Source organism: Seriola lalandi, unplaced genomic scaffold (genome assembly GCF_002814215.2).
Source record: "Seriola lalandi dorsalis isolate HSWRI2012SDOR001 ecotype SW California unplaced genomic scaffold, Sedor1 jcf7180002054581, whole genome shotgun sequence".
NCBI lineage: Eukaryota > Metazoa > Chordata > Actinopteri > Carangiformes > Carangidae > Seriola > Seriola lalandi.
The window spans coordinates 1,703,451-1,836,090 of NW_019525134.1; the positions used below are offsets into that span (position 1 = coordinate 1,703,451).

Below are 132,640 nucleotides of genomic sequence, written 5' to 3' on the forward strand. Positions count from 1 at the left end.
TAACTGAACCCTGTTAAAAATTGGAACAATTTCATATATTGATATACAGTATATGTCTAGCCCAAACAAATATGTATCTTGATGTATGTATTCTTATATTGTAGACATAATGTATGTTATAAACATTCATCCCAAAGGCAAAGAAACTTGCATAAATAAATCAAATATATCATTACCAAATATGGTTGCAACATATGATCATATGAAAGTTTATCATATAGATATTTTTATAAGCTATGTGTACATATGTGTACATATATTTTATAAACTTATATCTTCATATATCCAGAGGATGTCTATATGTGATAATAATATATCCTCTTATAGGTGACATATATGGCAACATCACTTTTGATAGAGGGACATATATGTCATATATTACATTTCTGTATGGGGAGGAAAAACAAATGAAATATAATTAAATTAGGAGCAGTAAAACATGCTTCTGTTTGTATGTGTTTTGCTTTCATTGCAGCAGATTAAACACCAGATTAAAGCATAATAATTCACTCAGGAATTAAGATGAAATGTGAAAGAGTAACCGCGAAAGAATACAGTCATTTCTGGTAAATCTCCGTTGTGTTAATACTGTGTTTTTCTGTTTTTCCTGTAGAGGTCAGTAGAGCGGCCCAGCTTCGTTGACTGTGCCATTAATCCACACGTAGAAGAAGAAAGAGTGGGGAGGAGCCGGGTGTTTGAAAGTGGCGGGCAGTAACAACATTCATCTCATGGATATCGGTCTAAGTACACGGACATAGAACAAAAGTTTACAACAAGTGACACGGAAAAGTAAACGTTTTGTTACGACAGTCAGATATTGGTGGTCTTCATCATCAACCACAACCACCGGATACCTTATTCGTGATATTTAAACGCTGGCGCTGGACAAGCCGTGAAGAGGTAACTTTAATATCAACGTCTTGCTAATAACCGCAGCTAGCTAGTTAACGTTAAACTTCTGCCCACTTTAACTTCAGTTAGTTATTAACCGTCAGATTGGTTGAAGACGGTTTGTTATCTTAGCGGTATGGCTGTCAATTTAGTAACAATTGCACTTTTATCGACCACTAATGGTGAAATTATATCTTGAGCTGCACTTCGTATTGATTGAAATAAACGTTATATATATTTAATTAGCTAACTGGCTCGTGTATCCCGGAGACAGAACAACCGAGTAAAGTTCCATTTAAAGTATGTATCCAAAAAAAAAGCATATTTTCATAATAACAACAGCTTATTGTGCAGCTCGGGTTTGAGCTGTCTGAACGATGGGCTGAAAGTTATGGCGTCATCCTCATACAAACCATGGAGCTGCACCATAGAAAGTGTATAATGGACTAACCCCATGGGCAGTAAGGACAACACCCATGGTGATTCTGCTGAGACATGGGGACAATTTCTGATTCACCACTAAAAACCATTCAACCTCCGTCAGTCGTATGTAATTTGTCAAACAAAAATTATGTACATCCATAGTGACACTATTAAACTATCTAATAAATAATGACACAGCCGTTGTCCACGCCAGAGACTTTCATTTGAATACCACATTATAATTTCTCTTGGGGAAGAATTTAATCGTCATTATTCTGGCTCTGGCAGGAGGACAGAAAAAGCAACTGATGCTGGGATTCATACCTTTGATTCACACCTGAGGTGCTGTTAGCCCAGTTTGTTTGTTGATACTATATTGTTACACTGTGCCACACACTTCACTTTGATTAAACACAATCACATCACAATTTATTACATTTTAACACAGAAAAATTGGATGGCAATGAAATGTGCGTGATATTTCCATTTCAACTGTATTTATTGTGTCCAGAAAGGTATAATAGTCAAGGTTTTAGGAATAAGTATAAAACAATGGGACTTTTCCAGACTCCATAGACATTTTGTAGCAAAATGTCACACTAACACCAAGTCAACAGATGTAATGTAATATCCCAGCTCAGAAAGTACAGCTCTGCATTCTTCAAATTAATTTATCAAATTAATTTTTGATTTGTCAAGTTATCACATGTATATTGAGTGGACAAAATAATTATATTGTAATCCAAGCCCCCAAACACTACTCTGATGTTGTCCCAGAGTCTCTGTTGAGCTGATAATGTTCTTTAAATTAAATGTTTTTCCTGCTGTTCTGAAAATATAACACACAGTTAATAGTTCATATGGATATACAGGCCTTTGCTGAGTCTATTTGCGTACATATTGCTTGCATATGCTGGTATCATAGACTGAAAGTTCAGAGTTATTGTTATTTAGGTCTTTTTTTCAATTAATCTCTTAATCCTGAAAGACTTGTGTGTTCACATGATGTTTAATTCGTCATATCAACATGGAAGAAAAATCTTACTTTTAAAAATAATAGATCACTGTAGATCTATCTAGCATTGCCTTTTTTATTTATTTAAGCTGTTGTCTCTTATTTTAAATGGGGGTTTATCAGAGTCTTGTCTGTTTACAATATTTGATGACATGTTATCTTGCCATATTATTGGACTTATATTACTTGGCTTCATTGTGACAATCTCCTCTGTTTCTTTTATTACTAGGTCTTGCTTAGAATCTTGCATCATGACAAATGAGGATGCTAAGGTGATCCCAGTGCGGGTTGCCTTGCGATCTCGCCCGTTGGTATCTAAAGAAATCAATGAAGGATGTCAGTGCTGTCTCACCTTTGTGCCTGGGGAGCCACAGGTGTGTGATCAACAATTTATGTTTTTTATGTCAAATCTAGAGTAAAGTTTTTGTACCAAGTCAATTATATCCATGTGTGACTTTTAATTTTATTTTATGCAGCTACACTTAACACTATTTATGTTGTTTGTTTTCAGTTAATTGTTGGCACAGAGAAGGCGTTCACCTATGATTATGTATTTGATCCCACTGCTGAACAAGAAGAAGTCTTCAGTACGGCTGTGTCCCCCTTATTGTGTGGGCTTTTCAAAGGTAACAATGTCTTTGAACATGATGATTAATTGAAACGTCTTTCTGGATTTATCAGCTTTGTGGGAGGTGCCATTGGCTGCAAAAACATAACATTTAATTAACAAAATTATTATTATTATTTATTTTATTTTTTTTTAATTTATGTTCTTTTGTCCTTTTTGTAGGCTACCATGCCACAGTTCTTGCATATGGACAGACAGGATCAGGTAAGACCTTCTCCATGGGAGGAACATACACATCAGCTCAAGAGAACGATCCTTCAGTTGGAGTTATTCCACGAGTTATCAGAAGAATTTTTGAGGAGAGGGAGAAAAGGACAGACTGTGAATTCTGTCTGGCAGTATCTTACCTGGAGGTTGGTGGACATGTATTGTTCACTCTGTGGTGATTTCTCATCATTAACTTTTTTTAATGACATTTAGAAATGTATTGTGGTCCTTGGCATCCAGCAAATGTTATTTTATTGCACATTAGCCTTTTAGAGTAATTTGGTTAAGCATTTTCCTTTTGATGGTAGATCTACAATGAAGATATATTGGACTTGCTGTGTGCATCTAAAGATAAACCTGCCATCAGCATTCGAGAAGACCCCAAAGATGGCATAAAGGTGAGTCACTGAGCTAATGATAAACCGAAGTATACTGCACCCATGTATAATTTTATACATCAGTGTCAGCCTTTGTTTTTATTGAAAATATGATGTTTTACAGATTGTGGGTTTAACAGAGAGGCAGGTGTTCTCTGCCCAAGAGATGGTGGGCTGTCTAGAGCTTGGAAACTCTGCTCGCACTGTGGGCTCAACAGCGATGAATGCTGCCTCTTCACGCTCACACGCTATCTTCACCATCACACTGGAGCAGCGCAGAGGAACAGACAAGTCAGTTTGGTGGAGTTTTTTCCCCATAATCATTTCACTATTTTGCCTTAGTTCACTTTGCCCAAACATACACTGCAATGACATGCACTCAGAATACATGTTGACAGTGCTCCTTATAATGTGAGAGGAATTATACATACTATGATATTCAGATCCCAGCCTCCTTGTCCTTGCTGATGATGATACTGCCACCACCATGCTTCACTGTAGTATTGGTATTGGCCAGCTAATGAGTGCCTGGTGTTCACCAGACATGAGTTCTGCCCAAAGGGTTAAATTTTTATCTCATCAGACCAGAGAATCTTCTTCCTCATGCTCTCAGTCCTTTAAATCCTGTTTGCCAGACTCCAAGAAGACTGTCATAGCCCTTTTACTTAAAGTGACTTCTGTCTAGCCACTCTGCCCTAAAGGCCCGATTGATGTGGTACTGCTGAGATGGTTGTCCTTTCGGCAGCTTCTCCTATCCCTGCAGAGGCCGGCTTAAGTTCTGTTAGAGTGACTGGTGTTTCCAAACTTCTTCCATTTCACAATTATTGAGGCCTGTGTGCTCCTGGGAATGGTCAAAGCTTTAGAAATGGTTTTATACCCTTCTTCTGATATTTGATTTTGTACAAAACTGATTTGACTCAACATTTGTGTTTGTGCTGCTGTTTTTCATAAAGATACAGGATATGATACTGCCCCTGGGGCTACTGTGTACGTGCATGTCCACATCATGTGGCACATGAGGTAACATTTTCTAAATATGGTACAAGTTGAATATTTGTTCAATCTTTTGTTACAGAGTTGATTCAGTTGTTTCAAAGCTGCACCTTGTGGATCTCGCTGGTTCAGAGAGACAAAAGAAAACCAAAGCAGAGGGAGATCGTTTAAAGGAAGGTAACATCAATATATATATATTTCTTTAAATGTACTCATTAAAAATTTGTCAACACTCATTGTACAATTCTCTGAAATGATAATATGCTGCATTACAATATTTATATGTGCTGTCTCTCTTGTATTGTAATTGTGACCGTAATAACAGTATTTCTGTTTTGATGCTGTTTATTTTCATCTTCAGGCATCAGCATCAATCGAGGCCTTTTGTCTTTGGGTAATGTGATCAGTGCACTGGGGGATGAAAGCAAGAAAAACACCTTTGTTCCTTACAGAGACTCCAAGCTCACACGCCTGCTACAAGGTAGACTTTGATTAAGATGTTCAGAAGTTACATATTGGGCATTAGGTCAGTCTCAAATACCATACTCACTATGAGCAAATCATATTCAAAAAAGTTTCCTTGCTTTTATTGTCTGGTTGAAAGTTACTGGTTAATCAAAACAAGCAGGTGTTGAAAGCAGCAACAAGTCAGCACAGTTAATGACTGCAGAATAATTTTACTAAGCAAGCTCTTGTGTGCTTGTTTCCTCAGACTCTTTGGGAGGCAACAGCCACACTTTGATGATTGCATGCATCAGTCCTGCAGACTCAAATATGGAGGAAACCATCAATACCCTGCGATATGCTGACAGAGCTCGTAAAATTAAAAACAAACCCATAGTCAACGTTGACCCCAGAGCTGCAGAAATGAGCCGTTTGAAACAACAGGTACAGACATTAGAGAAAGGGTTAAGTTGACCTCACAATCACATCTCAAACTAACAGGTTAAATGCAGTTCAGTTACTTGCTTAAAAGTAGGATATCTCTGTTTATATTGATTACTGCTTAGGAGAAAGATCAAACTAATATGAAAACGTATGATACAAAACCTTCCTTCTTCTTGATTTCATACTTGTTTAGGTTCAGGAGCTGCAGGTGATGCTACTTCATGCCCGTGGAGGAGTCGCTCCAGTGCTCTCTGGGTAAGACATAAGACATTTCCCAGTTACATAATGCCCCAGAATGTAAGATAAAGGCACCCAGGGTAGATATCACCCACAACAAAGGGCCATAACAGTTTCATGGTTCATCTGTTACAGGCCAGCGTCAGGGGAGAATGTGTCTAAGCTGGTAGAAAGGAACCGCGCTCTGCAGGACGAGAACAATAAGCTGAGCAGGGAGCTGAGTGAGGCAGCTGGACAGACCGCCCTCATGTTCGAGAAGATCATTATGGTGACACACATCTCTTTACCATTCCCTCTTCCAAAGTCAATGTTGAAAGCTGATGGGGAAAACTTTCTGTTTGTGCACTTGGGTAGAAAAAAAGCAAGACGATTGATATTGCCATCAAAACAAAAAGTAAAAATGCTTTTGGTTTATCATGTTATGTGTCCTTTCTCTGACTTTTCAGTTCTGCGTTGTCATCCATTATTTTTTATCAAATTGCGTTTTGCTTTATTTTATAGACGGAACAAACAAATGAGAAACTGCAAAGCAAACTGGAACAACTGCGGCACCACGCGGCGTAAGTTTACACAGGCATGAAGCCAGGAGGGTTTTGGAATGAGTGTGACAAAGCTTAAAGAAAACTGTGCTATGTCATTCTTCTTAGAGCTTTTGCTTAGTTTTTAATGCTCTGAGTAAATCTATCCCTAATGTCTTGTAATTGTTGTTGCATGCTGATGATCTCATCAAGAGAAAAGTTCAAAGGGTTTTAGTTCTGAAAGACTGTGTTTTAGGATATACAAGGTTTATTGGCCTTGATGTTGATTATATTGGACCAAACTTTTATCTACCTTTATTTCAGATGTACAGTGAATCTTGAGAAAGTGTTGGAGACGCTGGAGGACCAGGAGCTGAAGGAGAATGTTGAGGTGATGCGGAACCTGCAAGACGTCATCCTGGAGCTCAAGGTACACGAGTCAACTTGCATCATAAAGCACCAAAGACAGCAGAGTGTAGTAATGCTGATTGACTTTTTGTAGAGTCACTTGATTAATTAGATTTAATTAAGAGTTTAATTGAAGGTAAGTGCATTCTTTAGTTGCTGCACTTATTTCTAAATCGCAGTATAAATGTTTTTGTTTGTTTTTTCATCAGAACTTAAGCAGCGAGTTGTAACAGTTTTACAGCCCTGACAATAAGTATTTGGACTGTGTTATTCAGGTTCTGTGTCACAGCACATTCAACCTGAAATAGAATATTGGGATCTACATTAAAGATCTGTGTGTGAAATTTAACCTTTCAACACAGTGTCCAAATTTAAGGGTTTTATAAGCAATTAGACAGAAACACATGAAGTCAAAGAAAATCATATTTAATATTTTGTGGAAAATCCTTTGCAGTCCATGACAGTCTGAATTTTCCCTGGTGAGGGTCTCCCAGGTCTTCACTGTAGACTCTGGTCTGTGTCTTTAGTCTGGTCTTCAGCAGGTCGACTGCAGCTCAGTCAGACTGAGGTCAGGTGATTGACTTGGCCAGTCAAAGATATTCCTCTCTTCACCCTGAAAAGCTCTGGTTGCTTTGGCCATATGTTTGGGATCGTTGTCCTGCTGAATGATGAAATGTTGTGCAATGAGTTTGGATGCGTATGGCTGAATCTGAGCACAGACTGTTTCTGTATACCTCCTTTTGCTTTCGTCAGCAGTGAAATCATCAATAAATACCAGTTCCACTGGCAGCCATACCTGCCAAAGCCACAGCAGAACCACCACCATGTTTGACACATGAGTTGGTGTGTTTAAGGTCATGACCTGGTTCCTTTTTTTTTTCTCCACATTTTCCTGTTTTCATAATTTTGATAGAGATTGATTCTTGTTTCATCAGTCCATTGAACTTTGTTCCAGAACTCTGCCAGTTTCTTTTTGGATGTTTTTGAGTACTGTAGCGTGGCCTTTCTGTTTTTGAGGTTTACTAGTAGTTTGCATCTTGTGTTGAATCCTCTGAGGTTCTGGTCATGAATCTCTTGATCGATGACAAGGAAACGTATAGACAACAACCTGGAGAGTGCACATGATTTTATGGTCATCCACAAGACTCCTCAGTAGGCTGGGCAAAACGATTATTTTTGTAATTGATTAATCTAGCGATTATTTTTTCGATGCATCGATTAATCTAACGATTCATTTTTTCAATTCGATTTGATTCGATTATCGATTATTTTCCCATTATTTGACTTGTATAGCAATTTACATATGCTAATTTATGTATCTCAATGAAAAAACACAAATTTCTTCATTCCAACATATTTTTATTGTTTTCACCAAAAATTACCAAATTCCAAAATAAAATTCAAGTAATGAAAACAATAGTGCAATCTGACGTCAGAGGTAGCGTTTAACATGAAATAAAATACTTTCAATAAATAAAACAAGTTCTTGTGCAAGAATCAAGAAAATGTTATCATCGTAAAATCAATAAAATATAAACAGCAGTAGTGTTCTTTTTTAACTAACAAAATATAAAGCGCTGTTCATTCACAGGAACATACACTCTGCCTTTTCAAGAATATTGTGTGTAGTGTGTGTCTGTGTGTGATGCCAGAGGTACCATTTAACAAAAATAAAATGATAAGCCATCTCCATTTTACACAGCCGACAAACGACAGAATGGCCTCCTTTTACGGAAAAATAGTCCCATACCTTTGAACTACGAGTTCGTGTTCTACATTGATCAGAGTCAACTGACTCGCTGGTATCGATACTGCTGCTACTTGATGCCGCCATTGTTTGTTTTCAAACGACGCATCGTCGCACAGTTTTTGCGTCGACGTAATCGATGACGTCGCCGCATCGCCCCAGCCCTACTCCTCAGTCTACCAGGTTCCTCACTTGTTTCATCAGAGCGTATAACTGTTGATTTTGGTTGACCAACTACTTTTTTTTTTTCTTCGCGCCTCATTATTACCTTCTTCACTTGTGTGGTTACATCTTTACTCCTCATTAAGACAATTTACCGCAATCTATAAAAGGAAAGTCTCAATCATCTCTGAGCCACCGGAGCTTTTTTGTGCAAGAACTAATGTTGAAATGACACGGAGTCCCAAGAAACATTTAGCTGCCAAGTGTCCACTTACTTTTGAACCTGGTACAATTTGGACACTGTGTTAAAAGAACTATATCACACACAGTTCTCTCAATATTGACTTAAACCATGTCAAATTAAAGCTGAGACTTTGCACTTTTTTGTTCTACATTTAAGTGTTAGTGTCCAAATACTCACAGTCTGGAGTAAGAATGCAGCTCTGGATGATTTGGATGTTCACCATACTATTTGTTCATAATATTGACTGTTTTACCGTTTGTTGTATTTTCTAAGAATGAGAGCGCAGGCATTGCTGCCTCCATCGACGCTATGGCTGCAGGAGAGGATATACCGGAGGGGTCCGGGAACGGCAGTAAAAATGCAGCAGACGAATCCTCATCAGTACGTGACAGTTTCGTTCTGTTGATGTTCAAATTAAATTACATTTATTGTTAAAGATACCTCACAAACTTCAGAATTCTGCTGTTGTGCTTCATTTTTACACTTTGTTATCAGATATGATAATGATGATATTCAGCATATTTTTTTTAATCAAATTTAATGTGGTGACACATTTCCTCTCTTTCACACAGTGAATAAAAACTATCTCGATTTACTTCTTTACTTTTGATCTAAATATAATTTAAGATGTTTCCCAACTGTAACAGGATGCCATTGTTGGTAAGGAGTCCCCAGAGGGCTTTACAACCCATCATGCACTGCGGCAGGCCCAGCTGTCCAAGGAGCTGATTGAGCTGAACAAAGTGTTGAGTTTGAAGGAAGCGTTTGTGAGGAAAATGTGTCAGAATGACAGCCAGCTGGAGCCGATGCAGTCAGAGCACCAGGTACGAGAACTTTGGGTCCATTTGACTTTCACAATAATTTAAAAAACTGCTTTAATTTCAATTATTTAATCAGAAATTTTTGAACTTTCTGACACTGATTTAAAAAGGGTAAATGTTTATTACTGTAGTTAAAATGCTGTACCATCCAATAATTAACATGAGGTGTGTCATCTATTGTACAAGGTTCCTGTGAGCGTTGAATTGGGTTAAGTTTAAAGCATTGTCTTTTTGTGTGATTGTATTAATTATGACACAGTAATTTAATTGTTGAGAAATGATGGACAGGTTTTAATCTGCTGGACATTGTGTCCCACAGAAAAATGTACATAGTCTGCAGTCTGCGGTGGATTCTCTGCAGAAGGAGAAAGAGGACCTGGTTCTGGCTCTTCAGTCTGCAAAGAAAGACACTAACCAGGCCAAGTATGAACACTGATTTTTGTGGTTAGGTTTTACCTGAAGTAATATTTATGCCTGTTTATGAAATCTATTTATTTTGATGTAAAATCAAAAGTAATCTCATCAGCCTTCACTCCTCATTCCCTTCTTCATCTGACGTTCACCACCGTCTTCCAGGCTCAGTGAGCAGCGGAGGAAGAGGCTGCAGGAGCTCGAGGGCCAGCTCGTAGACATGAAGAAGAAACTTCTTGAACAGTCCAAACTGCTAAAGCTCAAAGAGTCATCTGTTCTGAAAGTTAGCAAGCTTATGCAGGAGATACAGGTAACCAGTGATTTTCTTTGCTTTAGTGTTTGTTATGGCTGCGTTAAGCATCTTATTTAACAGTAAACATGTAGTAAGACCATTTTCTGTGCTCTGTGTTCTCACAGGCGATGAAGACCCAGCGAACACAGCTGATGAGGCAGATGAGGGACGACTCTGAGAAATTCAGACACTGGAAGAGCAAGAAGGACAGGGAGGTGCTGCAGCTCAAGGAGAAGGTGTGTGAAGATCGGCTTCTTCTTGAGACGCTGCAGGACATTTTATCCATAAATTCACTCAGTATTTTTTCTTGTATTAATAGATTCAGGTTCTTTGTCTTCATGAACCTCACAGTTTATTTGATCTGTTTTACAGGATCGTAAGCGTCAGTATGAGTTGCTGAAACTTGAGAGGGATTTCCAGAAACAGGCCAACGTTCTGCGACGTAAAACTGAAGAGGTGAGGCCTCTCTCTGTTGTCTGTGTGATCTAAATGTAAATATGCTGGATTTAATATTTTCAACATATGTAAATAGCAAATACATACTGTATATTTTAAATGTGTGTTCCCAAATTGCACTAACCAAGTTACAATCCTTCGAGTCACTTCACCTGTTTCTCTAATTCTACAAGAAATTCAGTTTGAATATCATCAAATTATACATTCATATCAAGCTGCTAGAATCAAATGTACTGGAAATTAGTTAAAGTAGCTTCCTACAAGTTTTTATTTTTTTGCCTCCAGGCTGCAGCTGCAAACAAGCGGTTGAAAGATGCTCTACAGAAAAGAAGTGAGGTGGCAGATAAACGGAAAGATGCTCAAAGCAGAGGAACAGAGGGACCTGCTGCAAGAGTTAAGGTAGTAAAACTCTTCTGTAGTTGCCACAACTTTTATTTGATCTATTAGTACAAAAAACACTTATTTATTATTATTGAGCATCCAGCTTGAGAAGTTAACCAACAGTTGCAAATATGTTGAAGCATAAATATTTCTACAAGAAGATTGACAGACTTTCTATTGTTGTATACTGGGCATTGTATTGTTGTTAACTCTGTATTGATGTGATCAGACATGGTTTCTCAATGAAGTGGAGGTGATGGTCAGTATAGAAGAGGCCCGGCGCCACCTCAGCGATCTGCTGGATGACAGAAAGGTCTTGGCTCAGGAGATCAACCACCTCAAACAGCAGATTGATGCCGGGGAGAGACCAGCTCCCAAAATCAGGGTGAGCTGAGGAATTTGTAGTTTTACTCACACAAACTTACAAACACAAAGAATATGCACAAAGTGAGACATTCGGTGCCGTAGCGGAGTAGAAATGTTAGAAGCATCAGTCCTTTGATTTGTCCTTCCGTGCAGCGTCGGACACTGATCATCTCTGAGCTGGAGACGCACGGGGCGCTGGAAACACCTCTGACCAAACAGGTTGAGAACCTGGAGACAGAAATGGGTCTCAGGTGAGTCGGACCTGTTCAGTTCATTTGATTTGATCTTTTGATTTGATACTGATTTGATACTCTTCCTTGCCGTAGGCTGAAATACACCCTCCCCTCCCCTCGCCATTCTCTGAGCCATTAGGTTTCTCATCTGTGCAACATTTAATGATACACAAAAATGTTTAAAAATGGCCTGCTAAAGTCTGCTGTGCAATGTAAGTCACCACCACTTGGGCAAAGTGGATTGTGCACTTAAAGCACTTACCAGATACTGTATGTGCTTTTATTTCAAGTCATTTCAAAGGATTTTGACTCTTTAAAACCACAATATCAGTTTTCCAAAAGTATCCACACAAACATTGAATTTATTTTCTATATTATTATTGTTCAGCGAAGGGATCGTCAAAGGGATTTGTATTTTAACAGGAACGCCCAGATCGCCGACCTCCAGCAGAAGCTTCTTGTCGCAGACAGCGAGGGGCGTTTGAAGCAGCGCATAGATGGCATCACAAGCATAGTGGATGCCAAGTGTGCCCTTAAAGTCTTGATGTCTGAGGTGACAGATTATCTTTTTTAGGAAGTCCAGTAATACATAATTTTATATTTTATAATAGTACATTAATTTGCTGCTTCCTGTTTGCATTTAAAACCCTTTTTATGTAGCTGGTTTCCGCTAAAACAGCCAGTGCCAAGCTGGAGAGTGAAGTCAAACAGGAGAAAGGAAACTCACAAGATTTAAGGAAGATGTTGGCTGATGAGAGAAATGTGATGTCAACCATGGACATGGAGCACCAGCAGCAGTTGGTGGAACTAGAGCAGAGGCATCAAGAGAAGGTGCTCATGTCTGTTATCTCCTCTTAGAGACATGCATATTCATGCTCTGCTCTATATTTATCTATGTGTGTTTATATTTATTTATTTATTTATTTACACTTTCTATGTACAGGTGCTTTACCTCCTGAACCAGCTACAGAGTAAACCCATATGTGGAGAGTCAGACAAAACGATGGAGAAAGATGAGGAGAGTTCAAAGGAGAAGGAGCTTCTCCAGCGCCTCCAAGTTCAGGTTTGTCTCCACTGAGGAGTGTGATTAATCAACCCTTGTCTCAAAATCATGCAGAATCATCAGAGTTAATCACGTTATTTGTAACATCGATTTAGGAAGAAGAGCTTGAAAAGCTGCGAGAATTGAGCGAGCAGAACCAGAAACTGGTGGAGCAGAATGAGCAGTACAGACAGGTAACTGTATAATTAACCCCGACATTATTGGTTTCCATTTTAATGTGAAGTTGAACTAAAATGATGAAAACCACGGACTTGTGTCTAATACAACTGAGGAGAGCAGATACTATTCACAAACCAAAAATAACTACTTTTCTGCTGACTCCATTATAACGATTTGTAATCTTGTAATTATACACTATTTTATTACATGGACTGTGACTGTAGATGTGATTTTACTGTGCGACCATGTGTCATGTTTTTTTGTCCACAGAAACTGTCATTGCTCCACCTGGCAAGTGGAAAGAAAATCCTTGTGCCTACGACCAACAACGAGAAGAGCCCTGAAGAGTCATTCGACTACGTTCCTCCAAAGGTTGAATACTGCAGATTTTCTACCTTCATGTTTGTTGTGTGTTTCAGTCAGAGCCGGTTTAAACTGAAAGAAAACACTGCATCAAGAAAGATACTGTGAACATCATCCTCTTTAATTTTATACAATATATATTAAATTAAAATATTTATACTGATTATACTATAATTATAGTTAATTAAAAGCAAGGTCATAAAAATAGCATAAAGACAGAAGGTAGCTTCACTAAACTTTTTATAGGATAAGTCCAAGTGTGTTGATTTGTCTTTGCTTGTTTTCTCTCCGAACAAAAGCCTAAAGGGAAACGCTTCACCACCGCCAAAGAACCGGTGAACATGGCCATCAATATTGAAGAGCTGATGTCTCCCAGTGAGGGGGAGGAGGAGGAGGAGTGGCGTCCTGAGAAGGAACACAGAGCCTCAAAGAAGACAAAGGCAACTGGGGTGAGACTGGGATTAGGATTGGGGACGTCTTCAAACTGGTCATTTGTGTAGTAAACCAGTGAGACATAGACCCCGACTGTCCTCAGAGAAGATCATGAAGGGAGAGAACAAATCACATCCAGGATATTTAATCAGCTTTTTAATGAAAAAGACCACGTCATTCAAAATGCACTAGACAAGTGAAAAACTGAGATACCATCCAAAGGTTTACAACTTTAAAATTAAAGTTGTAAACCTCAGGTTATTAAATCTCTTAAAGGAAGATAATAAACCTTAAACAGTGGACGTGTCCTCCAGCTGCTGTGGACGGTGCTGAGCTGTAAATGTTTTGTAAGAATCAGGATAGTGGGATATTAACTTGTGATGGAAAGGCCATGATTGTAAGCAGCTTGTCTTCTGTCAGTGTACGTGTAAAGGTCGCTGCGGTAACAAGCAGTGCAGGTGCCGCAAAGGAAAGATGTCGTGTGGGGAGAACTGCCAGTGTGATCATGAGAAATGTCGAAACATGGACAACCAGGTGCCTGCGGTAAGTCTCAGTTAGCTCAGTTAACAGAGGTCATTATTAGACTGTTAGACCTTGATTTCAGAACCTATTATAGAATAGAAATATTAGATATGTAAGTAATTATAAAGTAATCAAAAATAAACCTGAATTACCTGGTATTAGTTCAACAGGTTCTTATGTAGTTTGTTATTTATTAGCACAGCCACAGACAGCTGTCCAGTCAGATCTGGTTTTCACTGACAAGATTTCCTTGATTTTCTTAGTTGAAGAGGTTTGATTCTTTCATAGATTACATGCAGAACAATAAGCATTGTTCTCAGCTTTGAATGTTTTGTTCATTTTAGACAGAAAGTGTTTCCAGAGACTCTGTGTCTCATCAAGACTCGTCATCCGCCAGCCCTGACAACACCACATTCTTCAAGCCTCCATCTTGTACTCCCACCAAGAAGGTAAACTGGCTCCTGCTGAGAACTCAGCAGTACAGAGTTACCATCCATATGGTGACCTTCAGTGACTCGCATGCTTTCAGACTTAAAGAAGAAATGATGAATATCAGTTCATTTGACCCTGCCACTACTTTATTCTTCCTGATTATTTAGTCAAGCACTGCCTATGATTTTAAATGTATATGTTACATATATGTAGTATCAGGCCTGGAGCTTTAAAGCTCTAATGCAGAACTTGTACTAACATACTAACGTACCATTTTAGGTGCTGAAAGAAATCGGAGACATGGGACACACCGCTGCAGACTTGAAGTTGGTCAGGAAACCTCTCCTGCCAGAAGAAGAGGAGGAGGAAGACGAGAATGAGGAGGAAGACAGAACAACCGTCAGCTTCCTCAAGAAGAAGAAACGAATCCTGACGAGTTTTCAGAACAGCTTCTTCTCTGGGTGCACACCTATCCGTGAGGAATCTTAGTGAGGACAGTGTGGTGGGGCTTTTTACATGAGGTGTCTGTGTCTGTGTTTGTCACAATGTTGTCCGTCTTTTTATATGTGACTAAACTGTTGTGTAACGTAACTTGAAAGTAGCTGTAAAACACTTAGTTTTCTGTAGAGGGTAACAATCGGACTGTGAATAGAATTAAATTGTTTACTGGATTTCACAATGAGATGATCAAGACGCCTGTACGTAACGTTTAATGTATTACATAATGATTCCCCATAGAGTAAGACTAAATTTACTTTCCTAATAAATAAAATCAGTAGTCCACCAATCTACAGTCACAATTTTACATCAGTACTATTCAACACTTTGTAGCGGGACGTGTGGAGGAGCAGCCACTGTGCTTTTAGTATCAGCTGAATAAAGTCTTACAATTAAATCTTGTTTTTAAACAACAGTGTTGGTGTTTAATATCGTAGTGTCATAAGTTGATGGAAAATAATTTATTTCATTCTTGAGACTTATGATTATGTTTTACTTTTACTCACTTTCATTGGAGTTTCTTAGTAGCAGTTCAATCTTTAAGTTAAATTGAGCAGTGTAAGTACTGAATATATTAGTGCACACATGTCTTTCTTAAAAATTCCCCAAACGCTCAAAGAGCAAAATAAACAGCAATTCATAAAATGACCATGTCTCTATTTTCTTTTCAACAGGCTGCAGCTGCTAATCATGTCGCTCATGTAAATTTATATCACTAAAGTCCAAATTACTTGAAACATTGATGAGCACCCTTTATATGTTCCACGTTTTAAATATTGGATGAATAAAATAGTAAAATTAATATACAACTAATTTCTGTTCTTTACATAAATAATTATTGAATGTTTTAAGACCAGAAGGTTTTGGAGAGCAATTAAATTAAATATTTTCATCAAGCAGAAATGCCAAATATTCAGAACAGCTCATCATATGAGGATCTGGACTGGGGCAATTTTACGGTTGAAAAATCCACTTGGAGCCAGTTGTTTGATACACTTTCTAAATTACATATTTGTGGCGTCTGTTCTGCAGGTTTGTCTGAATTCTTCCAGTTTCCTGTGGATTGCAGAGCCGTCAGGCACATTGTCAAGAACACAAAGATATTATTATACTGTGCAGTCAGAAGTCTTAATCTCATGGTGCGAGAGAAGCAGCTGGTGATAGACTGATGCGGGAGCTCTACATGTTCTCTCTGTTGAAAACGAGCAGCATCTGCGTCACGTTGGTTTATTTCTGTACAAAGCAGAATAAACTCAGTGATTGGTCACTGAGTTATTGGTGTGATTGTACTGACTCATAGCACAAGTTCTGCAGATTATAACGAACCTACAGGGGGCCGATACAGTTTCTGATGAATGCCAGTGATTCAAAAGTTGAAGGTCTCTCAAGGTGTTTTGGCATTTTCTGACTTTCAAGCTGTTGTTCCCTCTGCTGCCAACAACAGCTCTCCACCTGGTGGCATTTCAAATCACTGCCAGCTCCTCTCCCTCTACTCCACAAACATTTTGGCCTGAATAACAGCAAAGGAAGCTGCTCTTCTGGCTCTGGTGGCTGTTTCCCAGACCAAACAAAAAGCAAGACAAAGCAGTATTGTTTGATTTTACAGTTTGTTTATTGATTTTTCAGATAAAAAAAAACCAAGAACTTGGACTTCATGAACCAAAACAGTGAAAATGTTTTACTAGAAAGGGACATGGCGGCAGATGAATACACGAGTAGCATATAACAGATACAAGCTGAGGACGAGTGAGGCTGCATGAGGGAGCCAGCAGAGAAAACAGGCACGTCTGGTTGAGTGGGTAAAGATTTCATAGGGTTTCATTCAGGTGGAGGCTTAGGAATTCAGAAATAGTTTGAGAAAGGAGGAGAGGGGGACGTTGAAACGCAGAGTCCTTCACATGTAGACGATCAGGTTTAGGAGAGAGATTCATTAGACGCCTGACATGGAAGTACACGGGAACACACTGCGTTATGTTCTCTGCTCTCATGAGCGAACGTTGGTTCTGATATGAAAATGTGGATGGGAGGTGGGTTCATTCTGAGCCAGAGGCCTGCTGCTGTTGTTGCAATGCATTCTGGTCACCAACGGAGGGCAGTAGAGGTCAGAACACCTGTGAAGGATAGCTGTGCGTTCGTGTCATTCCTCAGTATCCAACACCATCCACTCAGGTGCACACCCTCAGTGCGGCAGAGGTGTCCTCGCTCCAGAACCCAACGGCTTTGGACATGGATTTTTCTTCGTCTCATAACTGTGTGTGTGAGATTTAGTGTGTTGGTTGACAGTTTAGCTCTTAAAGTCAGACTGGTTCCTCGTCTAAACATCGTCAGCAGCTTGTTTATGATGTATGAAGATTGTTGAGACTAAATTTAAATGTGTCCTCACTGATTATGGCGGTGTAAAAGATTTACAGATACTTGGAGTTCTGTGCCACAGTGTACATTTTAGATTGTGAGAATATGCAGCAGTGAATATGAGCAGATTGTGGACTGAATGTTTGTATTGGTTTACCAGACTTAAATACGCCTCAGATACAGAAGCAGCAAACTGCAGCTTCTAAACTGTAATTTTATTCAGAATAATTGATAAATCATTGTTTTAAAACTAATATGACAGACAGTGTAAACAAAATGTCATTAAAGGTTTTGAAACAAGTCAAGAACATGAATTAAAAGCATCAATAAATAGTCTTGTTAGTTAAAATATGAAAATAGAGTTTACAAAGAAATGCAGCTTAACACTGTGGCTGAGAGGACTGTCTTGTTAGCTTGACCGCTAGCTTAAACACATTGAGCTCCAGCCTTTTTGCCAGCGACCTAGCTGAAGCTAATTCCCGTCATAAAACTACCAGCCTGTGTACGATATGTTAATGATCCATGTACTGAACTGTGTCATAAAATCTTGCAAGAGTTTCCAAAGCATTTTAGCTATTGGTTAGCGTCTGCTAATAAAGTTAGCCTGGTAGCTCACACATGCTTCTTTCTTGGCAATGAGTTGAAAGATAAACAGAGGAGTAAAATTAATTTAGTTAATTTATAATTCATTTTATAGTTCATTTATTTTGTCAACTGATTTGGGGATAAAGGAAGTGTGTTCACTGCATTTAAACTATTAATGAATTAATTATTGATTATATTTATTATTTTGACTCATGGCCTCATGGCTCAAACATGAATTAAAATGGGACAAACACGTATTATATCTTACATTCACGTTTTCATGTTTCATATTCATGATATTTTAAAGCCTCAGAAGTCTTTATCATGTCTTTAGTCAACATTAAATCATGTTTGGACAATATGAAGAAACTTATGACGTGCTGCACTTCTTGATTCTCTTGACTTAATGTTAAAAACACCAAAGCAAAGTAAACGGAAAAGGAAAGAAAAAACACTGTTTGTTCTTTATCTGAGAGACATTAGTCATGGGATATCTGAGGCCTGGCTGTGTGAAGTGGAAACATGTTTGAAGGTTTGAAGAGGCAAGTTGGAAAAGCGGACGTTTTATTATCATCATGTTTGACAAAATCATGTAATATCTCAAACAAACACACGCTTTTTCTTCTCATCTCTGCTCCTCAGTTAAATATGAGGAAAATATACAAAAGAGGAACGAAGTGAAGTAAAATGAGGGGATTGCACATGTGAGTTCTCTCTCATCAAACCTCGGGACAAATTTAAATACATATAAACATCATCCGCAGATACAAAACAAAATTAAAGTGAGGCGAAGTAACAGATGTAAGATACAGATTGTTTTAATCTTAAATTAACTCAACAATCTTTCTATTAAAAAGAAAATTGTATCCTCTAATGACGTCAATCATCAGTTCAACAGTTCAACCTCAGCCGAGATCTGAGGGCTGCATGTGACCTTGTGCACGAGATAATTTCATGCTCAGCAGATTGATGCTGTTATCTGATCTAAATTGCATCTGAAATTATTACGACCTTTGTCACCGACCACTCTGAGGAAGGAGAGACGACTTTATCTGTGTGGCAGATTAATACTGAGCTCATATTCTCTCTCTTAGAGACACTGGACTCTGCACTCAGGCAGACCAACCCCTCCAACATCTGAGATAAGATAGCTCATGTGTTTGAATAAGAGACGAGCCGAAACATATAAAAACGCTATTACTAAGAAGAAAAATGTAAGATTTTTCTTCTTTTTTTTACAGCGATGAAGGTGTTTGTGCTGCAGCTGCAAAGTGAGGCCTTTAAAACAGAGATTCTCATGAGAAAAGTCACATGAGGATGAAAAACAGCCGCATCCTTTGTCATTATGAACCTGTTCATATGACTCAATAGACTTTCACCCTGTTTGATCACCAGATGCCATCATCACTTCTTCTTCAAACAAATCAGAGTAAAGACAATGATTTAATATAAGAAGAAGGTTCATTTACAGAAACATGAGCTTCAACGCAGAGAGGAGCTTTTTAAACCAGTTTAAAACATAAATGTTACTGTACCACAGTTTACCACATGGTTTGAGTCACATGTCATGCGCCATTTTTACAGTCGACCAAAAGTCTCTACAGTTCATCATTCAGGGTCATTTACCACCGGATGAGGTATTTTATCCCAGTGTAATTCCGGTTATTACTCCTTGTGACATTATTAATAATTTCTATGCATCAAAGTTCACTCTGCCCCCCCCCCCCAATCTTTAACACACCATTCAATCAGCCTTTTATTGTGCTGTCGTTCACACTGGCTCTGTGACTACAGTCCACAGTCTCTTTCTTCCTCCTGTGCTATTGCTTCATACCTCCGAGCTTCATATCTGCTTACTCCAGTCACTGTGCGTAGGTGTGTGTGTGCATGTGTGTGTGTGTGCGTGCGCATGTGTGAGAGAGATGGATGCAGTCATAAATGTGGCTCACGTGCTGATACTTCAGTGCATCATGGGTATCTTTTAACAAATGTTCCTTTACATGGCTCATGGCTTTTGCAATATACATCTCAATGAATATGTGACAGTCTTATGAATCACAGCTAAGACTCAGAAACAGCATCTCACAGAAGGTGCACTGGGTTCCTCTCTACAGCCATGTGAGGCGGTGAATACATATTTTGTGGCGGGGACAAAAGAGATGTGCTTGGCGCTGGCCCTACCCTCTGTGTCAGTCAGAGTGGAATCAGGATGTTGGACTGAGGGGCAGGGCGCTGGGCCTGTTAAATATTGACAGCGAGTGTAATAATTAACCTTCCACCAACTCCTGATCCCTTAAACTGGCTGCTCTGCCTCGCTGCCAGTGCTTTGCTGCCATTGCTGCCATTTACATCAAAACGCAGCTCTGCCAGTCGCCGTCCACGGCCGCTGTCGCTCTCTGTGTCTTCGTCTGTCTCGGCCCTGGCTGCTGAGTTTCTACTTGTCTGTGCCGTGTTTCCCCTCTGCTGCTCCGCCTGTCCCACCACAACCTGCCGTCCCTCAAACCTTTGGCCTCGTCCTGTGGAAACCAGCGGGTCATGCATCTAAAGGTGAGTGCAGCTCCTGCCCAAAACCGACGACTGTGTTCTGTATGAAATTTACAATTTAAAATCATGTACAAGGACACCTTCAATTTATTTTCTCCAAAGGACAGTTGAAGAAAAAGTAAGTGGTGAAAAGGGAAAACCTAATTTCCCCACTAAGGTTTGTTTTACTATAATGAAAAAGCTCGACTTTTGGGGAGACATTTCATTTTCTAATACAAAATCTGTCTCACTTTAATAGCCTGAAGTCCACAACTACATTTCTATGAAACATTATAATGAAACATGTACAAGTTTAGGTCAGTAGTATTATTAGGGCTTTTTGGAACAATGAATAAAACAAAGTAAATGTTCCTGATGAGTCAGAAGGTCGATGGCTGCCGTCTGATTGGTCTATTCAACAGAGTAAAAACCAAACAAGTACAAGTATACGTGCTGTAACAGAGCTGCTAATCATTGAATTGTTTTATTGTTCTGTTTTTCTGCGCACAGTGTTTTACTGCAAGTCAAAGTCTGCAGAGTTATTACTCTGCAAGCTCCACAAGACAAAAAAGAAATAAAAAAATAACATGATCAGGTTCAAACTGATAGATTATTGACAAACTGTGAAGCCAATCTTTTAGTAATTAAGAGGACGAATGTCAGAGCGAGCAGGAAATGTGAGGCCTGCAGGTACACAGGTCAGACACACCCATGTATTCACATATTGAAAAGCGCCCTCATGTTGACAGGTACCATAAAATCTGTGTTATCTCTACAGGCCTTGGCCCTTTGGCCGCGCTGTTGGAAGAGTGTGAGCAATGATGCCGACTCTTCAGGCAATAAAAACTGGGAGGAGGAAATTGCCGGGTCAAAGTCACTTGCGAGTGGAGCCTCCTCACGTACTAAAGCAGCTGCCTCCAGGTGCACATGCCGAGTTGACCTCTGTTGCTCTGTTTCTCCTCTTTCTCTCTCTCGCTCTCGTCTCAGGTGTATTTCCCAATCACCCAGAGGAAGAAAAAGAAAGAGGAAGAAGACTCGGAGAACAAGTGGCGAAGCTGCGGCTTGTCGTCAGTGACGAGGCGTCTGGTGCTTTCTGGATGTAACAGCAACTCCATGTGGAAGTGTTTGTCTGTTCCAGTGGAGGTGCTGTTACCTGCAGAGAGCCGCCACACACGGCGTGAAGCTGCACATACTGACTTCACCCTCTCCTACTGACACGGCACACCTCACTGTCTGAGTGTTTCCTGTTGGTGTAGCTGAAGAACAATGGGACACGAGGTGATGACCTATGAATTGACAGCCAGTGGCTGAACATCTGCCTGTCAGTTCTGTAGGCCACTGCTGCGTTTTCCCCTCTGAACAGATACAGATGTACAAGATTTAAGTTTGAGTTTCTTGCAGCTGCTGCATCGAAGAGTTGACTGTAACTTTGTGGTTTTAACATGAATTACAATTGTTTTTGAAGAATCTTTTACAATAAATAAAGTCTGAATGTTGCTCTGTGCATGGACGAGTCTGTCATTTGTCTGCTGTTGGTGTGAATAAGATTCATTTTATTTATATTGTGCACAATTACTCATCATAAATTACCTCAGAGGGCAGGGGTAACAAGGCATTTAATCATTAACCTATGTGCATAAACAAACACGACGATATAAACATAATTAAGATGAAGTTACCTGAGCTCACACATCGACTGACCTCATGCCGACACAGAATCTGAAATGTCCTCAGTGTGTTTAAATGAAACTAAACGAGGTGAAGAAGAGTCATTGCTTTGAAGTCCACGTTGTCTATCTAACATTTTAGAAGAGATCCCCCTTTCAAACTGATCATATTTATTTAAAAAATGAAACATAAAACGGACAAATTACAATTTGTCAACAAGGAAATTGACTTAATAATGAATGTTTTCATGATACATGACGTTGCATTATGTGATGTGGTGTGTGCTTTGAATTGAAATCCAGCCTGCAAACAACTGTGGTGTGACTGATAACAGATAGGTAACTTTCACTTTTGCATTCACACGTTCACTGGATAGTGAAAGGTTGCTGAGGATCAATAATGATTATTTCTCTGCAGCTGGTTTATGAGTTCATATTCGACCCAGGACTCCATCATCATTGGCAGGGTGTTCCTGATAAGACGATGTGTAGCTCATCAGTGGAGCGGCTGTTATTCTGCTCATCTGGTAAAAGAACAGAAAATAGTGATTTAGACAGAGTGAAATATCTTCACATGCAGCATCATCACTGAGTCAGGTGACAGCTGCTGAAGTGAACTGTGCGTCCTCCACAGGGACACCATCCAGTCCTCTGCACTGACCATGAACAGACCAGCTCGTCATATTAATGCAAAAATTACCACCAAAAATACAATGTACTCAAACCACAGATTCCCTAGTTTACTTACTAATAAAACTACAAATTACCACAAGATATAAGTATATCTTGAGACAGACATATAATAAAACAGCTGTGAGGATTTGAGCAGGAACAGCTGCAGGTTCACTCTGTGTGAGTTTGTTTGCTGTGTTTTAGTTTAATGCAAATTTTTTATTGCAACAGGAAAGAAAAACAGTGAGTTCTGACCTGGACTGAGAGGAGCCTCACAGGTTTACACACAAGTTGAAAATGCTGCCTTTGCTGCCACCTAGTGGTTAATAAAATCACCTTGATGCACTCATTGAATCAGTGCTGTGTTTGTTATAGTGTGAGTCAGTGTGGAATTACTGTTTAAGACTCTATTTTGACACAGGACCCTTCACAGGACAGGAACACGAGATTAGATAGTGATACTCGGCTTCTTAGGGCCTGAATTACTTGTGTTTATGTGCTTGTGTCCATTTTACTGATTCATTTTTTATTTAATCAAATAACAATAAACCAGCTGATACAGATTTGAGCTGGTTAAAAGGAAAAGTCAATTATTGGTAAACACATGAAATGATTTAAAGACTTGGGAGAACATTGAAAGATGGATTTCTAGAACTTGTAATTATAAAGTTGCATTATCGCCAATTATCTGTCTCTTTCAAAATATTGAGAAAATAAGATTCTTAACTGAATGGCAAATTATTTTTCCCTCAATACTATCCTCATCGTTATTACTCATTGTCAAACTGGAAAAATAAGGGAGCACCTAAACTTCCTAAAATGTAAGACATTAATGAAATATTACTTGAGCACTGAAAGGACAATGTGAGTGGAGAGCAACAGAGAGAAGCAATTCTACTTTCTAAGTGTATGGAACTAAACTACAAAAGCCACAAAACCATGTTTTTGATCTTGTCTTGTTCTTGTGTATATATATATATATATATATATATATATATATATATATATATATATAGATAAATAAATAAATAAATGTTATATTGTTATATTTTAGAGCCTATTATATATCATTTATTGAAGAAGAGATGATTATGTAATATGTTGAAATATTTAACGTATTGTCTTCAGACCGTTACTCAATCAAATTAAAATAATAATAATAAAAATAGAAAAAAATTAAAATGGAAATAAAATAAATTCTTTAAAGTAATTTATTGTCTATCCCTCCTCTACATGAATAGTATGTGCTTTCTTGCATAGAAGTAATCTTTTACTCACCTATTGATTAATCAAATAATGAGCCTTTATCAATCAATGATGAATTGGTTTGAAGGGAAGGAGGCTTTTTATCTAAATGTATTTAATCAATCCACTGTGTGCTAATTTATCGGCTATTAGAGCAAACCACCATTTCTACCAATAAATGTTTTTGAAACTGAAAATCTACTTTCCAATAGAAAATGAAAATCCACCGACAAACGACAAAACGACCAAAAACAAAGGAATGCGAGGTTCGGTACAATATGGTTGTAATACTGTTATTGATTAACTCAAAACAAGCCCGACCGGGATCAGAGAGACGGAGACGGAAGTGGAGAGGAGTGAACCATTTTATCTTTGTGTACTCTTCGTGAGTCCCCTGCAGTGTTCTGATTTAATTAATCATAAAACAAATAAGAACTTAACCCAACATGTATATGTCAGTTATTCAATTAAAGATTAACCAGATAAAATAAAATAATAATTAGATAACTATTTTTTTTATATTGTGAAGAACCACAGAGAAAATCACAAACGTCGCCATCTTGTGGTGAAGAGGAGACTCGCACTTCCCGTGACGCAGAGAAACGCGGTAAAACGATATTCCGGTTTGTAGAAGAGGGCAGCAGCATGGACTCCGACGGCACCATGGCGAACGTTAACGGGCGAGAGATCCTGACCATGAACGGGGAGCCGGTAGTCAAGCGGCCCCGGGAGAGCGGCCAGCAGGATTCCCAGAACAAAGTGACCGTTGTGCTCGGGGCGCAGTGGGGCGACGAGGGCAAAGGAAAAGTTGTGGACTTGCTCGCAATGGATGCGGATATTGTTTGCAGGTGTCAGGTACTTATCTACGCTGAGTTAACATCACATTTTACACGCTGACTATATCACACAGTGTCGTTGCTGTTGATTAAAATGTCCGCTCATTGTTACTGGAGTTCGGTGAAAGTCGTTGCCGTTTAGCTGCCGTTAAATATTCATGACCTGGTTCCGACGTCAACAACCTTGCCTGACCTCCCGGATGTGGAAGTGCTAACTTGGTGCTAGCAAGCACTGCTAACCTATTTCTCTCTGCCAACTGGTCGCAGAATGTTAATTAAATCCAGTAATTGAGCACGGTAAATACTGATAACCGTGTTAAGTGACTGTAACATCACCTAAGGCACTAACCTCCAGTTGTTATCCAGCTGTTTCTCTTCCTCAACCCAGAGAGATTTAACAGCACAGTTTCATCTTGTAGCCAGAGCCACCTGGGAACACTCTGTCAACACAGGCTGACGTGTTATATAAGAGCCTGACATTGTAGCTGCCCTCAGTGTTGATTAGTCTTTCTGCTGTGTACTTGATTGTGACTTGACTGTGTTGCTCTTTTTCCAGGGGGGCAACAATGCAGGTCACACAGTGGTTGTGGACTCGGTGGAGTACGACTTCCACCTGCTGCCCAGTGGAGTGCTCAACAAAAAAGCGGTCTCCTTCATCGGTACGAGACCATCCTTCTGTTTTGTTTTGTCTCAGGCGTGAAGTTTGGCTGGAAGATTAATATCCCAACAATAACATGTCAGTATATGACCATTATCAGCAAACATGAAAACAGCAGACTGCCTTATCAGTTTTTATGTGTCATGAGGAAGTTGACCTGCTCTAATTGTTAGATGTGTCGGTGTACACACAGGGTGTACACACAGGATCAACACACACTGTGTGTCGTTCATTAGCTACACACAGGTAAAAACTGATGCCCTGCTCTAAATCCCACCTTCTGGAAGCTTGTTGTTGTTGTTGGTTTCGTCTTTATGTTCATTTGACCTCATGTAATCAGAGGGTAGATCGAATAACACAATCACCTCACCATACTACTCAACAGCAAACATCCTCCAGAATCACATCAAAGTTGAGTCAGTGCGGTTCTGACTCAGTGCTGAAGTGTTAGATTTCATCAGTTAGGTGTGGCTAGAAAACAGACGCACGGTGCACAGGAGACCTTCAGGGACTGTACACAGCTGCACAAAGATTAAACTAAACCAACTGTTAAACAATGAGCCGTCAAGGTAAATGTACTCGGTGCTCTTGTATCTTAATCACCATTTAAAAACACTGGGGTGTTTTCTTAATTTTGCATTTCCTCTTTTTATGCTTGCTGTATTTTTCCCCTCATGAAAACAGGAAATGAGAAAAGCATTAAAGGAACAATTTTTAAAGTGAGCGGCAACACGATGTGTTATGTAAATAAAACCTCAGAGAAAATATTAGCAGTTTGTTGCGATAAGATAATGCATGAAGTAATTTCCCAGTAGTTAAAAGTCTAATTTTACATTACAGGTAACGGAGTGGTGATACACCTGCCTGGTCTGTTTGAGGAGGCTGAAAAGAACCTGCAGAAAGGCAAAGGTAAAGTTTTATGAATAGGAGAGGTGCATTGTGGGTAGTAATACGGCCCAGACGGATGAGGTGGAATAGATGTTTGTTGTAGTACGAAAGTATGATGTGATTTATCGTGTTTCGTGCAGGATTACAAGGATGGGAGGAGAGATTAAAGATTTCTGATCGTGCCCACATTGGTGAGTAAGATTTCTTCATTCAAGTTCTTGAGTCACAAACGTCTCCTGACTGACTGTCGCCTCTTTCTGCCTCTAGTGTTCAACTTCCACCAAGCTGTTGATGGGATCCAGGAGCAGCAGCGGCAGCAACAAGAAGGGAAAATGTAAATCTATTCATTCTTATACTGTATAATTCTGTATTTGGCTGAAACTTGTATATTAATGTGTAACTGGTTTCTGTTTGGTCTCCAGTTTGGGAACGACTAAAAAGGGCATCGGACCTGCGTACTCCTCCAAAGCTGCTCGGAACGGTCTGCGAGTCTGTGACCTTGTCTCAGATTTCAAGGTTTTTGAGGACAAGTGAGTGTTTTTTTATTTTTATCTTGTCATTTCTTTAGTTATTTTTCATGTTTTCTTCACATGTTGCCTCATCACTCGTGATCTAAGATGTGATAAAAAGCTAGAACAGCTGATGGAACCTCTGATCAGCATTTTAAGTCACTAGGTCAAGTTTTGTAGTAATAGTTTAATATTTAAAAATTTTAAGAGCTTCTTGAATCTCTGTACAATTGAGAGAACAGTGAATTTCCTCTTAGTGTTGCAGAGCATTTAAAGTTATAATCTGTAACTTTTCCATATTAAAATGTCTAAAAACAACTAGATCTATGTTCTATATGTTGTTGAGTTGTGTTCTTACATTATCACAAATGTTTCCATCAATTCTCGAACCGGAGGAATCTTTATCTTTTAATGATGGTAACGTTTCATTGGTTGCCTGTCAATGACATCATATCCTCTATGATCATGTGTTTTTCTGACAGAAGCTCAAAAGTGACTTTTATCTAGTTTTAAGCCACAGACACTTTTTACACCTTGGTGGTTTTCAGCTCTATATTTGAAGCAGATGAAGGATTTTAGTCGTCGGACGTCTGGATCTGAAGTTATCAGAGAAACAAGCTGAGGAAATGTTAGACAGCTCAGCTTCCAGCTGCTGGAGACGTCCTGTCCTTTGTCACTGAAGAGTGTCGGTGAATCAATGATTGTTAAAGTGAAACTGCTTTCTGGGCGTTTCTACTGGTTCTAATCTCCTGGTGTGTTTGCTGTGGAGAGGAGGACACCTCTGTGGATCATTCAGCTGCTGGTAAAAACCTGCTGAACGTCTGCTTCATAAGTTATCAGAGAAACAATCAGAACAAAGGTTAGCATCAATCTCAGCTCCAACTCTTCCCTGAGTCTCTGTCCTCCGTACAGCGTCGCTCAAACACTGACTTTAAATGTGAAGCTGCTTTATTCAGTGTTTTAACAGTTAGAATCACCAGGTCTGTTTGATTTCCTGAACCACTGATACTGAAGTTAACTTAGTCTGTTTGTCTTGGAGCAGCTCTTTCCAAATGATGTCCCTAAATGTCAGAATACATTTAGTTTAGAAGTCAGTTAAAGAGCATATAGCATGGCTGCTGTAGACATTAGGAGGCTGCTGGTCCCTTTTTGTTTTTTATATCTCCATCATGTATCACAGTAAGCAGCTCTGGTTTTTAGCGTCATCACTTTGACTGCTGAAGACTTTGTACCTTCTCCCACCAGGTGGTGGCGCCACCTGGCCGTGGTACATGTGACATCTGGCGACGCCATGGTTTCATAGAAGCTTTATAATATCTTGTCTGTCCTGTGTATCATGTTGTATATTCGCAAACAGAGGGGCTGCACGAAGACTTAAACGAGCCTGTGTAAATGAAACTCTCTTGTTGCAGGTTTCGTATGTTGGCAGAACATTTCCTGACCATGTATCCGAACCTCAACGTCGATGTCGACAGTGAACTGGAGCAGCTGAAGGTGAGGACAGGTTATCAGTTAGTCAGGACTGACAAAACCACATATCACAATATTCTATGACTCATTTGATTGACATATCGTGACACTTGGGGCCTTTTTCACACAAGACATGTTGCAATGTCACAGCAGGAACAAAGGCAGGCTGAATTCCATTTAGCTGCTTGTTGTGAATGCTGCCTCACTGTCACACTCTCTGGGACACTTGAATCAAATGGAGCCGCTGTTGATGTCAGCATTTCCACCTGTGCTTTCCTACTGTGACAAGTCAAATGTCTGCTGTGAAAAAAAAAGGCCTGTTAGTTTTAAATATTGAATCACTGTCATGCTGCTTGTTGATGACATCACAGTGATCAAGGTTATTTCTTTGCCAGTGGTAACACTTTACAGTAAGAATACCATTATAAATGGTTTATAGTCAGGTTATTAATTCAGTTGTTAACACTTTATAAATCATAAATAAACAATTATAATCAAGTTATAACTCAGTTTTCATAAATTGATGCAGGCTCACTATTTGGCAACGTCAAGTTAATATTTACTGCTCATTAATCTGACTAATAAGTTACTACAATTTATAACTGGTAACAGGAGCTTTATAGTAACTCATTGATAAATTAAGATGTGTTTATAAATAAATGGTTGTAAAAACGAGAAGAAGAAACATGAAGGTGATGGAGGGAGAATCACAGATGTGAACAGTGGGACAAAGAATGGGTGAGCAGTTCACCAGGTAAAGGAAGGTTCCCACCTGTCTTCTACCTGGATGTTAAAGTCCTAAAGAACAGACCAACCAGCAGAAGGCAAAACTTTCTGACCATGAAGGTGCTGACGGTGGTTCATTGTTAGTAACTGAACAAACATGTGATGAAGCAGCAGCTACAGATGCTGATGATGGAGGAAACAAAGAAAGCTCAGTAACTAAAGAGATATGAGGCTGAACAGTACAGAGACACGTGGGCTCACTATTTGGCAAGCAACAGGTCACCGTTGCCCTTTTTATCTAATGTGTCATAACAGCTTATAAATGATTTATAAAGTGTTAACAAGCTGATAAATGAACTAGTTATAAACCATCCATAAATCCTTTATAAGTTGAGTCTGATTGTAAAGAGGTACTTACCGATTGTAATTGTTTTTTTTATTACTGAAGAGTCTTTTTCCTCATACACGATGAACTGTAGATGTAGACCAGAGATGGTCCCTGTCTGTGTCTGAGTGTCTGGTGTGACTGTTTCCTCAGGGATATGCTGAGAGGCTGCGCCCTCTGGTGACTGATGGTGTGTACTTCATGCACAAAGCTCTGACTGGACCCAGTAAGAAGATCCTGGTGGAGGGAGCCAACGCCGCTCTCCTGGATATTGACTTTGGTGAGCGACAGTTTGTGGGATTGATTAAGAAGCTGTGTTGATGTTTTTGGCTCCTGGGTTTAACGGATGTTTCTTGGTCCAGGGACGTATCCCTTCGTGACGTCCTCTAACTGCACTGTGGGAGGAGTCTGCACCGGCCTCGGCGTGCCTCCGTCATACGTCGGCCGAGTATACGGTGTCGTCAAAGCGTACACCACCCGGGTGGGCGTTGGTGCTTTCCCTACAGAACAGGACAATGTGAGTACAAAGACAGTTTTTGAATGAGTTGATAAGAATTATTATAATTAGAGAGAAATGTTGACAAATTCATCACAAGTAAATCCAGCATGGTCCACTGGGTTGGATTACCACCGTCATTACAGCCAAGCATGTGATTGTAGGACGACGACGGCTATATTAATCAATCAATCAATCAAACTTTATTTGTACAGCACTTTGCATACAGGTCAGTGCAGTTAGCAGAGCTTCACAGACTGATGAGCTGAAAAGGACAACTCAAGAAAGAAAACTGACAAGGAGATACAAGCTATAATTATATTGTTATAGCTTTAAAAAGCTATAATGACATCAGCAAACACAAACAATCATAAGAAATTGAATGATAAAAGAACATAAGATAGAATCAAATACAATTTACATCATAATAACAATAAAATAAGTGAATAAAATAAAGTGACTAACGACTAAAAACCAGATTTAATTAGGAGCCAGGCTGAAGAGGAACGTCAACACTTCCTGCCACTCTCAGGTCGTCATGGAGACTGTTCCATCGGCTCAGACCATATTTAATTGGTGGTTAAAGACCTAAGATTTTTGGTATATTGGTCATTTACACAGGCTCCACTCAGTTTTAGTTGTGAGGTGCGTGTGAAACTGAAGCGGAATGTTACAGGAGAAGGACGTGTGTGCTCAGCTGACATTCCCAACAAAAGTAATACACACAACAGGCAGATAAACATTATCCCTAATTATCTGGGTGAGGTTAAAGTAAATCTAGTTCAGTGTTTTCCTCTGTAATCTTAGTCGTCAGTTCACAGTGTGTTTGTCCTCCGGTGCTGCAGGAGATCGGAACGCTGTTACAGTCCAGAGGGAGGGAGTTTGGCGTGACGACGGGCAGGAAGAGGCGCTGTGGTTGGCTGGACTTAATTCTGGTCAGATACGCCCACATGGTCAATGGCTTCTCTGCGTAAGTAACATCACAGCATGTCACCTGCTGACGTAGATGGAGTTTTTACCGTTACAGTAGAAACACAGTAGAAATGTACAGAGTTGAACAGAGTGACTTCTCTCTTTGTAGAATTGCCCTGACGAAGTTGGACATTTTGGACACGCTACCTGAGATTAAAGTGGGTGTGGCCTATAAAGTCGATGGACAACCTCTACCAAGTTTCCCCGGTAGGTCACTCCCACCTGGATGTTTCATAGCTCTGAAAAATATCAGATCAACAGTCAAACATTCAGACGTAGTAAGACAATACATCACTGCTGCTTTAATATATTATAAAGATAAACACACTAGTTTAAGCATTTCAAATTAACTTTTGATTATTATTTTCATCTTGTCAATTATTTATTTAGAATAATTCATTAAAACAACTGAAAATAATGAAATTATTTCAGTTTTTATATAAAACTTGTACCCCAAAAAAACATTCAAGCAGAAAATCCTCACTACACTGATTCTGCACTAAATGTATTTAGTCCCTTTTTGTCTTGATGTTTTTATAATGTTTGATTAAAAATCTTCATTTTTAAGATGATCTATCCACAAAAGTTTTAATGCCAGAAACATCATTTTCTTTTAACACAGCTTCAACATCAGAGCTGCTCTTTAGGATTTGGTTACACATGATGAGCTGAACTTTGATGCTCCCTAATGTCTTATTATAAATGGCTCAGCTTTTACTAACAGGAAATGCAACATCTTGGGTTTTTGAAAATCTGTTTTGCAGCAGCTCGTCTGTATCTGTGCTTGTCGAGTCAAATGGAGCAAATTGAATTGTTAAGCTAATGAACCGGAGGAAGATGAAACGGCTTCTTTCTTCTGCTCCGTTCGACGCTGCAGCTGCACGTTCACACCGGTTTCCTGTACGTTCATCATTTCTGTGGTCAGATGTTTGATGAAGTGGCTCTTGTCCTGATTTAGAGTTCATTCTCCAAGTGCTGCTTGTGCTGCATTCAGGAACACCACAGAGTATCAGATTAGATAAATCAGTAACTGTAAACAGAAACAACAACGTCATTTTTCATTCAGCGTTATTGATCTGCCTCTCGTAGCAAACATGGACGTCTTGACGCGAGTGTCGGTGGAGTACAAGACGCTGCCCGGCTGGTGCTGCAGCACTGAGGCGGCTCGGAGCTTCGAGCAGCTGCCGCCCGAGGCGCAGAGTTACATTCACTTCATTGAGAACTTCCTGCAAGTGCCAGGTTTGTGAAGAGACACTTTACATTAAAGGACAAACTCCAGCCAGACACTTCCTCACTTTGCCAAACCTGCCAATCACAGCATGTCTTTTGTTTTTTCTCATTTCAGTGAAGTGGGTTGGAGTCGGCAAGTCCAGAGAGAGCATGATCAAACTTCAGGTTTGACAGGAAGACCGGAGGAGTTTAAAATTCAGACTCTATCCTAAAGGAAATACTTCACCAGCAAGGCTATTTGTGAAACTCTTAGTTGCTGCTTCTGCATCACATTTACGATAAGTCCTCATAGATGTAATTTATGCATTCCACAGTGTTTTCTATATTTATTAGGATGATAAATTTTAAAACCTGGTGTAAATGGATTGATCAGTCTTTATTCCATTCCACAGTAAAGCACACAGTTTATTTTTTTAGCATTCGAAGCTAATTAACCTTAATTGCCATTCACCATATTAGTTTTTTTTTTTTTTACATATACTGTATTTGACCAACAGATGTAGAAGCCTTGGTGTTAAACAGGAGATTATTTTTAGATTTTGTAAAGAGATGGTGAAACGATTGGAAGCCATCAGCGATCAGTACGATTGTGCGAACTTTTCTATTGAACAGTTTTAAACCACAAAAACATGAACACATCTCGGTTGTTAAGTTTGTAACAGTATTTTCATAATGATTGTTGAATTGAACATTGTGCTTTTTAAATGCTCGAGTGGAGACATCAACACTGAGGAGTTTAAATAAAGCAATCCTTCATGAAGGTGATTAAGTAGAAATCCACACAGAGACATCAGTGTTTGTGTAGATGTAACGATGCACCAGACCACATCTCAATATGTTTTCTATGACATTCATTTTGTCAATAATGTAAAAGACTCTTATTCATCTTGCTGTTATCAATAAAAAAAACTGTAACATTTAGTGTTTTGAGGATTTAGTTTATGTTTATTCCGACAGTCAGAGCAGCAGCCATTTTGTTTTCAGGTTGCCCGCCTGTCTCTTTCTGGTGGACGTGATGTCTCAGTGACGCCGTGAAGGAACTTCTTCAAATGTGACACAAACTTTCACTTGGACTCAAAGATGAACTGTTTGTAATTTGGTGGTCAAAGGTCACAGGTCAGTGTGACCTCACAAAACACTTTAAAGCCATAACTCAAGACTTCACACAGAAATTATGACAGTTTCACACATGGTTCATATTTTCTGTGACTGGATAAACAGGCATGTAATGTGAAACTAGTCCGAGTGGCGGAGGCCACGACCACAAGGAGAGGATTCTCGTTTTCCAGTAAAGAGTTTTTAAAGTGTGAATAACATGTTTTTGAGACGGTAGTTTAATCGTTGTTGGGTTTTAATGAGAAATCTAAGGGAGGAAACATTGTTTTACAAAAACATCCTCATCGTTCTGCTCCTGATACCGCTCTGGCTATTTTCTTCATATTAATATTCTACTTTCTCATTGGGGTTTATAAATAAAATAAAGAGACTGATAAGGGAAATGAGGTGACTGCCGGACCTGCAGCTTCACTGTTCTGGTTCGTTCTTGCTGCTCTCATCCAGGCAGATGTTTTTAGTGAGTCTGTTTCTCACAGACCAAAAACAGCTGAAGTGAATATTGGAGTCAAATACGACTGAATGATGCTAATGTTTCTCCCTGTCGACTGGAAGTGAACAGGTAACATCACCTCTATAAGGTGCTAATGTTGTAATTACTGTAATATTATTGGTGCTGCAGGTTTAAAGGAGTCTGGATAGAAAAGCATGTCAGTGTTTCCTGGTGTTGAAGTTGCTGAAATGCTTTTGTAAAGCAGGTGTGCAGCAGCAGACGCTTCAGCAGGTTGTCCTGTAATATTTTTCTCTCTCTCTCACTCTCCACATCCCTCTTAGTTAAGATGACTTCCTCTCGTGGTTTAAAAGCTTTTCAGGATCAGATTAGAGTGTGAATTAAAGTGTAATAAATGGATTCCTTGGCCCATCGATCGGAGGTGTAACAGTGAACTGGAGCTTCTCAGGTGTTTCAGTGTCTTTCTGGCAGATGAGATTCTGCTCAGATGTTGATGTTGGGTAGAGCTGTGCTGGGAAATTACAATGACATCATTAAATACTCTGTTGGATATAGTAATAAAAAGTCATACAGGTTGAATAAACTGGTAAATTGTTGGGCGTGTATCAGTACTAAAAGAACCGTTGGGGAGACGCCAGTCAGCCACAGTCCTGAGGCTGCAGGTCGAAAGAGGCGCCGCAGCTCCACACTGAAACACCTCAACAACTGTTTCAGGGATTGTTATGAAATATTGTGCAGATATTCATGATCCTCAGAGGATGAATCCTGCTGACTTTGATCGATCACCTGACTTGCCTTGTGGCGCCACCAGTGAAATTTCCTTCAGCACAGACGATCATGTTCCCCTGAGGATGTAGTGTGACTTTCCAGAGCTTTAAATAGTACTAAGTAAAGTTGGAAGCAACCGTCTTATTGTATATGATTAATGATTAATTCAAAGCAACGAATGTTTCAAATTCACTACCGTCAATTAACAGACAGTTGCAGCTCATTCAGCTCTTCATCTCATTTCATTCATATCACATCTTGATTTTTTTTGTGCTGCTGCCTGATAAAATAATTTTTTTTTCCTTCAGTGTTTTCTGCTGCTGTTTGTTGAAAGTGCTTCTTCCCTTAAATGACCAAAGTTGCAGACGTTTGCTAACCAGTCAATTTCCAGTCCAACAAATCCCTGCATCATCAGAAATGGCAGAAAGTGAACTTACAGCAGATGTAAGATGGCTTAATTGAAAATAAAGTGCTCATAATAGCGATGCAGTCCCCCTCCTCCTCCTCACGTTTCTGTCTGTCCCCTCCCTCCCTCCCTCTCTCTCTTTTATTTACTACCACCTTCCCTTAGCTGTAATTTTGAGCACAATTATCATCGGGTCAGTCAATACGAGGGGTTTATTTCAGTGAAGCTTCTTCTCAGATTCCCTGAACAGATCTACTCCCAAAATTTACTCCTGACATTTTGTTTTCCACCTGCTGGACCTTCATTGATTAATCTTCATTTTGACAACAAAACCACAAACAATTAAAAAGGAACCTGAAATTGCAACCATTGATCGACAAGAAGTAAGGATTTCTAACTTCTCTGCATGAGTGACTGTTTGTCCGACCTGGTTAGTTTTGTGATGAGAAAACAGGCAAACAGGGATCTGCCTGTTGTGCGGCCCTGTCATTCGTAGAGGTGTTGTAGAAACTGCGCTCATCCACTTTTGATATCAGCATGACTTTTCAGGAAACTGCAGCAATGTTTTTATTTTTTTGGTGTTTTTTTCCCATTGAAATATTAATGATGATGAAAACAGATTTAACTGATTCATTAAGAGGGAAATGTTTTTTATATGAGCAATGCTAAAGTTGCCCAAGCATTTGCTTTTCCTGCAGTATTCTCTCCGCCTGCAGCTTTCTGTTTAACATCGATTACTGCGTTCACTTGTCCTCACAATAGATAATCATTTCTTAAACATTCCTGGGAAGCTTCCTCAAACTGCTCTGTGGAGTAATAAGACACCTGTTTCACTGCAGCTGGACTGGAGCTCTCACACAGATTGAATTGAAGGAGCTAAATGTATTTAACAGTTTATGTGGTTGAGAGCACGAAGTGAATCCAGGTCTGCAGGTACGGATCAAGTGTTTGCTGGAAAAGCTGGAGAAAGACGTGTCAAGTGCTAAATCATTATGAATCATCTGAACACATGAAACAGACTGATGCTGTTAAACTGTGATACATGTGTCAGTCTGTCGCCATAACCCAGCTACAGCGACGTCAGACACTCGACCACAGGAAGAGATCCTCTGTTTATTACACCTACAACAAGTTAATAAGTGTTCACTAAATGTATGTCACATATTAAAAATATTAACTGAAAACAAAACAGCAGAAAAAGAAAATGTATGTGATTTCTTACGTGATATTTTACTATTTTTATTGTTTAAAAGTCCATGACATGAAAAATGAAAAAACAAATGCACTGATGCATTTGTTGTTACGAGTGAAAAAAAAAAGATATAACTTGTCTTGCGTGTTATATAATGACAGGGTGCGTCAAAGAATTTAATCCAGTCATTTGTAATAGAAATCTGCAGATGTGCAGGTCACATGTCGTTGTTTAAGGTTAAATTTGTTAATTTTATTTTGTACAAATAAGTGAAATAATGCTAAAAAACAAAAACAAACAAAAACAAAAACAAAAACAAACTCAATCAACAGAAGAAAGTTGGACGTTTTTAATCTCTCTAATTAAAAGAAATATATTTAAATCCAAAAGCATCATTTTGGTTGAACTCTGTCCCTGAATCATACTTGAGATTTAAACTGTACATGTGAATACAGAGATCAGCTAAATGGTCTTTAATGTTTTACAGTACATCTCTCACAGTATAGATACATATATAAGTATTAAGTATACCAGAGAACTCCATCTGTTTCCATCCAGCCAATCAAAGTGATTCATATTAAACCACATTTACAGTGAACTAGAATTACCATGGTGATTGATTCCCTGTCTGTCCAGACACATTTAATATTTGAAGTGAAGACGTCTTAAGCACGTGTTCTGGTGAAGCGGATGTTGCGACTGTCCTTCAGTGGGAAACATGTCGTCTTCGCTCAGACTCACGTGTTCAACCTGACAACACATGATCTGTTCGACATCAGAAATATGGGCACAATCTCTTCTTCTCTTCCTGAGATACACGATCAATAATGACTTGAAGGGTTTTCACAGAACATTATGATGTCATAGTGAAGTTGACCTTTGACCTGTCATCATTTTATCCTTTTAGACATTTGTGTTAAATTGTGCCATGATTAGTGTATGAATCTTGAGTTATGGTCAAAAACATGTTTTGTAAGATCATAGCGACCTTTGACCTTTGACCCTTGGCCACAAAATTCTAATCAGTTCATCCTTGAGTCCAAGTGGATGTTCGTGCCTCATGTAATGAAATTCTCTCCAGGCATTTCCTGATATATCGCGTTCATAAGAATGGGATGGACGTGAGGTCACAGCGACCTTGACCTTTGACCTGTGACCACCAAAATCCAATCAGTTCATCCAGGACGACATTTGTGCCAGATGTAATGAAATTCCCTCAAGGTGTTCCTGAGATGTGGCGTTCAGGAGAGGGGGACAGACGGACGGACAACAAAGAACAATAAATGTAAAAATAAAACATAATAAAGTAAAAAAATAAAAAATTAGAAGAGGTTATTTTTGGCTGTAAAAATGGACGATCACACGTTGTTTCAGCTGGACTCATGGACTCGAAAACAAAGTGTGAACGAGGATTTCATCTGTCCACGTCGCCACCTGCTGCTGCACGTTTTGTTTTCAGCTTGAGTTACAGAGACGCAGCAGCAGCTTCAACCGCCATCACTCTGCAACGTATGACCTCCACGACCCCCACGACCTCCACGACCCCCACTACCCCCACCGACCTCCACAACCCCCACCGATCCCCACCGACCTGCACCGACTCCCGCCAAGAACATTTCAACATGAAATATTTAGAAAGAGGAAAGACCCGTCTCAACACAAAGCTGATTTTACTTAAAGCAGCTGTTCACAACTTTCCATCTCATGGCCCGGTTCAAAATGTCGACAGCGTTGTCGGCTCACGTCTGACCCCACAACCACTGGTAATTTTCTTTCTTCATGTATTGAGGCTGATCAATCAATCACTGATTAGACAGATCAGTGATAATGATTTATGTTGTTGCCACATCGTATGTTTCTTCATTATATTAGAATAAAAAGTGAGAATATATTATTTGGCCTCTGTATTGTTACAGGGTCACATGTGGGCAGCAAACATTTTTTGAGATTTTCAAGTGGGCCATGAGGTAGAAAATCAATCAATCAATCAATCAATCAATCAATCAATCAATCAATCAATCAATCAATCAATCAATCAATCAAACTTTATTTGTAAACCCCTTTTATACAGGTGAGTTCACAGACTGATGAGCTAAAGAGAAAAGAACAAATCAAGTATGAAAGCTGATTTTAGCTGGATTTTAAAAGCTATAATTACATTAGCAAACAAAAAACTTAATTGATAACAATTAAATTAATAATAAAAGAGCAGGTAAAATACAATAAAATACAATTTACAACATAATTACGGTAAGATTAGTGAATAAAATAAAGAGACTAATGAGTAAAACCCGTGTTTACTGAAAAGCCAGACTGCAGAGGAACGTTTGAGTTTACATTAAAGATTTCAACACTTCCTGGTTGGGATCAGCTGATTTAAGCTAACGATTACATAACACAGTAACCTGATTATTATCATCCCACTGATGGAGAGATGTAATTCCTCTCAAAACACTATTACACCTTTGAAACATCCTGACATGGCTGAAGCGATGAACAGTGAGTCACTTCAGTCTCCTCCATCTGTCTGAGAAAGCTCATCTCCACCCTGACGGCAGTAGCAGCTCTGTGAGGCGGCTGGTGACGAGGGCGGGATGGTGAGAGGGTGAAGTGAAGCTGAGCTGACGGTGTAAACACCAGTCACACCTCAATGAATCTTAACAATTGATCCCATGTTGATATCGATCCTCCAGCTGCTGTTCATTGTGCCTTTAATTCACAGGAGAAAATGACAGAATATGAAAAATTATAATCACAGACTGAAGCTAATTATGAGATTCAATATGTGTTGGCTCAAAAGAATCATTGCAGCTCTCCAGAGTTGGTCTGTTTAAAATCTTCACTGCTGTTTATTTCATCATCACCTCCATCTTTATCTGTGCTGCTCTCTCTCTCGCTCTCTCTCTTTAATTCACTCTCTCACTCTATATAAAGTCAGTTTGAGTGAGTATCTTTTTCTCTCTTGTGCGCTCAGCAACAGCCTCACACACACACTCACCACTCACACACACTCACACACTCACACGCACACACACAAACACACACACACACACACACTCCCTGTATGCGGCTGCCTGAACTCATGGAAGACTCTGCACGAGGCGGCTCTGGACTCTTATGATCCTTCAGTCTGAGGTGAGCACACGCTGGACTGTCAGGCGCTCTGGTCTCGACCGTACATCTCCTGGACCCTGAGGGACGATAAACGGTAATAAAAAAGAGGGATCACCGTGGGCATGGCCCAGCAGCAGCTGCAGCAGCAGCACTGTTGGCCACATTACAATTTCCTTTTGTCTGGTGCTGCATAATCTCTCTGTCATTCTGTGTTAGGTCTCTCTGTGGCAGATAAACTGCATTTGAGCTGCTTTATTGTGTTTGATAAATGTTGGAGGAGCAGTTTCAGATGTTCTTTCATTGTGTATTTGAGCCAAAATATACCAGAATAACATATTCAGTGTTAAAAATTGTGGATCATTGTGCTCTTCAAGTGTTTCATGAATTGTACGTGTGACTGTTTAGTAACATGAACACGACCAAAATATCTTGTGGCACTTAGAGGACTATAATCCTGCTAACTCCTGGCTGTAATGTGCTCATTTTAGTAAGTGGACAGTCTTTTTGTTTCTTCCCAGCAGCTGTAAAACTGTTCTGAGAGCCAGTGTATATTTTTCTGTCACAGTGTCACAGTTTATTGCTCTAATTTTGGATGAAGACCAGCGGATCTGCTGAGTAAAGAACTGCAGTCACCGAACTTTACAACAAGATGGGCGCTTGTTTTTGCAGCCCAGTGATGCAGAACGAATCACAAGAGGCAGGTCTACTGGTCCAAATGGTAAAATCCTTCTCTCTTAAATAATTTGTGAAATTTCTGGGACAAAGGAGAGAGTCTGACTCGTCCATCAGGCTCGCAGCTCCATTGCTTTAACAGGGTAAAGATGCATCAGAGTGCAGAGATACTTGGCTCCAGTTTCAGGTTTAAATGAGAATACCTTCTCGGTTGGAGCCGACGATCACACCCACGGCTGACATCACTCATCACTCATCTTTAACGTTTGCAAAGATCTCTGTATCATTTCTTCTCCAGCTGCTGATCAGTGTCTCACCTAAAGGAAATACAGCTTCATCCAGAGCTGGAAATCCCTTTTTCTTCGCCCAGTTTTTTACCTTGGTGTGGGTGGAACAACCAAGTCTCTCCTCACAAACAAAAGCACTGACATCTCTGTCCCACCTGAGGCCTCACCTTGTTGCTGACTGTTGTCCTCCACCGTGGTTTGCTCTCACCACTGAAACCTTTGTGTTTGTGAGAAAGCGAACACGTTGTATTTCTGCTGAATTACATGTGAACGTGTCTGTCGTCCCGTCCAGTGTCCCCTCCCTCAGAGTGTGAGGTGGACGGACTCCCCAGTGGTTACGGATCCAGGGACTCCATCCTCAGACCTGGTGCTAAGAGAGACTGGAAAAGACGAAGGCGTGGTAATCTAAAGCGGATCGACAGGTGAGGTGAAGTGTGTGCACACCTGTGTGTGTGTCCATGACATGGATGGTTTGTGTTGTTGCTCAGTCACATCTGTTCACAGTGTCAGGCAGGTCAGATGAACAGGTTTGTTTCATCAGGATGTTTCATTTACTGTGTGTCAGCAGTGTGGTGAGGCTTGAGTCCATTTAATGCCTTGTGTGCAGCTAATAGACCGGCTGCTGCAGACACTGTGGTCAGTAGAAAACCCTCGTGTTTGTGTGGTTGCTGATGTTTCAGCTGCAGCAGCTGGGATCCAGGCCACAGGAGCCCCGAGGCCGGTGGAGGGAAACAGCCGCCTGCGTTCGAGCTGAGCAGAGGTGTCGCCATGCGCTGCTCCACCGTTCTCGCCATCCTGACGGGGGTGCTTCTCTACTTGGTGCTGGGTGCTGTGGTGTTCCGCGCCCTGGAGGCTCCTCGAGAGGAGGGAAAACACATGCAGCTGCTGGACACGCGCCGCGACTTCCTGTCGAACTTCACCTGTGTGGACTCAGAGAACCTCCAGACTCTTATAGAGGTACAGCAGATCTTCTCATGACTCGTTCTCTTGCTTTTATTCTGGAAAAACTGTTTAACCAATCAGTAAGACGTAGTCGTCTCTCCTCTTTAAAGTAGGTGGTGTCATGGTGGCCTGTCTGTAAATGGGCTCAGACGAATCAGTGACACCACCTTTGTGTAAGATCTGAGTTACCTGAAGCAGGTTCCAACCTTTTGGGTTGGTGCCCCCAAAAATGAAGGGCCTGCCCCTGACATGAGTTGTAAAAGCGATTTATAAAAGGCCTGAAGAGGTAGAAGTATTTCATTTCACAAAAAAGACCATTGAACCCCTGAGAAGTGATCTAAACACAACCTTTGACCTACTATAATGTATTTCCCTCCTTTCACTGTCCCCCACATTTCATCTGTTGAATTTGCAGATGACTGTTCAGGCTAAAAAAGTATTTTTTCTTATATATTCATATTCTCAATAAAGCTGAACAGCTATGGAATTAATATGTGGCAATTAAATTGGTGCTGATAATTTTACTGAATATTTTATTTAAATTTGTGGTCAGATTTTTTTTCTCTATTTATTTTGGACTTCGATCAAACACTCAGGGTCAAAGTCTCTGAACCTACGAACTGTTCATAGTGACTGAGCACAAAGTCACAGCTTGTTGTTATTTACACATCAACAAACACCATAGAGGATCTGCAGCTCCGAGCCTGAACACCTCTAGTAGCTAAAAATACGTTTTGGCCGATGGTCCGACAGATAACTCTGCTTCATATTTTATATTTAGTGTGAAGCTGCCTGACTCTGACCACACATCGTACCTTGTCTGAACCTCCTCAGTCCGTGAGGCCTCTGGACTGTGGGGCAGATAACAGGTGTGGTCAGAGCAGCAATGTTAGGATGGGTCAGCTTCAGTGTGTGTGTGTGTGTGTGTGTGTGTGTGTGTGTGTGTGTGTGTGTGTGAAAGCTGAGTCATGCATAGGTTGTGCGTTATGAGCTGGCTCGGCAACTGTGCTGTGATCCCGAGATGTTTGTCCTCGCTCCAGAATGCACGTTGTAAATCACTGTTTTAGTCGGCAAAGCAAAAAGGTTTGAGGTCCTGAAGGACAGAGGTGAACGTGTGCTCCTTAAATCAAACATGTTGATTTTGATTTAGATGATGAGAGATCTGGTGCGTCCTGTTTACTGATGAAATGAAAAGACTAAGCAGATAATGAGAACATATGAATTATAATAGAATCAGTGATGAACCTCAAAGTGTTCAATATCAAATAAACAGAAACAGACATTATGGACGTTATAACTATATAAATACATTGTGTAAATTATATAAATGAACCAATAGTTTGTGAAATAATTGAAGAAGCTGTTAAAAATAAACTCATCATTATGAAATGTTATCTTATTATTAATATTTCTATATTATTTAAATATTTTTATATTTTAATTACTTTTTATTTCATTATGGACAGTTTGTTTAAAAATGCCATTTTTCTGTCTGTTCTTATTTCTTAATGGCTTTTCCCCCTAAAGACAATTTTATTCAATGTCAAGTTTTATTTTATAAAGTCAGAGAAACAGAGAAACACCATGACCACCATCTCATCTCTCAGCCAATCACAGGTCTCCTGCCTCTTAAGCTAATAGCAACCTCAACAACTGCTTCTCATTTATGTCACATCCACGTGGTGTGTTCATGTCCCACCAGTAAATTCTCTGAAACCACTAAAACATTGCTTTAGCTGACTTGTTATCAGAGTTACTGAATATGTAATGAATATATAATATCTAATGAATAACTGATCTAGGTCTCTCTACATGGACAGCAGCCAACAGTTACAACCTAATACCATATTACTAATTAAAGGTTAGCAAAAAAGTTGATATGCAAAATGTGAATTTGCACCATTAATCAAAAGGTTCTTACATCATCCACATATTTCCTTTCATCCATCATGTTTCTGCGTACATGATGCCGAGTTAAGGTGGCGTTCACCTGAATTTTCCCTGTTGGAAACTCATTATTCCGTCACCACATGAATGCACTAACAGCCTGTTAGCCACCTACTGTAGCTAGTTAACCGGCTAGGTAGGTAGCATGTGCGCTGTTGTCAAGCTAAATAAGTAAAAGCAGATGTTTGCTGCTGTGCTGTGACGTCGAACGACTTTATCATTGTTTATTGTAAAACATTCAAATACACATGCAATACAAACATGTGCTCAATAGAATACTTTAGCATAGTTGTTGCTCCAGCTAACAGGAGCTAACTGGCTAAATGTTGTGAAAAGTGACAATATGAAATAAAAAATGACAGTATGAAATTAAAGTGTTAAAAACAGACATTTTGTTATATGAAATAAAAACTCCTAAAAAACTGATATTATAAAAATACTTATAATAATCAATTGAGTTTAAATAATCTCTTAAATTATTTCACAAAAATTATTCAAAGGAGAATTTTATAACTTAATCGATTATTAAATATCGACCACTTTGGGGCTCCATAGATAAAACAACAGGAATAATTGAGTGAGTGAACAAAGCAGCTGTTACGATCTCATTCTTCAGATGTTGTTCTGTGCAACAAGCGGCATTGTGGGTCAGGTTTCACTGAACCTGTGTCAGCTGACATTTCAACAGGTCTTTAATAGATTCAGACTTCCCACCATCAGCTGGAGTAATGTGAGATGTCACATTACAGTTGTACATTTATACCACCGGCTATTAATGTGGTGGGTCATGTGTGTTGTGGCACAGCTGTTCTGCAGGTGTGACCATGTGATCAGAGCCACTCCTCCTGCCGTACATCAGACACTGAGTGAGTCTTCTCACCTGAAAACACAGAAGTGGATAAACTCAGGTGAAACTGACTGATCTTTAACGGCTGGATTGATCAGCCAACTAATCAACAGAAAATTCATTAATTATAATTTATATATTATTATAATTACTATTTTATAATTTTACTGAATAAACAATGATTTGATTCATCAGCAGAAAAGAATCCACAGATTGCTTCCTGTTTTATTCCACAACGTTCTGGACAGAAAACCACACAATGATGTCCTGCTGTATTCACTGAAATGGAGGCAAATCATTAGCTTATATTTCAGCCACTAACATGGAAAGTTGATTTACACTGATTAGGAGCATCAGAGATTCTAATTAATGCACAAATACAGCTGGAAACTAATAGAGCTCATTTCATTTTCCCAAATCATGTGGGACAGACGTCGTACAGTGACATCCAGCAGACACAGCCCTGTCTCTGTGATCACACACTTCTGATCCATTAGAAGTAATAACGTCTGCAGAGACAATGTTCAGTCACTTCATCACACTGCAGCATTAACGGACGTCTTCAGCGTCTCCCCAGCAGACACCAAACAGATAATTAGATCAGGCAGTGAGATTATCGTGTGGCAGTGGTTCGATACAGCTGGGACAGAATGGAGCCGTCGCAGTTCATCAGCAGTCAGCTGTTTGTCACGGATGCCTGCCGGAGACCCTGCAGTTTCTACAGCACCTCACCTCCACCTGCACCTCCACCTCCTCTGTGGAGCAGCTGGTTCTGAAGTAATGAACTGACTGGTCTTTAACTGGGAAACAAAGAGAAAGTCGTGCTCATGTGTGTGAAACCTTCAGCATGTCAGACATGAATCATATATCTCTTCTCCTCTCTCCTCTTCACCGTCCCGTCTCAGGAGGTGGTGGAGGCCGTCAGTGCAGGTGTGGATCCCAGCAGCAACGACACCTTTGTGAGCCAGTGGGATCTGGCCAGTGCCTTCTTTTTCTCAGGGACAATCATCACAACCATTGGTGGGTGTCCAGCAGAACCATTAAAACCACTGCATGTAATGAATCTGTTTAGATCGTCTGTCTCTTCAACCTCTGACCCTGTACGTCAGGTTTTGGAAACATCTCCCCCAAGACAGAGGGGGGGCAGCTGTTCTGCATCTTCTACGCCCTCGTGGGAATCCCGATGTTTGGTATCCTGCTCGCTGGAGTCGGAGACCACCTGGGAACTGGACTGAGGAAAGCTGTTGCTAAGATAGAAGTCCTCTTCCTGGTCAGACCCCACACAAAGCTGTTCACGTCTTCTCTGTTTGAACTGCACATGTCCTTCCCTGTATGTGTCTCATCCCTCTGTGTTGTCCCGCCCTGCTGACAGAAATGGCGCGTCAGTCCCATGATAGTGCGAGTGATCACGGCCGTCCTGTCCATCCTGCTGGGCTGCCTGCTCTTCGTCGCGGTGCCCATCCTGGTTTTCCAAGAGGTGGAGGGTTGGTCTCTGCTGGAGTCGGCCTACTTCGTAGTTATCACCCTAACAACGGTGGGGTTTGGAGACTATGTTGCAGGTATACAACCGTCGACATGTTTCTAACGTTGCTTACAGTGGTGTGCACAGACTCTCTGAGGGGAGGGGTTAAAATGAAAAGTCAAATCAATGTCAACTTTATTTCTTTAGCACATTTAAACGCAGCTTGAGCTGACCAAAGTGCTGTACAAAGAGGAATTTAAATAAATAAAATAATCAGGTATATGTACATACAAATGTATACAGCACATATAAGTATAATAACACAAACACGTAGACAATAAGAAGCAAATACTCAATATGAACATGACAATGGACGAGGGGGTTAGTGAGCTAAAAGGCCAGTGAGTAAAAACATGTCTTTAACCTGGATTTAAACATGGAGATGGAAGGAGCACATCTGATGTCAGGTGGCAGGAGGTTCTTTACTTTTGGAGCTGCACCTGTGAAAGCTCTGCCCCCTGTTAGTTTTAAAAGAGACCGTGGGACATGTAGGAGGGATGAGCTCTGAGATGTGAGGTCGGGCCTGGATATTGAGGCCTTGAATTTAATTCTGAAAAGAACAGGAAGCCAGTGAAGGGAGGCGGAGACTGGGGTGAAGTGCTTGCATTTTATTTTATCATTAGGTAATATATGTAGACAACTGCCCCGCAAATAAAAGGGCCATCTTTGTTAAAAATGATTTTAACATATGCAGCATGTTTCCATTCTAAAATACTGTGTATTTACATTGTCTCTAGTCACCTAGAAGATGATCTCAAAGTGCTTCTTTTATCACTGCACCTGTGCACCTGTACAAAATGCATTAATTACAAAACTCTTAACACACGTAACCATAGCAACATCAACCTACTAACATAGTTTCCCTGCACTCAGGAAGATAATTAGAAACCTGCATTAACAGGCAGAAGGTACAGCCACATGCTGCGGAGGAAATTAATGTTCAGATGTTTTATTTATTTAAAGGTTATTTTATCTGCTAAATATATTTAAAGTTTCACAAGTTTCCTTCTCATTATAGAGAATGATCCGTTCACAGCTGTAGGGGTCGAGTGTTCTACTGCTGGATTATGATTGTGGATAAAGCGACAACTAAAGTTATTATTTATTTATTCATTTATTTATTTATTCATAGTGTTTGAACTCTGCCTCATGTAAACTGGCCGTATGCTTTGAGAGTAAAGTCATAATGTGTAAGTAACTAAAGCTGTAAAGTGAAGTGGAATACAAAGTACAAGAGGAGTAGCAGCAGAAAACTTATCTATATATCTATATCTATATTTAAATAAATGTATTTTTTCAGTAGCTGGTTCGGTGAGAGGTTCATATCAGGGAAAACCAAGGTCAGTGATTTTATCCATGACAATCAGTCACATCCTTCAGACCGATGGGAGAGGGAGGGAGTAAAGCTTGAGCAGGAGGTTCTCCTGCAGGATGAGGTGAGAGCAGGTTTCTTTATTATAGCTTTATTACAGTCAGAATATCTGATTCTCCATTTAATATCCAGGTTAATAATGACGTGTTTTAATATAAATATTTAGCAGCTGAAGTGAAAACTGTTTCTTCTTTTACATATTTTTTCCTCTGAACGTATTGATCTGCAGATGAGTCGCTGCTGTAACTTAATTAGTCAAAGAGCCATAAATATGCCTGTCAGTTGTAATGCATTAAGTTCACTTAGCACTGACAATTTTCATTTACCTGATAAATTATTCAGGGTGATTTCCTTGTAAGAAATGAATTATTGATCATCTCCTCTGCTGTTTAGTAGGTTTATTCAGGACGTTTGAATGTGATGCTGTAACTGACCCTTGTACGTCCTGGTGTCTTCTCTAAGGGGACTCTGGACACGCGGGGAGCGACCACTGGTACAAGCCCTTGGTGTGGTTCTGGATCTTGCTGGGTCTGGCCTACTTTGCATCTATTTTGACAATGATTGGTAACTGGCTCCGGGTTCTGTCTAAGAAGACCAGAGCTGAGGTACGAGGAGGCTCCTTGTCTGTTTTTACCATGTCTTGTCTCTCCCGCTTCCTGTCCATCATGTCTGGTTTATCCTCCTCTCGTAGATGGAGGGATTACGAGCCCACGCCACCGACTGGACTCAGAACATCCAGAATATGTCGGTGGATTTTCGCATGCCAGGAAAAATTGATGATCCCTTCAAGCGGCGCCGGCGAAAGCGCCGCCATGGCTCTCGCAGCCACGGCCACAGCGGGTCAGCCGCAGGGGCTCATGAGGGGAAAGAAGAGCAGCAGGAGAACCAAACTGATTCTGGATCTTACTCCTCGTCCTCCTCCACCTCCTCTAACGAATCAGGGTCCGAATCAGAAACAGACTCTCAGGCGACTCAGACGGAGCGAGTGCCTGAAGAAAAACCTGCAGAGGCTGAGAAGAAGGAGACTCTTCCAGACCCACACCTGTCCCAGCCCCTGGACTACTTTGGGGAGAACCTTGCATTCATTGATGAGTCTTCAGATACTCAGAGTGTGAAACTACATCTGGATCCTCTGCTGGACTCAACACACCCCAACTCTGTCCGCTCCCGTCAGCCGAAGAGGAGACGCCACAGGAGGCCTGTCCCACACAGAATCAACAAAGTCAGCAGCTCCAGCTGTGACAAGAACGAGCGCAACGGAAACCCCAAACCGGTCCCAGACCTGCCGCTAAACCTGCAGGTTTAAGCTGCTCACAGAAACTCCCGCTATAACCAGAGTCAGCTGAGAGATGTGAGGAGTTTGCACTGTAGCAATGTATGTGTGTATATCTGCTGCTTACTTACACACACTTGAGATGAAAACATGTTGCAGAAGCCTCAGCCACTTGCGGTTAGCATTAATGTCCTTTGCATGTGAGTGTGTATGCCTCAATCAAAGATGATGATCAAAGCTGATTTTTATGCCGATGTTCCCTTTACTTCCTGAGGAGCCGCTGCTCTCTACTGGGCCAAGACAGAAGTGCACTACCACTCCCTCCACACGAGGGTTCCCTGCCTTTTACTAATCCAACTAACCCAAGAAACAAGAGAGCAGCCAAAGCCCCTTTGGTCAGAAGAGAGAAAGAAGAGAGAGTCGCTCTTAAATCCTGCCAACAAGTAAACGGGTACTAAACAGCCTCCTGTACGTTTTTTGGTATGTAAGACAACTTTTCTAAATACTGTACACAACCATAATATTTGCATTCTGATGGCCAGACGCATTAATCCTAATGTACTGCATATATGTAATAAAGATTTTTTAAACGAAGCGGGACTGTGTCTTACCTTACAAGAAGCTGATTTCAGAGGATTCTCAGGGAAACATTTAGGCATCACATGTTGGGTTAGTGAGAAGCTGTGGACAGCCTCAATATTCTCATATGAAGAAGCAGGTGGGTATTTCATACAAAGCTGGGCTCAAGCACAGTCAGCGCTGAGTCACAGTGAGGTTTATCATGCTTCTTCACTGAAACTGATATCTGGCGGCAACAAGTGTTTCAGACTTATTTTAATTTGGCAGCAGTGCTCGGGGCGCCCTGATGGTCCAGAGGTTGAAGATGACCCAGAACTTCCCTGGTTTGTGTCAAGCCAGCGACCAATTGTTTGTGTCTGTGTGCTGGTGAAAAAGTAAGATTTAATAGCAGGTCCAACAGCTCTGCCAGTAGCTGCTGATCAGACCTGCTCAGTGTTCTGGAGGACCTTTGGACCGGTCTTACAGAACGGCTTCAGCTCAGACAGAGTGTAAAGTTTTCAGGTCAAGTCTCTGTGGGGTTAAGGTCTGGACTCTGACTCCAACAGGTGGGTTTTCTTTGTCTGACGTCAGTCTGTCTCCTGAGCCTCAGCAGGTCACAGACACCTTGACATGATCCTGTTAGAGACCTGGATAAACTTGAGGATTCATTTTCTTTGAGACAACTCTGTGACTCCTTCAGCTTCATACAAATCAACACCTTGCGATCATAGGTCATGTTCCATCTCTTTTTCGTGAGGCATGGTTCACGTCAGCTGATGTTTCCTGTGAACAGCAAACTCAAAATGTTTGTTTTTTATTAGTCAGAGTGTCTCTAACCCACACGTCCAATCTGTTTCATCGACTGCAGGTCTGATAACTCCTGAGTGCACTTAGCTTCTGTTGAAGTCATTCGTTGAGGAGTTCATGTACTTTTATCAACCTTCACTGTGAATGTTTGAATGATGTTTTCAGTACGGACAAGAACAACACGTGATTTGTGTGTTATCAGTTCAAATAGATTGTGTTTGTTCATAATTGTAACTTAGATGAAAATCTGATCTTATTCAAGGACAAGTGTTTGACCAACAAACCGACACTAATGTCCAAAGAGCCACGTTAAGCTAAAAACTACACCGCTAAGACAAACAAATATAACCCTTAGTTTAAAATGGATTCCTGACAATATTAGTTGTTTTTAATGCACTTTAGCATTTCTCAGAATTTTGTCAGAAACTAAAATGAACTAAAATGAAGGACTTGTGTTGTTATAACTTCACATTCGTGTGGCTTTAATATCACTATAGAGCAGTTTAGTCCGGGGGAGAAAGATGAGTGCTGCAGGACTTGAATAGCATACTGTACATACAGTACTGTATCGTGGATGTACTGTATGAATGCCCTTCAAGTTGTCAATATGGCCTTTTTAGCATGTGCTTTAGCTGCTCAGTTGATCCATGTAAGTGATACTTGTCTGGTAACTCTACCTTGGTGTTTCAATCTGAAAATGGCACCAAGGACAAACATGGTGCAACTGCAAATTGTTGCTGAAGTTCTTTTATTATTTGTTTTTCATTATTTTCAAAGGTCAGATAATGTGCCTTAATGTCACAAAATATATAGCTGATGGATAAAAGTTGAAGTTGCTGCTAATTCATAATGACCCCCTCCTCCTCTGAGTGAATAAATGCTGATTGTGTCTCCTTGAACAGACCAGCAGGTGGCGCACATCCACACACTTCCCTCTGTACAACAGTCCAAGACTTCACAGCACACATCCAAGGTCTTTGACTGAATCTCAGCTGACCTGTTTGTCAGTGACCGTCTGAGTGATCTGAAATGAGACAAACTGCAGTCTGCCTTTTGTCCCCCTGCTCTCATGTTTTCATAGTGACTGAATAAAACGTCTCAAAGGAGCGGGAACTGTGTGAATGTTCATGTGTCCTTTGGAAATCTGACTCTTTTCTGCAGGAAACGTGAAAATAAAAGGCAGCGCTCTGGCATTGTGATCAGGAAGTCAGCAGCAGTGATGATGTGCAGTGGCAGTGGGTGACCTTTTACTGGAGGACACACACTCAGCTGCTCTAACGTCATCAGCACCGCTGCTGCAGTTCCCCCACGCTGCCACTAGAGGGCAAATAATTGGCAGGGTTTGTAGTGCTGATGTAGATTACACTCCTGACCTGGAGTTAAAGGGAAAATCCATCCTTAAATAAAGTTCAAATGTGGCTCTTCTACAATATTGTATTCTGGGTTTGAATCATTTCTTCAGATGAACAGCAGAGACACAGACTGCAGTGATCAGGTCATGTAGAAGAAAATCCTGGAGCTGTTCCATCAGGGAGACATTTTCTCATTCGCAGATGGAAATCAAACTCAGCTGCATGTCACATCTTAAACAAAACCTCTATACGCTCATGGAGCTGGTCCTTTCAGTGGACTGTAATGTAACATGGTGACATCATCACTTCTTGATGCTCTGATGTCCAGTTCAGCAAAAACTCTGTCCATATTTATAGATACTGACCTTATTATGGGTAATTATTATAATAAAGAATCATTTAAATCCTGTTTTTTGAGGAATTTACTCTTTGAATTACATATAAACATGAAATGTAATAAGAACATGTATGAATGTACCAACACTGACACTGAGCTTTTTTAAGAAATAATATTTTCCATTGTGTTCCATTAATTTTCTGTCATTATTGACCCCTCTCCTTGTTCAGCTGTTTGGACCAGGACTCAACACTTGAACTCACTACACTGGTGCTATAGTGATATCACACTGATCATGGTGTTTATAGTTTAGGTGGAGACTGTTCTCTATCAGTGGTGCTATCTGTGACTCATTGCATGTGCTGCACTCATACTTTTTGTGTATCACAGGCACAAAGGCTTCTAGGTATTTATGTAGCCTATCAGCTTACACCTGTCTGAGGTCACGACCTACTGTAAGAAGCACCCTGGGGACCCCAGCTGCCATTCACAGTGTCATTCAACGTGCTCGCTCTTCATAGTTTATCATCGGCACCACTATCATGCTGCAGCCATGATATTATAATGCAGTAAAGCCTAAATCTGAAAACATAAAGTGTCTCTAACAAATCCAATGTTCCGCTCTCTGGGTGAACCTAATGAATATAGCATGACCGGTTCGCCTCTAACAGGATGATAATGCAGACTCTGCACCAGTGTGATGCAGCCCCGCAGAATTGCAGTGTCTGCAGCAGAGACTCAGTGACCTTGTTTCAAGGTCGCAATGACACTGCCGTCAGTTTTTCCTCTCATGCGCGCACCACGGAAATCCTGCCCCGAGCCCGGGCTGCATACATGGGATCACATCAAGACATAAACACACAGTTGTCCTGCTCCTCTGACACAGAGAGGGCAATGAAGCGAGGCTTTAGCGCTTATTGGTTTAACAGACTAGACTAACGTTTAATAGTCTATAATTAGAGCTACAGAATACTGGGGTCTTCTGGGGGGATACGCATTTCTCCAAATCACACGGCTACTACATGTTCTTTTCATCTCACGCTCTCACTTTTATTCTCCATTATTTTAAACCAGTGTTCAGTGTTGTTATCTCTTGTCACAACTTCTCTCCTCGGTGTGCCAGCTGCCACCGGGCATGTTGGAGAGAGCACGGGCTTCAAAGTTGGACAGAAACCCCATTTAATTGTTATTATCTGTGTGTTAAAGGAAGCCTGATGATCTCCGACACATGTCTGATGAGGTGTCTGACACACTGTGCTGCAGGTTGCTGGTCTGAAATCCCTTGATTATTTGCCTTTCTCGTGCCATTGCAGTGATCTCCTGATCTCCTCCTCCTTGGCAGCTGCCCTGTGGAGTGAGCAGGGTCAGTGTCACAAGACCGACAGCATGACTATATTTTCCATAGAGCTGTGCCGTTCCTCCAGCAACACTTCCCTAAAGCTTTTGTCATAATTTATTGAATAAAATGTACTGTAATTTTATGTTGTATGGTGGAAAATTTTAAGTTAAAATGCCACAACAAGACGAACGGCTATGATAAAATGTACAATAAAGTATTTATATAGTATTAGTAAGTCCAAATGGGAATTTCATAATATCTCATGTTCTGTGGGGGAGGGTTTGCTCCCGCACATATTGTCGAGTTGCACGACACAACAGCTTTGTATAAGACTGATCTGGAAGCAGCCTCAGATAAATGAATACAGCGTACCTCGACTACATGAGGATTAACGGAGACTGGGTCATATTTTTTTTTCACGACTTGCAGGCCATTATTATAATGCTGCTGACGCCGGTGGAAGGTGCGTACGGACGTAACGGAGACACAGCGGACGCAAATTGGAGAGAGGGAGGAGTAAAGGCACGGGATAGATATCCTACGTCACTGCGCTGCGTCAAGTTAGCGAGGGAAACCTCGGGAGGAGCCGGAAGTTATACAGTGTGAGTTTTAAGAAAGAAAACGGTGGTTTAAATACTGATTTAAGTACTGTTATGATTCTGGGGGAGTGTGTGGCACATTAAAGCAGGAGGTGGTGACTCTTCCATCTTACGCTCCGTTTCGCTCTGTGACGTCGTTTGACTCGAGAAAAGTTCAAGCGTTGCGAGAGTCGACAGAGTTTTATTGTGAAACTTTTTTCCTTACCGGATATTCAGTTTTCCTTCTTGAAGTCTTGACGTTAATTTCCAACTACAACCTCAGTTGTGAGAGCCGAAGACGAAAAATTATAACAGCGGGCTACGGAACCGAACAGGCGGATAAGACAGTGTGTCGCCGGTCGTTGTCATCACCTTATGACACGGTAACGGAGGGATGCGATGTGAGACACCCACCGAGGCTTGGACAGCGCCATTATACCGGTTAAACCGACTGTGGACTTGCCCGCCGCAAAGACTTGACTGACTTCAGATAAAAACAACCCTGCGATGGTTTTACATTTCCCAGTAAGTACCTCTCTCACCCACACCGCAGACACCTAGCTCACAGCGGGTTTAGCCGGTTATTAATCGCTCCGTGGAGGTGTCAGCTGTCTTTATCGGTGGCCTGATGTGCATGCACGATTCGCCTGGCAGAGCTTTAAGTTCGCGTGGCCACGTTATTGGGGGTAGGGGGCACGAGCTGCTGAATAAATAGTTAGTACGCTGTGTAATGCACAAGCTTCTTGTCCAGCTTTAATACCTCAATCATACACGAAGCCCAGACTGACTCGCAGTTGAAGACACGCTATAACACTCTCTGTGACGGGTAATGCTGGAGTCGTCTGTAAAACACCCACAAAATGTCTTAGTAAATATGATGCGTGGACATTTATTGAATAAATGAAGAATGCAGAAACATGGCTGAACAGGGTGCAGCGGATAATTGTCGTCGTATGTTTCTCCGCATGCCCTCACTTAAAAGACAAGTCTTGCATGTGCAAATAACACACTTCTTCAACTGTGCACACTTTATATGTAACCCCCCATACACACACACACACACACACACACACACACACACACACACACACGCGCGCGCGCGAGTTATTCTTCTTTCTGTGTTAACACACTGAACTATGCAAGTCACCGAGCCTGCTGGACCAGGATTGAGATCACTGATCTTAAGGCATAATCCACTTTGGCAATTAACCTTTCACCGGTCCGAGATCAGTTATGAAGGTCACCCCTGGGTGCTGTTCTCACCGTCTCCACAGTGCGCCGCATTTAAAACCCTCAAACTGAGTTTTATGTACAGTCAGTGTGATGCATTGTCAGTGACAAAGGCCACTGGTGCCCCCTCACAAAACTACAAGAAGCTCAAGGACTGATTCATGTGCTGATATTGGACTTTTAGTTTATGGGGGAAAAGTGTGCACAGAGAGATAACGTTTAATACAGGGAATTATTTCAGTTTGTGCTGATTTATTTATCTGAATATACATCTTAAATTTAAATTAAACTTCTTCTATGAAATGTGACTTTTAAAAATGAAGTTGTCAGTTCTGATCACTTCCAAAGAAAATGACGAAAGCATCACAGTTTGTTTGTTATAGTCTTGTTGCTCAAGGTTAAAGAGCTCGAAATAAACTGAAGTCCCCTTTGCTGCAATTTGACATTTAATGTTGTGGACTTTTTAAATGTCCACAGGCAGAGTCATGTTTACACTTTCAAAGCAAACTGAAATTATGTTTCATTTAATGTTTAAAAAAAATAAATAAAACCAGCCTCTTTAATTATTTACAGAGAGTTATCACCAAACTTCAGCTCATGACTTTGAGTAAGAGACAAGGTGTTGGCTTTACTCTGTCTGTCCTTCAAGCATTCCTGTCGCTGTGACCTTTGGAGTGTGTCACGCAGTGTAAGGGGGAGGGTACTCCAGCAGCGTGCAGAAATCTGGATAGATACAGTGGGTTATGTATTTTAGGAAGGAAAAGTCATTGTTTCTAGTGTACACACGTCTTACCACAGAGGTAACAAAACTATCTTTAATGGAGAGGTTTTCATGTGGAGATTGGTACTGTTATTATTAATAGCTTTTTAATAATCTAATATGTACAGCTACTTCTCAGACATCATGGTCATTATGAGGCTGGACACAATGTTCCCATAGGGATTTGACCTTTAACATCACAAATGGGAGGTTGACATGAAAATGAATCATCTTGGTTTATCTATAGGTTCAAAAACCTCTTATCACTTATTTTGCAGGTGTCCTGAGAACTGCAGACTTCAACCCAAGCAATAGCACTTCATTAAGCTACCACCAGGAGTGAGGGATATATAGGCTTCAAACGACAGCTCACCAAACAGGTAATGTGTTCTCACTTCACCTTTTTATGCTGATGAAATATTTTGTTATTATGCTATGCTTCGAATGGGATTATATGGGTTATTTGTATTCTGTTGCCAGGTGTAATGAACTTTTAGCTGCCGATGTTAACCCTCTGAAGTCGATGTTTCCATAAATATGTTAGAGATAATAATTAATATGTATAGTGGAGTGTAGAAATATGGTTTAAATGTTGTGAGAATCTGTAGACTCCACTTTCTCCTACAAATTCTTGCGAGATCATATGTGACTTAAAGCCTCTAAACTTTGGTTAAAGTAGAGTGACAGACAACACTTCAACTCTACTATTCTACTATCTACTATTTTACTCACATATTGCACTATTTTTATGAACCTATAGACTTTGGCAAACCCATTTGAAGCGCCAAAACAATTCATCCACAGCAGCAAAGTTGTGTTTTCACAAGATATTTGAAGAATTTCAAAAACTAGGCTTCAAATTTTCAGCATTTGGGCCAAGTTATCTGTTTACACAGTGCTCTGAAAATTGCAATATAAAACACTTGGGTATTGTGTCGTATGCAAGTATCTTTTAAAAAGTGAATTTAAGAAGTAATGTAGAAATCAAGAAAATGCCCTCAGACCACAGAGGGTTATTAATGTCTTCTGATTAGATGTGGACAGAGAAATGCAGCATAAGCAGTAAAGAATGATTTTGAAGGTATTGGCATCTCATTTCACTTCAATCATCAATCATCACACAAAGTGACTAATGATAGAATATAACATGTATGATTCTGTTACAGACATGCTATTCACATTATCCAAAGGGCTCAATGATACTATAACTTTGAGGCTCTTGGTTTTTGAGATGCTGCATGAAGAAGCGTGGAGAAAAAATAAAATCTTTCTGCAGCAATTTTGATCGAGCAGAATCAAAATTTGTGGCTACAATTTTATAATTTGCAAAAACAACAATGAAATGAACATTTCTCACTGGTTACATGTGAGTCAAACTTTGTCATTCATCATTAGGACTCTTTTGCATTGTGTCAGGTAAAAGTTGATACTTTTGATTAGTTAATGGATAGTAAATGTATTCCTGTCACGGTTAATATAGTCCTGGAGCACGTTTACAATTGGGACTGAACATGTTTCTCCAGTATCACTACACAAATACCTGTTATGATGTTCCTCCATCATAAGACATAATATGAGCATATATATATTTCATTTCTACGTGTGAGATAATGTAAAGTTAGTACTCATTCAAACCACTAACAGCTAGTTAATTTGGTAGTTAAATGAAGCTGCTTGCAGAGTGCTCCTTGCACTAATATGTTTTAGCCACAGTGTCCATCCTGTATCATTTAGCAGCTGTTAGGGAAAGACGACTGTAGCCCGGCCCATCTCAACACACAGCCAACACGAGCTAGCGGGCGCTGGCAGCCTGGAAACTGATTTTCTGTCAGATCTGTGCCATGTTTTCACTCCGCGGAGAGACTCGAGTGCTGTACTAGTCACCGCTACCAGGTAAGATGCAGCCGAGCCCCGGATAGAGTGACAAAAATAACCCTCGGCCCCAGGAGGAGAGAGCTGGTCAGGCAGGATTAACGCTAGCCACTGCTAGCTTAGTTAGCTAATGGCAGGGCTAAGCTACAGTTATCATAATGTGTTCGTCGTTGATGCTAATGCTAACGCTACTCCAAACATGCTGCTACATCAGTTTAAAGTACACACGACACGTTTCTATGGTGAGTTAAAGAGGAAACCAAACATCTACACCAGTCTCACCGGGTTTAACACAAACTTTAATCTGCTTTAACCAAACGAACCAGCAGCCTCAAAGCTATCCTCTATGTGTTTCAACGTTTTATTCTCTCAGTCTGTTGCTCCTCATTTGCCAGAGCAGATGTCGAGCTGACCAGCGGTGCACATGGGACATTCAGGGATCATAGCTGGTCTTAAAGTGATGATTATCTGGCTTCATGTATTATTATTCCTGATGGCACTGGCTCAGACATTCACTGAGCTTGTAAACTCAGTCCCAGTAAGCTAAACTTTAAACAGGTTACTGTGACCCCCCCTTTGCTGCTTGCCAAAGAGTGTTACAATCAAGTCCAGAGGGGGCAAACTCCAAAGAAAGTATATGACTACCAGCCACTATAGGACTGGGTTATCAGCTGTAGCAATACATTTCATAAAGCCATTCTGGGTTTGCAATTAATGATATCTGCAGCAAGTATTATATTCCTCGCTGAGTGTCTTGAACCCAGGATGTCACATAAGAAAGTCTTTATCTACAACCATAGTTCTCTTTATTGCATATTGCACTGTGTATGTGTAAAGCTCAGTGTAAAAGCATTGAGAGCCTGTTGTTTTTTTCTCAGTGGGCTGAACCCTGTTTGTATTGAACAGCTTTGATTGCCTCTAAGTTCAAAGACAGCGCCTCATTGGTAATTGGGATGTTTTTCACGTTTTTCTTAGTCATGTCTCTTGTGAGTAAATGGGTAACATGCATACACACACACACACATATATATATATATATATATATATAAAACGTATTAATAATTCAGCAAACTGACATTAATAAACAGCATACAGCACATGTTAAGAGTGCACGCTTACACAGACAGTTGACTGATAGTTTTGTAGTCAGAGTAAGTAAAGGAGAAAATCTCTCCACATTGTTCAATTAATCCCCCCAAATACAGCAATTTAATAATATCTCTATATACACCATAAAGTAAACAAAATAAGAGTCTTTTATTAATTATTCCAAACACCCATTGGTTTATTTAATTAGGGCAGAAAAACCAGTGTGTACTGAGCATACATGCATGTAATGTAGTCATTGTGGGCTGGGCGAGGGACTGGAGCAGGGAGCAAGGCATTTTAACTATTGCAACACTTATATCGGCTGTAACTGGTTTATCAGCCCAACTGATGAATCTCAAGACTAGATCAAAGCCTAGTACTGTATATGGCTGGAGTGTGTTGAGGACGTAGGTGAAAACTGTTGTAAACAATGACTCTCAATGGAAAGTAGCTAAAGCTGCTTGAAATGTTGCTAGATGAAGTAATATGCTAATTAGTATATTTACGACACCATTGCGTCATATTTACATCCTGCGTAGTGTCCGCTGGTTTCTCATCTCTCTGTGCTTTCATACAGTATTTTAATACAGCTGGTCTTATTAACATATTTTTTGTGTTTCTGTTGTCATGACTACAGAACAAGTATGTAACAGTGACTGAAACACTGCACATTAAGACAACATGTTAACCAGCGGTCACTTCCAAATCCTGATTTTATAACCGTGATGTCCTCTGACAAAATTTCGGCTATATTTATGATCACTCGGAAGTTAGTTAGGAAGGAGGAAGTTAGAAGCGTCAGAATATCTGTCTTAATTTGTCTCTCACACGGCGCACAGAAAAACATAGTCGTTTGGACCTAGCACCAGACGGAGGGTCTGGGGTTGTGTTGTAGTTTGGACGGGTGTAAACTGAGACCTTTGGAAATGATGACGTCACATCCACGGTGTCTTCTGATTGGCTCTCATCAGCCTGGACTACCAGCGGTGAATGCAATATGATAATGAATTGTTGCTGACCTTGTTGTCTTTGCTAGTTTAGTTACATTCTCCATTTGCTACAACTGTCTTTTCTGTTCCTCGTTCATTGTGTTTTTTGCAACCAATCATCTGCAGAGTAGACAATCTGCTTCCTGTTTACACTGGTTCACACATGCCCAGTATATATGACTGGTCATGTATGTATGTGTTTTCAGGTGTGATAGTCTGGATGGAGATCGTTTTTGTTGGAAAACGCTGTTTTAAAAAGAAAATGTAGTCATGTGGGCGGAGCATGGGTAATAAACTGCCTCTCTGCTACTCACTGAACAGTAGACGCACAGAGAGGTGTCCCTCTCGCTCGTGGGGCAGATTATCTTTCTTCTAAAATGGCAAATGTTTGACCAAAAAGTCACTAGATATGTCTATTTTGAAAAACGTTGTTAAAGGGTCAGCCAACCAATGGTGTCACTCACTCACTCACTCACTCACTCACTCACTCACTCACTCACTCACTCACTCACTCACTCACTCACTCACTCACGGACATTTGGGGATGTAGCACTGAACTGTTGCGGCTCCAGCCAAAGAAAGAAAGCGGTTGGTTATTGCAGTAGACTGGCAGTGTGTATGCAGGAGAAAATCACAAGTCACTTTCAGGTCTTAACTGGATTGAAGCTCTTTAGGCTGCAGAGATCCCATCTCATCGTCCTCACGCAGTGATCTATTAAGCTGGAACAAGAGCCCAGTCGTTCAAGTAAGGCCCTGCATTAATGTCTCCACTGATGACTTGAAGCCCAGAGACAGACACCACACATGGTATTCACACTCTTGCCCCGCTGATCCCCCTTTTCACTTTTCACCCATTTTTCCGATCCCTGAAGAGCTGCTGATAAAGTCAGGCTGCGTCTCTAACACCAGACAACAATGTCCGCTTCAGACAGTATAATGAAACATGGCTACTCATTAATTACAGGAGTGGTACACCTACAGAAGAGTCTGAATTAATTTCCCTGGTTTTGGCAGGGACATTCGTGGTCACTTTGCTCACACAAACATTCACCCACCCGCCTGTTCAGTTGCTTTATTGCAGGAAACCTCCTGTGTCAAAGAGGTCAGGCTGCTCTTAGGCTAATTGTCTTATATAAAATGGACACAGTGTATGATTGACATTAAGGCTCCAGACATTTGGCATTACAACTAAGTTACTGGAAGCTAAGTAACAACTTAAAAGCATGAAACATAATTACTCATGCTGATCTTACCATACATTACTCTCTGGGTTTACATTTGGTCGTGGAGGTGGTGGAACACTCAACTGTCGTCATGTTTTTTTTGACAGAAGGAGTTTTACTTTTAGCAGCATTTAGAACAAATTCAAAGTGATTAAAGCCTTTCTGTGTCGTTCTGCTGCAGTTTGATTTAAAGGTGGTATTTGCAAGTTTTGCTATTGCTACATAGCTAACATTACCATTAACAGATTTTAACTTCCCAGTCTTGCCAAGAACTTCAGCCATCATGGCGTTTACAGGAAATTATAATACGTCCTCTGAGCAGCTAGTTATCCAGGACAAATTGGACGCTACAGTGACTCTGTATTGGAAAGTGACAAGACGTGCCAACAGGCTCCGGCTAGCTGGTTAGCATGCTAACTTCAGTACAAGAAAATAGAAGCAAAACAAAAGGGTTGCTTTCCATCACTGGAGACAACTTACAAATAGCTCCTCTGTATTCTCAGTCGAGAAAATTGAATTGAGAAATTAAATGAAAAATGTCTGTTGAGGTGATGGGATAGTGGTAGAAGCCTGCTGCCCTCTGCAGTGCGGAAAGTTTTTTTTTTCTCTTAAGACGTTATGGCTACAATACTCCATGAGCCGACTTTGATAATCAATTAGTAATTTCAGTTATTTTTCAAAAAATAGTAAAACCCTGCAAATTATTTTCAGATGCCATCCTCTCAGAGTGTTAAGTCATCAGTGTTTAAAAGTCATTTTCTTAATTTCTAAAAGTAATTTTGAAGTATTTGGACTTTTGGTGGAAAGAAAATGTAATTTAAGACGTTATGTTCAGCTCTGTGAAGTTGTGATGTGCGTTGTTTGACAATTTTTAAAATAAAAAAAAATTTAATTATTCTGTTTATTCTTTAGATATTCTTTAATTGTTCTTTATGTTATTCTTTAAGTTTATTCTATAATGCTTTAATAAAAGAAATTGCAGCAGATTAATCGATAATATAAATAACAACAACCAAACATTATTTTCATTTTCATCAGAAGCAATATTTACTGATTGTTTTGTTTGGGGGTGTTGTGTGTCTGCGGTCAGCCGCCGTAGTTTCTGTAGTTAAACTGAGAAGTACAGCAGCTATGTGAAGTTGGCAGGCATGCAGTTCGCTGCAGCACTGCCTCACTCAAACGTAAGTTATGTGTCTGAATAGGGAAGCGCAGGCACTGCTTATGAGCACAGCAACCTCCATCTGGTCACCTTGGCTATTTTAATGTGTAGAAATGTCACAGACAAAGACTTCACACTGCGGCGTTGATTCAAGTACTCTATAGTTTTATTTTAGGCATGAAGGGTCCTGGTTTGGTGAATCTAAGGTGTTTTTTGATGGATTGAAAAGACTAGCTGAGGAAAAAATAGCACAAAACAACACAGGGACTAAGTTCTGCTAAAGAACAGAGAGGGAACAAGAGGGCCCTTTGTGATGTTAATACAAAAATTTGAGTACTTTTCAGTCCATGCTTTCAGGAAAGAAAAATGACCACACTTTTAATGTGAAGTAACCAGGCTATCTGGATGAAATAACATTTACAGTTCAAGTGGAGATTTTTTTGTTTCCTGTTTCCTTTTGATTCCTGTGTTTACACTCAAATCCACTCAAAAGGTATAAACAGTAAAGCTTGGTGTAAACACTTGGAGACTGGTTCTGGGGTCTGTAGGGTCGGCTGGGCCAGTGGGTCCTGTTGCATATGATGGGGCACCACTGGCACTTTTCCACCCCCTCTTTCAGTCGTAAGATGCCAAAGAGGAAAAAAAATCTGGCACAAACAAACAAGTGAATTAAGTAGATTTTGATTATGAAGATTTATTTCAACTTAAAAACGAGACTCAATATACTCAATATCTGAACTCAATTTAACTGTATTTATTTATATATATTGTTACTGTATTTCCTTTCTTTCTTTGTTTGATACTTACTGCTATGAACCTTTGAGTTCTTGACACATGGTGAAGAAGAACTTCTTTTCTTTACTTGTATCCCTCCACCAGGGTGGTTGTGTGTGTGTGTGTGTGTGTGAGTGAGAATGTGGTTATTTTAAGTTGTGTTTCAGGGCATTGTTTTTTTTACGGTTTATATGTCGTTATCCAAATGATGTCAAAGAAGATTTAAGAAGATAAACAATAGAGAATATCAGACTGAGTCAAAATTCAGTCGGCCATTTTCTTCTGGTGGCATGAAGATGGTTTAAGAGACAAAGATGTGAGCTTGTGTGCCTGTATTCACTTGACCTTTCTTTGTTTTTAATGTTTCCCCTGTAGGCATCATGTCTTCCAGGGAGCGCCGGTCAGACGTCTACATAAAGGCAGAACCAAGCAGTCCAGAGGGAGGTGGGGGAGGTCGGACCAGCCCTGGTGGGGCCTCCTCAGACTCCTCTCAGAGTGGAGGTGGAGGAACCAGAGGAGACGGCACTAAACGTTACTCTCCACCACTCTACACACCAGCTCTGCGCTGCCACTTCAAAGACGAAGGTGGTGATGGGGCGGAGGAGGGCTCCACTGGAAATGGAGCAGGGCGATGCAAGTACGCCCTGAGCACGCTGCCCAAAAGGCTCTGCTTAGTGTGTGGAGATGTGGCCTCAGGTTACCACTATGGCGTGGCGTCATGTGAGGCCTGCAAGGCGTTCTTCAAGAGAACCATCCAAGGTGTGTGTTGTGTTTGAAAAGCAGAACAACCAGTATACAGGTCATATTTTCCCCTGACACCTTCTGTAATCAAACAGATTGATGGTATTTACATTTGGAATATTTAATCATGTTAATTGTGACTGACTGTGACCTCCTGTGTGACTCTGATAGCTTCTTCTTCTTTAAAACAATGAGTGTAAAACTAGTGTGGGGAGATTTTTCCTCATTCTTTTGAAAAAACAAAACAGCAAAATATAGTTCAGAAGATTTGGAAGAAACTTATCTGCTTAGTTTGTTCAATATATTTATATATTTTATTCTAGTATTCCACAAAGCGTTTCCTTTACCTTCAAACAGAGGAGAACAGGCAGTTTAACTAGTTAAATGTGGGAAGTTGAGAGAACAAATTAAATGTATTTTTACCAGCCACAACAGTGGGACTGGTATTTCACCTCGTAAATCTGTGTGTGTGTGTGTGTGTGTGTGTGTGTGTGTGTGTGTGTGTGTGTGTGTGTGTGTGTGTGTGTGTGCCATCAAATGTGGTCTACTGTGGCAGGAAGTACCACGGAGGTGTTGAGTGATTTGGCAGTTGTTGATATGTCTGTGGACAAATTGTCACAGTGATACCATCGCAATTGTGCAACATACAGTCACAAAATGGTACTTTGGTTTGAATGCTGAGTACTCATGTAATAATGCAGTAATAACTAATGAGAGTTTTTGTAAATTGATCAGGTTTAATAAATCTGGCAAAATATTCCTTCATCAGCTGTAATCTGGAACAGTCCCTCGTCACTATAGTGGTTAAAGAGTCTGAGGAAGGAGTGGACCCGTGCCTCAGTACACTGTCACTACAACCACTCCATCTGGTTTGAACTAAAACCATGACCCCTAGGCAGTCACTGTATGTATGTTGGTAGGTGGTGGGGAGGTTAGCTTGTGTGGCTTCTGTTGTGGGTAGATAGATTAAAATATCAGAGAGAGATTAAGACATTGATGGAGGTGGTTTTCACTCATCTCATATGTTTATTCATCTTCATATTTCTTAATCATTCTCTTAACTGTAAATTGACTCTTTCTCCATAAAGGTAACATTGAATACAGCTGTCCAGCTTCAAACGAGTGTGAGATCACCAAAAGGCGCAGAAAGGCTTGCCAGGCATGCCGCTTCACCAAGTGCCTCAAAGTAGGCATGCTGAAAGAGGGTGAGTGTTTATGTTGTGCAGACGCTGTGTAGCCAGCCTGTGATGTTACATCTGAAGAGTCACTGTGCTGATCTTTTAAATCTGGTATGTTCACTCTGTTTTCCCTCCACAACTCACAAATACTTGATGTTTCACCATGTAGGGGTTCGTCTCGACAGGGTCCGAGGTGGAAGACAGAAGTACAAAAGGCGCCCAGAGGTGGAGAATGCAACATACCAGAATGCCCCTCTACCTCTGACAAAGGAGAGTGAAAAAGGTGTGATTTATATTCATGTCCTGCCATTAGTTCAATGGTAACTATCAGCCCAAACTACAAGACTGTAGGTGCCACGTTTCTGTAGCAACTCTGTAAAGTGCAGCCAGCTCACTCATTCACTGTATCTGACACTCGGTGCTGATTAATGGGAAAGAGTTTTGCTTTTATTTGTGGCGAGAGACGTCCTGCTGCCGCTAGGCAACGGATAACCGGCTACTGATCAATTCTCTGCTGGCAAACTACACGTATGAAGAAAAAAGCAGCTACGTTTAGTCAGTTAAAAACACAGTAAGAACAGACACATCAAAGTGTTGGGTGGTCAGTTTATCTGGAGGTCATCCCTTCGCTGATTCAGAGGTAGAGAGAGAGAGCTGCTCAGAACATGTGAGATATTATGGGAAGCTTCACCGTGAGCTGTCCACACAGAGGAATTGATTAGAAAACAGCGCCCTCTGCTGCCGAAGAATTATACACAGATTTCCTCACTCTTCAGTCAGCGATACAAGAGTGAAGAATTTAACCTGTGCCTATTTGCATAAATTTAGATGACCTAACTTGGAGCTCATAATTCAAATAAATCTGACAAAGGAGATTTTTTTTGTATAAAATAGTTAACACCAGTGCAGATCAGCATGTTGCATTAAGCAAAATTTAGTTTATTAGTTTAGAAAATGACGAGTTGATATTTTGGGATCAATGTGTCCGTGACAAACTGCAGTTTTCATTTGTGCATCATATTAATTTGTTGTTTTGTGTCCATTTTGCGACACAGGTTCCTCCAACATCATTGTGTCCCACCTCCTAGTGGCAGAGCCAGAAAAATTATTTGCCATGCCCGACCCTCTGCAGCCTGACACAGCCCAGCGGACGCTCACCACCCTCTGTGACCTTGCTGACCGTGAGCTGGTTGTCATCATTGGCTGGGCCAAACACATTCCAGGTAAGAGATTCACTGAGGAGACACGAGGAGAGGAGAGGTAATGACAGACACTATCACTCAGACTCTGACTTTTCAATTTATTTTTTACACTACGTTTATGATGATGATCATTATAACTGGCCCCTGACTCTGATGGATGAACTGTGTAACTGATAAGTACAATGAAGTCTCTGGAACAAAACATATAGTCCAAACAAATGAAATGAATTAACTGATGGTTTTTATGTTGAAATGAACAGTTCATTTAATTTATTTCACACAAATCAGAAATAATAATAGAGTACAGGTATACAAACATGATAATAGCCCGGTCACTGCATGTACAAGATACAGCCACAAAATATCTAAATCCTAAAACCTAAAATGGTACAAAACATCTGTCCCATCAGCCCATATATCAATTTGATAGGCAAGATACACAATCAGCAATGAATGGCAATTAAAAATAAGAGTAAAAATAGTAGCTCAGCAGAATAGCCAGTTGTGAAGACCCCAGCACTTCAGGGTTCGGGCAAGTTTAAACATATCTTAGTTGCAGCTGCTGTTCTTTTTAAAAGCAGATAGAGATCGTGACATTTTTAGTGTTATCAGGCTCATTCACACCTGTGGACCTCTGCACAAGGTTACGACTGGTATGTGGTGTGTGAGGAAGGAGACACTGAACCTCTGCTAACTGAATTAAAAGCTAGAGCTGGGTCACCAGCTGCCAACAGTATGAAGCCCATTATCTGGCCACTATAGAGACATGGGTTCTGTGTTTGCTGCGTCACCTGACACCAGAAACATGTTTGCCTCCTCTGCATTTAAATTCTTCTCTCTCTCTCTCTCTCTCTCTCTCTCTCTGTGTCTGTTCCCCCGCAGGCTTTCTGTCGCTGTCCCTCGCAGACCAGATGTCTGTGCTGCAGTCAGTGTGGCTGGAGGTGCTGGTGCTGGGTGTAGCGTACCGCTCGCTCGGCTGTGAGGACGAGGTGGTGTTTGCGGAGGATTTTGTCCTTGACGAGGAGATGTCACGTGTTGCAGGACTGACAGAGCTAAATGCAGCAATTAGTCAACTTGCTCGCCGTTTCCGTGCACTAAACGTGGACCGGGAGGAATTTGTCATGCTAAAAGCCATCGCACTCACTAACTCAGGTACTTTCTCTCCTGCAGCTGAACAGTCATACAGACATATAGATTATTATCAGTATTTTCACAAGCCAGTATTTACTTCTCTGTGCTGTATGTTGCACATTTCATATCAGTAGTCATGAGTAGAGCAAACTGAAACAACAAGTTCTCTAGTGGCATTACTTAACAAAGCAGTGTTTCTTGCATTCTTTCTAAATGGAGTCACCCCATCTAACCTCAAATTAAGTGTCTCTGCTAATGTCAGAGGAAGAATTGTTCTGAAATTGAATATTAGACTTTATACAGCTGAGTGCTCACCACCTCCACTAACCAATTTCTTAAGGGAAACCGTGCACGTAATTAAGCGTAATGCTCATGGTGTGCAACAAAAACTACATTCAGGTACATTATTAGGTAGTTTATTAGCTGAAACTAATGCAGACTGATATTAACAGCCTTCAATAAATTCTACATTCATTAACGTGAGAATCCTCAGTTCTGTTTGAAACTGTTGTAGAGAAGATTTTTGTCGCTCATCTGTATTATCATTTTGGAGGCTGCAGTCTCTGGTGCTGTTGAACTACATTGTCTTACACTGACAACTGTTTCTAATATTTAGTTTAAGATTCCTGATTTGATCTCAGTGTAACACAATATGATTCAACAGAGCCACAAACCACAGCCGCCAAAATGACCAGAAAGTGGAGTCAACATCACTTTGAAACGAAAACGGAACCGTTCTAACAAAGTGACACTTCGGAAAAATAGGATTTACTGCAGGGTTGTTGTTAGTTTTAGCTAGGTGATAACTAAGTGTATTTTTCCCTGTTTTAATCATAGTAGCACACCCATTATTTGTTTGGTGCAAAAATGTATTATTATCATTATTATTATTATTATTATTATTCTTAGTTCAGTCTGAAAGTGTGAGATTGCGTGTGTGTATGTTGTGGCATATGTCAGTTGTTTAATCAATTAGTCAGTGTGACATTGGTAGCAACAGAAACAGTAGATTAGCTGTGTGTGTGTGTGTGTGTGTGTGTGTGTGTGTGTGTGTGTGTGTGTGTGTGTTTGGGGGGGGGGGCAGGCAGACAGTGGCTGTTTTCCAGGTTTTTAGCCCGATGGGATTATGTGCACGTCAGCAGCCAAAGGTCCTTGACAACAGGAGAATGACTATTACCTGTGCAGGTGCAGTGAAGGCTTTTTTCAGTTCTGGGGCAAAATAGAAATCGACCAGCAATAAAAATAAAAATTTCTCATGGTGTTCTACTCTTCTAGCAGGCAGATCTACGAAGGCATAAACATACAGAGCAGAATAGAAATGAGTCCACTGGTTGTGGGAAGTTTACCTCACTCATAACCTTTACGTAGACATCCCTCAGAGAGCCTCTCAAGATTACTGTCAACAGCAGATCATCTAGCACGTCCTGCTCGTGCTACAGATCCACTGTTTGTTCTGTAAATAAAGGCTGTCATTAGTTTGTATTTGTGGTAAGTTACTGGGCAACATGTTTCTGTGGCAAAAGCCAAGAAAATCTGAACCCTACACCCTGCCTTACCATGTGCTCCCTGCTCTTCTGTCAGACTCCGTTTACATCGAGGACATGGAGGCTGTGCAAAAGCTGCGGGACCTCCTCCACCAGGCCCTGCTGGAGCTGGAGTGTCAGCGGCGCCCAGACGACCCCCAGCGGGCGGGACGCCTCCTTTTAACATTGCCTCTCCTCCGACAGACTGCTGGTCGTGCTCTTACCACCTTTTACAGCATCAAGACCCGTGGAGGTGTCCCAATGCACAAACTATTCCTGGAGATGCTGGAAGCCATGATGGACTCTCCCTAGTGCAGAGAGCAGCAGGAGTAAAGAGGCTGCAGAGAAAGACCCAATAGAGATCTCGGCTTCAACAGTGGATGAGTGGCTCATGAGAAAGGAAAGTTTTTGTTATAGATTTAATAATGAGGAAAATGGTCCTTTTACCCTTTAGGCTACATGAAGAAAGAAAAAGAATATGACTAAAGAAAAACCTCATGTATTGTCTCTAAGCGGGAAAGCTTACAGTAAGATGTAAACTGCCAAACTTCAGTTAAAGGCTCCAAGATCCACGAGTGAAAACATTTAACATGAATGCCAGAAAACTTCTCAGTTTCAACTATTTTCATGGTGTGTTCCATCACAGCATCAATCTGCAGTTGCATAACCACTGAAGAACAACTTTTAGGTACCCAAGAACAGACTGCAGTCATGTGGCTCTTGAACTTTTTAAAAATAATGCAACATCTACTTATGAAAGCCATTATAAAATATCCGGTGAAAGACTTGAGGGTCCAGTACACGGTCAGATCAACATGCACATGGAGTGCTAGTATTCACTATAGTTTAGTGTGCCGTTGTAGGCAAATTCATAGGAATTACTTGCAATATGTTAAAAGCAATATAATGACTCGATTATTGTCTGTCACATTTAAAATATGGATAAAATGGTGAGACATCTAATTGTGTGTGTAGATCAGTAGTTCTCCAGTCTCGGGACCCCAGGTGCTGATTTCTGTTTTAATTCAAGCTTCTAGACGAGCCTGGTTTGGGTTGGGGAGTCCAGGTGAGTAGATTTAGAAACCTGGCAGGAGAGGAAACCAGCAGCACTTTTTGGGGTTAAATACTGGAATTGGGAACCACTGGTGTACACAGCAGTTGCAGGATTCTTTATAGAAAGGTTGTGCAATTGATTTGAAGTCCAGGAGTTGTGCACTCATAAGATGCCCTTGTTGGAAGGTAATATATTCAGTGTTGTATGTAAATCCTACTGGCACACAGAACTGGCTTCCATACAAGCAAGTGTGTGCGTACATGTGCAGTTGAAACCAATGAGCTACGCTGAGATCAGGGAAGAACACAGCTCTGACATTAAAGCCAGTGTGGCAACATCAGTGGTTAGAAAAGAAACGCATTTGCCTCATCTGCTTTTTTAATGCTGTTCTCCTCTAGATCTAACCACTACTTTTTGTCTCCAGCAGCTGTAACGGTCTGACCTATTTGATCCGGTTTATTTGTGGGCTTTAATGTATAACACTAACCCGTATGTATGATTGATAGGTTTATGATGAGATTTTGCTGCATTTTCTGCAGTAGTGAAGAGCGCTGCATAAAAGATCTCACTTGCTTCAATGCAACGTCCCTCCTCTGTGTACGTACATCTGTTGAACTTTAACTTGTAAGTGCCCATGAAGGGCTCAGGGCAACGAGAAATGCAACATATGCAACATCTTCCCTTTGGATGTTGAAACCTTGTCTGACAACATCCTGAAAGTCCTACTCATTGTTCAGCAGGTTTGTATACTTACACTATAAACGATCATTATAATAAGCTTTACGTGCAATGCAAAGCTACAGTGTCTGATGTCAGAATCAGATCCCTAAAAATAATCGTTATTGGCCAAAGGGGCCATTAACCTTTTAGCCATGTACAGTTCCATTTAAATAAACATAAACATGCAATTTATGGAGGAAGATAACAAAGCCAGCAAATGTGATACAAATTCCCCATTACAATTATATTTGTGCAGCTCACAGTGTACTGAAATTTGTAAAGACTTGAAACTCCTTTTTCATACATCTTCCTTCTAGGATTTAAGGGTATTTTATTTACATTGTGACGCACTGTTGTGGGTTTGGTATTGGAATGAAGCTTCCATTCATGATATTCTGAATGCTAATTTTTTATTTTTTGTTAATGTACGCAGTTGTGTGTTTTCTGAAGCTGATTGTCATTTAGGGATCAATTTACATGGCTCTATAGATGCAGCTGCATGGTGAGGCTACAGAGGGCTACCTCAGGAGGCAGGGCGAGTCAGATGGCCAAATAACTGTGGAGACGCATGTAATTCTTGATCTTTTGACATGTCGAGTTTAAATTTGAATATTAGGTGTGTTGAATGTCCCGCAGTTGTGCGAACGGCTGAGATCCTTTTCTTTGTTTTCATTGCTCTAAGGTGTATACGGCTCATTAATCATGCTTTATAAGACGAGGCTCCATGGTACAAAGTATCTCACACTGGGGGGCAAGCCTGCAGTTGATATGGTTTCACAGGATTAATGGTGGAGCTTGGAAACTCTGGAGGCCAGTTCAAATTGAAAACGGTTCATCTTGTAACACACAGGTGTTGCACTGTGGAGCAGGGATTGATGTATCTGGAAAAATGTGACTCTGATTCACCTGTTTGGTTTTGTTTTCTTAGGTTACAGCTCACACGTTCATGTCATCTAAGACATTTTTTTGCTCTGATTTGTTTACTAACCTAATTTCTTGAATAGTGATCAGATTTCTGAAGCAAACAAATAAATATAGATGCCTGGGACGCACTACAGCTTTTAAAACTTTGTCATTTACATAAAGGTAAATCTTTTCATTAGCATACAGATGTTTTAGGTACGGTGGGTTAGGGTGAAGGCAGGGTCATTTGCAGTGTCACTTAAAATTATACAGTCATTTGTAGTTTCTATTAAATATGTGTGCATTAATATAAATGAGCAATACAATAAATTACCAAACCTCACACATTTCCTTGTATAGCCACAGTGTACATTTAACATTGCCAGTTATAATGAAGAATAGCTACTAAACGTTATATTATTTAGAGGTTCAAATCAATGTTTGTATTTTGAAAGACTATTTAAATGATTAAATTCTATTTTTTACTCAATTTACTGTTGTTTGTTGACACTGCTTTATTTTTGTGTGTGATATTGGCTGTGAATTTCTGTGTGTAGGCTATTTTTTCCCATTTAGATAAAAAAAAGTTTCATGTCCTTGTCTAAACATGTCCACATAAAAATCACTGTGAAAAAAGTGAGATCTTCCACTGTCTGATGCAACAGGGAGTGGATTATTGTAGGTGCTTTGTGTTGTGTAATAAAACGGACACACCACCACCACCGCATATCACTGGTCTCATCTCTCCCTGTGGATGTTTGTGTATTTGTGTGTGTGTGTGTGCTTTTGTATTAGATGCAGGTAGTTATTTCTGCAGGTTTGGACACTGAGGATGAGGGACGGTCCATGAAAGGTTGTGCTAAACCTAAACACTGAGCAGACTTCACAGCGGTTACTGAGCAGGAGAAATGAAGGATGATAGTAGCTGACTGTATAAACAGTTTGCCTCTGTGTGTTTGTGTACCATCACCTTTGTCTGCAGGTGTCAGTTTTGTGAAACAGCATTAGAAGCTTTACTCTGAAGGGCAAGATTATCCAGCCCAGCCTCTTTAGGATTGCAAACCAGTGTGCTTAAGTTAGGGTACTGAATAGACTCGGAATGAGTGTGGTTTATAATTAGCACTAACTGCTACAGCTAATGATGTAACCTATTTTACATGTCCACAATGCAGGTTTACTTTGCCAGATTTATGGACGGATATTTGCATGTCTGTGCTGGTTTATTTTCAACCAGGCTGCATGTCTCCATGTTATGACACACTCATGCCATATTGAGGAAAAAGAAAACTAATTTCAGCGAAAAGAATATTATGAGAATAAAGTGGTAATTTTACAAGAAAAAAAAGGCATTTATATTATGAGAATAAAGTTGTTGTTTTTTTAATACAAGAAAAAAGTCATAATATGAGAATAAAGGTTGTAATTTAAAAAAAGGTCATAATTTTACAAGTTAAAGTTGTAATTTTACAAGGAAAAAAGGTAATAATTTTATGAGAATAAAGTTGTAATTCCAGGTTCTGCTTTCAAGGGGAAATATCAGCACCTTTAAAATGAGGAACGTGGAGCACCCTGTGAGGTTCTACTTTAGCAGGTTTCACAAATAAGGAGAATTTTCATCTTTAAGCATCAGGACTTTGAAAAGATTGTGAGGACACTGAGTTTATTCTGTTGTTAGAAAAACAGCAGCTGCCACTGACTGTCCTTTCACCTGTTTGATTGGTTGCTTGTAATAAAATGTTTTTTCTCTCTCGAAATTTTACATTTTTATTCTCATAATATTACGACTTTAATCCCGTAATATTGTGACTTTATTCTTGACATTTCAGATTTCTTTTTTTATCCTCAGTGTGGCCCTAACACTTTGTCGTACCATCTGCAGTTTTCCATGTAATGTTAAATGGTTTAGCCTCAGTGCACAAAGTTATCAGTCCAACAAACACATCGGACATGAAGCTTCTAGCTAGCAGATGGCGCAGTAAATAAAAAGATTTAGCAGGCCCAAATCTGGACGCTAGGTTAAGTCCCAACAGCCAAATTCGATGTGGGACAGCACTGCAGGTGACTGTAGTAAGTTGGAGTGACAAAAACGCAAAGTCAGGGTGAGGTGTGTGTGTGACAGCGAGAAAGAGAGAGAGAGAGAGAGAGAGAGAGAGAGAGAGAGAGAGAGAGAGAGAGAGAGAGAGAGAGGGAGAGCAGAAACGCGACTCGCGGCCCCACGTCCCACAAACCTACCGTAAGATTGTACCCACCGCTAGCACGTTAAATAGCGAGCTAAAATGCTTTCAGTTACAGCCTCTCTCACCAAAAGCGCCCGTGTCGTCCAGAGCGTGAGGCTGCTACACGTCTCTTCTGTCGCCAAGATGCCAATTAAGGTAAGACTTTCAGGTGTTTAGCAACCGATAGCTCCAAGTGCTACATGTCTAATGGCTAAGACGTGAAGGTGTTGTTGTATTTTTTTTTTTTTTTTACCGCAAAGTAGCTAAACTACGCAGTTATATCGCTGTTCTGTCTCTCTGTAGCCCCCCGTGCTAACTGTCGCCATGACAGTCGTTAGCAGGACATTCATTTGTTTCTCGTGACCGTCCTGTCGCCGCTTTACCTGCAGCTTCCTCAACACCTGCAGGACCTGATTTGGGCATGAAACAGTGTCAATGATTACAGTAATGGTAGACGAGCTGGTCCACTGACTGTCAACCACAGGGGCTTAACTGATCTTAAACCCTTCTGAAAGGCCTGTGAGGGCAATATTAAAGTTGTTATCGCGTGTCAGTGTCATAATACAACGTTTCATGTAATAAAGCTTTTGTAAGGATAACTTTATTATTCAGTTAACAAATGAACTTAGTGACATGAAAGCGTGTGTGTGCAGCCACTCACATATTAGTTTAATAAAATATCTCCAAGGGTATAACATGGTGAACGTTTAATATGTATTTATTAGTTATTAGTTAGTTAGTTAATAATTTATTATTTTATTCTTGAACGTGATAAATGGGTTATTTATTAATCCGTCATTGTCACTCTTAAATGTAGTTGAGGTATTCGGCCATTTTAACTAGAAACCTACATCTGTGTGTGTTGATGTGTCGCCCTCCAGTGGCGACAGCCCCACAAATATCAACCCTGTTCAGATTAAGTGATTATCTCTTCATTGTGTGCTACACCACCAGGCTCTAATCTGAGCATTATGAGACCTCTCAGTGGAGACTATTTTAAAAAAGAAAATGTGAAATTAAAAATGTTCTTCTTCTTTTCACATATGTGTTGTTCATATCTTTACTGTGCACTCAAGGGTTTGTATGACAGTACATAAGAACAGGTTGCCAAGTTTTCTGCAGAGCTTAATGCTGCACACAGACTGTCTCAGTTGAAGTGCACAATAACAGTATTGTTGTGAACATGCAGAGTAAGCATCATTTAAGAAGCCATTACCAGCATTACTTAAACACATTCTGCCAGTGAGGAAAGCTTTCAGTGTCCTAAATGGACAAAAACATTGGTATCGTTAGCTGTAGTAATCAGAAAAAGCAGTTCTACTTATTAATGTATTGTCATCTGGATCTCCACCAGGTTGGTGAACAGCTCCCCGCAGTCGAGGTCCAGGAGGGGGAGCCAGGAAATAAAGTGGCAATGGATCAGCTCTTTAAGGGGAAGAAAGGAGTCCTCTTTGCTGTACCTGGAGCGTTTACACCTGGTTGTTCCAAGGTGAGTCCGCACTGTTAACTCTGCTTGTCATGTTTGAGGCACGGTGATCTTTGTATCAGATGACCATACAGTATATGTCTCTTGTTTCTTTCAGACTCACCTCCCAGGTTTTGTGCAGCAGGCTGCGGACTTGAAGAGCAAAGGTATACAGGAGGTGGCATGTGTTTCTGTCAATGATGCGTTCGTCATGGCTGCGTGGGGAAAGGAGCACGGAGCCGATGGGAAGGTATGGACTACAGTTTTTGTGTGTGAGCAATTTCTGTGCAAAGTCTAACTGTGAAAGAACATCTGATGGCATAGTGTGATCATTCAAAGGATGATAATAATACTGTTGCTCACCCATCTTAGATGCTTAAGAGCTGTGGACAATTCCTGTCAGACATTTTGTTTGTGGAAAATAAATTGGGAGTTTCCATTTCCTCAGTGTGTAGTCCCAGCAATCTGCTGAACATTATCACAGTGTACTGGGCTGTGTGCACAATAGAAGTATTTTAGAATTACAATTTACTATTTGCTCTTAATTTCACTGATATTATCTTTGTGTCTTGAGATGTCAGTCTGGGATGTTAAAGAACAGTGCATTCAGAAAGTATTCAGACCCCTTCACTTATTTCACTTTTTGTTATGTTGCAGTCTCATGCTAAAATTGTTTAAATTCATTTTTTCCCCCTTCAATCTACCCTTAGTACCCCATAATGATAAAATGAAAACAACATTTTTGCAAATTTATTACAAAGGAAAAACTGAAATATCACATTGACATCAGTTTTCAGACTCTTTGCTTTGACTCTTGAAATATAGCTCAGGTGCCTCAGATTTCTCTTGATCATCTTTGAGATGTTTCTCCACCTTTACTGGAGGCCACCTGTGGTAAACTTAATAGACTGGAAATGATTTGAAAAGACACACACTTGTCTATATAAAGTCTATTGCTAGCAGAGGTGGCGAGGAACCCAATGGTCACTCTGGCTGAGCTCCAGAGATCCTATGTGGAGACAGGAGAAACTTCCTGAAGGACAAGCATCACTGCAGAACTCCACTGATCTGAGCTTCATGGCAGAGTGACCAGACGGAAGCCTCTCCTCACTTGAAGACACATGAAAGCTGCTTGGAGTTTGCAAAAAAGCACCTCAAGGACTCTTTAACAACAAAATGTGAAAAAGGTCTGAATACTTCCTGAATGCACTGTACATGAAATTCACAATGATAGCTCAGATCTTAGGAATGAGCTTTTGCTCTTTTCTTCTGCAGGTTCGAATGCTGGCTGATCCTACTGGAGCATTTACAAAGGTAAAACTAAATGTCTGGTGATATGTTAAAGTCCTATATAAAGTATTGTGACTGTGTGTACTCATGAGTCTTTCTCTGCTTCACAGGCAGTTGACCTGTTACTTGACAGTGATCAGATTGTGCAGGTACTTGGGAATAAGCGATCTAAGAGGTAATGATTGTTTTGCCTATTTCAGTTTTGTAGTAGCATGTGTCAATTGAACTGAAAATTTACTATGATAATGGACTGTCCACCATTTTATTTGAGTGGGTCATGGGTCAATGATAATATCAGTAGAGTAAAACTAAGACCACCACATACAGACCACATTAGATTTCATGGCATGTTTACAGTCAAGTTTCTAGCCCAAAAATAAATGTTTTCATATTTCATGCATATCATATCTATAAATTGAGGTTGTTGTAGTTATTATTAATTATTATTTAAATGCTGGTGTAACTTTTTCTCTAAGGTGATTACTTAATTGGAGTCAGAATCATAATACACAAAAAAGTCTTTTATTCCATCAGTCTGAAGCAGTTGCACGTCTGAGTCAGTCTGGCTTTTACCATTACGTTTGAAGTTCATAGTTAAAAGTCTGTGTTTACTTCATCCTTTATTTCAGATACTCTATGTTGGTGGAAGATGGAGTTGTGAAGAAGATCAACGTGGAGCCTGATGGCACCGGTCTGACCTGCAGCCTGGCCTCCAATATTCTGTCTGAGCTGTAGGCTTATTCAGAGCTGAACAAACCCAACTACAAACCCCAAGTTATTGTAAAAGTTGCACTAACACACCCGGTCCCAACTCCTTCATGCTTCCTCCTTTTCCCAAAGACGGATGCAAGTGTCATGTAGATGCTAGTGTCAAAAAACCCACCTGGAAGGTAATTAATGCGCACAACTATGACATGAACGGCACTCTAAAGGAACTTGCACCAACTTCTGTGTACTGTTGTTTGTGAGTAAATAAAATCCACCCTGAAAGCAATAACTAAGGTTTTCCTGTGTGGCTCATAGTGTCATATGCCCAGATTCATATTTTTTTCATGTTGTGAATTAGAGTACAAAAAAGACTTGTAGTAAGAAGTAAGAATGCATAGAATATATCAAAAGTACAACAACCACAGTGCTCAACATTGGCCATCTGAAAATGGACTAAAGTTTAATGGAACAGATGAGCTCACTGTATTGACTTAATATGAACAATATTGAAATAACTGAGTTTAATCAATTTTAAGTTTTAATTTAAACTCCATTTTAAGAAGTACATTATTGCAATTATTTTTAACTGTCATGATGAAATGTAGGTTGACTCATTTGCAGTATTTAACTTTAGAAGACTAATCTTTGATGCGATTGTAATTTTCATAAGAATTTAGTGAATTGTATTTATGTGAATGACACTGATCTATGTGGACATGTGATAGGTCTGTGGCAAGGAAAGCTATGTGAAGAATACGCATATAATATAAACATAAAGAATATATAATTGTTTATGATGCTAACCTTCGCACATGCAAACGTGGGCTCTTATTGATACTGAGCTTCCTAAAGTCGGCAATATGAATTGGAAGCCGTTAAGCAGGGTAGCTGTTGTATGTGTAACAAATTCATGACATGAAGCTGGACCAGTACTAGTTTATTGGCATTATCAGAGAAAATCATGCGTTGCGAGCAGTTGTAAAGTTACTGCTTGTTACAAGGGCTGGTTTGTTTATCCTGTTGGTCCACAATCGGGGGAAAAAAAACGACGCAATACGTCATTACGTAAGGACGCAGGAGGCAGGCACATTGCATTGTGGTCGGCGCCGGTGCCTGGACACAAACAGAAACTACACGGCAACTCTCCAGCTAACAACGGTAATACTCACCCTGGATAAGACATCAAAATGTAAGTTAATACGCAGTGTAAGTAGCTAAAATATACTGTGAGTTAAGCGTAGCCTGGGACGATAACTAGTACTACATTTTAAGAATGATTAGCTTGCTAACGTTGAAGCCACATTAGCTTTAAGTTGAATAGAAGGCGCCTAAATATTGAGCCTCTACTTTCCTTTCTTCATAGCGCTGATTTCAGACTGTGCTTTGGCGAGGAATATTTGAGGAATACCTGATGTGTTAAAACAGTGAACCCCGTAGTGAAACAGTCTCGCAGGGAAACACGTTTACGCAGTTTGATCCTAGTGGACGTTAGCTCGTTGCTAAAAGCTGTTAGCAATGGAATGTATTGCGCGCGTAATTCAATACTGGGAGCGTACCGCATTAATGACTAGTTAATATCCCAACGAGTGTAAACAGACAGGGCTGTCTAATGCGGTGGGTGTAGATGTGGAAATATTTTGATAATAGGTAAATATTAACATTATATAAATACCATATCAGTGAAGCATTGAGCTGTGCCCGTTCGTTTACGGCTTTCAGGTTGGTTAACACATTGATAACATTAACCGTTGGATACCAATAAAATCTATCTATATATATTATTCAACTGTAGCTTAGCCTCATCATTCAGTAGACACAGTGTATCCAGAACAATAAAATTGTACAGTACAGTACAAAGAAACGGTGGATGTTTTTTCGATTCTTTTGTTCCTGTGGTTAAAAGGAAAGTGACTGTGAGGTTGAAGGGACTTTCAACCTCAACGAGAAAGTGGATTTTAGTTGGAGTACCAGCCACTCCCTCACAAATCAAATTCAAATCCACCAGCCACTCCGTAATCACCTGCACATCTATCTATCTATCTATCTATCTATCTATCTGTCTATCTGTCTGTCTGTCTGTCTGTCTGTCTGTCTGTCTAAGACATACGTAGTTAAGACTTTTTGACAGAGACATTCGCCGAGGAAGATATTAAGTGTGCACCGATATCTGTAGATTATTGTACACTTTTGTAATTCATTGATGGTAAAAAAAAAAAAAAAAAAAAAACCTGAAACAGCTGTATATACTGTTGATTGAAAATAATAATAGCAATATCCATATGTGTAATGGTGCTAAGTACAAACTAAAGGAAAGAGAGAAAAAGTTATAGAAAAGTTACTGGCATTTGGTAGTATGATAAAAATGCATCAAGCAGAGAGACAGAAAAAAGAAGAACTCAGTGCATCATGGGAGTACCCCTAGAAATCTAGGCCTATAGCAGCATAATTAAAGGTTGGTTCAGGACTCATCTGAGCCAGTCTTAACTATAAGCTGTATCAATGAAGACAGTGTTAAGCCTGATCTTAAATGTAGTGAGGATGTCTGACTCCTGAAACCAGACTGGGAGCTGGTTCCACAGTAGAGGAGCCTGATAGCTGGAGGCTCTACCTCCCATTCTAGTTTTAGGAACTTTAGGAACCACAGTAGACCTGCGTTTAGAGAGCTGAGTGTTCTTCTGGGATAATAGGGAACTATGAGTTCTTTAAAATGTGACCGTTAGTGATTTTGTAGGTGAAAAGAAGGATTTTAAACTCTATCCTGGATTTTATTCGGAGCCAATGCAGAGAAGATACTGTGGGAAAGATATGATCTGTTTTCCTAGTTCCTTTTCCTCGTTTATGTGAATGCATCCAGTGACTGTAAAAACAGCTACAACTGCTGCATTGTTCATCTGATGTAGATGAAAATACCCTCAATTGAAAGCGAAGAGTCAGCGGCTGAAACCAATATTTAAGTCCCTAAAGTCCAATAAAAAACACACACACATATATAAAATAGGGAAAAACACAACGTTGAAAGCATTAAAATTTTTTCATTGTATTTTAATTTTGTGGTCTTTGTGTTGCAGCTCAGTTGTTGGTGATCTGTGACGGCCTACAAAGCAGCCATGTCGTCGACATCCCAAAAACATAAAGACTTTGTGGCCGAGCCCATGGGTGAGAAGCCTGTGATGGCTCTTGCGGGCATTGGAGAGGTCCTTGGCAAAAGACTGGAGGAGAAAGGTTTCGACAAGGTGACATACTTGATTTCTTTTTTTAAAGGCAAATATAAGGCTGGACAAGAAAACGAACCAGTGTATGATTTTTATGTTAACATCTTAGCCAGGTTATCATACTTGTGGTAAGGTTGAAATCAAAGTTGAACTGGATTAACAGGTTTAGGTTAGGGAATGCATCATGTCAACTAGTGTCCCCAAAGTGATAGTGAAACAAATCTGTGTGAAAGGTGTCTTAAGGTGTATTTACACTGGACTGTAAGTTGTTGGACCTTCCCTTTTCCACATACCAATCTATTCATGCAGTGATCAGTGTTGAGCTCTAAAGAAATACTCACCTGTGTTGTTTTTCAAGTTCTAATTAAAACGTCAGCTGCTTGACATCAGGGCTATTGATGTGTGAAGTCCTTTAACACTTGGCTTTCGATCTTAATGAGATTTTTCATTGTGTGTTGATCTATACCTCCTCAGGCGTACGTTGTCCTCGGGCAGTTTCTAGTGCTAAAGAAAGACGAGGAGCTTTTCCGGGACTGGCTGAAGGACACTTGCGGGGCAAATTCCAAACAACAAGGTGATTGCTTTGGCTGTCTTAAAGAATGGTGTGATGCCTTCCTATAAAGCATTCAGTCAATGTTTTCTACTTCTCAAGTTGAAACTGTACGTTACCTCGTCAGTGATCTTGACTCAATTCAGCCACACCATATCTATGAAGTGACACTGTACACACTGAGGTTTATTAAAGTCAACTTGTTTTTAAATTATACCGAAAGATGTAATTGTATTTCTGAAATCCTGCAAACCCCCAAATACAACTGACACACGGCCCCCTCGCGGTCTGTGACATGCAGCTCGGCAGCTTCTTTCTTCAAGTTCACGTTAAATTAGGAAGTCGAGTGGAGAATCACAAAAGGTGACAGTTCTGTCATCCCGATGCGTCTCCTGTCTGTCAGTAGCCATTTGTCCTGCAGACATTTTGACTTGTCATTGTACTAAAAGCATAACTAATGACATTATTGATGATTTCTCTCCATTTAGGTTTATTATCGAGTCAGGGACATTTTGGGAAACCTAAATGTAGGCTTTATTAATGTTATTACAACTGTGTTTGACAAGTCAAAATGTCTGCTCCATACCAGAGCTGCTTATGTTCATAACATTCATTCTGTCCAAGGTCTTTGTAATGCTGCTTGTACTTTCTGTTGAGTTTTAAATTTATGATAATTTACTGAGATCACTTTTGAAGCTCAACTTTGCCAGTTTGTTCTTTGTTTGAACATGATACCTTCAGAAAAACTATTGATCTGTTTCAGTTCACTAAATATTTTTCTTCTGTGTAATGTGGTGATTTACTAGCATTGTCCAGGCCAAAATTTGTACTCCCCTTCAACTCTTGGCCTTTGCCCCGTTCAGCTGTTTTTAAAGCCTTTGAAAAGTTGCTATGAGCTGTATTTTTTAAAAAGCACATACTATCACAGTTTGGTATCATATACTCTTAAATCCACCTACAAATGTTTAAGTGATTGAAGAGGTGGATTGTTGGTTTGAAGTGTATTTCATTGCATTGAATGTGACTGATTTATGTGACACACAAAAAGTAAACCTCAAGAACTAGTGACACTGGTCTTTGCAAAAACTTTGATTTTTTTTTTTTTTTTTTTAAATAAACATTTTGCCATTTTAACTTTAATTCCTGCTAATAAAGAAGCTAAATGACCAGACTCCATACATGTAGTCCACTCAAAGATGGTTTGACCCTGAAGATGGAAATGTATATAAATAAAGATGTTGTTGCAACAAACTCAAAACAGTCAACAAGGTCTCAGTCTGTTGCTGGTGAGACTTCAGCCTTTACAGTGAAGAACTTATCAGTCTAATAATTAAGTTTGGCAGTGGTGCTAATTTTGTTAGCAGTAAACAAAGGATGTATCTGCCTAAAGTGCTACAGGGTCGAGTATAACAGACATCCAGACTGGTGCGACTGGTTGTGATTAAATGTCTACCATAATGTGCGGAAATCATAGATTCTGTTGATTTAACAGAATCATGGATGCCATCCTAATCCAATCCAATAACTGATATTGAATTAGCACCCTTGTTTGTCCATTAACGCTGTGCTTAGATGCTGTTGTCGTATGATCGAATGTATTATAAGCTCCAATAGAAAACGTACTGGTATCTTATCCTGCAAATCAAAGAGTGACGCACAACCTTTCTATTCTGGTAGAAATAAGAGCTGAGTGATTTACATCTAAACAACTAAAAGGTAAATCACTGATCTGAGTTTGCAGTGGCTTTAGATGAAGACAGAATATCACCTACACAGACAGTGTTAGGTCTTTACAGCTGAGCTTGATATTATCTTTGACTGTATATCTAAACATTCGATGCCTTAATGCTCATTTTAACATGTTATTCAGTCAGATGAACTATAACCTCGACAGTAGTGCATGACTAGGCCGTATCACATAATCTTCCACTCATAGATTAATGCTTGCACCCACCGGTCACCAGCTAAATGAATATGTAACCGTTGTGTAGCAGCTGCCTTTTAAAACACTGTTTGTATTTGACTGTGAAATTATATTGTTCTTATTATTAAAAAATAAAAGGCAAGTGTCAGACTGGGGCATGTTTTTTATGTTCATTATAGATTCAATTTTTATCAAATAAAATCACAAATACAAGAAAACCTTTGATGACAGGAGGTTTTATTTCAATGCTTGATATTCCATGGTTACGTTTTTGCCAAAGCTCCAAATTTGATATTTGCAAGACTTTGAAAACACATAAGTTCATTTCTAAAATGGTCCAGAGCAGGTGCTCCCAAAAGTTTCATCATGTCGAAGATGCTAGAAGAAGAGCAGTTTCCTTTTTTTTTTAAATTTTTTGTGGATATGATTGAACAGAACTGAACACTTGCTTGTGCCGTAGATGGAGAAATAACCACAGAGAAAGTGAAACCTTTAACTAAAATGGAAAATCCCAGGTCATTCTCATCTGCCCTCATTTCATGAGTAAGTAGAGACTCTGATTTTTCTGGAAACCCCTGACACGCCCCTCTGCTCTGGAGAAGCTCTGACCTGCTCAGTTCAGAATGATGATGTACACCTGTCTGTAAAGGTACAATATGACTACTGCTTTTATTTTTTGCCTTAAAGAAATAGAAAACTGTTCATGTAACAATCACAATAACTGAATAGCTGATTTTGCTTCAGTGGCTTAGATTGTAAATTATATTACCATAACCCCGGAATGTTTTTTTTTTTTTTTTTTTTTAATTTGGGCCTGTGTGCTATTGAACTATAAAATCTTGATATGACAGTGATCAGATGCTCAGAGTTGTTGCTTAAGTTTCACAGTAGCACCTATGCACACACACACACTTCCACATCCACACTACAGCAACAGTATAGAAATGAGCAAAATGCTAAAGTCTTAATAAAACCTTGAAAGAAAGACATTATATGGTTATAATCCACTCATAAATAGTTGTCCTTGTTAGATACAAGTAACTGCCAAAACAGAGGGAAAAAATATAAAAAATATATTGATGATATGAGATGCAGCGCTAAATGTTAATGGAGAAAACATTCTGTATAAGTAAAGCATCTCTGTTCTGATGGAGGATGGAAGTTATTACCTGCATCACCAAATGGAAACGGTGTCATCTATGTTAAATGTCATACTTAATTACCTAACATAGGCTTGTCTTTTTCTCAGTTGCCAGATCTCAAATATAGATGTGGAGTTTATAATGGGGAGAAGTTGCAGCCCTGACCTATCAGAGCAGCATCTGACACATGTAGCACCACCATAATCAATAGACCTAATGTGGGAATTTAGCGTCCCAGTTAAATGATCCAGAAGCTGCAGGATCCCTGTGACTGGAGGAGTGTGAAGACAGGTGATGCTCAGAAAGACCTTTTTGGCAGTTACCTGTATTATATATATATATGTATACATATTTTATATATATATATATATATATATGAGCATGAGATGTACATGTTTTCAACCAGGTGATTCTGTTTCTAAAATTTCTTCGGACTACTAGTCTGGTTTTTGGGTCTTGGTCGTAATAACCCTCACTCTGTTGATTGAGCGTTTAGGTTTCAGATTCCCATGATATTTTTGTTCTTCCCCTCTAACACTGGGACAGATGTTAGCAGTTAAAGAATTTAGTTCAAGACATTAAGTCGTTGATTATGTACTGTACATCGGCAGGTTTTATGCAAGGTTACTATAGTACATTGATGTCTTATTTCAATTGGAAGTACGTGTACACACTGTACATACATGTACATACTGTACAGTTGTACTTTTAATCACAACAATCCCTGATTTGTCTCAAAGCAGAGCGCAGAAGAATTTCTTCTCCCTGAAAGGGTTCTCTGAGGTGGGCACGGGGGTGATCAGGGGGTCGTCACAGGCGTGTGCGTCGCAGTACGCCATCAGGTCGGCCGCTGCCTTTGATACCTGGAGGAGAGGATGACCGGATTTAGAGCAGTTCATGAACACGATTACATTAGATCAGACTGTCTCCAACCATTAAACCGAAGCCAGTTCATCCTTTGATTGATCAGTCTCAGGTCAGAGGTTGAGATGCATTTAGAGACCTCAGGAAATAACCTCCTCCACTTTTAAAAGCAAACAGTTTCCCTCCTTTTAACAAGAATAATCTCAGTGATTTTTACAGATTGAAAACCTTCATCTTGGTTGTCTTTGTGTTCTGAAGTAGATCTCTGATATCTCTGGCTGAGATCATTTTAGTCACAATCTCAGGTGTGGCTGCGCTGGAGGGACGAGTTGATCATTTAAATGATCAACATGAACACATGAACACATCAACAGTGCACTGTCTCAGCTCTAGTAAGGATGGATGTTATTACCCACTTGATTCCCTCAGTTTTCTTTTGAATATGTTTTTTTGAGCTCATGTTCATTCCTGTGTCTCGGTCTGACACCTGTGTATAATACTACATACTAATGAAAGTCTCCATTTAAGAGCCCTCACCACTTCATTTTACACAAACATTCTTGTGTTTTAACCCTAAGTCTGAAAATGTAGGTGTGTTTCAGTGACATGGCTCAAATTTTTAAAAAAAAGTTGCATTCAGAATTACATGTGGCATGGCGATCAATTTCAATGTGTCTAGACTGATGTACTGCCATAAATAATACACAGAAAAAAACAAGATGAGAGGATGAAAATTATTGATCCATTTGAAGAAAGATTGTCTGTGGCTGCAAAGGTATCATGATACACAGGAGTAACACAACATGAGGATAAAAACAGTAGAAAACTGACTCAGAATGGAGAGTAAAATGATTTTAAAGGTGACTTTACAGGTAAAATACAGAACGTCTAACAAGTCTGGTGCTAGAGTCAGAGCAGAGTCTTGTGCCTCTTTCTGACTGCTGAGCGTCTGGTTCATTCAAACAAGCTTCTTCTGGTTCAAACCTCTCACCCTGCAAACCATGAAGGTAAAATGTGACAACAGCTGAAAACTGTCTCTAGAAACACAATGTGATCCCCATCAGAGGATTTGCCCTCTGCTTCATCTCTGTACTGATGAACTGTTCTTTCCAAAGAGGCACGGCGCCTCTGCAAGGTGTTTTTGATGCCATCAGGAACATGAGAGAAACCAATACCATTTGGAAACTTTCCAGTGGGAAGCATTTACTTAAAGTTCATCTGAGAAGGTCACTGGTGCTTCTCTACGTCTGCAAACCGATGTGAACTATGAGCGTTTCTTCTGTCCTGTCCTTTGAAAATGTTATTACTTCACTGTTTTAACCTGCATGTGCTTTGTAGCGTTGCACTATCATGATTTATATCTGAATCGGAGGCGTTGAGCTTGTCTTACCTTTATCCTGCAGAAACTTGCCTCGATCTTCAGTTGCTCCACCAGTTTCCTGGCTTGGCCGACACTCATGGTGCTGTTCACTGGGGTGTCTCCTTTCATCCTGGCCACAAACACAACAACATGTATGGATATGAACTCGAAGGAAACACATTTCTTCATTAGTTCTTTGTTTTCTTTTTATAATCTTGCTTGCCCGTGGATAATTGATCCACTGCTCTTTGCCCTAGAAATACAACATTTCACTTTGAATGTATTTCTAAAAGAGTAAAGGATGGTTTATAGGTTGAAATAACTCATCACTTAAATGTTTATTTCCTGTTCATGCACCCATGTTCACTGATAGCAAAATTAGCTTTTCAATCGGCTACTCCATTCTAGGTGTCTGATCAAATGAACTATATGTGTTAACTCTTAAGACAATCCCTCATGTAGCTCTATTATGTAATATATGATAAAAGCTATGCTCAAAAGTTACAGTATTTTATTGCTCATGTATATATTTGGCAGCTTTGGTTGCAAAGCCAGCATGAAGCCAGACAGTCTCCAATAATCAAGTATAAATATCAGTCAATAGTGTGTCATATTGGCACAGCTGCTACATTATGTCATCATACATGGGAGCAAAAACACAGATTTATTTTCAAAGAAACATGTAAATTGGACCAAATGGTCCGATTTATTGAACCATGGCCCACAGATTCTCCCACTACGAGCGAGAATAACCACAGAGATGTCAAATGTAGAGTGAAATAAGCACTGCAGCCGCACGGACATTGATGACATGATGACTAAACATGCATATAACTGAAAAAAATGTGCCACACATGGAAAATAAATCAAGCCAGATGGATTTTCAACAGGGAAAAAAAGCAGATCAGCAAAGCAGCGAATCTATTTGAACCGTTCTGGACCTTTCCACATTGTCTTTTTCCTTCTCCCTCCATCCACCCCCTTTTCTCCTTACCCGTATTATATTCCTCTTCAGGTGCAATCTTCCCCCCTCTTCTCTCTCTGTTTTCTCCCCTTTTTTCTGCCTCTCTGTGTCCCTCTGTGAGCTTATATCTGGTGGTGTCAGTGTAGCCGGACCCCACCCCTCACAGACAACAGCCTGGATGGTACCCTGCTCTGTACAGTCCAATGCACTGCAATTCTGCCACAATGAGCACTAGATTTGTGGTAGATGGATACGATCACCCCCTCAGTAGTGAGTGGTACCTGCCAGACGGAGGGAGGGGGCGGCAATTGGTGAAGGTTTTCTTATGAGGGTGGATTGTACCAAATCTGCTCATAGGAAATTGGGGCCAACTAGAATCTCTCAGGTTTCTCTGACATGAAGCTGGATGGTCTATGTGGTGCGTGGTTTCAGGTTTTACTGGTAAAAGACAATACACATATTGGGATGTGAACTCCAGAAGCCTGAATCACTGTGTGGCTCTGTGCCGTTGGTGATGCCCACCCTCTCCTCTGTTGCTATGGGGACTGCTGCAGTCTGGTTTAATGGTTTACATCACAGTTTAAATTGGGAAATCTCTGCTGGTTTTTACATGTATGAATGAATATGTATGAGCTACACACGATAGGAATCTCTCATTTCTTTCCTATGTGAATTCAAAGAAACTGAAATATCAGAGTGGATGTATTTTTGTCAGTTATACGACGCTCAGACCAAACACCCTGTGGAGGGAAGAGATTTTAGCGCCGCGGTCACAACAGCATAACGCCTTCGCCTTGGTCGTAACGCTGTTTGAACCAACACCAACTCTTTGTGAGCATTAACTGCTCAATAAAGATTATATTACGAAAAATAAATCGCAATAAATCAGATGAATGCTTCACTATCCTGTGAAATGACAGTACACAGTCTCGTTACCGGCACAAGCAGTTAACGTATCGAAAACTAACCGACGCCATTTTTGCTAAGCTAGTGTCTCCGCGGCTATAATGGCGCTACGCTGACGTCGCTCTCTTCTCTTCTTCAGCGGCGACTAATCTTACAGTTTTACTATCTCTGGTAGCGAGGAAGCAGTTTCGCGTTCCAGCTAAATTGTCCTTTGCGCTTGCCGTAATATATTTAATTCGCTCACTGGGTAAACAACAATAATAATAATAATAATAATAACAAAACAACATATAATGACTTAAAATGTTTGAATGACAGTTGTAGCTTTGTGTTTGGTGTTAAGTTTATAATAGTTGATAACAAATAACAAGAATAGTTTACTAAAAACATGACGTGGTGTCTGGTGAGTTCATTGAACAATATGAACTTTATTTAGACTGTTTGTTTGTTGATGCTGACCAGCTGTCAGTGGTATCCATTATCCTAATATTGTGAACAGAAGCTATTGTTTATAATTATGACTTTAATTACTCCAAACTGAATGTTAAGTTAATGGAAAACAGTAAATTCAAGTAAAAAAGAAAAGAAAAGAAAAAGCAGAAACAAAAACATGTTAAAAGTGCAGATGAAAGGACTGTACTCTAGTAAATTGTAAATTTAGGAAATATGCACGGCACCAACAATGGAAGAACCCCCAAAAGATTTTAACAGTAGTTTTTAAAGTTTCCATTATTAGCATTATAACATTTCACATTATTACATTTATATTATTAATATTATACGTATGTTGGCTGAATAAATAGTTTAATAAACTATTTCTTGTGTGTGAGCCTCTCAGCTCTCACACAGAACAATTCACAGTAATCATGTTGAGAAAAAGGGGCTGAAATATGTCAGATTTCAGATTGTGTAGTGTTTCTTAAATGCACCGTAAACACTTTATTTCAGATTAACAAAGTAACCACTGCAGATGGACAGAAAGTGTCCCAAGGTGGATGTATTAAAAGTGGAAGCGCACTGAGGCTGTTAATGTATGGAGCTTCATTTTTTCTGTGCAAGACCAAGATGGTGATGAACATGAACTTTCGCAGTGTGCTTTAAACATCACAGAGCAAAGAGCTGCATTTCAACTAAATCTTTATTGTTTTGTTTTTTTTTGCCTGTAATGACTGATTTGAGCGAGTAGCTGCTGACGAACCTCGAGGACGGCTGGATGTAAACCTTCGGCTACAGTTGAAGGACTCCATCTGCTGGATGATGCAGGCAGGTTTGGCTGCATCATCATCATCATCATCATGACGTGTGACGACACTAATAACAACAAGCCCACCCATAATGAACCAGTCACAAGATGTTTGAACTCAGCTCATTTTAAGGTAAATATTTATTCATTTATCCAAATTTTTTAAATAACTTGGTTAACAGAAGCAGCAGACAGAAACACGTGACAGGACAGTTTATAGAAATGTAAGGAAGGTAAGTGAAAACCATGTGATTCAAGTGAACCTCTTTATGAAGATGATTTTATTGTCAGAGGTGAAATGTCTCGATCATTTCTATGATGGCGAAATGTTTGGCGGCTTTAATCTTAATAATACAGTAAATATCATTGTAAATAAACAAGTGTAAACCGTCTCAAAATCTTAACCCAAGGTCCACTTGGTAGCTTTTTCCGGTGCTTTCAACCACAACACACTGTCCTCCTCAGTGGATGGACTTTGCTCCTTTGTTACAGTTGAAACAGCTGAAACGGGTTATTGGAGTTTGGTCAAGAATTAAGTTTCACACTAACAGATGTAAACAGATGTGAACCTGCACGTGTCGATAAACAGCTAATAAATGTGTCGTAACACACTTTAAAAACCAGGTGACTCAAATTATAAGTCTCTTAAACTTTGATTATTGACACATGTATGAAACTACTGGAGACGAATCATAATAGACGATCATAAAAAATGCTTCATCACAGTTACAGTTGCTGACAAATACATTAATAGCCGATTAAGACGACCTTACTTCGACTTCCAACAATGTGTTGTAAAGCACGTATTAACTGTAATACTGATTTGAATTACAATATTAATATATACATCACTATATCTGAGTTTCAAAATGAGGCGAGAGCACGAAGAAAAACAAACATGTCTCCCAGAAAGACTGTTTTGAGGAGAAGTTTGTGTCAGGTCTTTTCTGCTGAGCGGGCAGATCTACAGTAAAACTGGTTTGAGGCAACACATTTGAGGCATAAAGCCACATTTTAATACAGCAGGAACTTGGCAGCGTTGCTTGTAATTTAAGGTTTAAGGGTTTTTTTTTTCTGGCACAAACTCTGAAAAACAGTGACAGCAGGTACAAACCAATACATGACTGCAAGGGCTGCGTCTGAAATACTCAGCAGATGGTCCCCAAGAGCTCCTCTTTCATCTCTGCAGGTTATACTCTGTTGTAATTAGTGTGGGCGCATGCCGTCCTGCAAGTCATTTCAAATATGCTGCTGTAATGTCAGTGTTGCAGTTGCAGAGGTAAGGCAATGCACAGGTGAAATGTGTAAAATGATAAATCACATAGATTTAAGAAAAGTCAACTTTAAATGTTTTCAATATAAAACTGATCAATGCCTCATGAATCCAGCAACGTCTCAGGCAAAGAACATAAATTGAATTTCAATTATTAACTCAGTTGTATGTTTAATTATCTATTATACTATAAATATTACAATTAATTAACCTGATTGTTAAATATAATTTTACTTAATGAATCATCCTTAATTAAGCCGAAATTAATTAGTGCGGAGGCTCAGCGGGGCCTTCAAGTCTGGAGACCTCAAAGCTGAGAAACAACAGCCGACTGTTCTCCGCTGATGTCTCACACACATGATTAAAAAGATCCGTTTCAGCGTGTGACACAAACACAGATACATGATTAGGTAAATCTTAGTCACTGGAAAGTTTGATCGTCCCAGTAAATGGATGAAAGCTTCTTGTCGTCTACCTGTGTATTACTCGTCCGTCAGATAATCTCTGCTCTCTCAGACAAACTGCTGTATCAGATAAAACTTGCATGCAGCAGATAATGCAGTTCACTGCCTCGAGGTTGATGTCAATAAATATCGAAACAATGTTGGTAAAAGATTTTCATTTTAAACCATTTGGGCCATTGATTCCATGATGGGACCCGATGGTTAACAGACACTGAAATGCTGGACGTGTTTCCAGCTCAGCAGCATCAGTCATATTGATATTGAAGATGCATCGTTAATGTCTGATGACTGGAGGCTTTATAACAGATCTGCTGTAAATATTCTCCAGAATGAACATTCAACCGCAGTCAAACAGCCGCTGTAATAAGCGCTGGGTGACGTGTTGCAGGCGATCATGCAGCGGTGACTGATGAGCTGCATTGTGATTGTCCAGTGGACTGATGATGGCGGTTTGTGATTTCTTCTTCATCAATGCAAAGCAGTGAATCAATGAGTTACACCAGAGACTGAGCACTGCAGGAAGTGACAGCAGATGTGCTAACAGCTGTGATGCTGATGCATGCCGACAAAACATTACTATGGAATAGAGCTGCACAATTAATCGAAATATAATTGAAATCACATATGGCCAAGTGAAAATATCCAAATCTCAGGAGCTGCAGTTTTGCGTCACATTATTGTCGAGTGTTGGCACCATCAGCGTTGTGGTGCTACAGAGACACAAATCATTTCTCCAGACGTAAAGGAACATGTTTGTTTGGTACAAAATTCACAAAAAACTATGATTCCAACTGATCACAATATCTGATCATATTAATCAATATGATTTTTTTGCATATCGTGCAGTCCTACTATAGAATCATCCAGGATAATCTCCAGCTCTTCTTGCATTAACTCTATATGAATTATTTCAGAATCAGATTGTAGCTGACAGATTGTTTCTTATATATTACTACATGGTTTTGTCTAGTTCAGTATGTTTTGGAGGAAATGTCATTGCTGCAGTTTGCAGATATGTTCTTGAACATTTTGTGACTTTGTAGATACATTTATAAACTATTTTCACCTCCTCACGGTCGTATCCCTCCTCCACTCAGACTAGTTCCAGGTTACATCCCTGTTAATCCAGAGTCACAGGAAATATGAACCATTTGTGTGAAAGTTTGTCATAATTGCTGTGAAGTCTTGAGTAATGGCCAAACCGTGTTTTGTGAGGTCACACTGACCTTTGATCTTTGACCACCAAAATCTAATCAGTTTGTCCTTGAGTTCAAGTGAAGGTTTGTAGCCGGATATGTAGAAGTTCTGTCAAGATGTTACGGAGATATTGCTTTCACGAGACCAAAACCGTGTTTTGTGTGGGCACCATGCCCTTGACCTTTGACCCCCAAAGTCTGGTCACCATCCTTGTGTCCAGGCGAACATTTGTGCCATATCTGAAGGGATTCCCTTGAGGATTGTCTAGATATTGTGTCACAAGGCCAAAATCATGTTTTGTGAGGTCACTGTGACCTTGACCTTTGACCTTTAGCCACCAAAGTCTAATCAGTTTGTCCTCGAGTCCTACAGAGTGTTTGTGCCAAATTTAAAGAAGTTCCATCAAGGCGTTACGGAGATATCATGTCCATGAGGATGGGACGTACGTACTGACAACATGAAAACAATATGGCTCCTTCTCTGACGGTCGCCGGCGCGGAGGAATAGAAACGTTTCCCAATCATGTCTGGTTTCATGGTTTCAGGATTTTAGTGTTGGACAAACTAAATTATTGATCTGATGATGGCTCTAGATGAACAGTGAGTAGTTGTTGCAGTTCATCCTGTGGGGAACATGAATGTCTGCTCCAAATGTCATGGAAATCCATCTGATGGTTGTTGAGATATTTCACTCACAACCACAAATATGAAGCTCATGAGGAGTCAGGAGGATTTATCCTCTGAGGACCGTGAACGTCTGTGCTGATATTTCAGTCTTGAACAACGCGGAGACACTGTCATGTCAAAAAACTGAAAATAGATTTACGTTAAAACTTTGACAGATTTTCAGTAAGAGACATCATGAGCGTCATCATGAATCCCAGACCGGGTCCTGACAGTGAACCACAGTCTGTGCAGCTCCGCTCTTGCTGTTTATTTGCAGTGGTGGTTATTGCCAGGCGGATACTGAATTTGTTTTAACCTCTCTCTCTGATCGACCCCCCCCCCTCCTCCCCCCCGGGCGCTCCACCACGCGGCTGTGAATCCCAAACCAGCTCTTATGTAACGATGAGCGCAGCAGATCTGGGTGGGGTGATCATCTGAATCGTCAATCACAATCGGCCGTTCGTATCGACGGTAATGAAACTGCTCAATACTTTCCAAATACACACCAGTGACTTCAGTGAGAGAGTGCCGGGGATCAGTCCGCAGAGCGAGCTCCAACCTATCACAGCGCGGCGTTGACTGGAGCTGTCAGCGCACTCACACAAAAACATCACAACTAATTAAAACAACAGATGCTCCCACAAATCATTACTTCTCAGTTTTTTTTTTTTATTAAAAGAGCCAGTTCCAGTGCATTTACTAGAAATGAATATGGAGAACAACTTCACAATCCAGCCATCAGGTTTGTACCGCACACTTTAGGATGCTAGTATAGTAACATTATCATATTCAGCTATAACCAACAAAAGAGAAGACGACACAGCAGTTAAATCACTGGATGGGAAATCGTCAGTCATGTCACCAACACAGGAACCAGATTAATCAGAGCTGCTGCTAATCAGACATGTCAGGAATGGAAGAGGAATACATGAGTGAGCTGAGCAGCGACTGTCCGCAGAATAAACACCTCCTTCGTCAAACCTCTTTATGCAGCTGCTGTGCATATGTATTGCACAACTGCTCTGCCTGGATGGGAGTTTGACGTCACGCCAGCAAAGTATAGTTGCATCTAAACCGATGATCAATGTCCACACACGTCGCTTTTCTTCTCATCCGAATCTTTGCGGCTCCCACAGCGTCGATGCTGCTGCCGCCAAAACCTTCTGCTCAGGTTTCCTTGTGAACCTCAAACATCCTCCGTCCGTGGAAGGCCCGTGTTTATTGGAGATAGTAGTCTTGACACTGGATGACTTGCTAGCTACAGATTCTCTGAAGAGTATTTCAGTAAAACTCCACTTGACTTTTTGCATATTATTTTGTGCTACAAGATGATTTACAGATGCATTTTTTTGGACTGAGATCTACTCTCAGAGTTTATAAGCCCCAAAGCCCATTTACGCTACGAATATATTTAGCTGTATAAGGAGACAAATTAAACCAAACATACTCTAAGTGCAGTTTTTTATAAGCTTTGACTTCAGGCAAAGCAACATATACAAGGCAAAAGGCCCATAATTCATCCTTCTCTATCCTCTGGATGTGGGTTTATAATGTGTCATTATAGGCATTATTGTTGTTCAGTCTTCACTTTGTCAACCAATTAACTTGACGTCACATTATAGCATGAGATCAGCTACATACAGTGTATATAGATGCTACTGAATTTAAACAGAACAATTTATTCAGTCACGTCAAAGAAGTTCTTCTGGCAGGTTGAAAAACAAAACAACAATCACCACAGACAGTTTCATCCCACGGAGCTAAAATCAACTGAAATCTTGTAACTGAAACATGGAGGCGGTGAGCGTATGTTAGAATTAGCAGATTGTTTCACTCTGATGTGAATATGCAGCAGATTTCACTGGACAAACGTCTCTGTGACGCAGCTTTTCTGCATTTTTGAGACGTGTTTAAGTGTAACACAGGAGACCAGAGCCATGCTAGCAGCTTAAACACAGCAGTGCTTTGGGCTAAATGCTAATGTCAGCATGCTAACAGTGATAATGCTAGCATGTTTAGCTGGTATGTGTTTAACATCTTAGTTTACCGTGTTAGCATGCTAACATTTGCAAATTAGCACTTAACTCAAAGTACAGCTGAGGCTTGTAGTTTTGCAGGTATTTGGTCATGAACCAAAGTATGATCATCCTCTGGGGACCATGAATGTCTGGACCAAATTTTTGGGGAATTTATCCAAAAGTTGAGATTTCTCAATAAATAAACAATTTCAGCCTCATGGTGGAGCTACAGGAATAGTGAGGGACGGTCAGCGGACTCGGAGGATTCGTCCTCTGGGGACCATGACCGTCTGAACTAAAGACAATCCATCCAAGAGCTGTCATGCTACTTGAGTCTGGACAGACCGACTGACACTGATCCGTGTCGCTACCACGGCTAAAAGGGAATTAGAATTATTCCAAAATCTTTTTAGTCGTTTTCATTGATTTTTTTGAGTTTCATTTCACTCGGATTGAAAAATAAAAGTAAATGTGAACATACTGCACACGTCATCCCCGCGGCACACACACACATGCACGTTGTCTCGTTAACATTTCAGTTGCAGGATTTAAGTTTTAACTCGACAGTTTTTAAGTCATTTGATCATTTTTTCTGATAAATGCTGACGATATCTGGACTGACGTCAAGATCAAATATTTGTTCATTTTTCTCATGTTCTGTCACCGAAAGGAAAAACAAAACGAACGCTGTTGCAGAGAAAGCAACATCACAGTATTTGTATTGTATTGTGTATTTAACCACAGTGACCAATGAGAGGAGGTTTTTAAAAACACCTTACTGCTACGTGTCACTCTCTGTCCGTCGTGCTCGTAAGGAAGACCAGGAGCAGCTACACGTCCTAACGCTGAGCACACAGTCGCTCTGAGGTTAACACACTGCACTGAGGCAGCGCGGCGAAGCCTGGACTGAACCAGAACAACGTCAGCAGGGCTCCTGTGTCCGAGCCCGCTTTGTACCGGTCACCTTTAGCGGTACTCTGATCTGCAAAACGTGACGTACAAAATAAAAGTCCTTGTGATATAGCAGCATCGTATTAGTCACAGTGCACCTCGAAGAATCATGAAGAGTATAGTCAGTACATGAAGGTAAAAACTTTGTCTAAATACAAGGAGCAGTTACTACAATATGAAAATATTACATTTGCTTAAGAGAAACAATCCATTATGAAAAGGGAGGGGGCGACTGCAGAGAATCACAGGTTTAGATAACATGAGTTTTTGGGTCTCTGGAGGGGGCGGGGGCAGCGGGGTGAAACAGCACAGCATTACTATGATAGTCATACCTGAAGAGTTCTTACCCCCATTAGAAAAAGAAGGAGGTGATCTGCTTTTTTCTTGAATCCTCTCATCATCATCATCATCATCATCATCATCATCATCATGAATCCTTAAATTGAATATTTGGTACAGGAAATAACACAACGTTTAAAAGTCAGCAATAAAATACAAAGAGGAATAATTCAGTTCCCACAAATAAGCAACGCACAGATATACAACGTTCTGAAAAAGTTATCATACACACAGTAACAACGCTCCTCTTCTCCAGTGCAAAACACCAACAGAAGATTTTTACACACACTGACACTCACAGAGACTCCGGCCCTTCAGTTCATATGAATGAAAGAGAAAATGTTCAGTTCCCTTCGTCGTGTCTCTTGAGTACAGACGTCTGAGGTCAGCATCGACTCAGCTGCACAGCAAAGTCCGAACAGGGCCAAGTTAAAGAAATTGCTTCCACAGCCATTTTGCATATAAAGTCTGTATAAAAATCAAGGAGCGAAAGCAACAGGCCCTCATCCAAGGGTCACACCACACCTACAGTGAGCTGAGCCGGAGAGACTGCAGGACTCAGCGGCATGTTTGGTTAACGTCTCCCCAGCTGAAACACAGGCGAGAGGTAAAAACAGGAACACGGTGTGTTGACCCACGTTTACTGAGGTCTGATAACAGCGTGACACTGCAACGCGAAGCGCAGCTGAAGATCCACGTCGCCACCGCAGAGCTGGAAGTTTCATTCTGTTCAAACGGCCGTTCGTATAAAAGAAAGATTCATGTAAAAAAAAAAAAAAAAAAACTGTAAATACACAGATACGTGTGTACACCCGACATGATGAAGCAGTTTGACTGTAGAAAAATATATAGCCTTTATCAAAGTCACTTAGCCAGAAAATAAATCCAACAAGCAAAATTCAGGATCGTCTTACAAAGTCATGAGCACAGCGGAGAACCAAACGACAGCAGGCGAAACTGAAGGCATTCTGGTTTTAGAAAACTGTAGCAGGGCATGTTGTTAATCACAGGCTCAAATATGGAAAAATGGGACACTGCAATTTACATAAATATCACTAAAATAATAATAATAATGGAGAAAATATTATCAAAATTTGTGAACTCTTAGCTCAGGAGTAAAGTTTATATTCACTCACACACACTGATTTTGATTCAATAGAGTTTTTAAGCACAAGATAATACCTTCCATTGTAACCTGTTTAATTATCCAGAAGCGCCTCCTCTCTCTCCACACGCTGGCATAAAGGAATTTAATGTTTCTGTACCTAAGTATTTGATACCATTTAACAATTGATGCTTAAAAAAAATGTGATTTTTTTTGCAAATGTTGAGTTACTGTATATATTAACAGCATGCGATCAAAGAATGTGTATGGCATCAGTTTAGAAAATGTGCAAAATAATTGTCATCCTCAGCTACCAGATTAGTTTTCCACGACTCACTTATTCTTCCCATAAAATGAATGAATTGATATTATATGGAAGCTACTGTCCGTTTGTGTCTCATTGTTTCACGAGAGCAGAAGTCGATCTGCTCTGACTTTGTACATCATAATTAATGTATGAATATATCTGTATCTCCTGTGGAGTTAGATTTTGTAGCTGTTTTGTAACGTGAGTATTTGTTGTTAATGTGTACGGGATTCAGGATTGAACCGTAGCAATACAGAGGAAAAGTTCACAGTGAATCAAGGAACCTTCTCTAATCAAAGCAAATCCTTCACAATAAAAAAATAATGCATAGTCATGATAGACACAGTAAGAAGTTCAGGAAGGAGAATAAGGCAAAACAACAGTCAGGGAGAAACAACACAGACGTCAGCTAAGACACCATCTCTAAAAAGAAATGACGTTTTCTGATTCCTGCACAAAGGCGTCAAAATAATAAAATATAAAGTCGATTCGTCTTTAAGAGAATCCATGATTTAGGTTAGACGGTGTCAGCCATGAAAAAAAATACATTTTCCAAAGTCGAGAAAACAACAGAAGTTAAAAAATAAAAACTTTCACAGTTTTTTCACCATAACACAAAAGAAATAGTTTGGCTACATGTTCCTGACCAGACCGGTTCAGTAGTCGTTAGATGTCGCCTCTGCGCAACTAATTAATTAACTTCCATGTGCTATTTCATTTCAAACAATAGTTTTCATGCTGAACACAAAAGAATAAAAATAATCATCAGTCATGAATTAACGGTGGAAGAATAGAGCACAGTTGGAGAAGGTCTGTTGTTTTAAAGCACATTATAAGAGCAGGACACACCTCCGCTGAAATAAGCTGTAAATCAGAGTGAGTGTAAAATAAATCAGCTCAGTTCTGAATGTGTTTTATAATGAGCTTATTTCAGCGTATGAACCTGAAATAAAACCATCCCAACACATTTCCACCAGCTGCTTGTTTTCCACGCTGCTGCACTGCACAGTTTTTCAAACAGGAAACAGACATGATGATATTGACCAGAAACAGTGACGGAGGTCTGTGCGTCAAATATCTTCTCGTCCTCGTGACATTTCAGTTGGTGATAACGAAACAAACTGAAGACATGGATGGGAAGTAAAGTGCATTGTTGTGACCTGTGTGTTGCTACATGTGGTGGAGACATCACAGTGGTGCTGTGGGCGAGGTGAGACGTCACCTGTGAACCCTTTCCACGTCTGTGTTTGTGGCTAACGGCAGCCGTGTTACTGTGTGTGGCTGTGACTGTAAATGATGGGAACAAAAAGGAAGAGGCATCAGAGAGAGAGAAGTCAGATATAGATCTGTACAAAATATTGGCACGTTATCTTCTAAACAGTTTACTGGGTGATGATCGCGTTACTACTTAAACAACCATCCGCTCTTTTGTCTCGTCTCACAGCGTTAAAAGTGCACTAACGTTTTCTCATCTCTCTTCTAAAATGTGCTGCACTTCTTTAACGCTCATTAATGCCACTTTAATCTCTCACCTGCGTTAACCCGACCTGCTCCTAAACCCCTGTCCTCTCTCACACCTGCGTCTCCACACCGTTAAGTTTAGGCATCAGGATGCGAGGAGTCACCCCAGAGTTGAGGTCCCTCTCGAACTCCAGCAGCTGGCCCATGAAGTTCAGGTTGGGGGACACCACGGGTCGCCGGCTCCGCACGTACTTGTAGGCGTCCGTCATTGTCATGAGGGTGTGCTTCATAAGGTAGGCGATGACGATGGTTGCAGAGCGAGACACGCCTGCCTGGCAGTGCACCAACACTCCCTGTCCACTCTGATAGGCCTCCTCTGTGGATGAGAACAACAGAGCAGATCAGCTGAATTCACAAAGGAACTAGAGTCACCTCCTCGTGGTCGTATCCCTCCGCCACTGAACATCAGGTTACGTCCCTGTTTATCCAGAGACGTATAAAATATGAAACATCTGTGTGAAATTTGGAACGATGTGTCGCCAGCTGGTGATGGTCAGTGAATACTGTACCTCCAAACTGAAGACCGGCTGATGTTCAACTACAATGTTTTGTTTCCTATTTTATAAAAATACAAAAGCTTTGAGGTGACGTGCGGAGGTGACTGTCGCCGGCGTGGAGGAATATAAACCGACTAAATGCTGCAGACTGACCGGCTGTGAGCATCTGGAATACAAACTTAGAACAAATGGTCATTTAATTTAAAGAATTAAGACTTTTTACAGCCAAAATGTAGGATGTCGTTCAAACATCAGTCACTGTCTTTAAACTATAAATTTAAATTCACCAAAAGTCTCAGCATTTTATTCCTCTGATGAAAAGGGGGGGGGGGGTCATTTATTATTACTTATTTATTTTTAATGTGTAATATTTTATTGTAACTTCTGTGCAAGTAAAGTGAACTGAAGCTCCAGCAGCCACTACAGGAACCTGGGGGAGACTGCACCACAGTGAGGGAGGCAGGACCAGGCTCAGGGACACAGACACACACAGTGACAACAGTCACGGCTTCGGAAGGAAATATTTCAGAGGTCAGTCAGTTCATTCTTCCTTTTCTTCAGTGTAGAAATCATCATAACAAACCGAGGTTACCAGGTAACAGTGACAGGTGAACACAGACCACAGTCTTCAGGATGTAGATGTCTGTCCTGCCGGTGTAAGTAGTGAGTATAATCACATAATCGTTATTATCTTTCCTGTAATTATCAGTGCCGGGCTGTGACTAATCATTTCCAGATACTCATTAGTTCCATTACTCTCGTTAGTCCGTCCTGCTCAGAAAACATCCTCCGCACGTCACCTCAAAGCTTTTGGATTTTCATAAAATAGGAAACAAAACATTGTAGTTGAACATCAGCCGGTCTTCAGTTTGGAGGTACAGTATTCACTGACATCACCAGCTGATTCCTGAATGTGAGCTAACTAGCAGCTAAGAACATGTAACAAAACAACTGTAGTTACTGGGAGAGCAGCTCGTTATTTCTCTTCTTTTGGTGAAGGCTTGTTTTTTACTAACTCTCTCGCCGCCTCAACCTCAACTGCCTGAATCCTCCATCCTGTGGTGGATGTGAACACTCGTGGCCATCGCTCGATCGTCACTGTCGTACCCGTTTTCATACGTTGACGGACACAGGATTGGACATGACCAGGAAGAAAACAGCAGTAGAAGGAAACAAATGAGGTTTTATTTGAAACTGTAATTTCTAAATTAGAAATATAAAGTTCATCTTCACAGAAACCGAGACAGAAAGAATATTAGTTCTCCGGGACAGTCGCCCAGAAGAGAGAATGATCTCTCGGGTGGAAACCCTACCTGACGACAGCCAGGCGAGAGCCAATCACAATCATCTTGGTTCCAACAGAAGGACAGAGCGGTTTACTGCTCCAGTCCACTTGGAACAAGATGGAGGAAAATATCTACATCGTGTTTTTAACGAGTTACTGGAACGTCGATCCACGAGGCCACTACTTTACATCTGTATGTGTGAATGCGCGCGCACACACACACACACACACACACACACACACACACACACAACCACACGTCAGAGGCTGGACTCTCACCAATGAACTCAAACACCTCCTCAAAGTACTGCCGGAGGTTCTGCTTGCTGTTGTCGGTGGCGGGCAGCCGTTTGTAGCGCAGTCCGGAGTTGACATGGTAGAGGGGGAGGTGTGTGGTCACGTTGACCACGTAGCCGATGTTGAGGCGCAGCAGCAGGTCCAGGTCTTGGGCGTCTCTCTCGTTCCCCAGGAAGAGGAAGGGCAGGATGGGACTGACCACGGCGTTCTCTGCGTCAGGAGTCATCACACTCTCATCGGACAGAGACGCCGGCAGTGACGAGGAGAGAGGCAGAGAGAGGTGCACTGGAAGAAGACAAGACAAAGAGTGGGGAGGTGTTGTCTGCATCGTTGTCTGAGTTCAAACTGAAACAACAAACAAAAGTTCCTGAAGCTAAATCACTGAATCAAACGTGGGTCGTTTTAGTGTGAAAGCTCATTAGCAGTATTTACTGGCTTTGCTTATTTTATGACATAAATGAAACAACTTGCTGAGATGCTAAATGTTCCCAGATGTGTGCATCTGTCAAAAACTGCAAAATTATTTAACACGTCAAGGGCGACTGGGCTCAGAATGACGACGGCGTACGACCAACACAGACACAAGACGGTGCAGTGGCTGAAAGTAACCATCAGGGATGTTTTGATGGACGTCTGTGGTTGGAAAACAAAATGCATTCAGCCCATTACTGAGCGTCTTTATGTGAGTGATTACATGCTTTAGTTTAGTTTCTCTGCCTGTGATGCGTGTGAACTGAAAGAGCTTCTTACTTCTGCTGTTCTCCTCGTCTTGCTCTCTGTTCAGGGAGTTCAGCGCCAGGTGAAGGGACTGAGCCGAGGGCAGAGAGTGCCCCCCCTCCCTCTCCCTCTGCCAGGGTTTGGGTTTGATGAGTGTGCTGGGGGCGGACGGCGGAGGCGAGAAGGACACGGGCGACGGCGGGGAGGCCGAGCGGGGAGACGGGGAATGAGGATATGCTGCATCTCCGTCCTGCTCCAGACCGTCGTCCATTCCTCCATCTTTTTTCAAAAGCCTCTTCAGCGAGTTCCGGCCTTCGTCGTACCCAGATCCTGACCTGTAGCCCATAAAATCCAGGGCGGCCATTTTGCCCTGCTGAAGCCGCCGGCGGCCGGCGTGATCTGTGAGCTGAGGCGGCGCGTATTCTTGAAGGTTCTGACAATCCAAGAGGACGAGGCCCGTTCCGTTGCTGCCATTTTGAGCCTGGCCTCCGCACGTCTGCCCGACCCCCGCTCCCATCCCGCCACAGTGATTCTTTTGGCCTTTGGAATGGGTCATCTTCTTGGCCAGTTCCTCAGGCCAGATCGTGCGCACGCTGTAGTCATCATCGTCGGCTTGGAACACGCCCATCTGGTGAGCCGCTCCGACGCCTCTTCCCGGGGGTTTGCCTCGGCGGGGGTTGAACGTGACCACGATGGGGTCGCTGCTGCAGTAGCTGCAGGTGGAGCTACCTGTCTGAGAGGCTTTGGGGTTGCAGCCCGTGACGCAGCTCTGTATCGCCCGGAGAGGGGCTGAGGAGGACAGAGGGGTACAGGGCAGACATCCCCCTACCAGTTTTTTGCGAAGGATAGCAGGACTCTCGAAGTTCCTGGCCTCGCCAGAGCAGGAGGCACAGCGGAGAGGTTTGAACAGGCTCGCTCGGCAGTCAGACACAGTGCTGTTGGAGGAGGAGGTGTTGGAGGTGGAGGTGGTGGAGAGACACCCACCCAGATTTCTCAGGCCCATTTCTTTGCCTCCTCTCTTCACTGCTCCGACATTGTGAACACAGGAGAACGAGGTGGAAGAGCTTCCTCCACCTCCTTGGCAGCCGGCGGAGTGCGCCTTACACCCTCTGCATTTCACCAACCTCCAGCAGCCGCAGCTGAACGGGTGGGTGCAGTCGATGGTGCAGGTATGGTCAGGGCTGGGGAAGCCTCCGGCGTGGGAGGAGCAAGGGGAGAGGGGCAGACCATGAAGAATGTGGGGGCGCTGATCCCTGGCGCGGGACGGGTGAGGCTGGCTGAGCTGCTGAAAGGAGACGGGGACATGGGTGGGTTGGGAGGGAGGGGATCCGGGATAGTTGGAGTTTAGGATGGCGGCATGGGGCACGGGGACGGAGTTGTGGTGGTAGGGCAGACTGTGACTGTTATGGCTTTGATGGACAGTTCCCAGTTTGGAATTCTTCTTGTGACCTAGGGAGGGAAACTCCTGGTCGCCTCTGTTGAGGAAGCTGGCGTTCTCCTTCTCGCTCCTGAACTTATGCTGCTGCGCCTGAGCGGGGACGAACTGTAGGACCCCCCCGGGGGAAGTCGACAGCTGACTGTGGCGACTTCGCTGCGACTTGTGCTCGGCTCCGCCTGGCCTCCCTGCGGTTCCGGTCTTTCTCTCACATTGTCCTTGATCGAGCTGCGAAGAGGCGCATTTCCCTCTGCCACTTTTTACACTTCCGCTGCGTTCTAACGAGTTGCTGAATCCTCCTGCCCGTCCTCCTTTGTCCACAGTCACTCTGATATCAATAGTATGAGTGTGGGAGGGCAGCCGGGGGCCCAGTGTTACTGTGCCATTGCTGTGGCAGTGGCTAGGGATGTGTCTGACTCCCGCTGGGATCACAGGCTGCTCGCCCTTGAATTTCTGCACACGTGAAGATCTGCGCTTGCATTCCAGAGTCAGGGATTTGCAGGAGGGAGAGTAGAAGTGCGAGTGAGACGGGTGGAGATTAGGAGGGTGGGAGACTTGTCCATTGGAGGAGGCTGATATTTGAGAGGCGTGGTGCGGGATGGTTTGCGGGGAAGCCTGGCAGAGGGTTAGGTTTTTAGGGCGCTGAATGACCACTATGCGCTCGTCGAGAGGGAGGGGAGGCATCTGGGTTCATGCGAAGCTGTTCATTGAAGAGGGAGAGAGAGACAGAAAGAGAGACGTCAGGAAACGACTGTATAGATTAAATGTGGGGCACACTTTACATTCCACCAGTTTAAACACAAACTGCACATCATGCAAATTCTGAACAAAGCTTTGCAGCGCTTAAATATTTATATGATGCAGTGCACACACGTAACTGTAGCAGAGCTGTGTTTTACATTATGTTGTAGTTAAATTTAAAAAAGAATGAATTTGATTATTATTGGAATGTAAATTAAAGCCCCAAATCCTCCACAACAACGACAACAACACACGTTGACAACAACAGTAGATTTTTATGTTTTGCATATTTCTGTAAGTCACCTCTGAGGCGTCTTCTCTATATCAAAACATACTGATACCAACAACCAGTGATGTTACATCTCAGCGACGCGTCACACAAACAGTTTCCTTTGACATTTGCTGCAAATGAAAGGAGGATGTACGTACATGAAGAGGAAACCACCTGAGCTGCATGTTTGGTTTGAATGGATGACACTGTTCGATCACGTTGGGAGAATCCATTAAAACATGCAGCTCACAGTCTGTTACCTGCTTATACCAGGGCGACTTTCCAGACGTTTAATGCTCATCTGTATTTGTAGGAGTTTGACATTTATTACAAATTGAAACCGTTCCTCAGTAATATCGTCGGCTTTAGCCTATAAAATTCAAAATCGGAGGGTGCGCGAGTGTGTACCTGTTTGCTGTTAGCAGCAAATAATCCCAGCTAATCCTGACGGCACTGAGGCCTCTTAAAAGCTCAGTCACAAGCTGCTTCAAATGAGCTGCGGCCCTTCATCCCTCTGAGGAGCCCTCACTCTCCCCGTGATGCATGCCGAGCCGTGACTAAATATACTGTGGCTGGACTTCGCACGTTTACTGCTCTCGATACAGATGAGAATTGTTTAATCGTGGTAAGAACTTGCTTTTCTACACGTTGAACCTTTTGTGCTGCTTTGTCTCGGAGACTCAGCGGCTCTGGCGGTGAGCTACTGGCTCAGTGGGATTCTTCACTTAATGCTGGAGAGCCAGGAGATTATCTGAAATGAAACACTTCCTGCCCGCAGATATCCAGCCCGTTCATCCCGCCTCCGGTATAAACTAAATTAACCGAATCCTTTGGGCCAATTTGAAATGAGCATTTGTCCAGGCCACGGTATAAACAGAAGGTCACCACGTACACAACGATACAGCTCAGCTTTCTCACCATGACACAGCAAAAACACATCAACTGAGTGTATCTCATAAATATGCATGTCGTGGTAAAATACATACAGGAGGTTTTTTTGTAACGTTAAATTGCCTTTATGATTAATGTTATTAATAACAGGTTGGTACAGTTACTACAGGACTTTAGGTTTTTATATTCATTCGAGTCATTCATTATAAAGCTGCACTCAAATGTTCAGATGAAATATTATTGTCGTTAAAGTGAAAATCCACCCACTGATACACACACTGTTAAATAAAATCAATCTGAGATGTCCAGGGCACCCATGGGTGTTCGGTTGATGAAGTACTTTAATTTACTTTTTGCCTCACTAGCAGCAAGGTTGTAGGAGTGTAAACAGGTCGGCTGGGATGATGTTAGCATGCTAATGTTAGCATTCAGCTCAAGGCACAACTAAGAGATTAACAAGAGGAGAAAATAAACGTGATGCGTTTTACTGTTGAGGTTTGTTTCTCGTGTGATTGGAGGGTTGATACAGACCGGTGAGTCATGGCAGGAGCGTTTCTTCATTGACTGAACTGGACTGACAACACAACCTGAGCTGTACCTCTGATATTTATAGATCACTGGAAATGATATCACATTTAAAAGGTCACTTCACATTTCAAGAAGACTTTTAGTCATGCTAGCTGCATGGCTGTGGGGCTGTTTCTGTCTGTTGCCCAGGTGAACAGCATCAGCTGACGACGCTCCCCGTCGTCTCGGAGGTTGTCCTTGTCCTCATCGGCTCGTCAGCTGATGCTGTTCACCTGTGCCGCCCAGAGTTTAGAAGCTGGCCCACGTGCTCGCTTGTTCTCTCCCTTCCATCTGCTGACAGCCATCTGTACATGTACCACTCACACACACTCCGCTCTCATGACTGAAGACTTTCCACACCTCGTTTTTCTTTCTACGTGGTTTTGAGTGAACAGTTATCGGATGATCGCGTAATGTTGGTGCAGACATTCAGGATGAACGCTAATAACTTTGGTGATGCCTCAACCTTTTATCCAGCATCATGATCAGCTCAAACTTTAATTGTCCAATACTTTGCTTTATGACAGAATACCTGCAATGTCGTGCAAAAAATTAGACACACAAAACTAAAATGGCAGATATATATCTACCTGCTTAGCGTTAGTGTGTTAGCATCATGAGCGTGTTAGCATCAAAGCACCACCGCAGCCTTCCAGGGCTGCTAGCACGGCTGTAGTCTTAATTGTTCTCAAATTAAAGAGTCATTTACATTACAATGCCCCATACTTTTTCATGCACTTCTACTGGTATGTAACCATGCAGATATTTTCAGTTTTATTTTCCATCTCTTAGATTTCTGCCGTCTCCCCACATGCAGAGAATTTTGTTTGTGGTGCTCACATCAATTTAAAAGAGACTTGTGTAACAGAAACGTCGCTGTGAACAGTTTCTATTGGAATAACTTGATGAAATAGTCCCAGTGGAAACTGTTGACAGCATATTCTCCACTGTCATTGTCCCTGGACAACACGATCTGTCTGCATGACCAAATACCATCAGAAGTAAGTCATTTTTCTTATGCCATTTAGATGAAGCAACCCTTTAAACTCCACATTAGATAAAGTGGAGATGAAACAACGAACTGGAACATCACATATTACTGTTTTTACACAGTGTTTGTTTGGGTGAATTTTCATTTTAAGCTTAAGTCCTTTAAGACACATTAATCAAGAATCTCTCGGGGAGTGGAAGACCAGAAAGTTAAAAGTGGGACTGGGTGGAACGGATACTGAAGACGATGCTGGCTGACAGGAATAAGGGGGTGGTGGAGAGAAAATACAGGGGGACAGATTATAACGTGACACTGTAAACCACAGACTACAGGGGAGGAAGGAACATGTCAGAATAATCTGGGGATGTCTTCAGTCCCAACACAACACAGTTACCGACCCATAGAGAAAGCAAACCACGCCGCTGCGTCCCCATGCTTATATCCACGCACTGAGTCTGCTGATGGTGTCCTCATCTTTTTTTTTTCTTTTTCCTTTTTCAGCCTTGCCTGTGGTGGAGGGGGGTGGGGGTTACATTGACCCAGTTTTATCATGGTGGAAGTCACTATCACTCTGATCACTTTTCTCTCACACACTGTAAACTGCAGGCTAGTGGCCTGTTCACTCACTCACTGTCACAGCCGCAGCAGGAACCACAGACAGAGCATTTAAGAAATAAAAGTGAGACATTAAATCATCTGATGGGTTGATTACAAAGTCTCTTTGACAGTAAAAATGTATTGAAATTTCACATTATTACAAACACTCAAATCTGCAACATAATTTAAATGGGGAAACAAAAAGAGGAGCATCATAATTATCTCCTTTGTCAACTCAAGTGGGACTGTTCCCTGAAGCTGCAGTCAGATATTCTGCCAAATCTCCATAATTATTCTCATGTGTAGAGGTGAGTTTAATAATGATGCTTCAAAAGCAACACAAAAGGCTTGTAAAGTACATTTTTTAAACTTAGCTCTTTGCCTCATGTTCATATCCTTAACTGCTCAAGACAGAATTTCTCTGTTGCTCATAAATTGTTGGTTAATGCAAAAATACAAACTGGTACATTTAGTGGAAAAGACAGAATTAGTTTGTCTGAACCCTTGTGGTCATTTAATTTTACATAAAAACTATCCCTGATAAGCTCATGGATCCCGGTGCATTGTTAATGACTGTGTCTGGTTGACTTGTCTGAGTTGTTAATGGTTCCATTAAAGAGACATTTCACCAACTTCTTAGACTGAAAAACCGGATCCAACGTGTCACAGAAAAACAGAGATAGGGAAAAAGACAAAGAGTAAATACAGACTTATGTTGTTTGTAGTAGTTAGAATAAAGTCCACCTGGACTTGAGCAGGTTAATGTCACGATGCTGCATCAGCAGCCTACCAATGATATAATAACATCATATATAATAAGAACATTTCAGATTTTTTGGATTCTGTGCTTTTACTCGAGGAGGGTTTTGAAAGCAGGACTTTCACTTGAAGGAGTATTTTGACATTGTTGATTCTGTGCTTTGAGCTCCACCGCTGTCCTGCTTCAAGACAATAAAAAAAAAACCAGAACAAGACGAAGGCAGTTTGTAATCCTCGTAGGATTCACCCAGAAGGACAGAACTGGAAAATGGTGTGAGCTCTGCTGATTAGGAGGTTAATTGAAATGGCATGTAATTAACTTTGTTTATAGGGAATCACTCCAGTCTGTTGGTCCTAATTAATCTGTCTCTCTAACACATTAATGAAATGTGATAAAGGCTGTGAGCTACCTGCTCCGCCGACATACAGTCCGCACACCGAGCGTTATTTGGCTCTTTCTGAAACACAATCACTGCGAACACACACGGCGTGTGTGTTCGCAGTGATTGTGTTTCAGAAAGAGCCAAACAGTACAAAGTGTACGGAGCGTGCAGGCGTGTTTGATGCTTGTCAAATGAGGAAACTGTGGTGAGAGCAAAGAAACACACTTGTTCTTTTCAGTCTGTGATTTGACAGTTTTTCATTATTTCCCCCTTCATAGCGTCGATTGGCAGATCCCGGTTTGCATCTGAGATGGCAGCAAATCTGACAACACAATGGAGAGCAGTGTTGCTGTACAGTGGCAGAACATGGAGACAAAAGCACCGTTTGCTCATTAAGAAACTGTTAATAGGAGCATTTTAAGACATTTGAAAATACTCGCCTTTGCATCCGGTTTGTATCTGACGTGGATTCTCAAGAAAAAAGTTCAATGGCCTCATTAAAAATTCTTTAAATGACATCCACCCCCTCTGGTTTAAAAATTCCCTCTGAATATTACTTCGTTAAAAAAATGAAACTATGAGGCACAAGATGTCTCCTGCTTCTCCTAAAGAAGAGAGATCTCAAATTTCCACATCACACTTCATACAAGCTTCATATTGGACCACGACTGAGTGTGTCAGAATCAGGCCGTACGTTCACGCCTTTCACTGATGTTCAAGGTGAGGACGCAGAAACTTTCCCCACGACGAGACGTGAAAACAGCGTCACGTACGTCATTCTGCACCGTGAAACATCCAGGCGAGGTAACACTTCTGTGCGTTTACAAAAGGAACTCTGATCGATCCGAAGTCGCAAATCAATGTGTTACTGACCCAGAACCATCAGACCATAAACTGTCAAACGGCTACAACTGAGCACAGTGATTACTTCAGAGATGGCTCATGCCTTTCTGAGAACCATACTGAGTGTGTAACTGCAGCATATTATGTATGAGACTACTCATATCAGTATGTGAGATTGCATAATATATCTGCTTGGAATATATACGACTTCAGAGGTCGACAGTAAACTGTAAATAAGTTATGAGCGTCTCTCGGAGGAAGTGAGGAGTAACAAGAGGATCCACAGGAAAGTCCTGACAGATAGCTGCTTATAAGGGGCGGAATAAACAAATGTGGCAGCGCGGATCAAGGAGAGGGGAGGCAAATACAAATGTATGCACATGATTACGGATGTATTAATATTTAAGGAAAAGGCTAACTTATGCTAAGCTTTCGCAATCAGGTTAGCTGCTTTCTGAATTCCAGCTCATGAAAGTGTGATGAGGAAAAGAAATATCAAAAAGAAAAGAAAGAAAGAAAGAAAGAAAGAAAGAAAGAAGAGTGCCACTCAGTTCCAGTTGGTGAGAGCTGCAGGAGCCTGAGGGGAGATCATGACGCCCGGCCTCGGCTCGCTGCTGCCCCACCAGCAGAGCAGAGATAACAGCTCCACAGAGGAGTAGAGGGCGCACATGCTAATATTTTTCCAGATGACTGAACACTTTCCCAAACACCTGCGTTAAACCTGCAACATTTTTCATTTTAATACTTTCAATCTTTTTTTTATTTCTTCTGCTCAGGCTGCGTGTCGTATTTCATAAAACTACATTCACTCAGAATAACTTTATGACATGACTTTAGGTTTTTAGAGGACAGTGTGAGACATATACATGCAGAGAGCCTCTGCAGCCGTCAGTGATCCGTCAGAGCGCATCTGCAGCACAGAGCGTCTGCAGCTGTAGAGGTGGTGCACTGACTGTTTTTGGGGACAAGCTGTTGAGGGGGCTGGTGTTTTTGGGAGCAGATGGTTGCCTGGCTGCGCAAGATTGATGACAATCTCCTCTCTCCCTCCCTCCCTCCCTCTCTCTCCCTCTCTCTCTCCCCGCCTCGGCTTTATGCAGCTCCTTCATCAAAAGGCACCTGACAGCCGAACACCCACGCAGCAGAGCGGACAACACCAGAGCAAAAACCAGACAATAATGTGAGGATGTGCTGCTCAATTACTGGCTTGTAAAATTGCTCGAGTTAGAAACTGTCTTCCTCTGCTGAATGAAAAAGATTTTTTTTTCTCCATCAGAGTAGAAAAAGGTTTCTCGAGATAGTAGATGGCAGGAAAATTAGTCATCTGAGTCGTTTGTTTCCGGGGGCTGATGAGCAGCAGGCCATTTCCGTCAGAGGACAAATCCACATCTCCACGTTTCTGCTCGTGTCTGGCACAAACTGACAGGAGGCGGTCCGCCTCTCTCTAAACACTCATTCACACACATAACCGAACTGACAGACGGACAGCGAGAGCTACGGGCGCTGGTTACAGCAGAGGGAGGCAGTAGTATGTACACGATGATATACCTGACAGCACAGTTGTTGGCTCCACATCCACACAAAGACTCTGGAGGTTGTTCCTGCAGAGATCAGAGGACGGGTCCCCGCGGAGAGGACCGCCGGCCGCGTCCACGTGTTTCAAGTTAAACTGTCAGCAAACTGACGAGGTCAGTGACACAGGAACATGACGCTGGATGGTGTTAACTGTGTCTCAGATCAGCGCCACTGGCCTATAATGCAGTTAGACAACGTCTTTACAAAGTAGGTCTTTTAACTCCAACACATGAGGAGAAGAGTCGTGATGTTAAAGGAATAGTTTGATGTGTGTGTAGATAAACACAGAAGATAAACACCAGACTGAGCCAGGCTAGCTGTTCCCCGTTTCCTTAATGCTAAGCTAAACTCCAGCTTCACATCTGAAGGACAGATGTGAGAGTGTCCGTCTGTTCAGTGTGTCAAAGTGAAAATAACCTGTGAGTGGTCTTCAGTCACTTTTCTACTCTTTAGTTTCACCTGAACAACTTGATTGACAGTGAGGATCCTGGAGGAAAATATTAATTAGGAAAATATAATTTCATACGGTCTTATCATTTTCATAATCTCTTAATTATAAATCCACCGTCGCGGTTTCCGATCGAATGTCGAGACAAAAGTCAGAATGACACAAAGCGCTGTTCACACTGAGTCTCCAGCTGTGAGTCTCCAGCTGTGGGTCTCCAGCTGTGAGTCTCCAGCTGTGAGTCTCCAGCTGTGAGTAAATGAATGAACAGACGCTGATGTCAGAGAACGAATTCACAAATCAGCTGAGAGGCAGAAAATGATGAAGTTTACCAGGATTTAAACACTCGGCGTGATTTTCACGTTGACCTTTAACAAACCAAACAGACGCTCTGATGTTTCACTTAACCCTGGAAATACATTTGGCCGACCACCAAAGCTTTGTGGGTAACATTTAGATTCAGGACCAAACTCACCAACGAGGTTAAAGTCTGCTGGTAAGAAACAGAAACAAACAGCAGGGTGACGTGACAGGATCATGAGAACTACAGCGCCCTGTGGAGACGGCTGCTCAACAAACTGGACCAGAATCATCTTTTAAAGACACGTTTAACCCCAAACTTCTTTATCCAGAGCCGCTCAGTCACCAGCAGGATGTAGTAAGTTCATGTGTCAGCGGGTGGATGTCAAGTGTTTCTGGCAGAACTAATGAGCGGCTTTATAAAGATCAAGATTAAACAATGAATCAGTTACATGACCACTGCAGCTCTCCAACTGAGAAACAAGGCTGTAAAGCTTTGAAAGACCGTTTAAATATAGTATTAAGATCTTAATATTATTCAGATCTGAAGCTTTTATTTTACATTTACACATTTACATCTCTGGTGTTTCCATAAACTCACTTGAAACGACTTGAACTTGCCAAAAAAGATCAGAAATGATTTCAAGAAGGTGTCAAATAAAGTGAAATTGTTTCATTAAATTGGTCAAAAAGAAGAATAAAGCCACTGGATTGTTAGGATTGTCTGACAGCACATGATGAGGCAGCAGTGTTTACTCCAGGCAGAAGAAAGTCTTGCTCTCTTATCGCAGGAAAAAATAAATCACATTAAGAATGAATTCGTCAGAAGATAAATCAGATCAGAGTTGTGCAGCGGGACGAAAACAAAGGAGCTAATGAAGTTAAAAAGAGAAGGATGAGTCTGGTTGTAAAAGAGAATCACCCGCCTGAGAAATGAACAGACGCGGGTTTAAGTCATTATGACTCACACTCTAATCAGGCTTAAGTCACACATCTAATGATGTCAGATTTACTTTGGACAAAGGAAATGACTAACTGTGCTGTGTGTGATGACTTGGTTGTGACTCACGCCTAAAATGAATGTGTGTTTTATCAGCAACGGCCTGATAATGGTAGAATGACACAGAGGGATGAGCCTTGTGTTTATCACTGAGCTTTAAACGTGACTTCTCCGCACGTCTGAGACACTGGTCCTTTTGTTTCCAATGATTCAGACTGATTCAGATTCCACATCACAACGCTGCATTAATCCCGCGCCGCTGGAGAGCGCCGATAAATCTCTGAACGGTTCCCGCTAATATGAGTTAGCCTTTTGCTAAATGTATTTTTTTCTCTTTAATCTGCTTAGTTTCAGCGTCTCGTCACAGCTCACACCACTACAGGCGACTGAGGGGGAAGTCAGAATAATTACATCACCTAATCTCCACAGTCAGCGGGCAGAAAGTGATGGAAGCAGCAGCACGAACCGGCCAATCAGTGAGCAGCATGGTGGGAAATATTCAGCAAGAAATACCTGGTTTTCTGGACCCGCTGTGGCATCGTCCTCACACATCCAAGATTACATCATTATTATTCTTATTTTATTGTCTGATAGGTGGAAACAATAATAAGGAAACGGTTGCTAATCAGTTACATGTAGCACCTTTAGCAGCATGCTGTTTTCTATTAGTGTTCACAGAGAGCTATGGCAGCCGGTGTAACGGCACGTTGTAATAATAGAATAAAGAGACAATTTGATAAGAAATGCAAATTAAGACTTACTTCTGAAAATAGAGCACTAAGAATAGAAACAGAAAAGAAGCTTGGAAAAAGTTTTTAGTGGCTGGTTGGGATCTGAGGCCTCTGCCACGTAAAGATAACAGGAGCAGTAATGTGCTTTGAATATATTTTTCAAATCTTCAAAGAATGATCTCTTTAAAAAGCAGCAGTCATGGTTAATGACCGCCACCAAACTGTCGTCAGCTGACAGTGGAAGTCCCAGATCTGAACCACCTCAGTGCAGCTCCACGCTGTCTGCTCCTCCAGCCAGAGACTTCCTCATCGAGGTGTGACCACCTCACACCCCGCACCCTCCACACAACATTACAGAATGTCATCATTCAGATGAACTGGTAACGGTAACACCTGAAGAAGCACGGTCTTGTATTGCACACTGAAGCTGTAGTGGCAGTGATTGATCAGGGGTTGTTTCACAGTGTGTTTTGCTCTGATTCAGGATCTGGACCGGGGAAGGAGAAGGTGGAACTTGAGACCTCAGACACTCAGGAACCAAGGCCTCATTAAGTCAGGTTCCTCAGTGTGATTCACAGGGTAAATGTTTCCCAAAACAACTTTGCCTCCTGCAGATCTTTGCCCTGAGGAGAACAGCACCAAAACTATCTGACACTTTTCTATTTAACTGGAGGCTGCTCAAAAAAGAAGAAGAATCAACAGCAACATCTGTTCGCTGCAGTGTGGAAACAACAGTCTGTTTCAGTTTCCCCTCTGGGATTCATGGCCGACCATCTTCATATCCTCGAAGAAACCCTCCAAGACAGAATGAGTGTGCATGAAAACAACAACACAGGACACCCTGCGTCTCCCTCAGCGTCACAGCCGGCCTGCAGCGTCAACATGCAGAGGAAGGGAAGCTTAATGAAATGATTATTATTAATGTGGGAGAGACTCTCGGGTTGTGTTTCTGCTTTTCTTACAAATCTCTGCTCCGTCTAATCACACAGTAAATATCTAAATACATGTTTTTCAACACCACAGAGTCTTTTAATGGCAGCTTTTCTCCAGCTTGTTTATCTTTCAACATGTAGCTCTGTTACAAACTGCTTTTTTGTGCCTTTGTACTTTAATATTTTCATTTAAAATCTTCCAACTGTTAAAATTATGTGATGTAATGAGGCTGGTATTCATAAATATATTTATATGGCGCAGATGTCCTGAATTCACTTTGATTAATTTGCATTCATAAACTCATGCAGATGACACAAATTCACACGCATTAAATCCCGGTTTTTAATCTAACACTGTTCATTTTTAAACATGGATGACAAATTGTTTTCCAACCCTAAATAAAGATAAATGGTTCATTTGAATTTCAGCTCCTCATTATCACAGAGCTCGACTTCTCACAAGTAATTCATCCACTGTCTACCTGCTCGTTCGCCACACTCACTCTCTCACTTCTCCCTGCGGTGACTGAGTGAATGAGGGGCTGCAGCTACTAACTGTTTTTTCCTTATTGATTAATCTGAACTTTGCGGTTTTAAAATGTTAAAAAAAATGCCCATCCCTTGTACGTATCATCGTCATTTAGCATCATCACTGACAGGTAAGATCGTTTAACCTGTGAAATGCAATGCATTGTGGGATTGTTGGCAGAACATACTGTACATGCCATCTGTGAAGTTTTGAAGTTAATATGTGGTACGTTAATATAATGTGATATGTGAGAGACGAATAGGGATTTTGGACACAGCATGTGGGGCAGGAGACTCTCCCAGCATGCACTGGGGTGTGGGCAGGGAACCAGGACAGGTCACCAGTCCACTGCATGGCACAGATAAACAAACAGTTGGATCTGCAGGCACTTTCCCGACCTGTGTGTCTGTGGGACTGAACTGCAGCGCTGAGAGAAACGGAGAGTCTGTAAACTACAGCTGAAACAATGAGCTGACTGACAGAAAATTAACTGGTGTATTTTATGATTTATTTTATATTAATTGATAAACTGTCAAAGTCAATTTTCAAACAAAATGTCGAACGTTTTGTTGATTCTCAAATGTGAAGAGAAGCTGCTCTTCTTTGTCTTACACCACAACAAACTAAAAATCTTTTGTCTTACTTTTCGTTGGACGAAAAACATTTGATGATGTCGCCTTGGGGCATTGTGACGGCCATCTTTCACTGTTTCTTAGGTTTACAGCCCAAACCAGAGTAATTAAGAAAATAATCACACAGCAGCTCACACCTCCGCCAAGGAAAAACAATCCCACACACATCTGTCACATCCAGATCATTAACTGGATCTGCACCAAAAAGTCTCAACACTCAACATTAATATGTCTGATTGTTTTACATCAAGATTCAATTATTACTTTGTGAGAAACTAATGAAAATAAAAAAATAAAGGCCCTATCTCACAATATTTAGGGAACTGATCAATAAAGCCGCTTTTACCAGATCTGCCCCAAAATGTTCTTCCCTCCACGACCCATCCTCCTCCAAGTTTAGTGCCAATCAATTTAATAGCTACTTTTTGCATAATCCTGCTGACAAACAAACAAACAAACAAACAAACAAACAAACAAACAAACAAACATGGGTGTAAATAACCTTCTCGGTGGACCTAACAATCATAGTTGCAGAGCTAATGTAAACTCCTCACACACAAAGCTTAGACCTTGTAGTTGGGAGACAATGTTATCCACTGAGACGCCATCCTGTCACTCTACAACATCATTAACACTGTGTTTGATCGGAGTCATTTTCAGAGTAATGTTCATATTTTCAGGGTTAACATTTCCTCTTCCTGGACAGCCCCTTTGTTTCACTGTAAACAGACTGTTGTATTGAACTCCAGGTGATTGAGAGCTGTTTTTAAATGTGACCTGCAGACTGTATAAGACCCGGTGATGACCTGGACCTTTAACCCTGTTAGACTGAAACATTAAACTGTCTCTGGAGTGTAAGAGCAGCTTCAAGCAGGGAGCTGCAGAGCTGGATGATGATGATCACTATGCCTGACCCTGTCACATTAACATCAACAACATTTATGTGAATGTGGGTTTAAATTGACTTGTGTACTTCCCTCCATCACTTCGTCTCCCTGTAAATGCACTGCAGTGATTCTTGTGTGTGTGAGGTCACTGCCTCTCGCCACCGCCAGATACTTTTTAAGAAAATAAGAGAGTAAGCTTCAGCCACAAAGACACAGTATGTGTGATTCGACATCGCCGTCCTCAGTCAGTGACACGAGGGTCTGCTCCTTCATCTCTGTAGAGGTGGCTTCCTGTGGCGGACACATCCTGACACTCACTCTAGCCTTTGTTTCTGGGATAGTGCACGACTGACGGTGAGATGTGTGTCAGTAAATCAGTGGCTGTTGCTGATTTAAAAACATTTGCAGATTGTTCTCATCTCTCCTGCTCTGCCTCTCATCAGCACCACAGACACAAACCAGATGTTAATATTTACATTCCTCCTCTGCATTGTTGTTCATGGACTGCTCTGCAGGCCAGTCATGGAAAATATACCAGTTCCTGTTTGTACAGGCGCTAGATGGCGCGCTCTTTAATTTCTCTCTATTTTTAATGGCACAGTGTTTGAACCTTTACCATGATGAGGAATGAAGCTGATGTGGGCGACAGGGCCCGAGCCACCAGGCCTGGACCCTCAGCTCCTCACTCTGCCGCGACTGGCCGGGGGTAATTAGGCTTCATGTATTATTCTCTACTTGGCACCTTCATATGTCTGCACTTATTTATCTGAATAAACAACAGACCGCACGCGGCAAACAGTCCTGATTACTGAACAACACGCCTGGTTTAAATCTGTGGCATCGGTGTGACAGCAGGTCAAAACACAGCGACGAGCATCAGGACGCGCAGGAGACATTGTGTGCCGTTAGCTGGACCCGAGCAGCGTCAGCGTAGAGCCGCTGAGCACAGCCTGCTGACGGGGGGCTGAGGCTGCAGGCCGACCCGACCCGTCACACGTTACTAAAACACAAAGATCACTTACATCAAGAGTGGCAGTCCCGCGGTGAGTGCATCATTTCTGCGCAGCGGATTGAGAGATCCTCATGTCTGTGTGTCCAGAGGAGCACGAGCCGATGTGTCGGTATGATCCAGATGTGTAACACCTTCCCCGCTGCTCTGGTCTTCATGCATTTAAACCACAAGAAGATTTGAAATAAAAAATAAAAAAAGGACCTGCTCTGGTAAAAGATGCACAGCTCTGCCGGACACCGCAAAGCCTGCTACAGAAATAAATGTCAGATGAAGTGCTTGGCTAACTCAGCTGGCGTCACGTCTGAGCGTGTGTCACTCTGAGCTGCGATGCGTGTGTGAGGAGACACTGACGGGGAGGTGGGCTCTATTGTCTCTACTGTGGATGACATCATCCCAGACCAATGGCGAAACACACGGGATGAAGGGGCTCAGGGGCGAGCACGCAGCACGTGCGGGATGATGGGGGAGGAAGAGGAAGGAGGGAGGAGGGGGACGATGATGAACCAACACACTTGAGCTCACACACAGTTCGCATGAGACATCACTGAATACAACATCCTTAAAGTGGGTGAAAGATCAGCTCACTGTTAAACACCAGTGGTGCTTCAGTAAAAGTAACAGTAATATGAATGTACCGATATATTAATATGTACAAATATATAATAATTACTGATATATTCATATAAAATGCTCGATAAAGGCCCAGCATTAGGTAAAGTGCAGTATTACATCGTCTAACTGTTATTAGGGAAATGCACTTAAAGTATGAAGAAGTCGCTCTGCAGATGTTCCTAATATATTGTTATAAATGACATTATTATGTTGTTATATTGATACTCGTGCATCAATAAGCAGTATTCTATTGTATCAGCTGGAGCTGCTGTGAACTATTCTATGCACATGCAGGTAGTTTAGTTCAAAGGTTAGTTTGTGTTTTCTAAAACTGCAGCCATAGAATCTAATAATACATCAGTGTAAAACTGAAGTTATGTAACACAACACACAACGAGCTAACCACTATGTCTAGAAGGTGATTGCAAAGGATTGACAATAAATCAAAAAACACGATGTATGCAAGTGATCAAATAAATCAGAGAAGAGTCTAAAGCACCTGATGAAGTGAAATGATAAAGAAGTAACTGCTCCACTTTTCATATGAGCCACACCAACCAATCAGATATGTGTAACTTTGATCATTTGAATGTAGCTCGTTTGTGATCGATCAAATCTACAGGGACAAGATAAAATACCTTCAATCATTTTTTAAATTTTGGGATGAAGTGGGACGACTGGATAGGACATTGTCCCCCCTGCCGATGACTAGAGCCGTCATGACATAAATGTGGATTTGATTTGATTTCTTTCTTTTAATTTTCTGTCTCAGAGGTAAAAGTGTTTAACTACAACCATCTGAAAAGATGTTTTGTGAGGTTGCCGGGAGCAAACAAAAGTTCATCATCATCATTGGCCTCAACAATGTGCTGTACTTTATAAGTTTATGTTTTTTATGTAAAATGTGAATCTGTAAAGTAACTAGTAACTAAAGCTGTCAAATAAATATAGTGAAGTGAAAAATCTATTCTCTTTGAAAAGCTCTGATGTAGAAATGGAAATATTCAAGGAAAGTAAAAGTACCTCAAAATTATACTTCTACAGTTCCCTGATAAGATGTGGTAACTTAGTGTACTCAAACACATATTTCACTTTCTTTTGTTTTATCTCAAGTAATTTATCTGAGTACTTTCTCCATGACTGTCAGCGCTTTAACAATATACTGTTTATAACACATGAAACATATTTTCACAAAGACGTTAAATCTTTGAAGCAGAGATGCAGCGACCATTATTGTTTTCTGATGAATCATCTGTGGAGGAAGACGCAGGCAGATTCTTTACCTCCGTCACAACAACCACAGTTAATATAATAATATTTGCTCACCAGTAAAGTTATATTATTATATATGCATTAACACATGAGCAGGACTTTTATGTTGTTGCTGGCAACTGACAAACTAATGACAGCTCATGGACTCTTTATTTGCTGTGCTTCTTTAAATGGATGTTTCTGTTAAAGACATTATGTTGTTTTCCTGATAAAATAGTAATCCCCTCATTATTTTTCCAAACATGCATTTCTGATCAGTTTTGTCACGCTCACCCTGTAAGTATTGTAACATATTCACACTCACACTCACACCATTAACTGTTATATGGCAAAGCTCCACACACACTCTTCATGAGCTGGATGAGAGGCGATCACGATGATGTCACGCTGACCAGGAAATCATCGTCTTCATTGTGTGAAATCATGACGGCGAGAGATGCAGCGAGCGCAGACATTAACACAGAGACGTAACACAATAACAGGTTTGACAAAGACATCAGAAACCGTAGCCAGTCAGAAACGTGGCACTTCATTGGACGATGCCATTTGCAGCCTTGGAAAAAAGCCCTGGCTCAGGGTCTCTCAGGCTGCTCACACCCACGTCCTCGCCTCTGATCACCTCAGCTCGCTCATGGTCAGAGGAGTCACCATCAGTGCCCCGTCTCCCCTGTGTGTTTCTAACACAGCACGTGTGAAATGAGAAGAATCACACCTCGTCCTCTTAATGTTGTTACTACCAATACTTCTTCTTCTTGACACACTGGTGCACGTCTCACCCCTCACCAACACATGGAGACACTTCAGTTCAGACCCACTCTCGGCTGTGACCGTAACGTGTGAGGAGAAGTGTCTGATTCCTGAAGCCGGGGCCGGGCAGCAGCAGCTCACCTGCGGCTGCACCTGCTAACGTAACGATGTGCGAATCTCACATTTGACACCTGCCGCTGTAAATGAGTCAATGTGAGTGTAGATGTGTGAAATGAAAACACTGCAGTGATGACTTTCAGCTGTAAAATTGACTCATGATTACACAAAGAGCTTGTGTGTCTCTAACATCTGGATCTGTCTTTATTGTCCCTTCTCTGCGGAGATGGTCTAACATTTCATCTTGTCCTGACGTTGTGTACAACAGAGGTTTTAATAGTGAGTGGTTCATACTCACACAGCTCTCCTTCATTTCCAGGCAGCAGGGACAGAAGGCCGGTGTCGAATTTCAACCTGCTTCTCTAACGTCTTAGTATCTGTTTAGGAACTTACCTCATGATGTGTCGACTCATCTGGTCCCAAGAGGCGTCAGTTACGTCTCCTGTTGAAGGAGCAAGTGAAGGTTTTGGATGTCGGATGTGTGCAAAAAAATATTTGCAACCAAGTTTTTAATTGCCTAAACTTAAAAATACAGATGAACAGATTTTCTTTGCCACTAGGGGGCAGTGAAACAAGCTATGACTGACATCATCCTGTTGTTGTGGTGGTGAACTTGTTAGCAAACAGCTGCCTATTTACACATCCAGCAAACCTGAGGCGAGATTAGCATCATTAGCTTCATTTTGAGTCTGTTTGCGGCCACCTGGTGAATACAAGTCCAATACTCACTCCTCTTTTAGCCTCCTGAAACTCACGGGGGAAATATCAGGCTGCTCTATGTTCACAGAGTATGTGCCGAGTCTGTCTGTTATCTGGTGCTGCAGGTAGCGTTCAGTGTGTTAATCAGAGCTTATTCACTGACAACAGCTGCTTACTACTGCAGGGGAAACACAGACGACAGCGGGACTGAACCAGAAACGACACTTGAAAAGCTCCGTGGCTGAGTTGGGTGATAACTGTCTGTCGGGTCATCACTACAAACAGCACCTGTCACATTAAACATGGTCATTTGATCCATTGTTAGTATCAAAATCTTTATCAGTCCAGCTTTAACCATATAAGTGTCAGACCAGAAAACTGTCCACTGTGTCTGTTTGGTGGAAGTCACACAGTCACTCTGTAGCTGAACCATATAAGAGCATAAAGAGAACAAAAGGACTTAGGATCAATTAAGTATTACATAATTGTGGGGGGGGGGCATGGTTTCTGCTCAGCTGCAGGGGAGGGGGTGGTAGAGTGGCTAATGGAGCGGAGCTGAGGTGAGTTAATAAGCGCAGCTGTAGCTGTGTGGGTCTGTATCTGACTAATTACTGTCCTCTCCTTCACACGCAGCAGCGTGCTGGGCCTCGGCCTGAGACTCAGAGCTGCGCCATCGAGCCGCATCGCAGCAACTTTTCAAGAGCAGACGTGAAGTGCACTGAAGACACAGCCAGAGGCGCCGTGCTGATCTGTGCTGTTTAATAGTGTATGCAGAGTGAAGAGCCAGTTGCCTATCAGCCATTCTCTTTACCTGCCTCTTCATTCACAGGGGGCTGCAGCATATCCAAGCATGCACGGCAAGCACAGTGCCCATCCCGCCCCAGCATCTGTATGCATATGAAGTCCATATTCCACTCAATACAGCAAAATGGTAGAGCGAAGAAATATGGATGACAAATGATAATCCAATATGTGGAAACCTTGGTGAAATGAATGGTTTCACAAAGGAACCGTTGAAAATCAAACAGTAATTTAGGAGATCCAGCTTTTCATAAATGTCATCAGATCTTAACAGTTATTTCACTGGAGATTATTAAACATTTTTATTTCAGTTATTTAGTTTTATAATAGAATTAGAATGAAAATTCATATTTAAAATAATCCGCCTCTGGCTTAATGTCTGTAGCGATGTTTCCAGCTTGACATTGTTTTAGTTATTTTTGTTGAAACTGGGCCAAGGCTGGATTACCAATCAGGCAACTGCCCCGGGGGCCCCAGACCCCCTGGGGCCACAAAAGCGTGATTAACTCTTACGTATTAAATGGGTCAATGTAATTTGATTAATTGCAAATTTGTCATAAATGTGTTCCACTGAATATCAACTATATCAACTATGACCATATCATCCTCCATGTTGCGGCCTATCGGTCTAGTAGAGGGCGAAAATCTAAGACCTTCGATTCATTTTTTGCTTCTGTTGAAAACAGAAACATCCCCTTCAATTATGCAGATGAGACAGAATTTATAATATTAAACATAAATTAATTAAAAAACACTTATGAAGTTAAAATTGTTTACTCATCCTACTTCTCCCTGTATCTATCTTAGTATTTTTTACCCGCTTTTAAACTGTATTTATTTAAATCACGTATACTTCCTGTATAAATGAGTGTGTGTGTGTGAGGCTCCTCAAACTTTTGCAGAGCAGGTGACCTGAGGCTGCGTTTCAATTGGTGGACTTCAAGATTTGGCCACGCCTTCTTTTATCAGAAGCCAATTGGAATTGTTTTTAAGTTTTTCTTATAATGTGATTGGACAGTTTTCTACGGACTTCCATATTTGAGGCTGGCAGGTGATCGAGGGCGGGCCTACACTCAGGACCTTAAACACCAAAGTGCAAACGGCAAAGTAGCTAACAAGCGTTTAAAGCTAAGTTGTTTTGGCGGCTTAGCATTGCTGAACAGTCAGACAGGGCTGCAGGACTGGCGTTAGAGGCGTTAGTGTCCAGAATCATCGATCGTGTGAAATTTTGTGGCGCCTTTGATGATCGGGAGAGCTCCGATAATCCCGGGATATCCCCTTAATGGAGTGTTGAAAGAACACCTTGAGAACGCCACTGTAACCACGGCAACATGCAGAACGAGCAACTGGACTGTGTGTTGTGTGCTGTGAGGGAACACATCGCCAAAGAAGCCCAAAGCTGTTGTTGTGCTGCGCTATAGTGATGCAACAACAATGTGCAGGAGATGTTTAGTTTCTTCAGTTGGTGCTTCTGGCGAGTGACTTCACATTAGCTGCTGCTGCCCACTCTCCACACTGACACGCCGTGTTTTTAAAACCTTAATATTGGCAGCTTGTGTGTGCTCGCTCTGATCAGCAGTCCTCCAGCAAGAACTCACTTGGACTATGTTCTCAACACCTCACTCTTTATGTTACTTTAATTTGTGCATTTACACTTAATCACTTTCACGCTGTTAACGGCTTGTTGGCTGTAGAATGGGACTCCATGTATTCTGTATGCTGCTTCTGGCCGGTGCTTGTTTGTTGGTTTGAAGGATAGAAAGTTGTATAATATGTGATTTTTAATAAACAGTGGTTTTGTAGATCATATTTAAAGTCATGCATTCTTTCGTCCTACCCTTTTTGGCTTCTTTAAATCAACGTTTTCCTCATAATGTGAATATCTCTTACCACAAACTACTCCAGGTGAAACTACTCCAGGTGAAGCTACTCATGCACTCATAAAACTGGACTGAAATGAAAAATCAGACTGAAAGACCAAGAACATTTAAAATCTATAATAGATTTGCACCACCACTGCCGCAGACCTTTATCCTCTACAGCTGGAGAGACCTTTAATACAAACCCGTGCAGAGAGTTGAGGAAGGAGCTCCTCTCTCAGCTGACAGACAATCCATAAAATGGAAATCCACGTTTTTAGGTTTTTGAGGGAGCACAAAGTAATCTCACGCTCCGAGAATTCACACAAGTGACAGTGTGCCTGTACGAAAAAAATAATAATCCTTTGCCACGGTGGGTGTTCATTTCCCGCCAATACGCCTGGAGTTAGGACATCTTTATGGTGGCAATAAAAAAGGAACACTCATCAAGACACCGTGTAAGCTCCAGCAGGGAAAGTGATTAAACAATTTATATAAATCAAAACCCTGTTTTCTCTCTTCCTCATTATTTTCTGTAATTTGTTCCTGCTGCTGAGCATCAGGCTAAAGAGCCGTCAGCATGATGAAACACAGACACTTTAAAAATCACAGAGGTCTTTTTCTTCAACGACTCATCATCGCCTCCACTTTCTCTCGACTGAGGTCTTTATGAAAGTAATCTGATCTGAGAACACCACAGTCCACACTCCGTGTCCTGAGCCTCACGTCTCGCAGCTTCTGAGGAAAGTGGAAAATACAGTGACACGGTATTATTGTATATTATGTAATTACACGATCACGTGATAGAGATGTGGCGTCCTGCTGCCCCACTCCCACAGACATCCCTCCGTGTGTTTGATGATTAATGTGTGAGTCTTGGTAATTATAATCTGATTTACTTCATGTGCTGAAAACAAACACCACTGAGGATTATTATGACAGTTCTATTAAAGCTGTGGTGGGAGGTCGGCCAGCTAACTGCTGTCCTGTAGTACAAACATGTTTCATTCAAATAACTATTCAAGGTCCAAAGTGGTAAAATCATCAGATTATTTTACAAAAAAAGAAAGAAAGAAAAAGTCCAAAAACTGAACATAAATTTATCTCTAATCGTTTTACGACCCTGAGACTCGTCTTGTGGCCCCGTGGAGCCGCGGTGGACAAAGTGCAGCTGCATGATGAGTCCTGGTCAAATGTGACTCCAATACAAGTGAAAGTTGTTCAGTCACATTTTTACTAGAGTTGAGTTCTGGAGTATTTGATTGTTTTCTCTCCTGTGATGAACACAGTGTATCTAATCACATTTTCAAAATAAAATAAAATTCTTTCCCTGACTAAAAGCTCTGCTTCAAAGTAAGAGTACTTCATAAAGATGTAGTGGAGTCAAAGTCACATGTCTCTAAAAAAAACAATACTCAGGTAAAGCACAGATTCTGAAGAAATATACTTCAGTACAGTACTCAAGTAAAAGTACTTTATACTGTCCACCCCTGCTTGGAGGGGCCCCTAAAACTGGCTCCACCTACAACAGAAATTATGTCTTCATGTGAAGTGATGCAGCAGTAATAACATGTAATTCTGAAGCTGCCATACATATATATATAGATATATATGTTGCTGATAATACGTTTGTGCTTTTGGATGTGAGGTTATATTTGTGTTGGTGTACTGGTACTTTTACTGAGGTGGAGGATGTGAGGACTTCTTCCATCACTGTCAGACAGAGTGCGGTGTTTGTAGAGGTGTTGCAGTTGGTTGCATTAACTTGTCAGAAAATCCTGTTTTATCCGTTTAGGTGTTTTTTCTTTTCACTTTTCTACCATGCAGCTGGTTTTTGAAAAACCTCACTTGAGTATAAGATATTCTGATTGATCCCAAATCCAAATCAGGTCATAACATTTGTGAGTTATTGTTGTAGAGACATAATGTTAAACCTACCTTTATGAAATAAACAGGTTGATGTCTCTCGACAGGTGAAATTAAGACAACACGGCGTCTTACTGCATCATAAATCAGCAACATTTATTTCCACTTTTTATACATTAAACGTGCATATCAATAAAACTAAAACGGATCATATAAATACCTCTACTGTAATACTGTTACAATAAATATGGCTCTACAGATTCTAGGTTAAATAAAAAACAAACTTCAATATCAACTGCTGCGTGACACAAGGAGACACTCTCAGGAAATACTGTACACGCCGTCTCTTTTAGCACGTTTTTCATCTCGGTTGATGGACCTGTTTGGTGATTGTGCTGTGATAAGGACGTGATTTGAAGAAGTGGCCCTTTGCTCTCCGCTGTGCTTCTTCTAAAAGTGATGTTGCTGAAAAATGTTCACAGTGTCAGTGTGACTGATAAGAAAACTGGAGTCCTTTCCGTATCCTCACTCAGACTGCACCTGTGACGAGATAGTGCCATGCCTTGCACGCACGCACACACACACGCACACACACACACACACACGCACACGCACGCGCACAAAAATTAAATAAATGTGCTCAAAGACTTTATAGTTCATAGTACGGTTTAAAGCAGCCACTCTGCTCCAGGTTGACTTATGTTCTTAAAAAAAGGCGTTTGTAAACGCTGGCTGTGTCGAACTTGATACTGACTGAGGAAAGCTTTGTGGGAGAGGGCGCCAGGCAGTGAAGAGATTATGATACAGCTGTGATTCACATGTACAGGAATACATCAACACATCAACAGCCATGTCAAAATATCACACACAGTACTTTAAAGTAGATTACCAAAAACTCTGATAACGTGCAAAAATAAACACACGTACTCTTTCACAAAACCCCCACGCACAATGTTCATCTTATACATGATACACAATGAATAATTAATGTATAGATTGAGTAATAAATATCAACACATGGCTATGTTTTACAGGGTGTTTCGGCTTCAGTAACGTCTTTCCCTTTATGTGAATGTCAAGTATAATGTCATCCCATGCACCAGCTTTAGCTTTTCTTAAACATCCCTCAAATCTCGCTTCACTCTTGTGCTTTCTTAACACTTACAAACTCAAATTAATTGCCCACACAGGGAGGACATGACGCCAGAAGTTTTACATGTCAAGTGACGGAAGGTTTGACGCTGATAGTAATGATTAGGTCATAACGTCCTGTGGAGTGTAATGCTTCAAAAAAGGAGGAAACGTTGAGAGCAGGTTGAATTTCAGTGGCTAAAGCTATCCTTCACAGCGCAGTGGATGGTAGCAAAGTTCCAAAGTCCAAAAGATTCAAAGTCAATCAGATATTGTGCAGTATCAATAATAACTAATGATACAAATAGATATAAACTTTTGTGAAAATAGACAAAAACAGAGCGAAAACACGTTCAGTAGAGTAAAAACCAGGAGAGGAGTCGTGTCTGTCTCAGAAGCCAGGCACGTGGCAGTACGCCTCCAGGGAGGCCAACAGGATGTAGATGGACCAGAGGGACAGGAAGAGGAAGAAGGAGAGGAGCTTGGCTGTCCGTGGGCCCCCGAGCTCCCCGCCCGACACGCTGGCACGCCGGCGGTAGAGCAGCACCAGCACTACTAAGAGCGCCATGATGGTGAAGAGGGTGACGGAGAAGGCCAGGGAGCCCGGGTGCACCTTGAACACTTTGCCTTTGGTCTGCCAGTAAACGGCCGCGATGGTCCACGCCACCCCGATGCCCAGGAACACGTTCACCGCGTTGCTGCCGGTCACGTTCCCGATGGAGGCGTCAGCATATTGGTCCTGGATGGCGGCAACTTTACTGGCAAACGTATCTGTGGAAGCAAGAGAAATAAGGATGAAGCATAAAGAGAGAAGCAGGTGAAGTTGTAGAGATCAGAGCTGACACAGAGGGCGTCACACAATTTAAAATAAAGTCATACGGAGCTTAAAAGCTGTTGGTGGCAAAAACTTAATAACAAGGCAACTTGTATAAATATTTGTAAGTATAACTAAAGGCTTATATGTGTAATTTTATCATTTCTGAGGGAATTTTATGCCTTTATCAGACAGTGATAGTAGAAACGACAAACGTCCACGGCTGGATTCAAACCAGGAACATTGTGATTCATGTTTGAACCAATAAGCCATGGAGACGCGGACGGAGCTAATGGTTTTATTTATGAGTTATATATAATTTACATTTACTAATGCTTCGTAGCTCACAGGAACTCTAAATTCCTTCATGTTTCATCGTTCAAACTTTAAAAATTCAAAATAAATCTGACAGATGTTTGCCTCACTGCAATCTATGATCAGTTCTCAATATGTGGATCAATTCGCATCAATATATCTATAAACTTTGTTTAAAATGCTACTACTTTTTCCCTGGGCAAAAATGGCACATTCACAAACCTTACATGGATGTGTCAGCTGAGTCTTCTGATATAGGCCACGCCCATTTTTGCCTGTCTTGAAATACCATGAAATACGTGAAATGTAATTTTTCGAACTCCTTCTAGGCTGTGAGTCCGATCAGCACAAAACTTTGAAGCTAGAATCTGCAGATGCTCGAGATCAAAAGTTGGATGAGGACTAGCAGTTACAAAGGGACAACTTCCTCTGGCATATCTTCACTTCTTCACTTCACTTCTTTCGACACGAAACTTAGGACAGTAGTTCCTCACGTCACTCTGAGGGTCCGTACATAATTTGGCACTAATTGGCCACTAGGCGGCGCCACAAACAGTTCTGACCTGCGCTGCCTGGACGGGGGGCCGGGTGTGAATGGCTCAGGGGGCTTGGACCCCGTTCGTACCTGCAGGTATCTGTCGGCCACTAGTAAGATCAAGTTTACAGCTGCCAGGTTGTGAAAATCCCTTTGTGAAATAATTAGCGATCCAGGAGGTGGTACTGAGAGTTCGTCACCTTTGTCACAGAGTCAGATAAGATAAGATAAACGATTTTTTGAAACACCTCATCACTCCACAATATTTATCTTTGAGCAACTTTTACATATTAAACTAAAATATTCTATAATCAACTTATTTTAAATCCACACACAATCCTGAACCTGTGCCCACCAAAGTAAACTCATATCTCAGGTCCTGAGGTTCCTCCCACGCTGTGATTATTGCTTCTTATTGGTGTTGGGCAGTTCCCAGAATAACAAGTCTGCAGCTTGAAGGAGAGCGTGTGTGTTACTGAGCTAAAACCTGTCAAAACCTAATTTTCATGCGCTCATTTGTGCCTCTCTGTGGCAGTGTTTAGGACACAGTGAAATGGGAATACAATTAGGCACCATGGAGAGAATAACAAGTGAAGCAGTGTTTTTCTTTGTTTACAGCTTGTTAATGTTCAAGAGCTCTGGAGAGAATTCCTCTGACAGCACAGGAGGAGGCAGAGGTTACACTTCTCCTCAAGCAGCTGCTTCTCCTGCACGGGCAAACCCCCCAGGAAACCCGGGACATGTTTAGTGTTCGGAGCTGAGAGACAACACGCACGCCCACCTGGAACTGAGGTGCCGAGGGCCACGAACACCACGGCGGTGACCGAGTCTTTGAGGCCGACGGTGCAGCCAAAATGAGAGGCCAAGTCCCCGGTCACAGCCGTCAGAACGCCAATGAGGGAAATGGAGACAAAGAAGCAGGCCCAGCCGTTCCAGTACTCAGTGGGCGGGACAAAGGCGAAGAGGACTTTCCAGAAAACTGTCAGGAAGTGCATAATGTAGTCGAAGCAGGATGGCAAGCGTTCCTCCCCGCTCTCCTCCTCGTCGTCGTCACCTGGCAAAGACAGAGAAGAGATGCATGGCCTACAAAACACATGCACAGAAATGCCTCTTGAAGACCGTATCCTGCAGAATACAAACCCGATTCAGACCTGTGGTTTTATCCCATCTTATTCAAATGATGATAAATCATAAAAAAGATGGTGAAACTGTGAAGAGCTCCAGCGTCTTGCTTGAATCAAACTCTAATAACATCTCTTACAATAAAATCCAGCCAAGAATAAACTTACGGCGCCACAGCAAATCCATCCGACGAATGTGTGGGAGCTAACCTTTTCAAATCATTACATTAAATCTGTAAATATAGCAATGACTCAGTGATTGAGACGTACACATAGGCAGGAAGTGTACCTTCTATTTATATATTCACTCTCCGCATGCAAATCTGACTGACCTCAACCAGAGAGAGAAGAGAGAATATTAACTAGATGATACGTCTCTGGTAAGTCAGCTTTTAGCCCAAATGCTTTGTGCACTAGTGCAGATCTAAAAGGTTCACAAAGCCAAATGAATGGCTTTCGAAAGGGCAAAATAAAAAGGGTTCACCATACCACATACAGTACATTGACATAAATTCTTCAGAGCCATTAATTGTTCAGGCAGAGCTGGCCGGTTTAGTTTTTATGGTGCGCCACATGAGGCATTCACCATGTCATACATTTTTAATAACTTGTCTGGATTAGAAAGAGGCAGAGAACAAGCACAGAACTGCCAAAATGTATTAAAACAGGCTTTGTTTTTCTAAGCTCCTTCATTCATTATGCTAAATTGGGCTTTTTTTTTTTAAATGCAGCCAATGTCAAACTGGAGCATTTGGGATTATATTAAAGAAGTACCTTTAAAAAAACACACACACACAAACATGCAAAAAAACAAACAAACCCAAAACAAAACAAGAGCGAGGCCGGTGAGAGGCAGCAGGTGGGCCAGATCCGGCCCGCGGGCCCAGTCTTCCACAGGCCCGGTCTCAGAGGGATGAACAGGTGAGACACTTTGGGACGCCACGACTCACCTGCGCTGACAGTGACAGCGCTGACAAACTGCTCTCTCCAGCTGCTGCTCCCCACCACCAGAGCCAGGTTCGTCTTCTTGATCAGCTTGTCCACGGTGCTCTGCAGGAGGACACGGAGACGCAGACAGCAGACAGACAGGTTGGAGGCCTTTCTTCTGTCCACAGGTATGAGATATTAACACTGTCGTATGAGACCTGAGGCACTGATGTGGTGAATTAAGATGGAATTAACTGTGTCTCTTCTTCTCCCACTGCGGTGCATCGTGAGTCACCAGAACAGATGCAGGGGAGCAGGAAACCCCACGGTCCCTCAGGATAAAGGCACTTTGCCCGTGTAAAGCTGCTTTACACCAGTGCAGAGAACAGAGCACATGATACTGGAGCCCTAAGTAACAGTAAAGTCATGTTACAGCTTAAAGCTCCATCCAGTGTAAAGGTCTCTGTCCATGTGTAGTGTGATTATAGATCAGGTCTAGGTTCTATATTAATACTGTGAAAGTATCAAAGCCTCAGTCCACAAATATGGAGCTTCAACTTTGGTGATTAAACCAACTTTACACATGAAGCTCAGTTCACTCATCATGAGATTTACTTCACAAACTTGTGACAACAATTGGAAAATATCTGAAAAATGAACCCTGGTGATGTCACTGGGAGGCTCTAATAAATTTGCATTATGGGAAATGTAGGATCCAGCACTATTTGAGTTGTGAATCAGGATCAATGAGTCAGATTTTAAGCATTTGCTCATTGATTCAGTCATTTTTGCATCTTGACAGTTTCCCCCAACTTTATGGCAGTGGAAGACAACAACAATAATAATAATAATAACTTGGATTTTTATAGCTTTACAGGGACAGGACAAAACAAGTGGAGAACCCTTTAAAACTACAGTTACTTACAGTTAATTGACAATCTTCTCAACGTATCAGACTGTTCAGGCTGGAGAACGTGAGGAGTGAAGGTCTCCACTGGCAGGAGCCATTACTTATGTGCACGTAACTAATAATTTATCATCCATCTGTGGTTGCATTAAATATTAATCTCAAGCAGTTATACGCAGCATAATATGAAATAACACTTACAACACGTATTTAATGAGAAATATTGACGTTTTACTTTGTCTCTGTCGACCATGAACAAATTGAATGAGGTTAAAGCATCTTCGGAGGTCGGGGATGAACACTGTGCTGATGAATAATTCAGAGAGAATACTTGTTGATGTCATGCTGTTCGGTTTGTTTGTGTGCTCTCATAGTGTGTATGAAACAGTTTAAGGATTAGAATGTTGTGAAAATCCAAAGGAGTTTATGAGTTACCTTAAATTCATAAGACTCCTCGATGACCACCTCCAGCTTCGTGTGCTCTCCCAGACAGGGGCAGCCCATCTTTGACACGTCCTCGGGTCCCACCACTGTCTTGTTATCGTTGGTGTCTCCTGCGGCAGAAGAAACTGTCAGCCAGTGGACCGAGGAAGAGATTCGTTACAAAACACGACACAGTATCTAATGATAATGAGAGCCGGTCTTTCATGAGCAGTACATACAGTGCATGGGTCCAACTCAAGCTTTTGTCTGAATCTCGAATAACAATCATAATCGTTCTAATGATCCCGCCCTCAGGGGATGATTGACAAACAAGTGTCACCATGGAATAGACAAATAGAAACTCAACAGGTGGAATGGAGTTTGAAATATTGCTATATATTTATTTATCTATTGGATACTTATTTATTTGGATACTTTATTCATTGCTTATTTATTTATTTCATTGCTTACTTATTCTTTTAATTTAGGGAGAGATAGTTTTACTTTTCACTTGATATTTATTTATTTATTGTCTTGTTTCTATTTTCCAGCACTTATTGATTTTTATTGTCACTGTGTTAATTAATTAATTAATTAGTCTATGTGAAAAGGACCCTGATATGATTTGATACACTGCTGACGTGGGACAGACTTAGATAGTCTCATAGTCTCGCATTACTTCATTCCATGTGAGACTCAATACAGAGGCCGACCCCCCCTCAGAGGAAAGTCTGAAACATTTTTTCTTTAAATGTGCAGCTGTATATGTTTATGAATTATACAGGACAGATTGATTTGGTTATTTATCTAGAGGTTTTAAACTGTGAATTGTCGTATTAATAATGAAGGCTATCGATCATATTTATGAGTTATAGAATAATTAACTCTTAACCTTCAGCCCCAAATCTAGGCAGTGGATCAATTAGCATGATCAATCTGCTGATTGTTGCCTCTTTACCAACATTGGTTATTGTGTGAAATGGGCTAACGTTGATTATAATAAGAGACATTTGGCAATATACAATTAAACACTTATTGCCTTTATTCTGATGACAGTGAGAGACTGATCTGAAGGAAGGACCACGGGTCAGACTCCAACCTGACTCACTGGGGTTACCTATAAGTTAACACTGATGACATGCACTCTGTCAGGTGAGCAATCGAAGAGCTTCAGACTGACCTCACCTGAGAAGGTGAGCACAGGTGTGTTTTCTCAGAGCACACAGAGCTCGTCAGTTACTGCTCACTGATAAACTTTTCCAGTTCACCTGTAGGTTATAACTGGTGTTTACATTATGCAGGTGTTGTACAGGGCAGGTGGTGACACTGATCAGCAGGTTTGCTCCTCTGCTCTTGCTTTCCCTTCTTTCTGTGACGTCATCTTCTTTTCCACAATCGGCTGTTCTGGTCTGCTTGTATAGTCCGTGCGCGCGCATACTGCAGCTTGTCCAGGCCTGGTTTGAGTTGACGTTGACGAGCATCGGCTGAACTGCGTTAATGGAGCAGCTCGAGCCCGAAGCGAAAGTTGACGTTAATTGTAACAGGGCTTTTTTCAAGTCAGCACAGATCGCATTAGAGGCGCTGATGGAATACCCACGTGCCCTCCTCTGTCAGCTGATGCGCACCTGCTGCAGGTGAGTCAGGTCCACAGAGTCATCAGAGCTGATCCAGAGAGGAAGGACGCCAACCA

At 41.1% G+C, this 132,640-nt stretch overlaps 9 protein-coding genes and 3 long non-coding RNA genes across 15 annotated transcripts in view; 7 read left to right on the forward strand and 5 right to left on the reverse strand.

The window, feature by feature from the left end:
• Window positions 1-632: 632 nt before the first annotated feature.
• On the forward strand, window positions 633-15,815 carry kif4 (kinesin family member 4). The gene is made up of 31 exons (XM_023418378.2): window positions 633-900; window positions 2,559-2,703; window positions 2,841-2,955; window positions 3,120-3,310; window positions 3,473-3,562; window positions 3,666-3,832; window positions 4,617-4,711; window positions 4,896-5,015; window positions 5,247-5,422; window positions 5,616-5,677; window positions 5,795-5,927; window positions 6,161-6,219; window positions 6,502-6,607; window positions 9,012-9,119; window positions 9,386-9,562; window positions 9,879-9,982; window positions 10,136-10,280; window positions 10,388-10,498; window positions 10,635-10,718; window positions 11,004-11,117; window positions 11,329-11,484; window positions 11,619-11,716; window positions 12,122-12,251; window positions 12,359-12,529; window positions 12,642-12,761; window positions 12,857-12,934; window positions 13,191-13,292; window positions 13,583-13,732; window positions 14,136-14,258; window positions 14,582-14,686; window positions 14,949-15,815. The coding sequence occupies exons 2-31, from the start codon at window positions 2,581-2,583 to the stop codon at window positions 15,156-15,158; spliced, it is 3,723 nt and encodes a 1,240-aa protein (XP_023274146.1). The 5' UTR covers window positions 633-900; window positions 2,559-2,580; the 3' UTR covers window positions 15,159-15,815.
• A 6,344-nt stretch (window positions 15,816-22,159) lies between these two features.
• Window positions 22,160-25,607, reverse strand: LOC147818441 (uncharacterized). The gene is made up of 2 exons (XR_015437962.1): window positions 25,397-25,607; window positions 22,160-22,818 (listed from the first exon to the last, which is right to left on the reverse strand). It is a non-coding gene; the product is annotated as an uncharacterized LOC147818441 (long non-coding RNA).
• On the forward strand, window positions 24,816-33,302 carry adssl (adenylosuccinate synthase, like). Its single transcript, XM_023418405.2, has 13 exons — window positions 24,816-25,066; window positions 25,604-25,706; window positions 26,546-26,614; window positions 26,734-26,784; window positions 26,861-26,927; window positions 27,016-27,123; window positions 28,515-28,596; window positions 29,837-29,963; window positions 30,046-30,200; window positions 31,025-31,149; window positions 31,261-31,358; window positions 32,241-32,390; window positions 32,497-33,302. Exons 1-13 carry the CDS (start codon window positions 24,857-24,859, stop codon window positions 32,550-32,552), a joined length of 1,401 nt encoding a protein of 466 aa, XP_023274173.1. The 5' UTR covers window positions 24,816-24,856; the 3' UTR covers window positions 32,553-33,302.
• A 6,015-nt stretch (window positions 33,303-39,317) lies between these two features.
• kcnk4b (potassium channel, subfamily K, member 4b) lies at window positions 39,318-48,881 on the forward strand. 2 transcript variants are annotated; one of them, XM_087177129.1, is made up of 8 exons: window positions 39,318-39,519; window positions 40,677-40,806; window positions 41,065-41,341; window positions 45,026-45,140; window positions 45,230-45,390; window positions 45,493-45,679; window positions 47,477-47,619; window positions 47,706-48,881. In XM_087177129.1, the coding sequence occupies exons 3-8, from the start codon at window positions 41,153-41,155 to the stop codon at window positions 48,318-48,320; spliced, it is 1,410 nt and encodes a 469-aa protein (XP_087033255.1). In that variant the 5' UTR covers window positions 39,318-39,519; window positions 40,677-40,806; window positions 41,065-41,152; the 3' UTR covers window positions 48,321-48,881. The 2 variants fall into 2 exon arrangements, with proteins under 2 accessions (XP_087033255.1, XP_087033256.1); XM_087177130.1 differs by having other exon boundaries at window positions 39,318-39,446.
• A 4,641-nt stretch (window positions 48,882-53,522) lies between these two features.
• esrra (estrogen-related receptor alpha) lies at window positions 53,523-71,533 on the forward strand. Of its 2 annotated transcripts, XM_023418316.2 has the most exons (8): window positions 53,523-53,783; window positions 55,527-55,628; window positions 62,730-63,113; window positions 64,184-64,300; window positions 64,443-64,556; window positions 65,329-65,496; window positions 66,358-66,627; window positions 68,188-71,533. In XM_023418316.2, the coding sequence occupies exons 3-8, from the start codon at window positions 62,735-62,737 to the stop codon at window positions 68,439-68,441; spliced, it is 1,302 nt and encodes a 433-aa protein (XP_023274084.1). In that variant the 5' UTR covers window positions 53,523-53,783; window positions 55,527-55,628; window positions 62,730-62,734; the 3' UTR covers window positions 68,442-71,533. The 2 variants fall into 2 exon arrangements, with proteins under 2 accessions (XP_023274084.1, XP_023274085.1); XM_023418317.2 differs by lacking the exons at window positions 53,523-53,783; window positions 55,527-55,628 and adding an exon at window positions 56,985-57,141.
• LOC147818442 (uncharacterized) lies at window positions 65,715-68,293 on the reverse strand. Its single transcript, XR_015437963.1, has 2 exons — window positions 68,163-68,293; window positions 65,715-68,059 (listed from the first exon to the last, which is right to left on the reverse strand). It is a non-coding gene; the product is annotated as an uncharacterized LOC147818442 (long non-coding RNA).
• A 1,222-nt stretch (window positions 71,534-72,755) lies between the features above and the next one.
• On the forward strand, window positions 72,756-76,774 carry prdx5 (peroxiredoxin 5). Its single transcript, XM_023418148.2, has 6 exons — window positions 72,756-73,178; window positions 74,377-74,511; window positions 74,606-74,737; window positions 75,763-75,801; window positions 75,888-75,952; window positions 76,407-76,774. The coding sequence occupies exons 1-6, from the start codon at window positions 73,083-73,085 to the stop codon at window positions 76,510-76,512; spliced, it is 573 nt and encodes a 190-aa protein (XP_023273916.1). The 5' UTR covers window positions 72,756-73,082; the 3' UTR covers window positions 76,513-76,774.
• Window positions 76,775-77,537: 763 nt separating this feature from the next.
• Window positions 77,538-82,321, forward strand: banf1 (barrier to autointegration nuclear assembly factor 1). Of its 2 annotated transcripts, none has more exons than XM_023418305.2 (3): window positions 77,538-77,674; window positions 79,554-79,718; window positions 80,172-82,321. In XM_023418305.2, the coding sequence occupies exons 2-3, from the start codon at window positions 79,593-79,595 to the stop codon at window positions 80,316-80,318; spliced, it is 273 nt and encodes a 90-aa protein (XP_023274073.1). In that variant the 5' UTR covers window positions 77,538-77,674; window positions 79,554-79,592; the 3' UTR covers window positions 80,319-82,321. The 2 variants fall into 2 exon arrangements, with proteins under 2 accessions (XP_023274073.1, XP_023274075.1); XM_023418307.2 differs by having other exon boundaries at window positions 77,562-77,643.
• Window positions 82,322-82,391: 70 nt separating this feature from the next.
• Window positions 82,392-86,729, reverse strand: gng3 (guanine nucleotide binding protein (G protein), gamma 3). Its single transcript, XM_023418308.2, has 3 exons — window positions 86,532-86,729; window positions 85,568-85,667; window positions 82,392-84,176 (listed from the first exon to the last, which is right to left on the reverse strand). Exons 2-3 carry the CDS (start codon window positions 85,664-85,666, stop codon window positions 84,048-84,050), a joined length of 228 nt encoding a protein of 75 aa, XP_023274076.1. The 5' UTR covers window position 85,667; window positions 86,532-86,729; the 3' UTR covers window positions 82,392-84,047.
• Window positions 86,730-93,912: 7,183 nt separating this feature from the next.
• Window positions 93,913-103,415, reverse strand: LOC111663811 (uncharacterized). Its single transcript, XM_023418143.2, has 3 exons — window positions 101,320-103,415; window positions 100,552-100,854; window positions 93,913-98,806 (listed from the first exon to the last, which is right to left on the reverse strand). Exons 1-3 carry the CDS (start codon window positions 103,403-103,405, stop codon window positions 98,541-98,543), a joined length of 2,655 nt encoding a protein of 884 aa, XP_023273911.2. The 5' UTR covers window positions 103,406-103,415; the 3' UTR covers window positions 93,913-98,540.
• Window positions 103,416-110,167: 6,752 nt separating this feature from the next.
• On the forward strand, window positions 110,168-114,167 carry LOC147818443 (uncharacterized). The gene is made up of 2 exons (XR_015437955.1): window positions 110,168-110,449; window positions 112,430-114,167. It is a non-coding gene; the product is annotated as an uncharacterized LOC147818443 (long non-coding RNA).
• Window positions 114,168-124,912: 10,745 nt separating this feature from the next.
• Window positions 124,913-132,640, reverse strand: part of slc8a4a (solute carrier family 8 member 4a) — a 21,789-nt gene continuing 14,061 nt past the window's right edge. The window contains exons 6-9 of the mRNA XM_023418369.2: window positions 130,963-131,081; window positions 129,644-129,743; window positions 128,354-128,626; window positions 124,913-126,679 (exon numbers count right to left, since the gene is read on the reverse strand). Coding sequence (XP_023274137.1) covers window positions 126,300-126,679; window positions 128,354-128,626; window positions 129,644-129,743; window positions 130,963-131,081 — 872 coding nt within the window. The 3' untranslated portion in view covers window positions 124,913-126,299. The remainder of the gene's footprint in view (window positions 126,680-128,353; window positions 128,627-129,643; window positions 129,744-130,962; window positions 131,082-132,640) is intronic.

Excerpts from the sequence above, each read along its gene's own strand:
- kif4 (XM_023418378.2), top strand. The coding sequence starts at position 2,581 with ATGACAAATGAGGATGCTAAGGTGATCCCAGTGCGGGTTGCCTTGCGA. Across the intron at positions 3,311-3,472 it reads TGGCAGTATCTTACCTGGAG|ATCTACAATGAAGATATATT; the intron begins GTTGGTGGACAT and ends TTTTGATGGTAG. Across the intron at positions 5,423-5,615 it reads TGAGCCGTTTGAAACAACAG|GTTCAGGAGCTGCAGGTGAT; the intron begins GTACAGACATTA and ends ATACTTGTTTAG.
- adssl (XM_023418405.2), top strand. The coding sequence starts at position 24,857 with ATGGACTCCGACGGCACCATGGCGAACGTTAACGGGCGAGAGATCCTG. Across the intron at positions 27,124-28,514 it reads TTCAAGGTTTTTGAGGACAA|GTTTCGTATGTTGGCAGAAC; the intron begins GTGAGTGTTTTT and ends CTCTTGTTGCAG. Across the intron at positions 30,201-31,024 it reads TCCCTACAGAACAGGACAAT|GAGATCGGAACGCTGTTACA; the intron begins GTGAGTACAAAG and ends CCGGTGCTGCAG.
- kcnk4b (XM_087177129.1), top strand. The coding sequence starts at position 41,153 with ATGCGCTGCTCCACCGTTCTCGCCATCCTGACGGGGGTGCTTCTCTAC. Across the intron at positions 41,342-45,025 it reads ACCTCCAGACTCTTATAGAG|GAGGTGGTGGAGGCCGTCAG; the intron begins GTACAGCAGATC and ends GTCCCGTCTCAG. Across the intron at positions 47,620-47,705 it reads CTAAGAAGACCAGAGCTGAG|ATGGAGGGATTACGAGCCCA; the intron begins GTACGAGGAGGC and ends CTCCTCTCGTAG.
- esrra (XM_023418316.2), top strand. The coding sequence starts at position 62,735 with ATGTCTTCCAGGGAGCGCCGGTCAGACGTCTACATAAAGGCAGAACCA. Across the intron at positions 64,301-64,442 it reads AGTAGGCATGCTGAAAGAGG|GGGTTCGTCTCGACAGGGTC; the intron begins GTGAGTGTTTAT and ends TTCACCATGTAG. Across the intron at positions 66,628-68,187 it reads CATCGCACTCACTAACTCAG|ACTCCGTTTACATCGAGGAC; the intron begins GTACTTTCTCTC and ends CTCTTCTGTCAG.
- prdx5 (XM_023418148.2), top strand. The coding sequence starts at position 73,083 with ATGCTTTCAGTTACAGCCTCTCTCACCAAAAGCGCCCGTGTCGTCCAG. Across the intron at positions 74,738-75,762 it reads AGCACGGAGCCGATGGGAAG|GTTCGAATGCTGGCTGATCC; the intron begins GTATGGACTACA and ends TTTCTTCTGCAG. Across the intron at positions 75,802-75,887 it reads CTACTGGAGCATTTACAAAG|GCAGTTGACCTGTTACTTGA; the intron begins GTAAAACTAAAT and ends TCTGCTTCACAG.
- banf1 (XM_023418305.2), top strand. The coding sequence starts at position 79,593 with ATGTCGTCGACATCCCAAAAACATAAAGACTTTGTGGCCGAGCCCATG. Across the intron at positions 79,719-80,171 it reads AGGAGAAAGGTTTCGACAAG|GCGTACGTTGTCCTCGGGCA; the intron begins GTGACATACTTG and ends ATACCTCCTCAG.
- gng3 (XM_023418308.2), bottom strand. The coding sequence starts at position 85,666 with ATGAAAGGAGACACCCCAGTGAACAGCACCATGAGTGTCGGCCAAGCC. Across the intron at positions 84,177-85,567 it reads CAAGTTTCTGCAGGATAAAG|GTATCAAAGGCAGCGGCCGA; the intron begins GTAAGACAAGCT and ends CCTCTCCTCCAG.
- LOC111663811 (XM_023418143.2), bottom strand. The coding sequence starts at position 103,405 with ATGCCTCCCCTCCCTCTCGACGAGCGCATAGTGGTCATTCAGCGCCCT. Across the intron at positions 100,855-101,319 it reads AGACGAGGAGAACAGCAGAA|TGCACCTCTCTCTGCCTCTC; the intron begins GTAAGAAGCTCT and ends GTCTTCTTCCAG. Across the intron at positions 98,807-100,551 it reads GGAGGTGTTTGAGTTCATTG|AGGAGGCCTATCAGAGTGGA; the intron begins GTGAGAGTCCAG and ends TCTCATCCACAG.